Below are 127,949 nucleotides of genomic sequence, written 5' to 3' on the forward strand. Positions count from 1 at the left end.
AGCTTTTCCAGGAATGGCGTTACAGGCTGTAGGGAGGCCCTGTACATCAATGATGCAGGGGGAGTAATGTCATGCATCTTGTGGGACACCAATCAATCACTCGGTAATAGCCCAATAATTCAGTAAATACACACAAGGTTGTGGAAAGGGGGAAGGATGAAACCTTCTAATCCTTCTTACTCATGAAGACATGGGCTTTTAAATGAAATGCAGATTTTATCCCAAGAAATTGTGACCCTGGAAACACAAAGTTGATTTCCACTTTTGCTCACCACTGTGTCTTTAAGTAAAGTCCTTAACCTCGGTTACTCCAGCGGGATTGTTTGCAATTAGCGTACTATAAAATGGACTTAAGCTTGGATGAAAAGGTCTGCTAGATGGCAATGGACCTTTTTTCTGTCAGTGAAGTATTTTCTCATTATCTTTTGCAATTAGTCACATTTTTGAAGCATGACCAAATAATTACGGCCACATTCAGTATGTCAGATATGCAAAAGCATCACTTTTATTAGTATTGCTCATACTTGTATTTGGGATTATGTAGAATTTACAGACCCCAAACATTTGTAGAAGCTATTGTTTTCAAAGCGATCATGCTTATGATTTTTTTCTGGTGAAAAATGGGCAAGAAAATTCCATAGACCCTCATTGAAAAAAGGGACCACTCACATAGGGACCATGATATCATAAGCTATTCATCCAATGTTGCATATTTAACTTATGCACAAAACTGGAATATTATAGAAAACATTTGTGAATAAAGCAACGTTTCCATCCCATGTGTTCAAGCGAACAAAATCATCACTTCCTAGAAATTGGTGCAAAATATCTATAATAAAAATGGATATTGCTGCAATCGGGGAAGCCAAACTTTGATGACAGACTTTGTCTCAGGCATTTCAGACGCTGTACAATAAAATTGCTCCACTGGTTATCCAATCACATCCACTGTTGAGGCAAAGTCACATGAGTTTTTTGTTGCGCATCGAGGTATTTATTCGGTAAATGTGTTTCCATCATAGTTTATGCATATGTCTTCTTGTCAGATAAAAAAATGTATCCGCCTCAATTGAGCACAAAAGGTTTTTATGCACATTTTCAGAATGTATGCATATCTGGACGTTTCCATGCGGCATTTTTTTAGGTGGATGGAAAGACTTGAAGCAGTAAGCAACAACCCAGAACACCATAGTAACCTCATAGCAATGGTATAACAAACCACCTACCTATCAACTGCTCAGTAATGTGTCAACAACCTTTTAGAACATTTAAACAACTGCATAGAAACGCCCTGGAAACCATGCAGAAAACCCTATTAGCAACCACATAACAACACCCTGGAAACCATCCAGAATCATCAAGCATCACTCACATCGTCATCACTTCATAATTCAGAAAATGGTTGCGTACATTCGTGTTCATCAATCACTGGGAAGCAACACTCACTCAACAAATCCTTTATTGGCTGAAGAAAAAGTCTTGATTCAGACAGACACTCATTGAAAGCAAATTATTATTGCACTGTTAATGACTCCCAGGCCGCTATAGAGAGCAGCTAGCATGATCAAACAGCTACATGGCTCCACCAACTCTCAACTCAATACTGATCAATGCTCTCTAATAAGCACCAATAAATCACAGTCCTGATGGCTTACTGGCTGAATCCAGTATCAATATCGTTCAATTGCTTCTAATGAATATCCATACACAGCAGCAAAGTGTTAAATGAAAAAAACAATGAGCGAATGCTGATTAAGCACTATACAGAAACAGTCCTCACAAAGACAGTACATCTTTCTTTGTTCAATTCATGTAGAATTTATGACATAGCTAAAGCTAAAATAAGCACACAAACAAATCACCATTTTGGATTGGTTGGTTCTGCACAATGTACTACTAATGTGTTGTTATTGGATGCTTTTGGGTGTTTCAAAAGAATGAGACATGAAGAACACCATCTTTTGTCTGCAACGCTGCACACACACATGGACAAAGGAATAAAAGTGCTGATGTTTAGCAATCTGCTCAGACTGTTAATCGCTTTGTCCTCCATCCAACTACATTACTGATGTAATAATATCAGACATAGATTTGTCCTGTCTTTCTTCCTACTGTTCTGAATATGAATATATCGCTCTGACCTTTCATGACCTTAGAAGGATGCAGCCTCTGAATTTGGACGCAGCTTATGTGCTTGGTCTAGGCACTGTAGAAAAATGCATATGTGCGCAGGCTCGTAGTTTCTTTACAAAGTGACATCGCCAACTACTGGCCTGGCATATAACATTTTTACTTGTTTTTGTGGATTAGTGTGAACGGGGATAATTTTGAAAATGTTGTCATCTGAAATTTTTCAAAAACGCAAACAAAAAACTGTTCTGATTTTAGTACATCATTGCCGTGTAAATGTGCCCTTAGAAAAAAACTGAGCATGAAAGTCGAGCCCGAACCCCATCCCTATGCTTAACCCTACTTCATATTCATATGAATTCGCAAACTACCATGATGAGAGAGTGTTGAAACTGAAAGTTTAGCAGTATTGTTTTCAAACGAAATGCTAATAGATTAATAAATGGCATTTTTCAGAAACAAATGGCGTTTCCTTAGAAGGCTATTTAATGTATTCCAAGGTGGGAGTGACCAGGACAGTGGAGAGATGCTGAGAAGATGTGCAGCCATATGTGTCATGTCCATGTCCCGACAGATGGGCCGGTCACTGCATCCCATCAGCCCCTTCTGCCAGCAGCATGATGGACCACTGTATGAGTCTCTGGGGAATCCCTGGGTGAGCCTTCATCCTGGATAAGAACTGTCAATGAACATGATTGATCCTCCCTTTCCACCCTCACACACACATCTGCAGACTTTAAACACAAATACTCCTTTTCCTGCACTCTTTCTCTCTCTATCACTCACACATGCACTGATCCATCCCTCTCTAGCTGATCAAAGCATTATTCATCCCGCACAGGAAGAGGGCTGGGGGTGAGGTGGGGAAGAGGACCTTCTGTCCACTTGTAAAACCATTTAAGTAGAACTAATTACACAACCTCACCTCCCACAACTGTAATGGGTCTTATACTCATACTTGTGTGTCAAATGACAGGTCATCTGCTCATAGTTTATGCTCTTATAGCTCTTCAGAAGACACAACAAGGGATGCACAACAATTTTACTACACTTTTTCAAAAGCGTAAGGAGGCCTAGTATAGAGCACTCAATTGTGATGACTTCAAGTATCTATCTATCTATCTATCTATCTATCTATCTATCTATCTATCTATCTAATATCATTAATCTATCATTAATATTGAGATGTTGAGTATGACAAATCTGAGTACATTTTAAGGTAACACTTTATTTTAAGGTGATGTAGTTATGTACGTACTATAGTAATAACAGTAAATTAAGCATAACTAAAACTAACCGTAAACCAAAATCTAACCTTAACCTTATAGTAAGTACATAGGCTAGTTAAATAATATTACTACTAATTTGTGTAATTAAACTGTAACAGCATCACCTTAAAATAAAGTGTAAACCATTAAAAATACTGATGAGATCTTGTCTGAAACGAAGAAACATGTGGAAAAATACGTTTTACTGAAAGAAGGAGAAAAATCTGAGAAGCTGAAGTCCAATTGCTTTCAGTTAATGCCATTGCAGTCTAGGAGGAACAATAGTGATTATATGTAGAGTAGTATGGTTTGTATTAAGCATACTGTTAGGCTGGGTGAATGAATGAATGAATGAATGAATAAATAAATGAATGAATGAGATCTTTCTGTGGAAAGAGAGTTCAGTTAAGTCAGTATAAGTCACAAAGCAGAAGAAACGCTACCAAAATACCCCCTGAAGTTTGTGTAAGGCCTGGGATGTTTGGCAGTCTAGTTGAATTTTTTTTGACAGCTGAGGCATTTAAGCACTACAGAATAACAGTACAACATTCAGCCGTTGGGTCTGGCACCAGGCAGAGGCCCCCTGAGGAGGAGAGAGAATCAGCTGTTTCAGCATGCATGCGTTACTTCGAGTGTCTGAGGGGAGGGCAATCAGGGCATGTGTTTTTACTGCCCTGCAATTCTGACATAAAAGCAGTAAAATAAAATGATACTCCATGGAGCAAGAACAGTCTGTTCTAAGATGTATGTGTGCATGTGTGACTATGCGTAAGTGTGTGGCTGCATGAAAAGAGGGCTGATATATATATGCCATATCATATTGTAAAGGGTAGTGGGGCCGGGGGTCCATTTGCTCTGGGATCTCTTTGGGAGGCACTTAGGCTGCGGTAAGCTGATGCCGAGAGGGTCTGGACAGCTGGACTTGCTCATCTGTCTATCGGCTTTCATCAAAGAACTGCTTCTTCTGCCTCAACCCCTAAGGTGTTCCTTACAAGCAGCCTAAACTCTTACTCTGTGTGGGGTCTGGCATGATCATGTGGCCAAAACTGATTAAACATTGATGTAACATTCCAGTTCTCAATTCTCAATCATTTTGGTTAAGATATATAGCGGCAATTTCGCTTATCTAGCACAATAGTTTTAACTAAAAATCAGTTGCCAGTGGTCAAGTCACCCTTATTTAACTTTATACAAATGTATTATTCAAAGCAGCTTCAGGGTAATAGTAAAATCATTTAATGGTATAAAGTTCCTTGGTTATGAAATGAGTTCAATTCAGCTAAACGCAGCTCTCTAAGAAAATAGTAATCAGTTCAATGTTGAATCAATTCAGTTTAGTTCAATGGTCACAAAATGACTTGATGGCAGATTGCTGCAATTGACCAATCAGAGTCAAGAGCAGTTTTTGACTGAAATCTTTTGAAAGTTGATTTCCTGGATGTGTTGTGTAAGATCCATCTGTGCTGCTAAACACTGATTTCTCAAGCACTGAAATGTGTGATGGGTCTGGAGTGGGTGGCTTGTGACTGTGTTTTTCTGTCTCTTGAACAATTCAAGATGATGCATGTCAAGTGTTTGCATTGTTGCATTATTCTTATGACATTTATCACAACTAGATACTGTTAATGTCTCAGGTGATATTGGAGGTGTTTAAAGTCACAGGTAACAGGCATGATGTTTGCAAACAGCTCCAACATGAGCCTAGACTAGAAGTAACCAGATAGCCTCAGTTGGTTACCATTGTATTAGAGATTTTCTAGTTTGTCAAGCTGAACACACGAGTATCACGTTATCACAATATTACTAATATTACCGACTAAAGTGCATGGCACACTTACTGCGGTGTATTCAGATGAGAAAAGAAAACTATGTGGTCCAATTACGCCACCTGTACGGTGTACATTTTAGGACATCCTCAGACCTCAGACATAGGAAGACAAGGCATCATGCCTCAGACTAAAAGGCTTCAGTCATTGGACAAAACGGCATCGTGCCTCAGACTGAAAAGCTTCAGGTCTCAGGAAAAACAATGTCAGGTGTCAGGTCTCGTACAATTAGGCATCAGACGAAACAGCCTCAGACAAAAAGGCATCAGACATAAAGGCATCGGACGAAACGGACTCGGACTAAAAGGCATCAGACATAAAGGCATCGGACGAAACGGACTCGGACTAAAAGGCATCAGACATAAAGGCATCAGACGAAACGGACTCAGACTAAAAGGCATCAGACGAAACGGACTCAGACTAAAAGGCATCAGACATAAAGGCATAAGACGAAACGGACTCAGACTAAAAGGCATCAGACGAAACGGACTCAGATGGAGTTTGGAGGTTCGCATTGCCCCGCCCCATGTGACATCTCAACTAGCTTGTATGTTGGCAAACTATCGTGAAGTAAAGCGTTCTTTTTTTTTGTTTCTTCTGCTCATCAAGCCTGAATTTATTTGATCAAAATGAAATATTGTGATATATTATTACAATTTAAAATATTTGGTTATACTTTAAATTATCATTTATTTCTGTGATGCAAAGCTGAATTTTCAGCATCATTACTCCAGTCTTCAGTATCACATGTGACATCCAGTCTATCACATGATCCTTTAGAAATCATTCTAATATTCTGATTTATTATGAGTGTTGGAAACAGTTCTGCTGCCTAATATATTTGATAAATAAAAGGTTAAAAAGAACTGCATTTATTCAAAATAAAAAAATATTTTCTAATAATATAAATCTTCTTTAAAGGGGCGGATCTAGGAAAATATTTATGGTGTGGCGAGAGGGGTGCAGGAATTTTTGAGGGGTGGCAACATATGACAGACGTATATATACTGAATTTAATCACAGTTAAATTGGCCATAACTTTTAATTCGTTGCTGCCAACTGGGGTGGCAGCAGGGGTGGCAAGGCTTTCTTTTAGGGTGGCATTTGCCACCATATGCCACCCCGGTAGATCCGCCCCTGCTTCTTTACTATCACTTCTTATCAATTTAACACATCCTTGCTGAATAAAAGTATTGATTTATTTCAAAAAAAGAAAGAAAAAAATTACTGACCCCAAATTACTGACCAGTGTATATTGTTGTTACAAAAGATTTATATTTTTAAAACATTTGCTTCTTTTTTTTATTTTTATTTTATGTTTTATTCATCAAAGTATCCTAAAAAAGTATCACAGGTTATGAAAAAATATTAAGCAGCAGAACTGTTTCCAACTTTGATAATGAATCATCATATTAGAATGATTTCTAAAGGATCATGTGATAGACTGGAGTAATGATCTTGAAAATTCAGCTTTGCATCACAGAAATAAATGATAATTTAAAGTATAATAAATTGAAAACCAATTATTTTAAATTGTAATAATATATCACAATATTAAACTTTTTTTCTGTATTTTTGATCAAATAAATGCAGGCTTGATGCGCAGAAGAAACTTCTTTCAAAAGCATTCTCTCTGTCCTAGCATGTATTCCATATTTGTATAGGGTTAAAAACTTTTTTTGTTAAAAAAAATAAATAAAATTGTATACGTTTCCAAAATTTTGGCCTGTACTGTATATATGCTATGTATATATTATATGCTTTAATTAAATGTTAAAACAGTGTAACATTTAATTAAAGCATATATATATATATATATATATATATATATATATATATATATATATATATGTGTGTGTGTGTGTGTGTGTGTGTGTGTGTGTGTGTGTGTGTGTGTGTGTGCTTTAATGGAATGTTACACTAATTAAGTACACTAATTTCGCAAGTTCTATTTGCACATTTAAAAACTTAGATGCCATATTTCAACTATAGCTAGCTTGTATGTTGGCAAACTATCGTGGAGTTAAAGCGTTCTTTCGAGTTATGAATCGCGTACATGTGATGTCACATGGGGCGGGGCAATGCGAACCTCCAAACTCCATCTGAGTCCGTTTCGTCCGATGCCTTTATGTCTGATGCCTTTTAGTCTGAGTCCGTTTCGTCCGATGCCTTTATGTCTGATGCCTTTTAGTCTGAGTCCGTTTCGTCCGATGCCTTTATGTCTGATGCCTTTTAGTCTGAGTCCGTTTCGTCCGATGCCTTTATGTCTGATGCCTTTTAGTCTGAGTCTGTTTCGTCTGATGCCTTTTAGTCCGAGTCCGTTTCGTCCGATGCCTTTATGTCTGATGCCTTTTTGTCTGAGGCTGTTTCGTCTGATGCCTAATTGTACGAGACCTGACACCTGACATTGTTTTTCCTGAGACCTGAAGCTTTTCAGTCTGAGGCACGATGCCGTTTTGTCCAATGACTGAAGCCTTTTAGTCTGAGGCATGATGCCTTGTCTTCCTATGTCTGAGGTCTGAGGATGTCCTAAAATGTACACCGTACTCCTGCTGGTGATATAGGTAAATAATAACTATGGTACGGATTTACCCAGCTAACAACGTTCTCAGAACTGGAACGCACGCGCAAGGTTATCAAAGTTATAAGCCAACATTCTTCCAGTAACGTTAATATAACGTTCGTTAAGAATTACCTTGGTCTTTAAAAATGTCCTCAAAATGTTAGCCCAAAAAAAAGGTTATTTAGTAGCTATAGCCTATTTGATTCATGGAACCTTTTTTTGTTTTAGATGTTTAGCATTCAAAAATAACTTGATAAAGCACAATGATAAAATCGAATGTTTCCTTAATGTTCGCATAACTAAATTATTTTTTTATTTTTTATTTTTTAAACTGCGTTCGAACATATTATTGTTAGCTGGGCATGTTTCAATCCTTGTTGTCACACAAAAGCTAAACATAGTAAGCTATGCATTGTTTAAGAGAACCGCACAGTTGGCTAACATACACTCTCAGAAATAAAGGTACAGTGAGGGTACAATTAAGTACTTTAAGGTACAAATTTCACAAATGTGCCAGCAAAGGAACAAACATGTATTCAGCTGAGTACCAAAAAGTACCTTTCCAAAGAAAAGGGGTACACAATGAAATATGCATGGTGAAAGGTACATATATGTACCCTTTGAAAAGGTACATTCATTGTCATATAAAGTAATAGTTAAGGTACAACATTCACAAATGTACCATTAAAGGTCCTATCGTGTTCCCATTGGGTACTTAGAAGTACCTTTTGGGTACACATCCTGCAGGGTACAAAAAAGTACCTTATTCAAGTCAAAGGGTACACTTCATGTGGGGTACTAAGAAGTACTTTTCAAGTTACAGGATACACAATCCTCTGGGGTAGCAGCTACTTATGTGTGCCTTTTCTAAGACTGATAGAGCCTTTGTCATAATTTGTAAATGTGGTATGCTGAATAATCCTCTGTGATAAGTGCATAATTATTATCACTATCAAGTTTCGTAAGTATTTTCATTCGTTTCTGCTAAGGGATTATTTACAGATTTATACTCGATTTTTATAATTATTATCATTATTGTTTTCATTTAAATAATTGTTGCATATATTGTGGGTTCTATAATAAGCACTATTGGTTCGAATTAATTCAATAATATATTATTATAGTTAAGATAGATGTGTGTGCTTGGTTGTGTGTGCGTGGGCGCGGCTTGCGTGCATAAGGAGTTCTTCTCGCGATACGTTTCATTCAAGATAAAGCAAAGCTGATGGTCGCATCATTAATTAATATCATCCTTTACAGGTAACGAATGTATAAAATGTACACCATCATTGTTTTAGATCTTCATAAGAAGCACTGTTAATTGTATTATTTCTTATGTATATGAGACTGTTGAGTCTGTAAACTATAGTGTTAACGATCTGTGCTGCGAACATTGTTAGCAAACCTGGTGTGATTAGCGCGCGCGCGCCGCGAGTTATGCAGAGATAAAAATGTGGAGATAAAGTACCGAGTATAGTGTTATTCTGCATGTTTTATGTTTTCCTTTATTCATTAATTCTGTGATAAGTTTATTTCATGCTGTTTCACTGATAGTGAGTATGTATGTGACGTCATGAGTATGTAGGGTGAACTTGGATGTCAATGGCATGAATGGAATTTGAGTGTTTACAAGAGCAGCATGTAAACAAACTAATCTTCAGCGGCGAAATAAAAGCCTTTTATTGACGAGACCGGTCTGCGAGACCTCCAGCTCACAGCGGGGTCTCTGAGCAGGACTGGCCGAGCGACGAGCTAGCGGCTGGGGCAGGCGCCTGCTGGCTGTCACCTCACATTGAGCTTCTCAACTCCGAAAACTTTTAAGCAAATTGTCAATTTGGCATCAATTTTCACAAGACTGCCTATATTCGAAATCTAAACAGTTCTTTTCTCGCCTAAAACGTTCTCATAAGTGAATTTAGTGATGAATAAGATGGCGAAAATTGTTAAAATTGTCCTGTTGTTGGTCTGTCTAATATTATGACTGGCTGTTTTTTTCGCGCCGTTATTCGCGTTCTACGTCAGCGGTCACTTGACGCCTCTTTCTTTCACTCACTGTCAGTCGCTGGAGCCTGCAGGACCCTTTGCAGCTCAACAATGGCCTTGCCAACTTTATCATCAGATGAGCTGATCCAAACATTAAAAGAAGATGGTTTAACTATGACAGAGATTGAAGTGCAGAAATTCAGAGGTGAGTACTGTCGTTAGCTAACGTAAAGTTACATTTAAGTGACACTTGCTGATTAAAGTTGGCTGCACGTTAGCTACAGTTAGATCGAACTAACATTTATATCGGGACTTATTTGTAAGTTACCACTAACGTTCGTTAGCTAGTTGTAAAGATTGTAAAGAAAAAAGCATAATATTAGCTGACCTAGCTAACGTTTGCCAGCTTAGAGTTGGCTCGTTAGCTCGAGTTCCTCATACAGAAAAGTTGAGTTAAAGTTAAGTTGATGTCCAAATAGTGCTGCAGCTATGTAGATAATCAATTATGTAAGTGTTTAGTGTACGGGTATTGTATATTTATATGTTGAAGATGTTGGATGATGTTCGATTCCATTTGTGCACGTGGAACTCAGTTTAACGTTAGAAGATGGCGGCTATGTTGTGCACGTTAGAATAGACTAGTTGCATGTGGCCGCCATTTTGGACATCGGATCAGCGAGTGTGCGGTTAGACACTTCCAGTTTCGCGTTACGCCCGGTGCAGGTAGCCGGATAAAGCCGAAATGTATCTTTTATAGTTGTTTATAGAATCAATTATCACTTAAAATACTTCTAAGATCCATATTACTATCACACGAGCGAGTGGCAATTAAATGCACCGGCGTAATGCGACACACTCGCTGATCCGAAATCCAAAATGGCGGCCACGCGCAACTAGCCTATTCCCGGGTCTTCTCTATAGCAGTGTTTCTTAAACGTTTTTCAACATTGTAACTTACCCCCTTTGAATTGCTTTTTTAAGCCAAGTATCCCCTAACCAGTGCAAAACATTTTTGGTAGAACTTTTTTTAAAGAGGAAGAATACAAACAGCCTTTTTAAACAAACAAAATTCACTTAATTCATTCATTCATTAATATAGTATAATTATTGTAGGAATTATGCATGATGTATTTTTAAATTAGTATTTTTGCAAAAAAATTCACGTACTCCAAAGTATCCCTAGGGGTACACGTACCAATATTTGAGAAACACTGCTCTACGGAACAAATGAAATCTGTGGGAATTTCTGAAATGTGGACAACCAGTTACTGTGTATATACCCATAATGCATGAGTAATGATCAAATTCCAATGTGCTATTTATTAATAGAAAATTTACTTTTTACTTAATAGAAAATGAAGTGGATGGAGAGACGGTACACCTGGGCTTAACTGACTCAATGCTGGACCATCTATTTAAAGGCTCGTTCAAAAAGCAGGCCAAGTTCCTTCAAATAGTACGAAAGATGCAAGAGCCTGGACACAGAGAGGCCTGTCCCACTCAAAGGAACACACAACCCAACATGGGTAGAGACTGTCCCGTAACGGCTACTCACAGCACAGGTAGCCCCCCCCCACACACACACACACACAGCACTTCAATGTTATTAATGGAAAGTAGGGCTGGGCGATAAAACGATAGCGATAATTATCGTGATATAATTTTTCTCGATAAAACGATATCAAGAGGTCGATAAATGTTCGATAACGTTTTTGCGTTCCAAAAGCGTAACGAAACTCATTTGAACCGCGCGCCACACGGACCATTTATCCGCTCGGCTCAATGTCCAAACGGCAGCGTGAGCTCAGTAGAGCCGATGCATTTACTCTGATCGGTCTCGGTCACGAAATCCAGTGAAAAGGAACACAATGTAAAGGCAGATGAAACAGCGCTGACAAACAGGAGAAACACTGCGCAACGATAGTCATTTTCCGTCTACAAATTCCCATCATTTACCATGGATTTACTGTAACATTAGCCTAGTAATATTAACTGCACCATGAAAAGTGGGATATACATATTGAATTGTATTATATTATTAATGTAGACAATGTATTAAAGGACTAATGGAATATAATTACAGTATTTAATGTATAAAGCTATTTAATGTATATAGGTATATAAGCTAATGTATTTACTGGCTACTGTTTTTCATACAAATACCATAGAAACCATAATGTTACATTTTGCCATGATAGTGAGGTGCTACAGGCTATGCCTGGTTTCATCTGTGGTAGTCATGATCTAAATGCATGATACTGGATGACCAATGGTTAAGTTTAATAAAACTCAGAATCAGAAAAGTCAGTATTACATAAAAAAAAAAATGATATGATATGTTCTGACAATAAAGAGTAGTTTAAAACCACAATTAACGCTCTGGTTTCTACAACTGTCACTTAGGAGCAAAAATCTGCCTTAAACTTGAAAGAAATAAAGATTTGACTTTTATCGTGATAATTATCGATATCGACTGATTTTTTATTTTTTTTGGCCATATATCGCCCAGCCCTAATGGAAAGGTGATTTATGAAGTAGTGTTGTCACAATACCAAAATTGTGACTTCGATATGATACCAGACTAAATACCTCAATATCGATACCATGGGGAAAAAAACTAAAACAGTAGTAGTAGTAGTAATTGAAAAATATGACAGAACTTACAATTCATTGTTTTTTTAAATTCATTTGAAAAAATTCTTCTTTTTGACCATTCCTTCCCCTTAAAATAAAATAATAATAATTGCATGCCATTGACATTATCAATCATGTTAACATTTGCTAACCTTTAACAATTCTGGTTAGGATGACCAAAATCTAATTTCATGAAACGAGTTATTTAATATTTTTTAAATGTAATTTTATAATTACAATATAGATATTTAATTTAATTGTATCTCTGCTATATGAAGGCAATATAATTATTTATTCTTACAGAGGACATGGACACAGAGGAGATCCACACTATTACATTTCAAGTGCTAGATGTTGATGCTGCTACGAGGTAAGTGTTGAGTTTCATTCAACTGCAACACCAACTCTCTTTTATTAAGCTCTTATACTTACCTGTTTTAAAGAAATCGAAACAAATCATTGTACTTTAAAGTGGCCGTGAGGGCCTCTCGGCTACCGTAGTACTTACTATAACGAACTAACAGACGTAAATTGTCTTTATTTTTTCTTGTAAAACTAGTTCTCAGTCCTTTGGGAGACTGCCTGATGTTTATGTCCTCCCATCATTCCCTAAAGAGCTTCAAGCAAAGCTGGATGCCAAAGAGGAGGTCCAGAGAGTTCCACAATACAGGCACAAAATAATACGAGTATTGCATGAGACTGTTGCCATGTATACTATGTAAGTACTACTGGCTGTATTCTTTGTCCCGTGTGTGTGTTGTGTGTCTTGTTTTTTGTCTCTTGCTGCTCATTCTGTCTTTTGTTGGCACTGTTTCTGCTGGACTTGTCCATTCACCAATCCAATCCAGATGCTATATCTATCACTAATCATTTACTTTTACTGGTTTCTGTTCTAGGTATCCCACTCACGCAGAGTATGTCAAGGTAGCCCAGGCATTAATCCGGAAATACCCATTCCTGAAGGATGTTACGGGAAATGGCTATGTAAGTAGCTTTGCTTAATTTACTCCATGATAAATATTAAACCATGTGAATGAACTCTGAAAGTCATTGTTGTCTAGCTAGCTTTGTTGTAGTCCTATCCTTCATCCTAATATGTGTGTATTAAGTCTCTGGAGTGACAATGGAAGCGTCCATATGCCAATCGACCGTTTCCCCGTTTATAGGAGCAATGTGACCACTCACCTGCAGCAGGTCTCTGAATAAAAGCACAAATGTTTACCTCAAAGCTTCCTCCAGACCTCCACCAATGAGGTGGGATAATTAATTAGTTAATATCCAGTCAGTTGTACAATTGATTAATCAGGTATGCCCTGGTCACTTATTCCAATAGTATAGGACAGGAAATGGTAGATGCAGTTTTACTTTCTGGAAGTAGTGGAGCTGGTGAATATAGGCTATAGGCTACTGTATATGGACACACATTTGAGCCTTGATTCCGCGACCTGCTGCAGGTGAGTGGTCATATTGCACATATAAACTTTGAAACGGTCTTTTGGCGTATGGACGCTTCCATTGTAACTCCATGGGACTAGCTTTGTTCATCCAAAGTGAGAGGTTTTGTTGAGTAATTTGGATTTATTTTTGTTGTTGAAATAAGCATACCTGGCACATGTTGCTGAAACGCAAATTCAAGACCGAACGTGCTCCGCTTGTCCAAAATGATGAAGTGAAACTGATCAAAGAGAAGTTTGCCCATGGAACGAAGTCCAAGCTACCTGATGCTGAGAGTGCAAACACCTCTCTGAGAACCAAGCCACGATCAGTGAGTTGGATTTAAATAATTTTTGTTGTTTGATTGTCAAACAAGGGAGGGAAAGGGGGTGGGGAGTTGATTAGTCACATGTGCACAAGCCGTGGTAAGGGTCGAACTGTAAGGTCGTATCCTTACCTAATTTCTTGTCTCAGCTAGGGCTGTCGTGGTGAAGGAATTTCCCTTGCGGTAATTTTGAGTGGCTCAATAGCGCGATGTGCCATTTATTTATTTATTTATTTATTTATTTATTTTATTTATATTTATTTGTTGCTATATAAATAAGTGTTATGATGTGGTCAGCATGCACAAAAACTAGTACATTTTCAGTAATGTAACCGAAACTAAACAGTGTCTATCTGCGCATTGAAAGGCTGTCACTCAGCACGCAGTTACAGTGGGAACAGTCTGTCTTTGATTCATATAACCGTTCGTTCAACGAACACGTTCAAAAACGCTGATTCATTTAAAGATAGTGATGAAACAAGGTGTTACTTTATTTTTAACTTTGAGCTCCACTTTTCAAGGCTCAGCTTACCGCGTCGCATGGGTAACGCTGAAGCTGATGCGATTTAATGTGTGGCTTTCTGATTTTTGTTTCCCGCGGCTTCCTCACGCTGTGGAATGCTGACCAGCGCTGTCACTGATGCCAGGGACATATTCAACATATTTCGCTTTCCTTGGACACAGCAACCTTTTCACAAATCTATATGACTTTACCTCATAGACAGACGCAGGTAATCGCACGCAATCCGTCGATCATTCGTCGGTCTATTTAGGCTTAAGTGCAAATCCACAAAGCCTCTGTACAAATCACCATGATAAAAAAAGTCTCGTTATCATTATTAACTTATTTAACATTCAATATATGTGAGCGAAGTTCAAAACAAGAAGGGTATTATTGCCTTATGAAAAAAGAAAATGCGAATATTGCGGTGTGCTGCGATTACTTGCATTCCTCTGCGGTTGGCTTGTCAGTAGCGCGTTACTGCAATATTGCGGTTATATCAACAGCCCTAGTCTCAGCTAAACATACCCCCTCCCCCTCCCTGTCTCTTTCTTTCACTCACCTCTCCCCCTCTCTTTTTTCCCCCTCTCTTAGAATACAGAAGTCAAATCTCTCAGTCTCTGTCCCACACTCCCCTGGCCTGATCCTTTTTTTAATTTTTCTGTTCTGTTACTATTTTGGTCAATAGGAACTTGATGTTCTTGGGGAAGATGCATCTTCAATCGCTGGTCATGTTAAGATTCTGCAAACACAATACAGCAAGGCGCAGCCAGACACTGTGATTGTACGCGACCTAATGCAGAGAACTTTAGCATGGAGGCAAAAGGAGATTGCAGAAGGAATGAGTGTTGAGGACACTGTGAAGAAATATCCCTTCTTAAAGACACCCTCAGGAGTAAGTGTTAAAAATTAGATGTACCCTAGAACAACAAGACCTTTATAAAAACATTTAAATAAGTCTTGACTTTGTAAACATGGTTTGTTTAAACAGAGCTAGTATAGTCTAGAATTATACTCCACTTCGCATTCTCTTAACCCCCCCATAGCATGTTAAAATACTCTGTAATCCCCTTTCCCTCATGGTCAGGTGCTTACTTGTCTTTGTCTTTCTGCAGCTGTTGGAGGAGGTGGGTCGTATCCACTCCACAGCGAGCATTAGCTTCACTGATGGCTTTAACCAGATTGTTCCCAAAGTACTTGCCCTGGCTCAAGGAAAATCTCCACTAGTCAAACAGTACTTGGAGGCCAGAGAAGAAGCGCTTACCGAGGATCTACCAGGTACTTACAAAACGCTTATTATGAGTGTACTCACACAAATCAGTAGACAAAGTGCATTTTGAGATGATAATCAGATTTTGTGTTTGTATAAGCTACTGGATGCCTAAAATTTCCTTCAGGATGAATAAAGTATCGATTTTTCATGATTCTCTTCTAGGAATGGACTTCAGAGCGGCACTAATCCTCCTGCCAATCATTTTTAAAGAGTGTGTGGATCATCACATTATGATGGGAGAGGTATGGATCTCTAGCACTCTAGTGTTTTGTATTTTTTTGGAATGATAGGATAGGATCGGATCGGATCGACTATCTCTTTTTCTTTTACCAAACATATGTTTGCATCCCTGTCTACTTTGCTGTATTCTTCAGGGTGAACACAACACACCATACCCAATTGTCCAGGTGACCCAAGAAGACTGGAAGTCCACATTTGAGGGACGAAGCTCCTGTTCCCTGAAGGTAGACAGGGTCGAGGTGTGTGAAGGCATGAAGGTAGAGGAAGCCATGATCTCCTCGTTTTATTCATATTTTGTTTTCAATCTTGAATACCAACCCAAAAACAAGAACACTCTGACCTTTCTCCAGCGATGTATTGCGAAAATTAATGTGAAGGGAGACCGGCCTCTGCCGACGACTGTAACCAGAGTTATAAACCACCTCTTCTAAATGCCTCGTTTACACCCTCGTTTACACCAGTGCCCTAAGTGCCAAAGAAAAACTTTCACTCTTATGAAGTTGGTCCAACATGTGGGACTAACTCATGCCCATGAGGCAGGCTTCTCGATCACATGTGGACTCAATGACTGCCAATCCACTTTTTCTAGTTACCCATCTTTCAGATGTCATGTTTATAGAAAACATAGAGCTTGTATTTTACCTGCTAGTGAGGAGCCTGCTAGTGAAAACCCTGCTTCTGAAGATGAACATGAGCATGTTATGTGTGATGATGCAGATGTCCAAACCCCCCCTTGTATGGATACACTTTTATATAACTTTAAAAATAATCTTTGTAGCTTCATCCTAAAATGCAGGGAAAAAAACAATTTACCAGAATCAGTTCAGCAGGAAATTCTTAGTGATGTAAACTTTTTATTTTGTTTTTTTAAGGAGAATTACGATGAATTTTTATCTTATCATCTTAAAGAAAATGGTTTTGATGTCAAAGGATGTCCTGAACTTCAGCAGGTTTTACAGTCCAATGATTTTTTTGAGGAAGCATCAAAAGAGTTCTCTTCTCAGTTCAAATTGAAAGAATACTGTAAGTCAATGTTAGACTTGACTGAACCAGTTCAATACACTTTAAGAGGGTCTACAGGACATAAAATAGGTAGCTTCTCCTATGTTCCCATTTCTGATGTTTTAAAAAAATATTGTTCTCATGAGGATGTATGGGATGACATAGTGTCTGTAAATATAGAAGATGAACAGGTCTTAACTGACTTTAGTGATGGATTGTACTATAAAGAGCATCCTTTCTTTAGAGAATATCCAAATGCATTACGACTGCATTTTTATGAGGATGAATTTGAGGTAGTAAATCCTTTGGGATCAAAGAAAACAAAACACAAACTGTGCGCCTTCTACTACACTGTAGGTAATGTACATGGAAGGTACAGGTCTCAAGTGAAGCATATTCATTTAGCATTACTGGTGCGCTATTCCTATTTAAAGGAGTGTGGCTTAGAAGTTATCCTAAAGCCACTGCTAGATGATCTTAAAGTGCTCTCAACAGATGGGTTCACCCTCACTGTTGGTGGGGTTGAGCAGAATGTCCATGCAGCCCTAGCTACCATTTCAGGTGATAACCTTTCAGCTCACATGATTGGAGGATACAGTATGTCATTTAACTCAGGAAGAGTTTGTAGACATTGTATGGGAACATATACAGATATAAAAGAGAAATTTCAGGAAGATAGTTATGTTTTAAGAACATCTGACGTTCACCGGTATCACCTGGAATGTATCCAGCAAAATCCTGACAGTAGAGTAACATATGGGGTACAGTGTAGTTGTCCGTTTAATGTGCTTCCTTATTTTGATGTTACGAAGTCCTTACCTCCAGACATAATGCATGACATGTTAGAGGGTGTCATACCTTTAGTTTTGAAACTTGTCCTGTGCCAAGCTCATAAAGAGAAACATATTAGCATACAAGAGGTGAACGAAGAGCTGCAGAGAATGACAATAGGTCAAAATGATAGAGCGAATAAGCCAGTACAGTTGTCTGAAAGATTAATACAAAAAGGAGGCATTGTGGGCTCGGCATCTCAGAAATGGTGCCTTTTTAGACTTATTCCTTTTTTGATCGCACATCGTATACCTCCTGAGTGTCAATATTGGCGTGTGTACCTGTTGTGCCGAGAAATTGTAGATATTGTTCTAGCTCCAACGGTGAGAAGAGAGAACCTTCCTCTTTTAGATGTACTTGTGCAAGAATTTTTGACAGAGTTGAAAGCTGTATTTGGAAATGTTATTACACCGAAGTGCCATTATTTAATTCATTATTCTAGATTAATTTCAATGTTTGGGCCTCTTCGTTCTCTCTGGTGCATGAGGTTTGAAGGCAAACACCAATATTTTAAGAATATTGCAAGTAATTGTCGTAATTTCATTAATATAGCTTCCACTCTGAGCAACCGTCACCAGTTAAAACAATGCTGGGAGTTTTCTTCAAATAATTTCTTAGATGATTTTGAGAAGGTACCAAGAAGCAGTACTAGCACTCCATTTTGTTCTTTACCACTTACTCTCCAGTGTGCTCTAGAGCAATATTTTACTGATGTTTCTTTTAGTGAAGATAAAGTTATTCAACGTGTTTCAGAAGTAACCGTTAACAATGTCAAGTATGCCACACAAGATGTTTTTGTTTTGGATGTGTTGCATGGTGAGAGAATTCCTCTTTTTTTCCAAATGAAATACATTTTTAATGTGGACACTACATGGGTTTTTTGTGGAAAACTGATATATCCAAAGTATTTTAGCCAGCACTTTTATGCTTATTCAGTCAAATTTGACCTGGAATGGACTGTGATACAGCCTGGGGCAGAGCTAGATTTTAATGCCCTTGATATATATACAGTTGATGGTGATATCTTTGTGGCAATGAAATACTGTGTGTAAGAATTATTGTACAAATATTTTAGCACTTTCATGAATTGACTAATCTTTTGATGTTGTCTTTCTCTTTAAAGGATTAGTTCACCCCAAAATGAAAATTTCCTAATACACTGCTCAAAAAATATAGGGAACACTTAACCACAATGTAACTCCAAGTCAATCACACTTCTGTGGAATCAAACTGTCCACTTAGGAAGCAACACTGATTGACAATCAATTTCACATGCTGTTGGGCAAATGGAATAGACAACAGGTGGAAATTATAGGCAATTAGCAAGACACCCAATAAAGGAGTGGTTCTGCAGGTGGTGACCACAGACCACTTCTCAGCTCCTGTGCTTCCTGGCTGATGTTTTGGTCACTCTTGAATGCTGGCGGTGCTTTCACTCTAGTGGTAGCATGAGACGGAGTCTACAACCCACGCGAGTGGCTCAGGTAGTGCAGCTCATCCACGACGGCACATCAATGCAAGCTGTGGCAAGAAGGTTTGCTGTGTCTGTCAGCGTAGTGTCCAGAGCATGGAGGCGCTACCAGGAGACAGGCCAGGACATCAGGAGACGTGGAGGAGGCCGTAGGAGGGCAACAACCCAGCAGCAGGACACGCTACCTCCGCCTTTGTGCAAGGAGGAGCACTGCCAGAGCCCTGCCAAATGACCTCCAGCAGGCCACATGTGCATGTGTCTGCTCAAACAGTCAGAAACCGACTCCATGAGGGTGGTACGAGGGCCCGACGTCCACATGTGGGGGTTGTGCTTACAGCCCAGCACCGCGCAGGACGTTTAGCATTTGCCAGAGAACACCCAAGATTGGCAAATTCGTCACTGGCGCCCTGTGCTCTTCACAGATGAAAGCAGGTTCACACTGAGCACATGTGACAGTCTGGAGACGCCGTGGAGAACGTTCTACTGCCTGCAACATCTGTGAAGAGCACAGGTGCTTTCACAGTGCTTTTCACAATTCGCCACTGGCGCCCTGTGCTCTTCACAGATGTTGCAGGCAGCAGAACGTTCTCCACGGCGTCTCCAGACTCTTTCACATGCTCAGTGTGAACCTTCTTCATCTGTGAAGATCACAGGGCGCATATGTGACCGACGTGACAGAGTCTGGAGACGCCGTGGAGAACGTTCTGCTGCCTGCAACATCTGTGAAGAGCACAGGGCGCCAGTGGCGAATTGTGAATAGCACTGTGAAAGCACCTGTGCTCTTCACAGATGTTGCAGGCAGCAGAACGTTCTCCACGGCGTTTCCAGACTGTCACATGTGCTCAGTGTGAACCTGCTTTCATCTGTGAAGATCACAGGGCGCATATGTGACCGACGTGACAGAGTCTGGAGACGCCGTGGAGAACGTTCTGCTGCCTGCAACATCTGTGAAGAGCACAGGTGCTTTCACAGTGCTTTTCACAATTCGCCACTGGCGCCCTGTGCTCTTCACAGATGTTGCAGGCAGCAGAACGTTCTCCACGGCGTCTCCAGACTCTGTCACATGTGCTCCGTGTGAACCTGCTTTCATCTGTGAAGAGCACAGGGCGCCAGTGACGAATTTGCCAATCTTGGGTGTTCTCTGGCAAATGCCAAGCGTCCTGCGCGGTGCTGGGCTGTAAGCACAACCCCCACATGTGGACGTCGGGCCCTCGTGCCACCCTCATGGAGTCGGTTTCTGACTGTTTGAGCAGACACATGCACATGTGGCCTGCTGGAGGTCATTTGGCAGGGCTCTGGCAGTGCTCCTCCTTGCACAAAGGCGGAGGTAGCGTGTCCTGCTGCTGGGTTGTTGCACTCCTACGGCCTCCTCCACGTCTCCTGATGTCCTGGCCTGTCTCCTTGTAGCGCCTCCATGCTCTGGACACTACGCTGACAGACACAGCAAACCTTCTTGCCACAGCTTGCATTGATGTGCCGTCGTGGATGAGCTGCACTACCTGAGCCACTCGCGTGGGTTGTAGACTCCGTCTCATGCTACCACTAGAGTGAAAGCACCGCCAGCATTCAAGAGTGACCAAAACATCAGCCAGGAAGCACAGGAGCTGAGAAGTGGTCTGTGGTCACCACCTGCAGAACCACTCCTTTATTGGGTGTCTTGCTAATTGCCTATAATTTCCACCTGTTGTCTATTCCATTTGCCCAACAGCATGTGAAATTGATTGTCAATCAGTGTTGCTTCCTAAGTGGACAGTTTGATTCCACAGAAGTGTGATTGACTTGGAGTTACATTTTGTTTAAGTGTTCCCTATATTTTTTGAGCAGTGTAATTTACTCACCCCAATGCCATCCAAGATATCCATGTCTTTCTTTCCTCAGTGGGAGAGAAATTTTGTTTTTTGAGGAAAACATTTCTGGATTTTTTTTCTACCAATTGACTTCATTGGTTACCATCGTTTTTAAGTCCAAATCAATGCAGTTTCAAGAGTCTTTGAAGTGTTTAAACGGGCTGTACGAGATCACAGCTGGATATCTTGGATGGCATTGGGGTGAGAAAATTATTAGGAAATTTTCATTTTGGGGAGAAATAATCCGTTAAGCATACAATGAACACTCACAGTAGCTCATAGTAGTTTAAAGCGTTATGTTATGTTATGTTATGTTATGTTATGTTATGTTATGTTATGTTCTTGCACTGCAGTAAGTAATGCGTTCATAAAGTGATTCTGCAGTAATTAATGCATTCATAAAGTGATTCTCAATTAAAGTTGCTTAAGTGAAAAACTTTGTTTATTAAAGTTTATTGCAAACGAAGATTGTTGTGTGCGGTCGTTATTCTCTTTCCAGTATTTAAATTTTTACAGTTTAACTTCTTTTAAATCATTGATTGTGGGAAAACAAAACATTGCTTTCTTTTGCTCTCATTCTTTTCTATTTATCAAGGACATTTTTGCCACTTTATAGGTACAATGGCATCGTCGCTGGGGTGGTACCCCTAACGAGAACAAATTGGTACCATCTAATTGGGTACCTTTTTGTACCAGTGGATTAAGGTACAAATGTATTGCTAAGGTACCAAATTGTCTCTCAAAAGGTACAGTATAAAAGGGTACAACTCTGTACCTATGGTAAGGGTACCATTGCTGTACCTCGGGGGTACCACCTCAGCGACGAGCCATTTGTACCCTAGAAGGTACATATTTGTACCTAAAAGGCACAAACTGTAGGGGTACTTCTTTGTACCCATTAATATGGTACAAGTTTGTTCCCCTTGGTGGTACTGCCCCAGCGACGAGCATTTGTACCTTTTTTTGTCTTTTCTGTACCTTTATTTCTGAGAGTGTATGACGAAACAACACAAAATCAACAGACATTTGTTGTTCGTGACTTAGCCTAGCCCTAGCCTATAAATATTAAGGAGAATGATCTTTAAAATATGATCTTGAGTAGCTATTTATAGGCTAAGTAATATTGAGGTTGGTTGAACCTCTACTATTAATACAAATTGTGAACTAATATAAATGGCGCGTTTACCACAAAGTTCTTCAAGAGATTCCAGCAACAACATCGTTAAACAAATGATCTAGACAAGGTGAATTCCTTTAAAGTTTGCAATCTTCTTGACCTCTGCTGTTTTGAAGTTCATTATTGTTTGAATTTAGGCTAAATCTAAAATTCCAAAAAGGACCTGAGTAATCAAACTATGAGTTGCAAACTGTAAATGATGTTTGTAGCCTACTGTACATTTCAGCACAGAGTGGATCGAGGAGTGATTAAGTGTCATGGTGCAATAAATATTCTATTTTATGTTCAGATTTTCTGCACAGATACACAAAAACAAGTGTAGATAATTATTAATAATAATAGTTTTAAAAGTAGCCTATGTTAGTAGGCTACAGTAGCGTATTAGGCTATTGTTATTAGTTAGCACTAGTACTTTATCATTCTTTCCATTTTAATGAATTGATAATATAGAAATAATTATATGGAATTCTGTTAAAAATCTAGTTTATTTTAAAGATGAATCAAAAAAATTGTCTTACAATCTTAGTGAAGCCTTGTTAAGTCAATTGCAGTAATTTCAGTATAGCCTAATAATCGATATCTGGAAAACTGCATTGCTAAACCCCATTTATAGCAGTATACTTTTATAAAATATGTCCTTGTTAACTTACCACAAATCTAGATGGAACAGAAAGTTATCTTTTCCATATTACAGTGAGCGTCGTACGACCACAAGATGGCAGACAAATCTCATTCAATGCGAATCATTCTCATTCTGCTCTGATTTGTCAGTGGGCTCATATATCAGTACAACTAGTTTCTAGTTCATGTTCTATATATATATATATATATATATATATAGTGCTGAGCCTGGGTAGGTAACTTGCAAATTGTAATCCATTACATTACACATTTTAGGTAATAATATCGGACTACTTTTTGATGACCTTTAGATTACTTTTGACCTTACTTTTAGCCTTAACTAGTTTATCACATAGATTTAATAGGATAATATTGTACAATAATGAAATAACAACACAAAGAGAGAAATAACTTTTTTTTATTTTTTTTTATTAAGTGCATTGAACGTCAATTTAAAAGACGGAAAATAAGAATTTGTGAGAATCAATAAATTATAAATATTTTACTTCCATTTTGTGAATATTAAGTGATCATGTAATCAGTAAAAATGTAACAGTAGTCTGATTATGTGTATTTTAAAATGTAATATAATCTAATTAGCATATCATTTTTGGAATCTGATTACGCAATCCAGACTCTCGACTCTTGACTTCATCGTGAATTCACCAGACATTATTTTGAAACAGATGTCTGACTTATATTATCCAATACCTTATAAAAATCACTTTGAGTAACATGCACTGATGAATCATTTACAATAAGTCAGAAACAGACACAGGTTATAGGTTATACTTCCACACAGTCTTTAACACATTATGTATTCTATAATGTTGATTATCGTTGACAGCATGGCACAAAAAGGGTGAAATAAAACGTACAGTAATGTGTAAACATTAAAATGGGCATTTGTGCTAAAAGGTGGAGGTGGCTTGAATAAAAGTGTGTTACATAGAAAGTTTGGGTAAGGCTGCCGAGAAATGAGAGGAATCCAGTTTGGGAGGATATTAGTTCACAATATAGTGACTCAGTATAAATATCACAGTTATGATGAAGCTGTATTGTGCTCTCTTGTTCCTCTCTCCCCAACAGTTTGTTAATGGTATACCCAAGGGCCCGGTGTGAAAATAACAACAAATTTGCATGCAAGTCAGTATCTGGTCCTGTCCCTGACCTCTTTAAACACTCACAGGGTCAGGATGGAAAATTCATGATGGACGCAAAGAGGTGTTATGAATGTCAATGGCATGTCTGAACACTGCAGAGTTAAAATAGACAGGAAGCTGTCAGTGGGACACTGAGTAATGCTCACACTGAGCGTCATGAATCCCAATAGGGGTGCAATGTAGCTGTTCCTAAAACAGCGAGAGAAACGTCCCTTATGACCCCACATGACATGTAACTGTGACATTCTGTTGTTTGTCAAGGAATAGGTCATCCTCATATTGAGCCGTGTTGGCATAGAATCAGCGGCATGAAGAGTAAGGTGGGTCACGATAGCTTTTGAATTGGTTGACCCAAGTTCGAATCCACCTTTTTCCGAACTCATTCCTCTCCCTTTCCCATCGCATATCAGGTTGAATAGGCATTTGTTTTAAATAAAATTAAGAAAATATTATAAATGCAGAAATAAAGTGCCTAACAGGTATTTAATAGGAAATATAATGTTTAGCAGGTAGGGGTAGGTGTACTGGAAGGCTTTTTATTTACACTAAATGCCATCCATCACTATTTATTTTGTTTATTTTGTTCTTGTGTTTGTTGAAAAAAAAATAAAAAAATACACACACACACACACACACACACACATATATAAATATGTCTATCTGTCTGTCTATCTATGTGTGTGTGTGTGTGTGTGCGCGTGTTTAGATATCACATTTCAAACCCAATGGTTTTCATAATGTTTGAGCGGTGTAAGAGCACACCAGTGGGTTAAAATCGTCAACGGCTTAAAAAGAAAGTTTTAAATAGTTGTATCCTAATAATGAGAAGAAGTAAATTGCTGAATACATTTTTTAATGTTAGTTGCACTGCATGCATCATAGGCATTTTAATTTAGTGTTAATATATATATAAAATGTCTCTAAAACATGATGCGTCCCTCACCAATGTGGCCAGAGCGCACGTCCATCTCAGAGGTCATGTTATTATGCAGAGTCAACAGAATCATCATGACCAAATATTTTGTATTTCTGTCCCACAGCCACATAGACAGTTTTATTGGACTTTGAGACTACCAGCAGAGATGATTTAATCGTATGTGTACGTGGACTGTCAAATGTGCAGTGGGTGTGTTAATTCTTTTGCAATTCACATCTGAGTGAGAGTTTCAAGTGGGCAAAATGTTGAATCTGAAAGGTAATGTTAGCCTATATGTGAGGAGACCAGGCAGGTGCATGGACTGTATATATATATTTATGTATGTATATATATATATATATATATATTTCAAATATAGAATTTGCATTATGGTACTATATGTCTGCAGATATAATGTTATGGATAGTGACACACTGCATTTGTTATTCAATTGTGTCTGTCAGTGAGTAATGCATAATTTTAATTTTAAATGTTTTTTTATTTAAAATATAATACATAAAAATTGCAAAAAAGGAAACCATTTCTCCTTTTTTTGTGTCTTCCTGTGTTGACCTGCAGAGGGTGTTTCTGACAGAACTTGCTTGAGTCTTGCTCTGAAATGTCTTTTATTTGTGTTTCAACTTCTCTGTCTGAATCACTGTAAACCCCTCTTTGTCTGTGAAAGTCCATAATAAGCATACATTATTTCCAGTCAAAATAAAGGCATGGAGGAAAACTACTTACTCAGATTCCCTTAATGCACCCACATCTAAGGCCAGATTTACTAAAAGCTTGCGCCATGCAGCGCAAACCCTCTTTTGGCATTAAAAAAACTACTGTCATGATTTACTAAATACACACAGTGATAAATTAGTGGTGAAAAGGCGTGGACACAGTTATTTTTGCGGCTGACCTTATGCAATTGCAGGAGTTTCCATTTCAGATGCAACATTTATGGGAGGAGACTATTTAAATGAATCACAACGCGATTTTACTAAGGTTTTTGCTAGTCAATTTACTGTTATTTGACCCTTTATTTAATGTCCAAAAATAGTTTTTCACAAATTCACATTTTTGTAGTTTACACGGAGACGATAACGGTATTGCTTTCAAAAACTTAACGGCCAAAACACATAAAAAATTAAATTTTTAATTGAAATGGTGTTGTCAAAATGCCCCCTAAGAATCTTACGGTTTAACTTAGGGGGCGTTTACAAGTTTCTGAAAATGATATTGTTATTGTCTCCGTGTAAACTACAAAAACACAAATTTGTGAAAATGGTGACATCATGCGCATGCATATCAGAGATGGTCTTATTATTGGGAGATATGACAGTCCATGGCTCTACCATTGGAAAAAGCATAATGGCTACTTGTATCACATGAGCCTTTATTACCAATCACATACAGCCTTGACGTCATATAATTTCATTCAGAGCTGTGCAACAGTCAATCACCGGTTGCATCCGAAAACCTATAGCTGACTTGTTGCCTCGCTGCCCTGTCAGACAATAACTGAGCATGCAGCGTTTATGCATGATGACGAAACTGATTTCAGAACAGACTTCTGAGGCAGCATAACGATTTAATAATCGATAACAAAACAGAGAGAGCTTTGGTGACAACCAATTGGATATTTAATCACTACAATACTAACTTCTTGCTAGAAAAGTCATCAAAAGTGGGAAAAGTTGGTCAAAATTTACATTTTACATATACAGTACAAACTGACCACCAACCTCAATTTTCAGACTCCATCTTTATTTTCTAGTTCAAAAGTCAGGGAATGGAATGCACAGGATTGTGGGATATCAAAGGCAGTGAAGGATACATCTATGCTGCCTTCAAAAATCAATCAGATGAAGGTATCTCAGGAGACATTCCTATACCTTCCTTTAAAAAACAGCCTGTCTCCTTCTCTGCTTCCCGCATGATGAGTTATGCTTTATTCAGATAAGGTTGCATGCTTGCCTTCAAGTGGCTTTTACGTGTTCAGTTGCGTATAGTTACATCGCCAACTACTGGCCTGGCATGCAATACTCCACCTGTATTGCATGCACAGATATACTAAGTTTTTAGACGTTTTCGCGGATCCGTGTGAACGGGCGGAGATAATTTTGACAAAATTGCTGTCTGTATGCAAAAAAAACGCTGAGGAAAAACTGTTCTGTTTTTAGTACATTGTTGCCTTGTAAACGTATTTGATTTAGTGTAAATAATGTGCAGAAAGGATGTTTTATTCAGTTATTTCATATTAAAATGACTCTTTAATGTCAAAATATGTGCTAATCAATTTAGAAAAAATATGATGTATATTCATTACACTTGTTTTGTCCCAGCATTGTATATCTTTATTATTATTATTATTCATTTAGCAGATGCTTTTATCCAGAAGGAATTTATAAATGAGGATTATCTCAATTTTTTACAAGTCAATACAAGTAGTCAAAAGTTTGGACACACCTAAAGTCAGCTAGGGCTATGTTTGTTTTAGGGCTGCACGATTTAGGGAAAATGTCATATTGCAATTATTGAGGTCAATATTGTGATTGCGATATAATAAACAAATAGTTTCATTAGTCAACTTGCTTGGTTCTCAAGGAAATTGTACACACAGATTAGTGATAATGCTGGAATGTGTATTTCTCAACTCAAACTATAGCAACAACTAAATGCACAGTGTTTTTAAATTAAAATAATATTTTTTACAAAATGAAATAATGACATATTTGCATTACTGCAAACTTGTTATTGTCTCAATAGTACAATAGTATAAAATAAATAGAACAATAAATAAGAGCAAGTATGCTCATGAAAATAAGATATTTTGAACATTCTGTCCAGACAAACAGGGACATTTAAGCAGGATGTGTATTGTAATTGTCAAAACATTTGGTAACTAAACAGAAATTTGTTAGGTTTAGTGACAACATGTTACAATGTTTACATGGTACAATGATTGGTAGGCTACTGTTTTTATAGCTTGACACAAATTTCACGATTTCAATTCAAATCTTGTGATTTGATTCCGATCTTGATTCAATATCGATTCATTTGGATATTGTGTAACTCACCTAATGCTGTAAACATACAGCGCCCTGTCAGCTGGTATTATTATTAAAGGTTAAAAATAACTAGGCTATATGTTATAAATATAATGTGTTTTTTACTAGGCTATAATAACACCTTTACAATATTTTAATGATATAAGTAAAAATATAATAAATATTTAATATAGTGCACATATTTAGCAAAATACTCCTCTCTTTATATATAATTTGTCTAGCCAACTAACGTGCTTGGCTTTCCCGAGGTAGGCTAAATGTACGTTATGTGACATATCTGTTGTGTTGAAGTGTTTTAGTTATTCAGCAAGAAGTTCAACTTCACACCAGAGCTCGGAACGATAACCTCTTTACTCTTTTTCTGTCACTCACTCTCACAACGCATGTGCACACAGAACCCCCGTAACCTTGGTTACCTTGGAAAAGAATACAACATTTCCCCCTCCCCATAAAGAACTACAAAAATTGTGTCTCAACTTAAACTATAGTTGAGGAGAAACGGCTAAACACCTATACGTGACAGTCTGTGATAAAGTCCTTCAGGTATGCAGGACGAGCCCTTGCTCGAACCAGTCGACTCTCCAATGCCGTCGACTGCGGCACATCTTGGCCACCCTGATAAATGTCAAGCAGTGGCTGAAGGTGTTGAGGCCCCAATGCTGGCAGAGATGGTTGCGGGGCCTCCCTGAGAGGGGAACCTTGAAACTTCGGGCCTGGCCGTGGCTGTACTGGCTCCAGTGGAGGGGCCGGAAGGGGCATGTGCTGTGGCGCTCTCCCACTAGGCTCCCTCGCCCGTAGGCACTTGGTTAAGTTGAAAGGGGCCGGCACTTTCCGCAGTCTGCTAGCATGCCAGCGAGAGCCATCGCTCAACAAGAATGTGGCAGACTGTAACTGACTGAATGCGCCATTGATAGGACACGTGCACGCAGGCTGCCCGGCACCACTGTACAGAGGCCCCTGGAGACACAGACATCACCCCAGCAGGACAGTTCATTTCGTACTTTAGCAAAAGGTTTTAACTCCTCAGGCATCCGTGCTGGCCACCCCAAGCGTATATATGTGCGGAGTGTTGTCAGTGTGGGGTTACACTTGGACTCCCTTTGCAGCTCCTCCAGGGAGACAGACACTTTCAGAGGTGCATGGAGCATCTGGATGAGTTCTGGCTCCATGTCATCACTGCCTGGCGAGGCTGTTGGTGTGGGCGCATCAATGGATCGAGATAGAAGATCAGCGACCACGTTGTCCTTCCCTGGTGTGAATTTGAGTTGGTAATCATACTGTCGTAGGCGCTCACCCCATCTGTGCAGACGTAAGGGTTTATGACCTGAGCCGGAGGCTGACAAGAGCGTGATCAGAGCCTGATGGTCGGTGCGGAGGATGAAACGACGACCATAGAGGAAAAGGTGCCATCTTTCAGTTGCCCAGATACACGCGAGGGCCTCGCGTTCACCGACAGAGTAGCGCTGTTCCGTGGGGGTCAGAGCTCTGGAGGCGAATGCTACTGGTCTTTCCACTCCATCCTGCTCTTGTGACAGCACCGCTCCCAAGGCCTGTGTAGATGCATCACAGGTGTCGATAGTCTGACTGTCAGGGTCAAAGTGGGCCAGGACAGGTGGTGTGGTAAGCTGGGACTTCAGTGTCTGGACGGCCTCGGAGCATGCTGCAGTCCATTCCCATGGCTCCTCTTTTTTGTAGTAACTGGCGAAGTGGTGCTGTGGTTTGGGAGTACTGAGGCAGGAAACGAAGGTAGTAGGCCGTCATGCCCAGAAACGAGGCTACCTGGGAGGCAGAGGTGGGCTCTGGGATTTTGTTAATCGCCTCGATATTTGACTGAAGAGGGGCGATGCCCCTAGATGTGAGACGAAACCCCACAAAATCTATGGCTGAGGCTGCAAACGTGCATTTCTCTCCATTCAACGTAAGGTTATGTGCCATGAGAGCACTGACCACCCTACTGAGACGGTTGTTATGGGTCTGGACATCCGATGCATGAACAACTATGTCATCCAGGAAAACTGCAACTCCAGGAATACCAGCAAAGATGGTGGCCATCACCTTTTGAAAGCAGCTGGGGGCGGAGCTTAGGCCGAATGGCATACGAGTATAACGAAATACCCCAGCGTGTGTAACAAAAGCTGTGAGGTCTCTGCTGGAAGGGTGGAGTGGCACCTGCAAGTAACCCTGGTGCAAATCCAGCTTCGTAAAGACCGTCGAACCATAGAAGTGAGTGGTCAGCTCCTCAGATGTAGGTAATGGGTACTTGTCGGGGATAACAGCCTTATTTACAGAGCGCAGGTCAACACAGACTCGTATTCCACCAGATTTTTTTTTGCAATGACCAGGTTAGAAATCCAGGGGGCCACCTTAACTGGCTCAATCACCCCCATGTCCAGCATCATTTGAAGCTCAGCAGTGACTTCCTCCCGCAGAGCTAGAGGAATCCTGTGCAGGGGCTGTATGACTGGCGATACCCCAGGGTCCACCAGAGGCTTGTGGGTGAAAGCTGTGAGGCAGCCCAGTCCGTCAAACAGCGCTGGCCATCTCTGTTGCCAGGTGGAGGTGACATGGTGGATATCAGCGCCCTTGTCGTCTCGCAGAGTGAACCCCAAGCTTGTAAAAAGATCAAGCCCCAGGAGGTTAGCTCCCCGTTCAGAAATGTAGAATGGGAACGATGGCAGGTGTTTGGAGCCATAGCGTACTGAGACGCAGAGAACGCCAAGCATAGTAATACTGGAACTGTTGTAGCCACAGAGAGATGTGCAGGGCTGCTGTAATGGCAGATGGGAGAAGAACTTGTGATACGTATTGGCATTGAGCAACGATGCAGCTGCACCCGTATCCAGGAGGAGTGGGAGACTCACCTCATCCAGCAGCACAGTACATGTCCTAAAAGCTGCCTGGCCAGCTGATACATGTCTAATTTCAGTGTAGTCATTACAGACAGGTGAGCGTGTCCTCTGTGATGCTTGCGTAGCAGGAGCCGACCGGCATACTTGTGATTTTTACTTGTGATACTTGTGAGCAAAGTGATTTTTTTTTAAGCAATTCCTACATGTCTGCCCACGTGCAGGGCAATTTTGGGCTCTTGAATTGTGCGAACTAGACCCGCAGTTGCCACAAAAACTTGAACTGCGCCGGTTTCTCTGCAGTTGTGCAAAATGCACTGGAAAACCTGCATCCTTACTCTCACTTTTTCCTATGGGTAAGGGAGTTGTTGCATAGGGATGTCCACGGGGGGGGCGCGCATCAGCGAGCTGTGTAGAGCATTCGACAGCTGCCTCCACTTGCAGCGCGATTACAACCGCTTGATTTAGTGTTAGTTCATCAAATTCTAACAACAGTTTTTCCCGTGTCTTTTCACACAGTATCCCTTCAATAAGCTGATCACGAACGATCTCATCTTGAAGTGTCCCATAATTGCACGAGCGCGCCAGGTCTCGCAGATTAGTTACGTAGTCCTGCACGGACTCACCCGATCGCTGAAGCCGTTTGCGTAGCTTGTATCGGCGTAGTATTACTCGTTGCTGGCCCGTGAAGTGGAGAGCGAGCTGAGCGACCGCTTCCTCGTAAGTCTCAGCTTCCCCAAGAGCGCGATATATTCTCTGTCCCTCGGCCCCGAGACAGTGACGAAGCAGGGCAATTTTCCTCCGATCCGAAATATCAGTATAGTCCATAGCCTCGAGATACACCGTGAAACCATCAATCCAACTCGCCCACGGAATAGGGAATGTGAAGGTACGTCACGCCGTGTTGCATTATGGGACGTGGGCGCCATGTTTAGAGGCACGATCTCTGTTTACGTTTTCGCCGGCCGTTGCTATGGCTTTTAATTGTGGGTGTGTTTGGTTAAAACGAGGTAAAACTGAAGGATAAAGGAAGAAATGGAGAAGAAAAAGAGAAGGGACCCTACCAAGAGAAACTAAATGCCACTGCCAAAAAACGTTACTTGGACAAACTGTCCGAGATAAACAACATAGATCCATATGATTTAGCAGCCCAAGACTGGATTACGGATCCAGACAGACTACCTCCACTCACATATCTGGACATAGTCAATTACCTTGATTTTGGATTGAGTGTGTACACTTTGCAGGAGTTTAGAGCTATAAATCCCTTCAAGCTCATGAACAGTTTTGCAGCGGCTGGGTACAAGACCTCCTCATTCACCGGCCGGCTAACTGCGAGAGCACAGTCGTACTGGCCATGGTACTGGCAAAGGTAAGAAGGCACTTCTTCTTCTTCTTTCGGAGTTTTATGGTGGTTGGCAAACCAGCTAAAAGTTTCATTTACCGCCACCAACTGGAAAGGACTGTGAAGCATTAACCGAGTGAAGCACATAATGAAATAATCAAATAATTCTGATAACAACAACAACAACAAAATTTTTTATATATATATATATAGCCTATATATATAGGCTACAGTATATATATATTAAACTATATTATATTAACCAATCCCTTAGATACCTTATCAAAGCACTATAAACCTTTGTCTCTTTCTGTCCGTTTTGAAATATGCTATTTACTGACAATGTATTAATGATCATTAAATCTTAATGATTCTGTAAAATGTATTCTTTCTCTGTTGTATCCTGTGCAATGAATCAACACATGTTCATAAGATGGCACTTGTGTTTTTGACCAAGTTATTAAAACAAACCCATAAGCAGTGGGTTTGAGCAGTTGCATTTTCAATAAAAAAAAAGATTTGTTATAATCTTCAACATAGTCTAAAAACCCAGTTTTATTTTGCTTGTGGTGGGCAGATTTATTTTTGTAACTCACGTGGTTATGTTGATTATAAATGAATGAATACATAATTTACAATCAATAATTTACATTACATTATTTTTACATTGAAATACATAATTTACATTTACAAGTTAGTTCGACAGTGTTAGCATAAAAATAAGATAATTTAGGTATTTCTGCTTAATCACATATTCATTTGTTACATGATCTGTCATTAATTAACATTTCTGTCTTTATGTACAGGTGATGCACTCCCAGCGCCTTAGTGAAATTCCTCTGAAGGCTTGGGTTATTATCAACACCAATGGTGAAGTTTCCTCAGCCCATTGTATGTGTATGGCTGGTGTTGCAGAGACTTGCACCCATGTTCGGGCCTTGCTTTTTAAAATGGAAGCAACTGTCCGGTGCAGAAAAATGAGGACTGTCACAGACATGTCTGCGTACTGGATCTTACCAAGTAATGTGAACAAAGTTCACGGTGAGGTAGGCCATAAGATTAATTACACTTCTGCTGTTACCATGTGAAAATCAATTAACTCTCTGTTGGATGGTGAGACTGACAACAAGCTTGGATTGAGGACTTGTACCAAGACGCTCCCTACACCATCACCTACACATTCAGAGCTAAGACAGTTTTACACTGATCTTCATAAAACAGGTGGCAAGTCTGCTATACTGAGTGTGCTGCCAGATTACTGCGAGGAGTTCAGAGATCCTGTGCAGCCTGTCACACAGTTGAAATCCCTTCACTCCCTACATGACCCCAGGCTTGTTGGATGTGACTTATCAGTATTGGAACAGCACTACCAGGCACTACAAAAACATGCTGATGTTTCAGAGGCACAGGCTGTAGAGACTGAAAAGAGGACAAGGAAACAGCTGAAATCTTCATTATGGTTTGCTGCTCGAGCAGGCAGGGTCACCGCCTCGAATATATGCATGCTGTTTATGCTACTGATATCAAAACACCAGCTCTGTCAACTGTAAAAAAGGATGTTATCCCAAGGACAGCAAATGTAGCACACCTGATGTCAATTGGGGCATTATACATGAAGAGCAGGCATTGAGAACATATGTCGAAAAAAACAAGAGAAAACACAATGGCCACGAAGTTGCAACATGTGGGTTTTTATAAACCCAGATTTCCCACAAGTGGGTGCATCACCAGATGGCACAGTGAGGTGCATTTGCTGTGGGAAAGGTTGTGTTGAAGCTAAGTGCCCTTCCAAGTACAGGAACAGCTCCATTCAAGAGGCATGTTTGGCCAAAGACAGCAACTTCTGCCTTGAGGTTGTTGACGGAGAGGTAAAATTTAAACACAGTCATCCATATTACACACAGGTCCAAACACAAATATTTGTGACAGGCAGTAATTACTGTGATTTTGTGGTTTGGACACTCAAAGACTGTGTTGTTCTGCGCATAGAACCAAACCCTGAATTTTGGATGGCACGCATAAAGAAGGCACAACAACTTTTCGTGACAGTATCCCTCCCAGAGCTCATTGGCAAACACTTCACTCAAGCCTCCCAAGCATCAGTGAGCAACAAAACTTTGCCTCTAACAATGATACAGAAAAACAACACAAGGAAGGGCAGTTACAGAGGTAGAGAGCACTGTTCAAAGAAACAGAAAAAACTTTGGTGTCTGTGCCACGGACCTGAGGAAAAAGGTGACATGGTGGCATGTGACAATGAAAACTGTAGGGTCCAGTGGTTTCATCTCGAATGTGTTGGACTTGAGGTTGGCCCTGCAGCAGACGATGTCTGGTTTTGTCCCTCTTGTTCCAAGTAAATGTACAATTAAAGGAACGCTCCACCGTTTTTTCATATTAAACTATGTTATTCCCTTAACTAAGACGAGTTGATACATACCTCTCTCGTCTCAGTGCGCGCACTCAATCGCTCTGGTGTGCGGCGACACTTTGATAGCACTTAGCTTAGCCCAGTTCATTCATTAGGACCAAACAGAGATGAAGCTAGAAGCGACCAAACACCTCCACGTTGGAGGTGTTTGGTCGCTTCTAACTTCATCTCTGTCTGGACCCTCGTAAGCAAGAAGTTCAACTTCACACCAGAGCTCGGAACGATAACCTCTTTACTCTTTTTGTGTCACTCACTCTCACAACGCATGCGCACACAGAACCCCCGTAACCTTGGTTACCTTGGAAAAGAATACAACAATATCATTCTCCAGCTGTTTTATTGACCTCTTTGAAAAACACTGATTGATCGATATTATGTATAAAGCATAAACATTTCGGTAAGTACTGTATCTTTCAACATACCTATTGTTCATTCGTGTTTACTTACTATTAACTAGTAGTAAATAGTAAGAGATGTTCGGTTCACGACCACGATCTGTCACGTCACATTTACCATCGCCAAAACGCTATTGTTTGAATTTTGGAATAAAATTGACAGAATCTGAGAGCTGAGAATCTGTTTCCTATCAAAGGTAACCTGCTCTGTCTTGTCTGTCGGTGTTAGTGTCCTCTTTACTTTTTTTTCTCTGCGTGAGAAAATGGATGTGTGGCTTGAGAGCGTGTGAAAAGTGTCAATTGCTTGAGTCTCATGCTGAATGAGTGATAGTTGGCAGCCCTGTTCTCTCTGCTCAGTGTCGGTTGCCAAAATAGTTTTTGATCTGTTTCCCTGTTTTGTTCATGTCTGAGTTTCACATGTTCCTTTTTTCAGTTCAGTGTTTTTTTTGTTCAGTTACCATCGTTATTAGTTCATTGGTTTCAGTTGTGTGTCATTTATTAGCTCATTTCAGTTTAAGCCTCACCCTTGTCTTCACTCTTGGTCCAGTCTCTGTTATGTTGAGATGTGTTTGCACGGCCTGTTTGCTTAATTGCTTTTTGAGTAAGAATGAAACTTATTAGTGTTTTCTGAGAACCTGAGTCTTCAGCTTCCTTGCATGCATCGTTACAGAAGACTGGACCCAAAACCGAAAGATGGATCTCAAGGTACTGCCAATTACAGTGGTCACAGTATCCCCAGATCCAACAACAGCACCAGTCAAAATGGACAAAGCGGGTGAGATCTTGTGCTCCATTTATCAAAATGGCTGTAAGATTGAATCATACCTAGAGGAGTTCCTAGAGTACAGCCATCTTTGCGTTAAAGGATCAGCAGCTGATGGACTTATTTTGGAGTGCGTTAGACCCACACTTCACCTCGTGAATGCCACCGGGAAATCCCAACATGACCCTTGAATGGTATCTGGACTCTGTGTTGATGGTGTTTAATGCATAAAGCATTCTGTCACCCCGGTTCACGGCAATCCATGATCCTCTTCCAGAGTCTCGTCCCGTCGAGGCCACCACCCTTCCAGAGTCTCGTCCCGTCGAGGCCGCCGCCACGCCTAAGCCCGTTCTCATGAGAGAAACCCCAGAGACTGTTTGTTTCCTTGAGTTAGCTCTGGTGAATGAAGCGCTGACTATTGTGGCCACAGGCATGTTGTGTGTGTGGGCTGTACACACATTGGCCTCAGCAAAGATGGCTGTCGCCATGCCTGAGAATTCGCCGCCGGTCCCTGAGCCCGCTTCAGCCCACGAGTTGGTTCCATAATCCAAAACTCTACCCCAGGAAAAAAAAATGTTGGGGGGCTATCCATCCACGGAGGCTGTCCCCGAGACGCTCAGCCCTGAGCTGTTGGTTCCGCCCTGGTCCCCTGAGCTGCTGGCACCGCCCTGGTGGCTGCCTATTCACCCGAAACCGCCCATTGTCAGCCTCCAGGGCGCCCACCCTCCCGCCCCTTGGGTTTACTTTTCCTCCCCTCCTGCCCTCCTCAGTTGGACTGTCTGTGTACGGCGTGAGGACGTGCCTTTTGAGGAGGGGGCATACTGTCAGGGATATGTTTTTGATCTGTTTCCCTGTTTTGTTCTTGTTGGAGTTTCACATGTTCCTTTGTTCAGTTTCCTGCCTTTGTTCTGTTTCCATGGTTACTTCATTAGTTCATTGGTTTCAGCTGTGTGTCATTTATTAGCTCATTTCAGTTTAAGCCACACCCTTGTCTTCACTCTTGGTTCAGTCTGTTATGTTGATGTTTTTGCACTGTTTGCTTTGAGTAAGAATTAAACTTATTAGTGTTTTGTGAGAACCTGAGTCTTGCTTCCCTGCATGCGTTACACCTGAGTCACTACTATTACAGCAGTATTTCCACATTAGAATGAGTAAAATCATCAAAACTATGAAGTGACACTTTTATTGTGCAGTATCAAAAAAGTTGAATCAAAACTACTTTATACTTTATATTCCTATGCATAGTAACCACCCTTTGCTTGGCTTACATCTTGGCATTGTCAAACAACTTCATGAGTCAAATTTAGTCTTGGAGTTAACATATCTGCCAAAAATACAATTTGTTATTGGAAAAAAACAGAAACAATTTGTAATTGTCTACAACATAAAAAAATGTATCAATAAGCACCCCAAAATCAAATAAAAATAAACCGTTTTATGGCAAAACTTCTTTGGGTCAATGGTTCTTACAAGCTATTTTACTTTTAAGATAGGCACAATTAATATTTGCACCAAACTTATTTTCAAGCAAGCCTTTAGATCAAGACAAACAGGTGTATCCAGATTGTTATTGTATATTGCATCCTGTTTAAAAAAAAAAAAAAAAAAGTAAACCATTTTAAACATAATTCTAACATCTAACCTTACATCTCTATACAGGCCTAACATTCTAACACTTGAACAAAATATACTCTGAAGATTGTTGATTTGTTGAAACCAGTGGAAACTTAGATGCTGCAGAAAATATAAAAAATATAATAGTCTATAATAGTCTCATGACATATAGAGTGATCAAATGAACTTCTAACCTCACATTTTTTTAATGATTTGAGATCTAAATTGCTCTGTCAGTAACAGGGTGAATTGGGTGCTTGTTTTACACAGATTAAACCAATCGTATTGAAGGAAGGTGACCACGAGTAATCAGTCACGTTTATCTTACTGTTGTATATGTTTCCATCCTTTAAAAACCTAATGTATTCTTTTTGGGAGAGATTCTAGACTATTATTGTATGCGGTCAGAATAGCTGCTCTTAGGCGTCAACCAACGCGGTCAGAAGTGAACTCACACGAGTATAATATTTTCAGGTGTAATGTGACACTTGGTTCAACCTAAGTCAGGTGCGTAGTGGGAAAATCTACCAAACTCACAAGGGTAAAGAAGGTGCCTGTGCTTTGAAAGCTATTGCCACACTGAGAACAATTGTCACATACTGTACACACACACAGACACAAATAAAACCCACCCCTTTGCTTGTGACTTTCCATAACACTTGTGGCTATGTATAGGGTAGGACAGAAGTAATGTCTGACAACACACTCATGTGAGATGATGATGGAAATTTACAAGTATCATTCATGACATGAAACATGAGAGTTTCATTAATGAATGACCCCTCCCAACATAAAACCAGTGGGATAATGGTCACAGCAAGGTCATTGCTCAACCGATTTCTCATGAAACTTTGTAACAATAAGCTACACATAACAGAAATACAGTAAATAAGAGGGACAGAGTCAAGGTCAGGGCTAATGTTGGGGCTTCTAATCACGTGACACTGAAGATAATGTTTCGCAACAAAGAAATTGATTGACAGGTTGACATTTGACATGTGCAAACAAGAGCAAAATGATCTCTGGACAGATTTTGAAATTGGTCATTTTGTCCTAGACAGGTAAATAACAAAACACAGACACACAAAATCATCTAAAACCTGTTTTATATTAAGATCTTATCTTGAAGGAAATATTAACAAATCAACTTCTTTTTTTTTTTTTGGAATAGTAACACATTACAATAAGATTTTGTTAACATTATAGTTCACATGACCTGACAATCAAAAATAATTCTAAAGCATTTATTAATCTTAGTTAATGTTAATTTCAATATTTAATATTGATATGGAAAGCTGTATCTTTTAATATTGTTTATAGAACCTGAGGTAACATGAACTAACAATGAACAGCTGTATCTTTATTAACTAACGTTAACAAAGATTGGCCTAATAAATACAGTAACAAATGTATTGCTTTTTAGTTTACAGTAATGCCAACCAATGGGACCTTATTGTACCAATCACTTTCACAACTGCATCTGAATGAAAGATTATACCAATTAAAGATTATACAATTAAATTAGAGTATTTTGAGGATTTTCGTGAACCTAAAATTGTTTTATTTAATACGAATCACCTTCTGGTTTATCTGAACCTAATTGGAGAAATACAGCACTGCATTGCTCTATGCTAACAAGATAAAAAATTCTTTCCAAACTCAACTGTCTGTGACACTCAAATGAACTCTTATCTAATCTTCTACTGACACATTGATTAGTGCGTGAACCTGATCTCTGTAGCTTATTTTGTGTATATTTTTAAGTTATGTTGGTGGACGCCCCCTTATATGTGTGAGTAAACAGTAAAGTTACATTCTCCACGTGGCATGTCATATACAGTACATCCTTGACTTACAAATAAAGGTTATTTATGTTCGATTCACTGTAACAAATTTCTGTAGTTTTCACAGCATTATTACTGTAAAATGAGCAAATGCTTACTGTAAAACCTGTATACAGCATGTTACTGTAGATCTGCAAAGCATCATGGTCAATTTTCAATGGCGGGTAAATTCTACAGTAAAAATATTTTTTCTGTGAATCACAATACAGCAATTTCTTTGCCATGCAGCTGAAAAGCTACGAGATTCCACACTTTTATTGGAATTTTAACTTCAGAAAGGTAACTTTGCTGATTTATTTCCAGTTTACTCTTGTAAAGTTACCTATTTGTTCAACTTTAAGAGTGCACCAAGTAAACGAGCGTCACACTTCCTAAACTCGTGTTTGTGTGCATTTATGTATATATATTTGCACATAATTTCGATAGATTTTCTAATCTGGCAACATTCGATAACGTCATAATGAATAAAAATTCAATTGGAATTGTGTATGTGTATGTGTATGTGATGTATATGTTGGCGCGCTAGACTGAAATTTGATCCCCATACGCTTGGATATTTCTCTTGCCTGCCCTGCTAACGTCAACTGAACTGTCACCGCCGCGCCGACGACACCGCGTCCGCGTGAAGCAGAATAGTGAAGCCAGCCGAGTCGCCGACTCGACAGAAAACGCATCTAGAGGTAAGATAACACATTTTTCATAGGATCATGATTTTTCTGAACTTCATCGCAGGTCAAACTGCAGAAACGAGATTGTTGATAGCCTAATTTGAAGTGCCATTCCTTCAAATGTCCTTCACATGTGGGAGCATAGGCGTATAGGCGACTGTAAAGATTTGTCTTATCTGGCAACATTACATTTGATTTATAACGTCTTCAATTTGATTAAAGAGTAACGTGTAGCCTTGTTGAATAAAATTAACTTGTTTGTGTATTTGATGTATGTGTTGGCGCGGTAGCCGTTTGAATAATCTCACTCGTTTTTTTTTTTTTCATGCTAATGCTAACGTTGCCGCCTGAAGAGACATTTAAGCGGGTCGATTCGAAAGTTTTATTCATGACTCGTGGAAGCATAATAATATACTCGCATTGTATTAAGATTTTTCGAGATCTTACTAGTTCATTTATTTACCATTTATTGTATTTGTGATTTTTAAAAGTTTTTTTTTCCTGTTTATTTTGTGTTACAGGAAACTTCCACCCAAGCAGATGTTACGTTGAGGCTCAGATTTCCCTGCCAAGCACTCCAGTCCAAGGCTCATCATGCTCGGTAAGATCCCGGCACTAAACATACACAATAGATCCCAATTTTAAGTGTATAAGTATATTAAGTGTTAAGTATATTTTTTTTTATCGATTCACTGTGTGTGAACAAAGTTTTACGTCATCTTGCACTTAGATTCCAAAGTGTCCAAAGTGTTAAAGTGGCGTAATATCCAGAATGGGTATAAGAGACATGAGACTGAACACACTGAAAAGCTTTTGCACTGCTCATATGCTAAGAGAGAGATTAGACAATAGAGCTGCACGATTCATCTTAAAAGACTGTGATCTCGGTCATCAAGACCTTTCCATTCGTCTGTCTATTAAACTTTGACAAAATCATATCACAACATTCAAATCTGTGTTGGCGCTACCGTTGACCCAGAGAGAGAAACGTTAGTCATGAAACAGCTTCACAAACAGTCTTTTAAATAAATATCATACATTAGAATTTATCCAGAGATAAGCACTTATTTGTTATTGATATATTTTTGGCTAGGAATAGGAACAAATATTTGAGTAGTCATTCTTTAACCACCTACCCGACTAGTAAAATAATTCTCAAAGTGTTTATTTGGGTTTATATGGACTGTTGTGTAATTGTTAAACATCAAACTTTTATTTTTTATTATTAACTTTTCTACCATTTGCATGGTGAGTTAAAATAAAAGTTTTATGTCTAACAATTATTTAAAAATATATTCAATTTTAAATATTTATTTAAAAGACTGTTTGTGAAGCTGTTTCATGACTAACGTTTCTCTCTCTGGGTCAACGGTAGCGCCAACACAGATTTGAATGTTGTTTTATGATTTAGTTTAATAGACAGACGAATTGAAAGGTCTTGATGACCGAGATCACATTCTTTGAAGATGAATCGTGCCGCTCTATTGTCTAATCTCTCTCTCAGCATATGAGCAGTGCAAAGGCTTTTCAGTGCGTTCAGTCTCATGTCTCTTATACCCATTCTGGATATTACGCCACTTTAACGACAAATTTCATCCTCTCTTGGAAAGAAAGTGGCTAACTTCTTTCAACCTCATCTACAAGCAAGGACAAAAATAAAGCAATTGAATTTGAATTGGTATCGATTCTGGAATAAAAAAAAAATAAAAAAAGATTTTAGAATCTACACGATAGCTAGGTTAATCGATTTTTCTCTCCAAGCCCTAATATATAAAATGTGTGTTTTAAGTAAGCATTTTGGTTTATAGAGAAGTGGACATTGTATTACATGTTGATTGGCTAAATCAAATGATCCAATCAAACTTTTATATATATTGTCATCAACCCATCTGTCTTGCTTATAAACTTTTCCATTAATAATTAATTTCTTCCACTGCAGGGTAGAAGACTCCAGCCCAGGACGTTGACTAGTTTAGGCCCCGTTTTGAAGGAAAATACAGTTCTGGGAGAAAAACAACATTCAGGGACTAAATTCTACTGTTTGAAATCCTGCTGTTTTAAAATAATTTAATTTGTCTTTTATTCATTCTAATTTTAACCAAACATTTTAATACATTTGAACAGGATTGATTTGCATGTTCCGAAAAGTGTTGTTGTATACAAAACTAAATTAAATGTTAACAGAAAAATGTTTACCTATTGAAAAAATTTTTTTTTTTTTTTGCTATTTATTTTATGAATTTTGAAATTTAAAGTGTGAAAAGTTGTCAATAAATGGCATTTTTGTGATAAAAACAGTGTCTTCATTTTACAGTACACAAAATTAATGCAGTAATCCCTATTACAGTAGTAAAATTTGTGAGGTGATGAAACACAGTACTGTGATTATTACTGTAAAAAAGTTTACAGTATTTTTAAAGTTACTGTAATTAAGTTTACAGTAAGCATACTGTGAAATGAACTACAGCAACTTACTTGCTAATTGCTGCCAGCAAGTTGCTGTAAATTTCACAGTATTCTTTTTACAGTGTTGGTACAATATAGAAATAAGTTTCTTTAAAATATTCTTCACACTAAGAAAAAAAAGTTATTTTAAGAACTGTTGACTGAAAGGTTCACACAACCTACAATGGTTCTTCTATGGCATCGCTGCAAAAAAACAATGGAAACTAAGCACAACCTTTGATGACTGAAGTTTTTTCCTTATGTCAAAAAAGTGTAGAAATATGTACCAAACTGTTGCCTCATAGTAGGCCTACATAATGATACAACAGTACTATGTTCCCCATGCATGTTTCAAAAGTCTTTTTTTTACAATTTGAGCATGTGGCCATGCGTCAGCATGTTGACGTCACGTTCCTGCCTCTAGCATAGGGTGAGAAATCATCCGAGGAGGAAGAAGGAGGGGTTTGTGGTAGTGAATGACTGTTTGAAAGGGGGAGGAGTATCGACTCAATTACTACTACACCCGGCTGGTACGAGGATCGGTAGAAACAGGTTGATCCCAAAAACGGTTTACGCGAACAGGATCCGTGATTTATGTTATTTTTTTAAAGCCGGTATATTTTCGATTTCTTCTTCTGTCAATATCATTCAGTAACAGTGTTCTCGCAGGAGATTTTAAACGTACATTTTCAAGAACGAGATGGCAAGAGGAGAGGGCGCGGAGCAGTTCTCCAATGCAAGTCTCCTGGAAAAACCCAGCCCAGATGAAATCAAACTGGCAGCAAAGGTAAGAAACTGAAAATAAATAATGCCTTCATTCATTTATAAGATTATTAGCAGCCCACATATTTCCCATGATTTCCCGGTTGAACAGCCACGTAGGCTCGTGCTGATATACAGTAACGTTAACTTACGTGTCATTTTGTCAGGATAAATTGAGTGCACGCCCCGCTCGCGAACCGTTGAAATTATAACGTTGGCATTAAGCAACGATTTTAGACCGATTCCATTATCTGGCTCTTTGTTGTTTATGCCGTCAGAGTTGTAATTTTATTACATTTCATTGCTCATTTACAATGTACGTAGACCGGTGTCAGAGTTTAAATGGCAGTCGCTGTTTGAATGTCTGTGAGAATAACGTTAGCTTAAAATGTGCTTCAGTTAGCTACTGAATTGAACGGAACTAACGTTATTTTAAATCAAATTATGGAAAACGTGTATATATATATATATATATATATATATATATATATATTGTTTAAAGTTGTTTGTGTGTTCATTTCCCCTAAACCCAATATATCAATCAAATAATTGTAAAATATAGTGAAATTAAACTAATTAATAGAGGGGGAAATATTACAAATTAAATTATTTTGATCGGTTGATTCTGATTGGCTTATTTTTCTGTGCACGGCTATGCAGCACCACTTCACTAAAATATTTAAATTATTTTAATGCAAAAGACTCCCAATAATATAAATACAAATTTGGAAAACTCTGTTTCCTGTCTAAAAAGTGCATAGAATCATCTTAAGCTTTCGATGCTTTTTGAATGATTGAAAATTAATGTACACTTCCACCTGGCTTCATGCCCACATTACTACTTTGGGGTTTGCATTGATTTTCAATAATTCAATGGTTTGTTGTCAATTATTCCTTACTTAAAAATTGAATATAGCGATTAGTCTACCAATCAACAAGATGTAAACATTTGGGTGTGTCACACAAAGCCTTAATGAATTGACCCCATATGGATCCAAGTCTAGATTACACATGCCACATCATCAGAATGAATAATCATAGTCATTTGATTTATTAGACTGATTGTATGTCATATGACTTTATTGCTTCAAAACTTCAAGACTTTATTTGCTTTTATTGCTGAATGCTTATGTAGATAAGCTAAATTAGTCATATAGTTGCTGCATTCCAAAAGCAGCTCTTAGATGATCTCTCTGTCCCATTTTGTGTAAATGGTTAAAACGCCATGATGTAAATTGAGAGTGTCTGGTGTCTTAATAGCTAATCCTGATCATTGCAAATATGAAAGAGAGGTTGGCATCAAAATTTCCTGGAAATTTCCTGTTCAACTGCAAAATTTCTGTTTAGTGTCATTACATTGAGTGTGTTTCTATACTTCCTTGACCATTTTTTAGCAAGTTTATTTACCCCAAAACTGTGTTTCGGCATCACAAACGAAGCAACATGCAGTCCAGAATTAATGAAAGCCCCAGTCACATAACAAGCCAACAAGTCCTCTATTAATAGTGCTTAGTGAAGTAACACGAATAGTGAAAACAAATCATTGTTCTCTGTTTTTACTATGTTAGCTCTGTTGCACTGTCAGTCAGTTGGGCCTTCCAACCACAAGACTGTAATACAGTGTCTTCATTTACGTTGGAGTGTTAAGATTGTCCTAGTGTACTTTAACATGAGTTAAAGGCTTTATGGGAACACCCTGTGGCTTGTGCAGTAAAGCCAAAGATAGTGACTTATGATCAGCACATTGCAACTTTAATGGTTTATTTTAGGAGGATACATGTGACAGACATGTATCTGACTGAAAATCACACCCTCACATTTCTTGATAAATGGGCTCACATTTAAACTAAATGACTGTCTCTGAGTCTCTTAAAATTGTTGGTCTGCCGTGAGTTGATGTGCTGATGTTAATCACAGAACGCCTCCTATCTCATCTGATTGTGTTCAGTGGTATTTCTTGCATGAAGGCTCATATCTTGACCCAAATATTAGAAGCTACATGGCTGTATGGCGAATGAGGTTATGTTTGGATTAGGACCAAACAGCAAGTCAAGCAGAAATGCGTAGTATTAGCATAATTGAAACCGGCGCTTGTCTCAGAGTGGAAACCCTAGCCATTCTACAACTTAAGCCAAATTACAAGCGTGTCTGGCCATAGTGAGCCTATTTACACCACAATTAGGTCAGTTTAAATCCCAATTGAGAGACAGCAAACTCAGTATGAACTTCATGAATTCATAATCCCTATATTTTGAATTATTTGGATGTTTTTCATCTTGTTTCTTCTTTTTAAAAAATAGCATGAATCAAAGGGCCAGTTGTCGGTGTGCAACAAGTTGTGTTATGCCATTGGAGGAGCACCATATCAGATAACAGGATGTGCAATCGGCTTCTTCCTTCAGATCTACCTGCTGGACGTTGCTTTGGTGAGTAGAGCTCTGTGTGATTGCACTTTGTGGTACACTTTTGTGTCCCATTATACTTTCTTTTTCTTAAAACCATTATTTACATTTGACAAACTATTATCTAAAATAAAAATGAATCTAGCTTTGAATATAACTAGTTTTCATCACATCAAATGTTACTTCAAATGATTTTGGCCCATCCCACCTCAGAGGACTTGATGATTCTCAATTTTATTCAACAATTAAAATCAATCAAAATCATATGATATAATTTTTGTTAATTTGTTTTAATAAAAATAATATATATACTTAATTAAAATATACAGGTATATTCAATTCTTTACTAGTTTTAAGCACACTATTTAGCTGGAAGACAAGTAAATGATAAAAATTAAATCAATAAATAAATGGAAAAATTGCGATTTTATCAAATTAAATCATTATATCAAAAAATCAAATATAAAACAAAACGGGTAATATAATGATTAGTTGACCTCCTTAAACTGACGATCAACATCTTCTGAAGATGAACGACACTGCTCTTTTATTTTTATTTTTTATTTTTTTATAACCATTTTTTTTTTCTACCTTGAATTTGTGGAAAGGGCCTCATAACAGAAGATCAGGTTGACCTGTAGAATGTAGAATCAGATTGTGATCCTCAGGGGGCAGTGGGTTTCATTCTCGCATAGTCCGAGACAAGTACAGTCACAAAGGAGGAATTGTACTGGAAAATTAATGGCATTTCAAAGGTCTTTCATGCCATTAACTTTTGGAGGCTACTGTAGTCTTGGCAGGCTGATTGGCCAGATTAAAGTGTCTGAATAGGATTGTTCTAATAGCCTTCAGTGTATATCATGTAACTACGGGTTACAGTAGACAGGTTCCCAGTGTGAGTTCTGTTAATGTGTTTAATCCCATAATTAACAGTTATTTCTACAATACACAATGTCAGCGTGAAGCAGTTAGTCTGTGCAACATTTCAGATTCCTCCAGCAGTTTTAGAAGTTGTTGTACTGGAAGTAAAGTTGTTGCAACTGAGTAACACTATTTGCTTGTCATGTGCCCAATGTGCTCCTCCTGAAGTCTGTAAGAAGTTATGGTTCACATAGCCTTCTCAAGAGCATGTTGATTTATTGTGAGAAGTCACATCTTCAACTGATAGTAGTGCATCTTTCCTTTATCACCAAAACAGATTTTGATTTTTCAAATAAATTATTAATATGTAATATTGGAGCTTTATATTTAAAAATCTTTAACAGAGCTTTTTAGTATTTAAAAAAAAATGTAAAGGTTTTAAGTGTTGAAGCATCTTCACATGTTCTTTTAGTTTATTTTTTTAATTTCTTTTAATCTTTCATGTTGATATTTCACCTGTTAGTTTGAGATATCATTTAGTCCTAAATAAGTTTGTGGGAAAATCTCAACCAGTGATGTGTGTTTTAGGTAAGGTGATGACATGTCTTTCTCTTTTCTCGATAGTTGGACCCATTTTATGCCTCCATCATCTTGTTTGTGGGTCGAGCATGGGATGCTATCACAGACCCTACTGTGGGTTTTCTGGTCAGCCGGAGTCCCTGGACCAGATTTGGACGAATGATGCCCTGGTATGTCTTTTTTCACCTCAGTTTAATTGGATTTCTCCAATGCTTTACTGTCCAGGTCTGTGTGAATTCATACCTTGATGTGACGCATTGAAAAAGACTCAGATTTGTCTTGTTAAAGGAGCATGTTGCCTGTAGTAACTTTCTGCCCCTTCTTAGAAAAAAATTGTTTCACAATTCAACCCTCCACAAACTCGGTGGCCTCCTTTGTCCCATTGGGGTCATTTCCGTAAAATACGTCCCAAATGAATCTCTCTGCTCTGTCACTTGCTTTGTCTTCTGACCCATTTCTCAGTCATTGTGAAATATCAGGATTTGTAGTCTTAAAGTGAGAGAGCCAAGTGTGTCTGGTGATGTTTCTAAGTGTGAGGACGCTTGTGGGCTAAGGAAAGCCCTCTGAGCTCTCATGGGGGGTTTAGGGGCGTGATGTATACATCACAGTAGCTTTGCCTTTGGCCATTTTGCATGTTCAGCCAGCCAATCTGATTTGATTGTACACCACATGCATGACTAAACCACTTTATCATTGTCCTGACTAGAAACACTTGCCATTCAACAACAAGAAATTATGTAAATGCTCTTCTTTCTTAATTAGTGTTACAGCATTTTATTATATATGGAGGCAAATGTGCTTAAGAAACCAACATTTGTTCTCAAACTACCTACTGTGTGATAGCATAATTTAGGCTAAAATTTAACTCAACCCTGTTACCCATTTTAGTGTAGTTTTAAAGTGTGTACATTTCTGTTCATTTTCTTAAAGTTTAATATTACTTCTAGCAAAAACAAAATTGACGTGTTCAGACATGACCTGAACGTCATAGAAAATGAATACCAAGTTTTACATCCTGAGATCGCTATCAACATTTTTCTGAAGATTTAGGACAGATTCTTGCTCTCTCACAACAACAAAAAAACCCCAAGGAAATGATGCTTTACCTTCCGACCACATTAGCATGACATGTAATGACATTGATGCTCATGGAGGTATCTGCTTTAGAGAAAGCTTGAGTGGTTCTCTACACATTGAAGGTTTTCGGGTTTTGTGAAAGTCTTGTTGGGTTTACACAGAGAGCAACCAATGAAGCAAAATATCAGTTTAAAGCTCTCAAACACCATTTTCCCTCTTCCCAAGGTGTTCCCAACCTCGAACAAATGGAAATAAGTTTAACATTAAAAACACTCCACGGCATTTCACTTTCTCAGTCTTTTTTCATATGATGGTCAGTTGAAGTGTCACGTTCGCCATATTCTCAGAAGTAGGAGGTCACTCACTATTTGAATAATTGAAAAACCACTTGGAGGAAGTGCTGGGAACGGGGGTTGGGCTGAGGAATGTGCGTCTCCATTCTAACTGGACACGGGGCATGTGAAGGAATCTGGTAGTAAGCTGGTGAGAAAGTTCTGCCCTAATGAGCTCAGTTCAGTGACATTGAATCTGAGCAAGATGGTTGTATCCTCTCAGGGTGGTATCATTAGAAGATCCCTAGTGACGCACAGATCTGTGCTGTGATGCCACTTGGGAGTGAATGAAACAGGTTTGTTTGGGATGTTTATCGGTACATAGGGGAAAAAAAGTCTCCTCTCTCTCATGAGGGGAAGCCTCAAGCCTGTATAATTGAATTTCCTCAATGCTTCATCACATGCATTATTATTAATAGTCACAAACATGTGAGTTAAGCTATCATAATCCTGAAAGGGAATTCATTACAAGGGTTAGTAACATTTTCAACGGTAAATGAAATGACATGAGCTGAAATACTGAGTAACTGTAAAGAAAATGTCAATATTTGAAGACATTAAAGTCTCTGATAAAATGCAAATGATTATCAGAGAACATGAACCTAAAAACATCTTATCTTCCTTAATCCATGGGACATTTTCTGTCTGTAAGCGATTCGATTCAATCCACAAGACATATCAAGTGTGATTCAGCAAATGGCATGATTAAAGGGACATTTGTTTTGTGTTGTGTGCTCAGACGGAAGACATTCCCTTTTCCAGCTGCATGCCTTGGGCGGCAACTCTTGATTGGTCCAACCCACAACACACCACCTCTGTCGTCCAATCAGAATGAGGGAAGGCAGACCAGTGCTTCCTCAAAGTCTAAAGGCGCCGAGCTGTGGGGTTATTTTAGTTCAAATGCCAGCCTTCCAGATTTGTTACTATTTTGAACTTTTAACTAGCTGCACCTTTTTGCTTCATGTTGTTTGCACTTGAACATTTGGTCTTTTCCTTGCGTTCTGATTAAATATTTTAATGAAAAATACAGATTTATACAAGATACTCTTGAGAAATAAAAAATATATGCAGTATATCAATATACATAACAAATGTTTTAACAGATTTAAATAATATTATTGTACTGTAGTATTATAGTAGGATAAAATATAGTTGATATAAGTGAAAATGGCTGTCAGTCATTTCTGATGGCAAAGGTTTTGAGTTTTGTTTTTAGTTCCCAAGATATGGTAAATGCCCTCTTGTAACCTTCCATCCAACAAACTCAGTCCTACCCTTTTGGCCTATTAGGCTTGTATAGACACATATTTAATGATGTTTTAACAACAAAGTTTGGGAGGAGCACATTCAGATAATTATTCAACGAGTTATATACATATACAGCACGCAAAATACGCATATTCTTTACTCTGTGTAATTTGATGTAAGTGTGTCCTAAAGTCTGTCTAATCTAAATGTTGGCAGGGTGAACTTTTTATAATGTTCACTGTTTATTATAATTAGTTTAATTAGTTTATCATTAAACAATATTTTGTTTTTAAGTGAGGCTAAAACTCCTGCACATGCATGATGGCAAAAGTATCATTGGACATATTTGAGGTACTAAATCATCATTCTGAACATATTTGTGAATTAAATGAAGTAACATGACTCAAGTATCAAAGAAACGTAACCCAAACAGGTTTGATGCAGAATCTGCAAACATTTTCTGGTGCTGAACGCAGGGTAAAAATCTGCAGAATGGCTTTAAGCATGGGTAGTCCTACACTTTTGAGTACTGCAGTCTATTAGTAACTGAAAGCATTATGGAATTAGCCTAAATATTTAATAAACAAACACCAAGGGGGTGGAGGGTGGAATGTACCTATTGAATACAAACATTCACATTCTGCGTAATCATATTCTGTGGGCTCCGAATATGGGAAGTTCTTCTCAATAAAAACCCCCAAGTGAGGTTCGGCTTTTTCCATAAACAATTTCGGGGGGGATAATGTCGGGCTTTACTACTCGGAATGTTGAATCACTCTACCAGGAAAGCAAAGTCTGGCACAAGGTGTCACACCTTCTATGATGCTTAAAGCTATTTCCTTGAATTGAAATGACAGATAAGAACCAACACTGTATTTCCACCAAAGTATCCTGTGCAATGAACAAAGACAGGACGTTATGCAATCAATTCTTTCATCTCTTAATGTGTTCGGCAGGTGGTGACAACATCATATCTTTTATACATAGAAAAGAGAGAACTGAAATTGAAAGTGATGTAACGCCTCACTTAGTGTCCTTCATCTATGTTTATTGTCTTGTGGAACCAGAATAACAACCCTATAGTTTTATTTCATTTTTTTTTTTTTTCTAAATAAGTTACCTTTTGTACCTTTTCTAATGTCATATATCTTTTCCATACAGGATCATTCTGTCTACCCCATTTGCTGTGCTGAGCTATTTCCTCATCTGGTACGTGCCGCCCGTTGACCAAGGCAAGATTGCCTGGTACCTGATCTTCTACTGCCTCTTCCAAACATTACAGACAGTGAGTAACATGTTATACTGACCATAAGTTGTAGCCTGTATGGTTTTGCCTAAATTTCCTTTGACCCTTTGGCATCTTCTGTTTCCCAAAAAAACAGTGCTTCCATGTACCATACTCTGCTCTTACCATGTTTATCAGCACTGAACAGAAAGAGAGGGATTCGGCCACAGCCTACCGTGAGTTTTAAAGCATCTACAGCTAGCTGTATCCTCCGGTTCCCATTTGCACGACTTTAACCGCTTATCCGTTATCTCAGGAATGACTGTTGAGGTTTTGGGCACGCTCATTGGCACTGCTGTTCAAGGTCAGATTGTGGGAATGGCTAACGCTCCCTGTATCAGCTCTGGAGAGGTCCTGAACTCCACAGATCTACAGGTGTCTCTCGATGTCAACATCACTGAGCCTCATGTTTCACTTGATAATCTGGTAAGGAATTTCTTTTTTCTTTTTTTTACTATTAAATTCTTGTTACATTGGTATTGAATGCCTGGTCTCTTATGGTTCCCACAGAGAAATGCTTACATGATCGCGTCTGGTGTCATCTGCATCATTTATGTTGTCTGCGCCGTGGTCTTGTTCCTTGGTGTGAAAGAACAAAAAGGTAAGTGCTGGTACTATTGCAAATATGCCACAGTTTCCCAAACAATTTTTTCAATTAAACTTACACAGTTAGTAAGATTTTTTACTCACACAGTAAGTAAGTCTCTTATGACAAGGCTGCATTTATTTGCAAAATACATTGTAATAACACAATATTACTGTTTTAATTTAAAAGAATGGTTTTCTATTGAATATATTTTAAAATTAATTTATTCCTGTAATGGCAAAGCTGAATTTTCATCATTATTTTTTTAATAATGCTGACCCCAAACTTTTGAATGATAGTGTAGATTCGTCTTTAAAGACCACGTGAAATCAAAATGTAAGGCTTACTTTTTAGTCCAGTCATTTTAAGCCAAAATGGGGGTCAACCTTGAACAAATTGCAACAGAAGCAAATTGATTTTGTATCCTCAATATGTCCTGAGTAAGGAAAAAAAGTCCCGAAGAATCCCATTAGGGAAAAGTTTAGAAAAAGACCCGAATATAGCCTATTCATTCTTTTTCTTACGTGAATAGGGTAAACATTTTAACCTTTAGATATTACCTTGAAAATTACTGAGTTGATTACTTGCATCAAGACAAGCAAAAAATGTATTACAAGTTTTTTTTTTTATTGTTGCATAATCTAATTACTTATGTGCTAATTTGCATAAATACCACAACGGATCTAAACATTGGGTATAGCCAGGTGAAAATGTCTTGTTGAATCTTGTTGACATATAACCAGCCTTTATTAATTTTTAAGAGATTGGGTTTAGGGCTGGGTCCGTGGGACTGTTTCTTTAAGTATTTTACTATTGTGTGTCAACAAGATTCAACAAGACATTTTCACCTGGCTATACCCAATGTTTAGATCTGTTGTGGTATTTATGCAAATTAGCACATACATAATTAGATTATGCACCATTTGTCCATGTTAACAAACAATTTAAAAAAACTTGTAATACAATTTTTGTTTGTCTTGATGTAAGTAATCAACTCAGTCATTTTCATGGTGATATCTAAAGGTTAAAATGTTTACCCTGTTCACGTAAGAAAAAAAAATGAATAGGCGTATGAATAGGCTATATTTGGGTCTTTTTCGAAACTTTCCCCTAATGGGATTCTTCGGGACTTTTTTTTCGTTACTCAGGACATATTGAGGATACAAAATCAGTTGAGTTTGCTTCTGTTGCAATTTGTTCAACCTTTTTTCATAAAATGACTGGACTATTTAAGCCTTTAGTCCATGCCTGTTAGCTATGAGGTCTTTTAATATGCTTGCAAAACAGTTGACAACCACATTTAAAATTTATGCAAAATTTAAATGCAGGAAATCGACCAAACATCAAATCAGCCGACATCATGGCTTTGATGTAACTGAAGCCTATTGTTGTTTTTTTCTTAAGGGGAACTATCACTTCAGTATCTTTGACCCAAACTGACCCAACATGTGTGTAAACTGCTCATCAAGCAGTCTCATGCGGTTAATTGCAGAAGTTCTTTTCTACACTGATCGGGTTACTTTGAGTCAGTAGTTGTCCCACAAGCAGAGCACAGCTGGTCCCAGGGAAATGCCAGTGAATAAGCTTAGCAGGGTGATTAGCTTTCACAGCACAGAGAGGTGTCTAAATGTGGCGCATGTTAAAAGAAGGTCATTATTGGTGTTCTCCCAAGTAGTTTATTTTGAACCAAAATATTGTGCCTCAACAAGCAGCCTTGCGTGAGATGGTGTGGGAAAAGACAAGCACAGTCCTGACTTGGGCGTCATGATCATGGAACATGGATCAAGCAATTAAACAACATTCTTTTCCTGGGTGGCTTATTTTGGCAGCTAACCGACAACCACATTTAAAGGGGTCATGAACTGGATTGTTTTATTATTTTATAATGTTGCCTGGGGTGCCCTTATAATGTTAGTATGATTTTTACATCAAAAATTGTCATAATTTATAAATAAAAGCCATTTTTCCAAGCCTGATTTCAGCCTCAGATTTGAACGCTCTGTTTTAAGGGGCGTGTCTGCTGTGAGACTGTAGTGCAAACGCCCACTGCTGTGATTGGCTGACATGCTTGCATATGAAATAGCTAGTATTACATGAACTCTCTCGAAAACTTTTACTACGTTTCGTGAAAAGTATCGTTTAAAGCATTATATTTAAATCTATTCCATCACATGAAAGGTTGCAGCATGATGAGCATTACTGACTGAGCAGATGACAGACAGTCTGTTGATCGCGTGAATAAAGATCTTATCATTGCAACGCAATTTTTGCACTCTCACAAATGCTTACACCAAATCACAATGCAAACACGATGTGAATACACAGTAAGAGCTTCGTTGTGTAGTGTAACAGTGTCATTATTTCATCACGAGTTTGGTAAGTGTCCAGATAAGCTCTCGCTGCTCGCGCTGTTTGATTGACAGCTTGGGCGATTGGAAAGGGATCGTTCTTTGATCGCTTTCTGTATATAATTTAATAACAGTTTAAAAAAGATTATTTTCATAATACTACGAGAAATTATGTGCAGTTGATCGTTTAGTCACTGATGCATAAACAGTATTGAACGATTTTAAGAGAAAGATATCTGAACTTGAATAATTACACATCAGAAGTCACTGATCGCAGATCAGGCATTAGAATAGGCCTACAAATGGTTACTTACATGTTGCTGGCAGATCCGTGTCGGGAAATTGTGATTGACTGATTTAATAAAGTTTAACCATGCTGGAATCCGAAGGAAGCTTATGCAGACTGTCTTCTTCCACAACCAGGCACTGCACAATATTTAGTAAACAGCATGTTTATTGCTTGGAAGTAGCTCGATCCGGTTTAGCAATCATCATGTCGTCCTATGTTATTTAGCAATGTTTGGGTGAATCGGTGGGCGGGGCTAAACAGGCCGTGTTGAAGTAGGAGTTGATCTTCTTTTGTGGAGGCGGTGTTTTATCCTCTTTGACATCATAGTTCCCCACTTTGAAAAACGAGTCGTTTGCTGAGCCTGATGTCTATAAAAGCTTTTATTGTACTAACAAGGTAGTTTTCAGTTCTGAAACTTACAGGATATTATTATAGTATGATGATCTCTTATATGTCAAAAGCTCAAGGAAAATGATTTCTCAGTTCATCACCCCTTTAATAGGTTAAAATCTGAAAATTGTTTGGGGAAAAGTTAGTTTACTATTGTTAACTCTAGTTTCCCCAGTGCTCTGGTGTTTATTGCATTTGTTGTTGCACCATTAATTGCCATTTGTTTGATTTGGTGCCACTTTCCATCATCTCACATTGCCTCTCTCTTCTTTTTAACAGAGACCTGCAGGGTTAGAACTGAGCCCATGTCATTTTTCCAGGGCATTCGTATGGTTATGGGTCACGGCCCATATGCCAAGCTGGTCATGGGCTTCCTCTTCACCTCTCTGGCCTTTATGGTGAGTCCTTGTGCAAATGATTCCGGTTGAGCCGTGGTCGTTTACACAGTGACAGCTATAGATGAGCACTGTTAGCTTTGGCAAACTCTTTATTTGTTAGGTTTTGCTAATGTGTCTATAAATATTTCTTGCAGTTTCTAGAGGGAAACTTTGCACTATTCTGTAGCTACACCCTGGGCTTTAGGAATGACTTCCAAAACATCCTGCTCGTCATTATGGTAAGCATTATAAAGGGCTCAGTCTTTTCAAATGTGTTTTGAATGTGCTTTTTGAATGCTTTTTGACTGACAAGTGTACAAAAGGAAATAACTTAAAATGGGTCCATTATATAATGCAGTTTGCTATTTGCATTATACAAAATCCATTTGGGCTGTTTTCTGGAATAGATTAGTATTTCCAGTATTGCCCCTTAACCAACTTACAGCTTGCTGTTTTACCCATGAAATTCCTTCATTTTTTTTTCACTGTCGAGAGTATTGGATAGAAACAAGATTATTGTTTGAGGAAGAAAAGGGTGTTCATCTAGTTATCTAGAACAAGAATGTCTTTGTCATGACTTTTGTCCTTGAAATTTTAAATTAATCTGGGTTTTAAACACTCATGTTCAATAAGAGAGAATTGTTGTAGTCTTGTCAAACTCAGTCTGCTGACTTTTTTTATTCCCTCCTGACTACAATAATCCTCTCTCGGGGACTCTGAACTGAACTATGACTGAGAATGCATGAATAGTACGTTTTCAGGCATTGTCCTTCACATAAAACTTTTCATTATTGTTGATGGGAACCTGTATGAACACAGATATCTACTTTTTCCAGTTATAAAATCTTAGCTAAAGCTTTGTTTACTGCGCATTATCCGTCTTGCAGTGCAGTGTGTTAACTGTACTTGTAAATAGATAAACTTATGTAAGTTAACATAAATTTTTTTGTTAATTAGTTCAGTGGCCTTCCTGTAGCTCAAACAGTCGAGCATGGCGCTAACAATGCCAAGGTCATGGGTTCGATTACCAGGGAATTCATTGAAATAATTTATAGTTTTAATGCAAAGTTGGTCACTGTGGATAAGTCTACCAAATTCATGAATGTAAATGTAAATTGGGAAGAATGAAATTCTGTTTAACAGTTTGACAATTTTTATTATTATTATTACTTAGAAAAAAAAAACTGAAGCAGATTTGTAAAAATATTATAAATAGTGGGTGAGCATAAGACCGATGGACTGATATTTAGCATTTACTTTTTCTTCTTCTTTTTTTTTTTTTACATTTTTATTCTAATTTAGTAAATAAACATAAGATGACAAATGTTTGTCCACCAAATCAACATGTGGTTTGACCAACATGCAGAAAAAAAACGGGAATAAAAACATAAAAGTGGAAGTGATATCTTAGATCGGGATTCGGATCCCTGCAGAATCTGATTTTTTTTTTTTTCAGTCAATAAGTCTCTTAAAATATCACATAATTTGACCTTTTATAACAAAATAGTTCAAGCTGTAAAGTGTTATGTTTAATGCATTTATGATTTATTATTATTATTATTATTTTTTCATGTTTTTTTCATATATACTTTTTACCTTGAAAAATATGTAACTTAAAAAAAATCAAGGTGTGTATACTTGCATGTATTGCTGTATTAAAAGTCTGTGGGAAATGGTATATGGTATAAAACAACTTGACACGTGTTTTAAACAGAATTTTCAAAAGATTTTCCCTTCTTTTTTTATCCAGCACACTCATTGAGCCAATTCTATTTTAATTTCCTCTATTTTAGCTCTCCGCCACACTTGCTATCCCATTTTGGCAATGGTTCCTCACGAAATTTGGCAAGAAGACTGCCGTGTATATTGGGACTACAGTAAGTATTGGCACGCAAACCTTAACTGACCTACATCGTCTTGTCATCAAACGAAAACTTTCTGATTCCCGTTACTGACTGTTTATATTCTCTTTACAGTCTGTGGTGCCTTTCCTGATCTCTGTAGTCTTGGTGCCAAGCAGTCTTTATGTGACATACGTTGTGTCTTTTGCGGCTGGAGTCAGTGTAGCAGCGGCTTTCCTTCTGCCCTGGTGAGTACCTGATGAATGTAAAATACACAAAAAATATATGTGTACGCTTCCAAATTTGACGCACAGTATTCATGCATGTTTTCCTATGTGCTCAGGTCAATGCTTCCCGACGTCGTGGATGATTTTAAAGTCCAAAATCCTGAGTCTCAGGGCCATGAAGCCATCTTCTACTCCTTCTATGTGTTCTTTACCAAGTTTGCATCTGGAGTCTCATTGGGGGTCTCAACTCTTAGTCTTGAGTAAGTTTCCACAAAGACGTACACGAAATCCCTTTTGAAGCTATCAAGGCTGTTAAATTTGGATTAGAGTCTTACTTTTACTGTATGAGAATAAGTCTGGCCTCCTGACCTTCAGATATAATGTGATTAGTGCCTCTCTCATGAGGTTGGATTTATCTGAATGAACATTAATAGCATGCTAATCTCTCGTTTCTTGCTCTTTGAAACAGTTTTGCCGGCTACGTGACGAGAGGTTGCACGCAACCCGCCGAGGTCGATTTAACCTTGAAGATCCTGGTGTCTGCCGCTCCGATAGTCTTGATCATTATCGGGCTGCTAATATTCATCTCCTATCCCATCAATGAGGAAAAGAGGCAAGGCAACCGCAAACTTCTTAATGAACAAAGGTAAAACCACCTATTGAATCTATCACATGTCTTGCTTAAACAAGCTAAGCCAGCTCAACATTCTTGAAATATTTAAATTTACATGGTACATTTAAAACTCTAAAGCTGATTAAATGGTGTTCTTGTAGCCTGACTACGTCAGACTTCCTACTTCCACTCAATTTAATTTCGCTTCTGTAGTCAGTCTGAGATAGCAGCGTATCTTTCAGTTTTCCAGCGGCCTTCGGACGGCCGGGCCAATCAACGAACAGAGGGCGGGCTGAGAGCCGTGACGTAGATGCTGATTGTACCGTGGATGTGTAGATTTACTTCACATAATCTGCAAAAATCGTTCACAGCCATGTTCACTCCGGTATTTCGCTCGATGGTTTTGTTTTCGCATCATACATGTGTTTACAGTGGAAGTTAGATGCGGCTGAGCATGCGCATAACACACGCCATAACCAAACGTCATGTGATTGGCTTATGGGTAACCAATGATTTTAAACTTCCGACAAGCGCCCCCCCGCGAGAAAGAAAACGCTTTTCAATTGTGCCTTGCCAGACTCTGTCTACGAAGCAAAGCGAAGTAGCAGAGTTTGGTATTACCAGGCTAGTGTTCTTGTGCTTATTTTTTACAATATTTTTTAGCTGTGACCCATTGATTTTGCCTAATTTTGTCCTGTGTGACTCTTTTTCAGAGAAAATGAGATCGACTCAGAAGCAGACTCCACTGAGCTCAATGTAGTTTAATAGCACCAGAACCATTGGCATTGTGCCATTTGCGTCAAGACCAACAGAGCCAAAACAAACAGAGTGGATGCTTTGAACCAACCAGACTGCCTTATGGTTGAGAACTTCCACCCATATCACCCCCTACACAACAGCGGATCAACTTGAAACGTAGCCTTTGCCAGCTCAAGTTCAAAGTGCCTTGCCATTTCCAGTCGCAAGTGCTAATGGACGCTAGAAATGTTTCTCTGACTTGCATTAATCCGAAGGGCGGGCTTCTGTGTGTATTTGTGCTGCTCTCTGGCATGGGATCTCAAAGCAAACAGCCAGCTTTTGACAAGCACACATCTATACTGCACAAAAAAAGAAAGATCTGAGGTGGGACACGTCTACCGTAAGAAGAAACTTGAAACATTTAAAAAGGTTTTTAAGGTGCTAAAACCAAAAATGCATTTCAATCATAATTGAAAGGTACATTTTTGGAAGGAATATCTGTGAAACTGTACACTACGCGAGTAATATTTGTATGTAATTTAATATTTATAAATACTTTTGTGCATCTAACTGAATATACAAACTTGAACCATGAGAACTATGTGGGGTTTGATTACATCAAACTTTAGAATTGCGCACAAAGGGTTATTGTTTATTTCTGTATTACTTTTCTTTGCATACACCTTCTAGTATGTTCCTTTTTATCTGTTTCTGCTCTTGTGGGGCATACAGAGCTCTTTTAGAGGGATGCGCTGAGGGATAAACGTACAAATTATGTCCCTCAACGCTTCAGATCAGAAGATCTTATTCGATTAAGTTCTGGATGGATCACCTGAAGTGTGAATGAAAAGTACAGCTGACAACTGACAACTGAGGCAATTAACTAGCAGGATGCCATCAGAGTGAGTGGGGTTAAAATGCTTCGTCTGAGGTGAACAAGATTATTTAAGTATTTATTACTTTTGTTTTAAGTCATATGTTGATTTGATTGCGTATGTTTCTCCCTTCTTCCTTAATTTATCCTATTTAAGGGTCTCAGTCAGTAAAATAAGGGCAATTAGAATAGCTGTCACTGCTGAATTATGTCTAATATGCCATTAATTATGCCATATTCCTATGATAAAGCCAATCAATGTGTTTTATAGGTGACACTGCTGTTTGGTTAGTTGTTGAATCTGATTTCTGCCTGGTCTGTTCGTTTAGTCGGTGTCCTTTCTATATAGTAGTTATCAAAATTGCTTTTATTATTGTATAGTAATAATAAATGTCAGTTCTCTGCCTGTAGCCAAGTGTTTCCCTACCATGTGATGTGTGTGTGTGTGTGTGTGTGTGTATATATGTATATAGACAGCTGAAAATGTGTATTTTTCATTTTCTAATTGGGGAAAATGGAATTGCTTGTAAATAACATTTGTGTCAAGTGCCGTATGTTATACATATGTACATGATGATGCACATTGAAATATAATCAGTGCATTTTGGGATGTTAATACCGCTGTCTTACACCTGTCAGAGTATTGAATCGATGCATTTGTGAGATTTCTTTATGGTTTTCATTAACACCAGTTTGTGGTGATATGTTGATATTTCCATATTCTGGTATCAAAAATGACAGTTATTGTATATAATAAATGTGCTGATGTTTGTACATAGATTTCTTTTTTTTCTTCTTTTTTTTGGGATGGAATTGTTATAAATGTACATGTGTGTAGTTATTTAAAAGAAATGTTACAAAAATGTCTGTTAATAAATACTACCACAATTAATATTAAAAGATCATCATTTCCTTTTTTCTTCAGGGTTACTCTTACGAAAATTAACCTTGGTTTTTACTACAAATAAGACCAACAAACCATGGTTATTGTAGTTTAACCACGGTAACCACAAATTAACTATTTGCTACACTAACCATAATTTAACCCATATTTGTAGTAAAACTGGATCTACAAATGTTAATCCGCCAAAAACACGGTTACTACACTTTTACTGTAATAACACCATGGTTAGTTTACACCTAATCTCTTTTCATAATAAAGTATGAAAACATAGAGAGAAAGAGGTTGCACATTATGTGGCATGTTTCTGTATTTTTTTCTGTGTGACAATGACAATTTAATTCATTTATTTAATTGACAAATCGTACGAAACCGTGAAATCGTCAACCTCTAAATCGCAAAATTAGATTTGTAAACTCTAATACAGATACACCTCAGTGTCATTATTCCGTCATAAATTGTCAATTTTGGTTCTGAAAGAGATCAATCACTGCGGTATCTGATACTATTTAAAGTAGCCTAATCCTAAAAATATTTTAATTAAAACTGCTCAGGGTAGGAACGCCCCCTGATGGAGACAGACAGCTATTGCAATGGATCCGCAGCTCGTTGCTCTTCAGTCGATTACTCTTCCTGTTGATGAATAGCTTGGCAATTGATTGTTCAGAGCTGATGCAACACTACCACGTTACAAAGAAGTATTTCGGAAAAAGAAAAAAAGCTAAATAATACATATTAAGTTAGACATATACAATATATTCCAATGATATAATATCCAAATATTGTATTTAAATGACTGATGATGCTAACCTTTATTCACTGACATGTCTGATGGGGCTTTTATTATGAAATACGGGATGAACTCTTGTTGCAACCGGAAAAGCCTGTCACCGGCACACACGTTTCTCAGCAACCACCGGTGAGCTTTTTTATTTTATATGTGATCTTTTGTAATCTATTATTTACTGACATTACAAGATAAATATTACATTTTATGACGATTTATTGCCTGCTTTGTAGTGCGTCTATCACTCCTTGAAATGGATATTAGACAGCTCATCCTCAGCTATTCATTCACAGCGCACGTCACTTTTCTTTTTGTTAAAGCCAGGTCTAAATAACTGATCCTTTAAAATAACTTCCTTTAAGTAGAATTTATCTTCGTTATTGACCTGTCTGTTACTTAATCTGCACAGAAGCAGCAGACATCATGGGAGAGCAGCTGAGCCCTGATGAGAAGTTCCAGCTCATCACCAGGAACCTTCAGGTGAAAAACAGTATCTGGAATCTTCGGTTTGCTTTGAGATTCTTAAATCCTCAAAACATATTTAACACTTGAAGTATCATGTCAAAGGAGCTGTTTTTGTTTTGTTATTTCTGTTATTCTTTTGAAGAGTTTCATTTGAAAGGTTTCTGATTTCATTTTTACATGTACCATCAGTTGTATGGAGTCCCAAACTGGCAAACAAAAAGTGAAACCAATAAATACATATATATGTAAAAAAAAAAAAAAAAAAAAAAAACAATAGTAGGAAAATAAATAAAGGAATAAATGTTTTATTTAATTCAGTTTAATCCTGAATTTTTTTTTGCTTTCAGTTATTATTTTCTGCATGTACTTTTAAATTTATTTTTATTCTCTTTAACTGATATTTATTACATAATTTTTTTTTCCATTTAGTTTTATATTTATTTATTTATGTGTTTATTTATTGTTGTTATATTTATTTATTCTCACATTTTAGGGATGGCAATTGAATGTACAGTGTAAATAAATGAAAATGGAAATAAATACACAAGGGAATAAAGAAATATAAAAATAAATGAAAGAACAAACAAATAAGTAAATAATTAAATGCATAAAATAAAAAGCAATTCAAAAAAATAAATTCCGGATAACATATCATCCATCCCATACTTACTGTTTCTGCCACTGTGGTTTTCAAAGGAGGTTCTTGGTGAGGAGAAGTTGAAGGAGATCCTGAAGGAGAGGGAATTGAAGGTTTACTGGGGAACAGCGACCACGGGCAAACCCCATGTGGCTTACTTTGTCCCCATGTCAAAGATCGCTGACTTCCTGAAGGCGGGCTGCGAGGTTTGACTTTGGCGTTCTGAATTACTGTTGTCAGCATATAAGCACTTATCTCTGGTGTGTATACCTATTTGTGTTGTTGTTCTATAGGTGACCATCCTCTTTGCTGATCTCCATGCCTACCTAGACAACATGAAGGCTCCCTGGGAGCTGCTGGAGCTCAGGGTGAAGTACTATGAGCAGGTCATTAAGGCTATGTTGGAGAGCATTGGAGTTCCCCTTGACAAACTCAAATTTGTCAAAGGCACAGACTTTCAGCTCAGCAGGTAAACACTCCTCTTCATTTAAATACTGTATTTCAAAGAACTACATTGGATGATAATCAACCAAGAACATGGTTTTTATAGATATTTCAAGCATTGTACTGGGAAATTGTTTTTACTAAGGGTGTAACGGTACACAGAAGTACCTCGATTTTGGGGTCACGGTTCGATTTGAGTTCGGTACAACAGGAAAGAGCAACAAATCCCCAATACTAGGTTTCTTTCATTTATTTTAAACAGAAAGTAGTGGAAATTACAGTTTGTTCCACCTAGCGGCATTTAGTTCCCCCTGAGGTAGATGGTAAAGTACAGCCTCCTTTAGTGTATTACATTTACATTTACATTTATGCATTTGGCAGATGCTTTTATCCAAAGTGACTTACATTGCATTTCAAGGTACACATTCACATTCTTATCAATTCTTTTTGTATATTATAAATGTAAATATTAGCACTAAGCAGTAAACAGAATGCACTCTTGCATAGGTCTTTTTTTTTAGGGCTGATAAAAAACAAAAGGAATTTGGTCACATTGAGCTACAAAGCTGAAAAACATCTCTTGTGTTAAAAAATTTAATTATGAAAAATAAATCTTGTGCAGAGATTAGTTTTCTTTGCGCGTGAGAGTTCATTAACATGCGGTGGCACCTGAGGCTTCCCATTTCCAGGGCACTGGATTTTTGTCTCATTATAACAGCGGAAACAACTTAAAATAGTGGTCATACAGAGATAAGATAAGAGTAAGACGTCATTCGAAACTGTAAAAAAAAAAAATTAGTGTACACTCTCACAAAAAAAAAAAAAACATTGTGCTTTTGTAAAATAAAGAAAACTAACAGGACGCTGCTTTTTTGCCGTCCCGGTTTCCTTCCCGTGAAGTTAGTGGAGCACATCACAAAAATGAATTGAAACTCAACGTGTAAGTGTTGAAACAGTGTTGCATTACCGCATGCGCCCCCTTCTGGATTGTAGTGTGACTGACTGTATGCGGTTCGGGACGAATACATGTACTGTTACACCCATATTCATACATTATGAATGAATATAAAGAAAGTAAATGCAAATTACAATGTCTTGATCTATAATAGAGAGTACACTCTGGATGTTTACCGACTGTCATCCGTGGTCACTGAACATGATGCAAAGAAAGCAGGGGCTGAGGTGGTCAAACAGGTTGAGCATCCTCTTCTGAGTGGTCTGCTGTACCCTGGACTACAGGTATGCAGATTGTCTTTTGCTAACCTTTTTTCAAATGAAATAATTTTTTCAATTTAAAATCGTAATAATCCTTCACAATATTTTTACTGCATTTTTGATCACATGAATGTATTCAGTACTTTTGGGTACTTTGTCCTCCTATTAAACCTTCATTTTGGAAATAGTGGATGACCTTTTGGTGTTCTGTTCATTATTCTGATTTGCGGCATATTCCAGACACTTGATATTGTTTTTTATTTCCATCAGGCACTGGATGAGGAGTTTTTAAAAGTAGATGCTCAGTTCGGGGGGGTGGATCAGAGGAAGATCTTCACATTAGCAGAGAAGGTACATTTGATTTTTTTTTTTTACTTAATTTGCATTACTTCCTATACACTATTTTACTTTAGTGTGCCAGTAGGAAATAGAAAATCTCACTGTATTAGTACAATATTTAGAATTTGATATTTTCACTGGCGCAAAACATAAATAACGGTCTTAAAACAAATGTTTTTCTGAAGTATCTAATATGCCTAGACTTTTGCATAGTATATATGTGAGTTGGAAGGGACAGGCAAGGGGTGGACAGAATAACAGGCTGAATCAGGCTCTCTACCATGCTATTGCACTGTTTTGATGACTCTGTACTGATCCCCATAAATGTGTGTTTGGGCATATGGCGTAATTGATGGGTATATTTTCTTTGTTTGTTTTTTTCTTCTTCTTTTGCAGTACCTGCCCTCACTTGGGTACACCAAGCGTATCCACATGATGAACCCAATGGTTCCTGGACTGACCGGGGGCAAGATGAGCTCTTCTGAGGAGGTACGCTTCCATCTACAACTTTGAAGATTCATATAATCAAAGAATCCTATTGGTTCGACGGGACGGGATAGTGGCTTGTGCTGTTGTATGTCGTATTGATTCAACATTCTCAAACTTTCATTGTGTGATATCAGGAATCCAAGATTGACCTGTTGGATAAGAGCCAAGAGGTGAAGAAGAAGCTAAAGAAGGCATTCTGTGAGCCTGGAAATGTTGAGAATAATGGGATTCTGTCCTTCGTCAAGCATGTGCTTTTCCCGCTGCATTCAGGTGAGCTCAGGCACTCAAAAAAAATCTTTAGAAAATGTAAACATCTGGTTAAGTGTTTAATGACGTGTTCTTTTTTTCAGAGTTTGTGATTAAAAGAGATCCAAAGTGGGGAGGCGACAAAGTCTACACTGACTATGAGGAAGTGGAGAAGGACTTTGCTGCAGAGGTATCTGAACAGTCCTTATCTTTACTATTTAATGTACAAATAACACATTTACATAAATTCATCATATGTTGACCCCTGCACTGCTTGTACCTGCAGCAAATCCATCCTGGTGACCTGAAGGCTTCAGTAGAGTTGGCTCTTAACAAGCTGTTGGACCCCATCAGGAAGAAGTTTGAAACCCCAGAGTTGAAGAAACTGACAACATCAGCTTACCCAGTGCCCTCTAAAAACAGTGAGTGAAAATACAGTCTAAAAACATTTAGGACACAATCATCGACCATTATGATCCCATTTAAAGGCAGGGTAGGTAGGATTTTTCAAAAAAAAAAAAACATTCCAAATTTGTTTAAACTGTCTTTATATACCAATACATAATTAAAATGTAAGTACTCTGAAAAAGAGAGTATAAAAATCGAGTGTCTGTAGACCTCTCACGACTGTTGTAAACACAGCTAATTCACTCCACCCCCTCCCTTCTGGGCTCCTTCCAAAGCCACGCCCCCAAAACACATGAACGCGCGACGCCAAACGCGCAGGCTCAGCTGGAAGACACATTTACCTGAGACGAGTGGAGAGGAAGGAGCGCAGATGCAGTGATGTCATGTCAGAATCACATGTATTAAAATACCTAATTTTATCACTATAAATATAAACAAATAAGATGGCTTTTAGTACTCACTATCAAGCTAGCATATCGATACTGGTAAAGTTTAAAATATATTTTGTTTGATTCGGTAACGAGCTATAGGCTATAGGTAACGAGCTATATTTATAAGGCAAAGCTAAAAACAGGTTGCATTGATACACGTTTTTCCATTACCATCAGTTAAACTGTGCTGAAGGTGAATTTCGTGTAAGATTCATAACATATATGGTGTTTTGCATGTAAGAGTTTCCATGATGAAAACATTGTTGACTCTGATGAGGACTAACGTTACACTCCGGAGACAAGTACCGCATCGTCGGTTCGAGGACAGGTCCGGGGTCGAGGGCGAAGCAGAGGAGGTCGTTCAAGAGTGCGGGCAACCAGGGTCCGAGGAAGTAGTTTTTGCCTTGTTTGCCTTCGCTGACTGCATATGCAGGTGCTTTGAATTTTGAATGCTCTTTCTCTGCCATAATTTTACTCTTCGTAGGTTCCACGCCTCTCTTGCACTCCTCAAATCAAACGGGTGCGCGCGCATATGGGCAGATCTTGTAGCAACAGTGGTGGTAGCCATGGTTGCGAGAGTGAGTGACAGTCGCCCAAACCAATCAATTGTTTCGTCCCGAATGGAAATAATGAGCTGTGTTTATTGCAGATTAAAAGGTCTACAGTCACTCGATTTTTATACTCTCTTTTTCAGAGCACTTACATTTTAATTATGTATTGGTATATAAAGACAGTTTAAACAAATTTGAAAAAAAGTTTTTTATAAAAATCCTACCTACCCTACCTTTAACAATAAAAAACAAATTGGAGCTTCTTCAAGCTTTCGAATGGGTTTTAGGAAAAGGTAAAAATGTCTACATTTACACACTGTTTGATTGTCATTGCTTCACAGAAGGAGGAGCGAAGGGCAACCCTAAACAAACCGCAGATGAGGAGGAGGTCATCCCATCCAGATTGGACATCAGAGTAGGCAAAGTCATCAGTGTAGAAAAGGTAGAGACAGCCAGCAATAATTTTACGATTTATTTTTCCAATAAGAGGATGTTTGAATAACCCTTTTTTCTCTACCTGTTAGCATCCAGATGCGGAGTCGCTATATTTAGAGAAGATCGATGTGGGGGAGGAACAGCCACGGACTGTAGTGAGTGGACTGGTGGACTACATCTCCCAGGAGCAGCTTCAGGACCGTCTTGTAGTGTTGCTATGCAACCTAAAGCCTCAGAAAATGAGAGGGATTGAATCCCAAGCCATGCTGCTCTGTGCTTCAATGTTAGTAGGGCTGATACACCCTAATTGAACTATTTTATTCAATCAATGAAGATTTTCTTATAGTAAAACTCATCTTGTCTTGATCTTTCTGAATGTGATGGCCTTCAGTGAGGGAGAGACCAGGAAAGTGGAGCCTTTGGATCCACCAGAAGGATCAGCACCAGGAGAACGTGTTTTTGTAGAAGGTTATGAATCAGGCAAACCAGATGATGAATTGAAACCAAAGAAAAAGGTGTTTGAGAAGTTACAGGTATGTGAGTTTTATATTTTTGTACTTAAACACTCATTATGTTATCTCTGTGTCTTATTCTTGGTTGTATATTTATTTGTCTGATCTCTTCAGGTGGATCTGAAGATCTCAGGCGAGAATGTTGCGCAATGGAAAGAGCAAAATCTGATGACCAAACTAGGACAGATCACCTGTAAAACACTGAAAGGTGGAAATATTAGCTAGACAGTCTTCACCATTTTTCTCAAAATCTTCAAAGCTTGAGTTTCGATGACAACCCAATATTCCCATGACAGTTACACAGTGTCAGGTATTACTCATCATACCCATCAAAAACTGCTATCTGACTCTGATGGAAAAACAAATGGCTTACAATGCCATTATTTAATTTTTCCTGTTTCATTTAGCCATGTCAACCTGTAAATGATATAATAGAACACAATCACTGGAGCAGAATACATATGGGTATCGTCTGTGCTTTACATTGCATGTATTGCCGTCCAAGATGTTTTACGCATTAAGTACTGCAGTAAATAATCTCACGCTCATTTGTTATAATGACAAATTAAGAATCTTCCAGAAGTTCATCTGTTGTCCTCAAACTCAGGTCTTCCTGTGGTGCCAGTCTCCAGTCTGACAATTTTAACTATTTTACCATTAATGGAAACGGTTCAGACATGAACAATCTATATACATAATAAACTGTAATGGGTAAATATTTTAGGTTAAGATTAGCTTGGTTTACAGGGAAACACCGCAAATTTCATGCAATGTAATATTCAGAAGTCATCTAATCTTAACCAAACGCATTGAAATAAACAAAGATGATTCATAACCACTTTTCTTTATGGAAATAATGATGGAAATGTCTTCAAATGTACCTTTGCAGTTTTTGTCATGATTTATTGAAAAGAGATATCTAAATATATTAACCTGAAAATGAAAGTTTGGGAGTCTATTTAAAAAAAAATTTTTTTTAATTTTTTGAAATGACTTTTTTATATTGCTGTACTGAAAAAAGAACATGAAAAGGCTTTCTCTTCTGATGAATGAATATTTACATGGCATACATTAATCAGACAAACAAAATATATGGTGGTATGGGGGGTATATACTGTGTGTAATGTTATATTTGTATGTCCAAGGAATTTAAAAACAGTCAAAACAGGGTAAATCTATAAATATCTTTTAATGCATATTTATTTTTAAAACAGAAACAGTGTTGCAATTCCATTCACTCCATTGGAAGTAAATAGTTACTAAATTATATGTATATACTGTATATTTTTACATCAATTTTAGAGGGACCGTCAGTCAATACTTTTACTAATTTGCTGGTTCCAACAGAAATGCAGCATTTAGCTTACAAAGTGCTTTAATCTAATGAAAAGTAAATATATATTTTGTATGTTATATGTTTCAGCCATGGTCAGCATACTTCAGAATACATAAAGGTAACAGATGGTTCTGTACATGTATTATTACATATTTGCTGAAAGCAAATTCTGAAAGCTGATTGCAGTAGAACTAAACCTTTCAAAAAATTGTTAGTAGAATCGACTTCTTTCATGAAAGCTAGCAATCAATCTCTGTGCTTGGACATAGTTAGATATGTCAAAGTTTTAACAGAATTTGACTTTTTTTTTTTTTTTTTTTGCACCAAGCAGTGATTACTACCACTAGTGACCACTAGATGTCAGTTTAATCTTGCAGTCATTAGCTTTAATAAGTCCACAATAAACTTAAAGTGACTTTTCCCAGAGCACAGACACTCATTTAGAAAAATACTTGAAAGTTTGTAATAAAGCTATTAAAAAAAAACAGATTGGGGAAAAAGCTTTTTGCATACATTTGAAGGCCATTATCAGGCTAAGGCTTTTAAGACAGTTGCGGTATCCATGGATCCTTGATCACAATCTCACTTGGGCTTTTATCACTTGCTTTGTCCTCTTGTCTTTGCCAGTCTGTGACTAAACAGTCCAATCAAAACTCAACTCATCCACCATGACTCTTCAACATGCAGTCTCTGTACTTCCTGAAAAGAAATGTAATTATAATGATCATTTACATGGTTCCATCTGTATTTCATGCACAAATTGAAATAACCTGTGAATGCTTCCTTACTTGGTTGCTCTTGGCTCCCTAATGATTGTGCTCGCTGGCCAGCAGGATGCACTGGATCACTTTGCCCATTAACTTCAACTCTCATTATTTGTTTATTTGTCAAGATCTCTGTCTTATCCGTCGTTACATTCTCCGTCTTGTTGGGAGGATTTGTTCCATGCACTGGTTTCTTAGCAACAGGTGGCGGCACTTTAATTGCCTTTTTTGTTCCATTAGTAATCATCATCTTGGCTTGGTCAGAAACATGCATTATCTCAGCTGCAAGACTCTGTTTGAGGCTTGCTTGGACCTCAGGCGAGGAAGGTGTTTCAATTATAACTTTTTTTGTGCTTTTGGAGAATATAAAACTGGCTGTCGATGCAGGGGACTTATGCAAGTCACAGCCGTCTGGTGTTTTAGGGGATGGCACAGGTGAACTAGCAGTGCTAGTTGAGGATAAGCGTAGATTGAGCATTGCAGGTACTCCACTGGAGGACATAGCAGCTGTCTTCATACGTATAGCCTCTTGGAGACACATGGATGGGACTATGGCTGGAGCAGGAGAAGACTTAGCAGGTGAGTTGGACTTCAAAGCCAAGGATTTGCGAATAGGCTTTTGTGGTGTTGCTTGACTAGTAATACTGTGATCCTCATTTGTTGTGGTCTCAGTAATTGGTTTGCTATCATTGTTTGTTTGATCTTCCCCAACATTTACAGATCGTAGTCGCACCGTTTGAAGCAAGGAAGGTGTGACAAGTGGAATGTTGGCATCTTCCTTTGGAATAGGTGTGCTTTTGTGTCGACACAACAGTTCTTTGCTCCGGTTGTCTTTGTTTACAAGGCTCAGATGCCTTTGTAAGTTAACAATAGATTGGTTTTCCACTGGAAGCGGAGGTGCAAGTGGCACATTGGAATCTGCATGGCTGTCAGGTGATGCATGCTCTGATGAATCTTCCCCTTGTACAAGTTCATCCGGTAATAAAAAGGACAATTTAGGAGAGGCTACAGTTGTGTTTTCCATGCCAACTTGATCCAACGAGAAGTCTGATACATTATTACAAGGCTTATCTTGTTGTCTATTCTCCATACCATTTTGTACTGTTCTTTCTGGGAGAATGGTATGTATTTCTGAGTCTTGGTCTGGACTGCTGTCCATATCCGAGGCATTAGATGACACCAGTTCTGTATTGGATTGCTGTTCACATGATTCTTCATGGCAATTGACCGATATCTCTGAGAGGGGTTCATGCATGAACAAAGGAGGTGGTGGGGGGAAGTCAAGTTCATCTTGTTCCTCAAACATCAAGTCAGTAGACTCTTCCATTGGTGGTGGTGGTGGAGGCCAAGAAGACTCCAGGAAAGTCACCTGTTCCTCTTTTTCTTGCTTCTGTTCCTCTTCTTCTTTAGATGGTGGTATAGACACTGAGGAGGCTGACATCTTTTTAGTAGGTGGTGGAGGAGGGTGGTGTTCTGGAGGTGGAGAAGGAGGTGGAGAAATGCCATTGACATCAGGTACTTCTATACCAAGGGTTTGCATTGGTTTATGATTCAAAAATCCCTTTACATGGCAGTTTCTTTGGATCTCCTCATTGGTTTTGTCATTCCTTGGGGGAGATGTGCTCACAATTTCACCATTTGTTTTGACTTCACAGTTTGTTTGTGAGAGCATACTTTGATCAACTTTGATAGTTGGTACCTTGGTTGTTAGAAGTGTTTGACTTCCTCTTTCCTGTTGGTCCTCTACAGTTCTCCCCCCTTGTAAACGAATAGTTTGGTTGACCTCTGCAAGAGTTTCTGGACTTTCTAGTTCATTATGTAATGTTGAGCTTCCATTATGCCTCACATCAGGAGGTTCTGTCGTTGTTTGTCCGTGCACTTGTGGTGATATGGACTCATTTTGTTCTTTTACAGCTTCTTTGTTATCCATTTTTTCTTCAATCTTCCTTTCTTCTGTTGTCTGTGTCTTTGGGATCATTTGTTCAAGGATTTGCATTGAATTTGCGTTTTGATTTTTACCTATTGATGACTCTTTTTGTTGGTTTTGAAGCTGATGTAACTTATGTGGGTTTGGACCTGGGCCACATAATAGTTCAAGTGTCCGTTTATTGTGAATCCAGGTTTCAGGGGGTGGGGGAGATGGGGCTTTTACCTTAGGTGGAGGGGGAATGTTGAACAGTTCCCTAAGAGCATTATTTGGGTGTGTAGGTGTTACCTTGTTTTTCACTGTTGTAAGCAGAGGGGAGCACTTCAGTGGCTCTGATGGAGTGGTGTTGGTTTGAATGTCCTGATGCGCCGTATCTGATGTGACTGAAGACAGAGATGTCATTGACGAAGAGACTGAAACCACCGGTGAGCTCTGTACACCTGTTCTCTCTGGTTTTGAAGGCTTAACTCTTCTCTTTCCAGGTGAGGAGGGACTAACCTCTTTAGGGGAATGCGTAGGCGTCCCACTTTGACTTGAGTATCCACTTGAAGGAGATAAAGTCCTATCAAATTTGTTTTCACTAGATTCTCCAGTTTTCTTTGGAGATGAATTACTTAATCTCACATGACTTCCAGTAAAAGCTTGATCAGGACTAAGTGGGCTAGATTCCACAGATGTCTGGAAATCTCTTAATGAGCTGAGCACAGAAGAATGGACAGAACTCTTCTCGTTTTTGGTGGACTGATGGTCTTCTTTTGCATTGCTGAGATCTCTACCGATTTGCTCATCATTTGGTTCTATATCTTTGAGATCTTTTATGTCTACACGTTCCCTAGATCTCCGCTTAAGTTTTTCATGATGCAGGGAATAGGTTCTCTGAGGCGGTGCTGGTGGTAGTTTTGTCTTCATTACAGAGAGACTACGAGAGAACGAAAGGCTGTTTCTAACATTGTCCCCAGCATCATCTATCTCCCTGTGGTCCAGTCTGTGATTTGTATATTTACTGTCAGAACTTCTTGAGCTTGTAACACTCATGTCCTTTGGGATTAAATCTGAAACTTCTTTGGTGCTGTCGGCAACAAAGGTTGGTAAACACCTTCCTTTTGAAGAGATTGTAGATGAATTGGAGACGACAGTCTCAGATGATGATTGCGAATGGCTCTTGTTGGAGCTAGCGGTAAGAGGACCTTGATTTGTCCCACCTCCAGACCGTGAAGAAGCTGGGCTAGCTGATGCTAAACTACTCTTGCTGACTGTACTGGCACTGCGCCGGCTGTGATCATGATTAATTTCAATGATATCTATTGCAGCAGGCAGAACTGCATTTGGAATAATCTTGGATAAATACGTTGCCTGTGGTGAAATAGACATAACGAGACCTTGAGGCTCATTCAGGAAATAGGAAGTGGTCATTCTTGGCACAGCAAGAGACTTAGGCCTCTGTGTAGGGTGTGCTCCTAGACCAAGTTTTCGGTTTAACTCATCTTGATAGACAGAATGGATGTGGTTTATAAGGAACTCTTCATCTCTTGAAGTCTGAAGAACCTCAATATTCTGCAGGTGTACACGAGCCCCTTCGTGATTTACTAAAGGGAGCTCTCCATCAATTGTCGGGATGACAACTGAATCATCTTCATCACGTTCTCTGTTTGGAAGCTGCTGCAGTATAGTTCCTCTTGCCATATCTTAAGTAGAAAAAAAAGCAAAGTAATGTAATTCTTCTATTTTTGGCAGAATAGCTGTGTAATCTCATATACTTGTCAAAGTTGCTGTTTTAAGGAATGTCATTCTCAAAAACCTGATTTAAAAATAATAATAATCTGACAATAACATAGTTTTACATGCCCAATTCTCTTTGAACTTGCTGTGGAATGCCCATGATAGTTGTTCTTCTACTTCTCCTCTTGGTCTTGTCCAGTCTTTTAACTGGGTTCAAGGGCTTAAATGTGGAGCCTAAAGTGAGTGAAAGATCAAACAGAGATTTAATAAAAAAAAAAAAAAAATGTCATGCCATTCTCTTGTTCTCTTGCCATTCAGTTGTTTTGAGATTTAATATGAAGTCCTATTCAAAGTAATGGCAGTAAAAAAAAAAAAAAAAATTAAAAAAAAAAAATTCCACATGTTTTCTCTGAACCCGTCTATAAATCATAACTTAATTTTGACAAATCTATGGTTTTGTCTTTGTATTGCTATACCACACATTAGAGGAAAAAAGAGGTAGTATGTGTCACTAAGCATGGTTAATTTTAAGACCTTCTTAAAGTCAGCATTGTATACCTTGACGTGTAAGCACTGAATGCGAGGAGACTGCTGAGACAGTCGACACTGAATTGACAGAGTGCCCAGCAGTGCTATCAGTCTCAAGTGATTCATCTCTTTCTTTTGAGCTTGTGTCTTCCTCTGGCTGTCAAGAAATGGTCATTGTTATAAACCAATCCAATAAAATTTATTAAAAATATTTATACATTTATTATACAGTTTATACATATTTATTTGTATATTAAAGAATGAATGACGTCATGTGCCTCTTCCATAAACAGGGTACAAAAACTTCTTTGCAAAAAAGAAAACTCTTGGTGTTAATTCCCTCATTTACAACTAAGGCTTCTTATCGTAAGAGGTTTGTTGGATTTGGGCCCCTAAAACTTGATTTTTTTTATATAAATTTTTTATGATTGTGTCTTATGGTTTTCATTGTTATATACAGTTGAGAAGGTCAAGATCTAAGAGATGGGATATACCAGAATTACCACTGTTGAGAGTTTAAAAACATTTTATTTGTTTAAATTTAGCTACTATTGTCTAACATCTAATAGATTTGACAACAGGATCTTTATTTTTTTTTACTTCAGAGGCTTACCTCAGTCTGATCATCCTGAAAGTTCACCCCATTTTTGTGCTCTGCATGAGTGAGGTGCATCAGAAAACACAGTTGTGCGTTAAAAGGCAAGAATGTGAGCAGTGGATCAAGGTTGTCATAGACCAGAATGTGTTGTGTTATTGATTTGAGCATGAGGCTTACCCTCCTGTTGTAGTATCTTCAGTCCCTCCTGGGCTTCTGTATGCAGGTCTTCCAGGTACTGTGGCCTGCTCCCTTCTATGAACACATTCTCCTGGTAGTGCCGGGAGGTTGTGTAATGTACAGTCAGCTTTCTTTGCTCATCCTGTTTTTGGCCTGCTAAAAATAGAGGAAAGGGAAAGGTATTGTTATTCACATAAAAATGGTTGCAGTCTTTCCCAAAAGATTCTCCAAAAAATCTCCAAAAATCCTTGAGCAAGGAACCTAACCCCCAATTGCTCCCTGGGTTACCATACTTGGCCTTCACATATAACAAAAAAAAAAAAAATGCAGTATTAGATCATCAAATCATAGCCGGTCTATGAAAGTTTAAGGAGAGTTTAAAGGTGCATTGTGTAATATTTAGGAGGATCTGTTGACAGAAATACAATATAATATACATAACTATGTTTTCAGTGGTGTATAAAGACCTAGCCATTTCTTTCTACATACACTGCGGGTCCCCTTACATTGAAATGGCCATTTTGCGCCGCCATGTTTCTACAGTAGCCCTAAACGGACAAACTGCTCTACAGAGCGTGTTTTGTCACTATGTTGTTCTTCATGCAAAGAAGCTAGCTAAAGTCAGTGAATAAAACAGTGACACAATGATGAACAAGTGACAATAATATTAGCAATAACATCGTTTTACTGAATAATTAAGGAAATATAATTTCTTAATTTATCTTTGTTAAAAAAACTCATTGCTTAACTGGCTACTCTCTGCTGTCTCAGATGATAAATCTTTTCCTGTCGGCCACTGTAACTTCTGTTGGTTGCAATTCGCAACCTCACCGCTAGATGCCGCTAAAATTTACACACTAAACCTTTAAGGAAAGTTTAACTATTTCTTCCAGATCAAATCAAGATTGGTGAAGCATAAGCAGGACAGTTTTGCTAGAGGCTCAAGTCAACATCCACAAATATCCCCATCAATTATTATTTAAAGGTCCCGTTTTTCCTGTGTTTTTGAAGCTTTGATTGTGTTAACAGTGTGCAATATAACATGTGTCCATGTTTCGCGTGTAAAAAAAACAGTATTTTTCACACAATTTACTTGTATACCGCTGTTTTCACTGTCATAAAAACGGGCTGATGACTTCCTTGTTCTATGAAGTCCCTCCTTCAGAAATACGTAAGGAGTTCTGATTGTGCCAGCGGTTCCTGTGTTGTGATTCGACAGCAGCTTAGCGCACGCCTCTTACCATAACGTTGAGATGCGCTCAGTGTTATTGTAAACATGTCTTTAATATTACCTTATCAATTTGAGCCGGAATCAGACCCGGAGAGAATTAGAAATTAGGAATTACAGGAACAGGAATTACCTGTTCAAGCACGACTTTTGCAGGATGTTTCACAATGGTAAGCTGTTTATTTAGTAGTTGTCATACTTTTACGTTTGGCTGTTGCCTTGAATTGGTTAAATTGTAATGTTAAATGTTATAAACTGTTATAAAAGCTTGTGGTATATGATTTTGTCCGTCTCTCGAATTAACGATGATGTTGTTGAATTTTTTTTTAAAAGTGCATTGTTTATTCCTACCTTAGTTACACGTGAGCACGAGTTTTGATTAGTAATATATGTTTTATATTTTCGGGAACCGAGTTAAACATAAATTGTAACCATTGATCTCTAAGTACAGTGTCCCTGGGAAGGCCAAACAAAGGTAATTTTTCACTCCGGGATGAAAATAACAGTGTCTCGACGACATGGCGACAAACACACTCTACAAACGCAACTCTTCCTCTTCTCCGTGGGAGCGCAACAAGACCACGCCCCCTTTTTTTGTGTATTCCTGTGGGCGGAGGTTAGTCAAAAAACTGTTCTAGTGACGTCATTAAAGAAGGAAGTAGAGGGATGTAGTCCAAACCGGCCGTTCGATGCTTTGAAAGGGGACTTATGTTAAATAAAATATCTCGCTTGGCATTGAACTTTGAGCTTTATCATTTTACAGGTATTATTTATGCTCTAACAGCAACATTACACACTAACTAAAGTTTGAAAAATGGGATCACGAAGAACAGGACCTTTAATTCCGTATGAAATTTGAAACATGACTGAATAAAGATTTCCACACCCCCATTTTGTTAATGAGGTTCAATGAAAGCCTGGAAATCTGGTTGTCAGATGATCTAACTCTGCCCATTCTTTTTCTATCCAGTAGCAACACCTGCTAATGCTGGCAGCTAATTCTATTCAGATTGTTGACAGGCGTTAGCGGCACACGTTGATAGATTTCCAACATGGCAATGGACTTCACACTCATGCTGTGACCAGGTAATCCCTTCTGATCTTTAATTCCTTCAAATACCAGATTACCCTTTGCTTCGCTGCCTCTGTTTAACATATGGCAGCACAAGGGCCTCTGCGTTCTAAGAAAGAAGTTGACTTTTTTTCTTTCTTTAAATCATCTAGCAATTTAATTCTGAAATATTCCAGTCAAGTACTTGTTTATTACCCAACAAGACCAAGCTTGGCTGTAATCTGAGGAATAATAATCTGTGATGAATCCTCCAAATAAGGGCAATACACCTAAATTATTCCACAGCAGTTGTTTTGGGTAGCAGATACTATATAATCTGGTTTGACCCAATGAGAACATTCAGACTAGAAAATGCAGTAGGGTGACCTAATGCTACCTCTTATTGGTATATTTATTCCTAAAACATGCATTACTTTAGTTAATGAGTGACTTGCTCCGAGACTCACTGTTGACATTACAATAGGGAGAAACGGGACACTTGTGGGTGGCCTATCGTTGGACTGGGGTACTCTCAAAGGAGCAGTGAGAAGCCTCATACTTCATTACGTACCTCCTGAGTGCTTTAAACCACTGGCCATGAGATAACCTTTTTGATGTTTCAAAAGGCATTGCAAAATGAAGTTAATGGGAGTGTTTTAGGACAGGGACTTTCCCTTAAAAGAGATCTTCTCAGCCTCTTAGCCATTTATGCAGATTTCTAACTGTTCACTTGGTATCAACTTTTAAGCTTTTTGTATAGTACACCCCATGGGGGTTTCAGGTGTACTGGCACTGACTACAGACATTGTGATACAACAGAGTCGCAACACACACTGGCAAGTGCGCTGTATGAGTCCATTTCACAAATGACTCCTTTTTAAAGTTAAAGGAATGTTACCATGTTCAATACAACTCGTTTTGTACTCAGTTTACATTTCAAGTGGATTTCAGTTAAAACATTTTTGGGGGTATGTTTTACAAATGAGAAATTTTTAGGAAGCTTCACTTGTATTGACATTTTTAAAATTTTGTTAATTTTAAGATTAATAGATGAACATGAACAAATGTCCCCTAGTATAAAGGTATGGGTAAAAGCAAAAAGTGTGCTTGTTAAAGAATGAACCGTAAGCGGCTCCCGAACGTTACCTCAAGTATGAACGGCAAAAGTGATGGCAAGATAATAAACATAACCTTATTCTCTTTTTACTCTGTAATAATGATCTCTATCTGTATGGGAATATTAGTATTATTGAGTCTGTAAATTTATGAGCATTTCATTGCACATTTTCCCTCAGCGTTCATGAGCCACCTGTTACATATATACAGAGAACCTTGCCTGCAACAACCACACTGTCAGGACAGGTATGAATCCACAACCGTGATATATTTTTGTTTTGATGCCTATTGTGCCATTTTAAACTTCTGTATGTCTGAACTTAATTTTGTAACAAGTACATGCATACAAAGAACAGCCTTTACCTTTTTAACATCTGTTAATTCTAGAAGTCTAAATACATACTAAAATAATATACTTAAATACTACAATAATCTAGATTCGCATGGAAGAGCAAACAGTATCTTGAGAACCAGGATAAATATTAACGTTTGAAGGTGAATAATCATCTATAAATTCTTGGATCTGTCTACTCACCCTTCTTCTTGAAGATTGACAACAGAGACCGAACGTTTTTACTTATAAACGCCACCATGTCTGTCTTAAGATTAAGTTCCAGGTAGAGATCATTGCAGTTTGAAAGTGTCTCTTACTTAAATGATTAGAGATACACTCTTTCACCAAGCAGTATCATGACTAACTGTCCACTTCTGCAGACACGGACCAAGTGATGTCAACTAGCTGTCTCCCGTGAAGGATAATCAGGTCTGACACAATGAGATCTACTGTTTGCCACCAATCCTCCAGCTGCCCTGATCTTTCCCACCCCTCTTCATCTGTCCTCCCCCTCGCCCCGGCTTTTGTCAACATCTTACTGTGTGGTGTCCCCCAACGTGTTGGCTGTTTTCCTCCATTGTACCGTACACCAATTGAACTTGGGATTTGCCTTGAAGGGGGAGCCTGGCTAATCTGCCACCCCTAATATCTGCTTGGAAACATGCCACACTAAGATCAGGGCATCTGCTTCACAATTTGACCCACAGTATAGTAAAAAGGCATTTAGATTTGATTTATTCTTTTATTTTTTTCAAGTACACAGTGACTGTGTCTAGAATCAAACACTCCATCTAAAGTGTTTTGGTGGGTATTATGATGGTTATTAAACTTTTTAAAGGAATAGTTTAACCAAAACCAAAAAATTCTAACATTGTTCTAAACCTTTAAAGCACAAAAGGAGATGTTTTGAAGAAAGTTCATGCTATTCTTTCCCATACAATGTCATATTTTGACTTACTGCTGTCAAGCTCTAATTTATAAAAATATCATAAAGTGCGTGTCTCAAACATTATTTTCCAGGATTCCTGAAACCATACGATAGCCATCTGGTATTATTTGAATTTTATATTATATTATTCGCTTTACCATTAAACAATTTTTCGGGCATCCCATGTCTTCACTCGTTGCTCTAGCTTTGGCACTAGAATAGAGACTCAAGTGGAGTTGGCTGAGAATTATGGGCGTCATTTCAAACTGAAAAAGAAAGGTCACTATTTCGGCTGGAAAACTTTCACCACTTTTCCCTTCAATTCACTGAACCTTTTTTATGCTTGCTAAGGTAAACATTAATATTGGTCATAATTACAATTGAACAAACCCCTTGAATGCATGAATTGGCATCTAAACTTAGATGTTTGAGAGTTGTGCTATTATGTTTCTAAGCAATTACATAAAAAATGCATAGCAAAAATGCTTTGCTAATCTTTTTCTTTTTTCAGTCTGTCATTTAGATTGCACCCAGTCTACCAACTGCCTGTTGTCCACCACACAAAATCCCATTAATATTTATCAGGGAAGCCAAAAGACACCATCTGGCACATGGTGTGAAATGAGGGTTGAAGAGCATGCCTTTAAACCACCACCAGACCCTTGAGTTTCTTCACACTAAAGCTTTTGAGTCCCTAGAAAACAAATGACACTTAATGTATCCCTGAACTGAACACTCAGCTGACTTGGCTATTAGCAATCGTGTTTGTATGAATGCAATTAATTTGTAGTGATAGACCGTGTTTAGTATTATTTATATATTATTAGTATGTATTAATGTTTTGAAATAGCTTTTATTTTTATTCTAATTCATTCATTTTAGTACTTCATCTTAAACTTATTTTCGGTTTGTTGCCAGGACAAAACTGTCAATCTTTTTGAAGTTAAAGTCATTTAATATTCATATTTTGTATTGTTAAATTTTTCCAATATATTTTTATTAGTCTTTATTTTAATAATGTAACATTATTGTTTGCAATGATTCTGCTTAAGGAACATCCCTCCTTATGTTTCCTAAACATGCCCAGATAATGCACAAAAGTAAAACTGAAGTATAGCCAAAACTATATATATGTCACAACACGGCTGTTTGTTGCAACTCATAATACACATTTAAGTTGTTTTCCCGACTGCAGACGGATAGAGGAATATTTTTAGTTGAGAAATTGTTGTTCTGAGTTGCCCATAAAGCAAGTCACCTCATTCTCACAATCCTAAACTTTTCTCAACACTCTTGGATCACTGTCCTCATTTAAACCAAATATATTTGTGTAAAGTATATAGGTACACAAGCATATATATATATATATATATATATATACACACTACTCACAATAAGTTAGGGATATTGTTATTTACATGAGTGCTATTCCTATTTGGTCTGAATTTTAATGAAATAAGTAAAAGTATCCTTTGATATTACTAATAATGAATGAGAAGAAACACCATTTTCATTAGTGTAATATTTATTACCCCAAAAATGTAGACAATAACAAGGGTAGCCCCAAATCAGTTTTGCGCTGACTGGTGATGCCTGCCCAGACTGTTACACCTCCTCCACCAAATCTAACCCTGGGGACCATGTTGACCTCGGCGTATCGCTCACCTCGCCTTCTCCAGCAACACTGACGAGTGTCGGGTCACCTTGCACAGAAATGATGGTCGTCAGCGTTGCTGGAGAAGGCGAGGTGAGCGATACGCCGAGGTCAACATGGTCCCCAGGGTTAGCTTTGGTGGAGGAGATGTAACAGTCTGGGCAGGCATCACCAGTCAGCGCAAAACTTATTTGGTTATTGTAGATGGCTCAGTCACTGCACGTTCTTACCTCAGAGACATCATAGAACCCATCATCATCCCCCAATTCCGCCAGCACACCCCCAACTTTCTGTTCATGGATGATAATGCTCCACCACATCGTGCCAGAATTGTCACAGCTCGACTTCAGGAAGTCGGAGTGCCTCATATGGTATGGCCAGCAATGTCCCCTGACCTGAACCCCATAGAGCACGTTTGGGACCAGCTGAATCAGAGACTGGATGATCGTACCCCACCCCCACGTGACCTGGCAGCACTTGTGGAAGAGTGGAACGCATTGCCTCAGGACAACATCATGAGGCTAGTGAGGAGCATGAGACGTCGCTGTCAAGTTGTCATTGCGGCAAATGGTAGAAACACCCGCTACTGACATTGTCAATTTTTGTTATTTGGGGCTACCCTTGTTATTGTCTACATTTTTGGGGTAATAAATATTACACTAATGAAAATGGTGTTTCTTCTCATTCATTATTAGTAATATCAAAGGATACTTTTACTTATTTCATTAAAATTCAGACCAAATAGGAATAGCACTCATGTAAATAACAATATCCCTAACTTATTGTGAGTAGTGTATATCTATATATAAATATATATATATATATATATATATATATATATATATCTGGAAGGTGCAAGTATGGGGAAACCACAATATGCTACAATTAGCTTTAAATATTTATTTCCACCACCCAGTGAGACTTATAAACGTGGGATTGTGTTGCTTGGCCTGGGGCTTTCAAAGGAGGGCGTACTCTTTAACATTTGACTTAATCTGGGATGAAAACACCAATAGAAGGTTAATGTACCTTGCAGTAGTTTTAGTTTCTATTTTCTAGATTTTTCCTTTGACAACTTGTGCTTTGTGTTTGTAAGTAGGCTTCAAACAAACATTCAACCAAATGCATGCTAGCTATGTGTAATCTTCCATAAAATGTGTACAAATGCCTAGAAATTAGCATTCTTTATCACTATTATACACCCACAGAATTAGCTTGATTTGTATCTGCTTGACTTTTGCCAACAAGTGCCTTATTTGTTGATTTATATTTATTGAATTCTATGCAACCCCTGCTGTAGTTGGTTGTTTAAGCATGACTAACAGAATCCTGCCCCAGATATCAGACCCAAATGTCCCGTTCTGACAATGGGTTGCTTTCATACAACTGCCTCTGTGTTGTTTTCAAGAAATCTGACCAAACGACTAGGAGATGATACTGGTGTGTTAGGGCGTCTTCTCAAAGGCTCAGAAGATGATGAGGGATTTTTCCTCAGCTCTGCTCCCCTCCCCTCCTGATCATCTGGTTAATTTTAGAGCGCCCTGCAGTGCACAACCTCAAGTCATTAATGCCAGGAAGCTAAAGACATGTTTATTTTCTTGGCTTTGATGGAGTTCTGTATCTATCAGTGTTTACAAGTCCCTTGAAGCATCTATAAATCTTCTGTACATAAAAAACACTGTGCGAAGTAATACTCTCCCCCCTGCTTGAAAGCTTCATCAATACTAATAACAATAGCGTGAGGGGTTGAGAAGCACGCAGGGTTTATTCTGCAGGTGTCATGATGTTTTAAGATAGCTCTCATTCTTTCAGACACAGCCTTCCATATAGATGGAAGAAAATGAGATTCTCAAGGTGTATTTTCTTTTACTAACTTTACAATGGCCACAAACATTTTATTGGACACTTAAGGCACACTTAAACAAATCAATATGTCACTGCATTATATACACAATAGCAAATCAAGCAGCTTTTGTTTTCAAGAAATACAGCACAAGTACAGTTTTCAAGCAAGACTTATGACTTTTACAAAGAAGTTAAAAAGTACTTGGACACTTTGTGTTTGTACTTTTGGGCCATTGTATATTCCAAAATATATAATATATAAAATATATTCCATGATTTTCAAAATACTTGCACACAATCTCCACCCAAGCCTACACACTAAGGCATGTCTTATTTGTGCGTATTATTGTGTCAAATGATTGTTTATATTTCTAATAAGATATGCTATATTTGATTTCAGGAAATCTATATCGCTCTTATCCTGTTATCTTATCCTAAACTTCGTCAATCAAATTTTCAGGATGTAGATGTGTGCAAAAGATAGAGCCTCCAGTGACTAATGTTGTGTGTTGAATGTCAAATGTTGCTATAAAACATGTTACAGTAAAGCATTTACTGATTCAATATGTTGCATCCCATCTACTAAGTTTCTACTATAATTTTGGTCACACAAGGTCACATGGTGCTAACAAGTACAAATCCTGTGAAACACAAAGTCATGATAAAAGAGTTTGCAGAAGAAAGCTAAAATTGCATGGTTTGCTAACGCTATCGGTTAGGTTTAGAGTCGGGTGGAACGTAATTTTCGAACGCGATAGTATGTTAACCTTTTAGTGCCACTCTTTCATTTTATTTCCGGACTGCCATTATACGTAAAACAGCCAACATAATAAAACGTTGCCAGATTCCTGATCTGTTTTGGATAAATCTGAACTTTTAGTGCCACTCACTGGACATTTAACTTTGAAACCTGCAAGAGACAACATAATATTTTGAAGAAATGTTGCCACAGGCACGTTTATGGATTCAGTTATTTTACTTGTTAACAGAGCCATATGAAACAGTGTACTTTCTCTCTCTATGTGTGTGTGTGTGTGTGTGTGTGTGTGTGTGTGATATAAGACCCTGTGGTGCTTAAATGTTGAGGTGACATTAGATCATGCAAATAATAGCATCTATTGTTTCTTCTTAATCAATAGCAGTGTTTATGTGCTCATGCCTCTGTTATTTATATCCATTCTGGATCTCAATATGGCTACTGTTCACAGTGCCTTTAAGAGGATGTGATATAAAATTAATTAAATAATAATATATACAGTATAAATTATATAATGTGTTGTGTGTTTATAGATAAAAACAGTTACTGTTACAGTTTTGTGGCCTTTAGTCCATGTCTGTTAGCTTTGATTCTATCTCTATGCTAATGGGATATATTTGTAGTCTATCTTCATTGTTCATCTGCAATCTACCCATAAACACAGCCCATAAACACAGTCCTTTCTCTCGTCACCTCACCTTCTTTGACTTTTACCCAGTTTTTTAAGTCTAGTTTTTCCAGAGTTGTACTTGGAAGACTATTTGTCTGTTCTCAGAATCTGTTAGCAGAGCGTGACCCAGAGCAGAGTCTTTCTCTCTCTTTATCACATCTGATCGTTCATTAGTGACAACATCTCCGGGCAACAATTTGTTTTGACCAAAACAATGTCAATTACAATGTCACGACAAATACAGCACAAGATTATACTGCACAGATCATTGTGCGGCTGAATCTGGATCATTCACATAATGTATTTTTATAAAATCAAAAGTTCAGAACACATCCTCATAACATGATTTTTATGAAGCAATTTCAAAGTCTAGGAGTTGGGAATGCTGTGCAATTTAATCTAAGGTTTTGTGGTCAAAACTTCCAAGAAAGGCAAAGAAAGAGACATATAAAGTAACCCAAAAACATGTAAATATTATAGCGAGTATCCTTCCACTGTGGTTAAATCAAACACATGCCGGATACAGCCATTCTGAAAGGGATTTGAGTTCAGTGGTATTTTTACTCTTTAACACCACAGAAGGCTGTTGTGGACAGCAATGAGTCCCATCCAAGCCTCAAAGCTTAAGCTCTTGAGTTACTCGTATTCACATAAACTTTCTAACATAGACTGAGTTCCCTCTGATTTTCAATGCATTTAAATGTTTTGATGCTGCTTTAATTATGTCCTGTCCCAACTTACGCATTGCTATTTTTGACCACAACTCACAATTAAAGCCAGTCATGTGAAAACAGTTGCTGTGCTCAATGGTAAAATATTTGCAATTGTATGCTCATGCTATCCATGCTCATGTTATTTGAAAGCCATGGATGCACGACCTGTGCATGATACTATGGATGAAACATGCTTTGTTCTTTCCATTATGTAATAATTACATTGATCAAACCGAGTTCAAAACGAAGTAAACCTGGAGAATGTCTCTATTTATGAGTGTTTCAAAGCAGTGTTTCTTCCAAATCAGTGTAAATGTCTGGTTCTTTTAGTAGGTTCTTTAACTCCTAAGACACAATTATGTAGTTTACTGTTACTAAGCCTGTAGGGCTTTTATGATACATTCATTACTTCCTTTCTGTGAACAGTTGTGCTATACTGCAGCTGCACAGGTTCTTACCCCAGGTTTCACAACCATCATTTAACCTTTGACCCCACTGACAAAATGCAGACTTGTCATATCTTGCCGAAAGTATATTTCAAACTGAAGAATGTGTGAATGGAGCTTGTTTAAGTAAACCAAGTCAAGAATACCCTGGTGAAAAAGAAAACACTTTAGCTTACTTTTAAAAAGAGTACATATGGAAATATTTATATGTATTTAGTCAGTGATGATTGCCACATCACTCACTAAATACACTGTGACAATTTTATCAGCATTCCATTTGTCAGATATCATAATTTTTCCTAAAACAAGACAAACCCTGTTGAATATGGCCACACAAAGACACTATCCCTGGTTTTAAGATGTTGAAATGACTGCAAACAATAGCAGTGGAGGTTTTGTAATCAGCTGTCACAGTCAATCCATATTTTCCCTTCTCATTTCCGGGTTAGTTCACCCAAAAATGAAAATATTGTTATCACTTACTCATCCTCATGTTGTTCCAAACCTGTATGAGTTTCTTCTGTTGAACACAAAATAAGATTTTAAAGAATGCTGAACCAGACAGTTGACGGTAGCCATTGACTTCCATTTTTTTACGACTATTGAAGTCAATGGCTACCGTCAAATTTGATTACCAACATTCTTCAAAATATATTATTTTGTGTTCAACAGAAGAAACTCTTACAGGTTTGGAACAACTTGAGGGAGAGTACAATAACATTTTCAGTTTTGGGTGAACTATCCCTTTAAGCTGCTAACCAACTTGATTTTTTCACATGAATCAGAAGCTGTAATGTAAATGTAAATGTGAGTTGTGTATTGAGCCGTCTAATTTGTTTGACAGGATGGCAGGCAATGACGCCACCTTGATTACCGCTGATGTGAGCGACTGACTGAGACAACAGAAGAAGAACATCAGCATTTTAGTTGACTGAAGGTACTGCGAAGATCATCACAATTCAGTACGAAAACTGAATTATATCAGAAGGGCCTAGGTAATGATTCTGACTTTATTAGTGAAATTAGAAAATAAGTAGAGTATCTGGAATCTGTCGTATTAAGTATGTGCCCTGAAATCTGGTTAAGATTTCTGGGTACTGAGAATTGTCAGTCTGGTGACTCAACATGAACTCAACATGAACCCCACAGAGATGGTAATATCCAAAATCCTTGTCCTTGTGGGGCTACTACATCATACTAAGTAACGCAGAAAGTTTTCTGTGATGGGTAGGGTTAGTGTTGGGGAATAGAATATATAGTTTGTACAGTATAAAGGTCATTATGTCTATGGAAAGTCCTCATAAAACATGAAAACCCAATGTGTGTACGTGTGTGTGTGTGTTACTTTAACAAGATCATAATGAAAAAGAGCAGTTCTGTCTATGCTAATGGACATGGTGTGATTCTGATAGAGAGCAGACACAGATGTTTTCTGAAAACAGACCCTACATGGTGTTATATAGGGACAAACGGTCAAATTAGTTTTTGCTCCCAAAAATAAATCATTTTCATCATTATAATTTTCTTACTGGTTGTTTACCAAGCCTGTATGACTTCCTTTGTTCATTAAAACACAAAAGAAAATGATTAGAAAAGTTATAAGCTGTTTTATATAAATCTGGCTTGTCACAATTGGTCACATAATTTCACTGAATGGAAATTAGCAGCATAATCATTCTTCGAAATATCAACTTTTGTGTTAAAAAAAAAAAAATCATACAGGTTTGGAACGACATGAGGATGAGTTAATGATGACAGAACCTTCATTTTCATCAAACTAACCATCAGACAAACATCAGCTAAATTCAACTCTAACCTTGTTAATTAACATGAGTGCAGGAAATGGTTATTCATATGCAATGCAAACTGCAGTAAACGCTGTTGGAACTAATAATGCTGCTTGGACAAGCGAGGCTTCTGATGTTATATGATGCAGCAATCTCCCATACTGCTTTAGTGATTTACTCAACTTACCTTCTGCATTAGGATAAATGCATCATGAGTACTTTACTGTAATCTCACTGTAACACACAAGCTCTCCTCTGACACATGCAGTCACTGTGCCGCTATCACTGAAATATAATCCAGTCAATACAATCTGCTATCTGTGGCTTTGAGAATTGCAGACATTTACATCAGACAACTTTCAAGCCTGGTCATACGCCTCCTATTTGCTAAAGAATATTTAAAACCATCCAATTAAAATCACCAAGGCAGAAATAGCAAAATAGCACAGAGTTTAAGTTTTTGAGTGTTTATTTGAGTCTATTAAGATGAAGCAGGGTATTATAGCAAACGCGAGTGTGTTTTTTTTACAGTGACAAACTCTTTACACTGACGTTCACAGGTAAGCAAACTAAGTGCTGGCTAGGCTAGAGAAAACTGCAGACTTCAGCACAATGACCTACTTCATTAACAGAACTAGCATGAAAGCACTAGCAAGACTGATGACATAGTGTCTTAGCATCAAGTGAAAAGCTGTGGTCCGTTCCATTTTGAGGACTCACAATAGTGTTAATTGATGAAGATGTTGGGTCAATATACATTACAATGTTCATTTTACTGTGCATTTCACATTTGTAATGCTAAAGTCATATAGGTTTGGAACAACATGATGGTGAGTAAATGATGACAGAATCTTTATTTTTGAACGGACTATCCTTTTAAAGGCAGGTTTTCAGTGTAAAATATACTTTTATCCCAGCTCCCATATTTTTTTGTTATTTGTTGGGTGAAAAGCGAAAAAGTGTCTGTCAAGAAGGGTTTGGTGTTGTCTCCTTGCTGCTAATACACTGTAAAAAATTTCTAACCCTCCCAAATCAAAAAATTCAAGTGACCGATAACATCTAAATTTTTCAATTGGCCCAAGTGAAATTCTTGTTGCAATAGTCTGTTAACATTGGCTCAATGAGAAATAATACGTCAGACTAATTGAAAAATTTAGATGTTATCGGTCACTTGAAATTTTTGACTTGGGGATGTATTTTTTTTTTACAGTGTATGCTTAATCATGGAGGAAATGGCTGCAACAGACCACATTACACAAGACACAATGGCTTTGTATTGGGGCCTTTTCTATTCTGCCTGCTATCTGCTAGATGTGAGCTAAAAACACAAACCCCGTCAAAACCCATTTCAAAATGTCTTGAATAGACATTTCAAAATGTCTTGAATAGACATTTTCTCATTTTAGTTCAGAAAACAGGTCGACATTGGCAGGGATTCTTGAAAAAGCGTTTGGCGGGTTCTTTCATTTGCAGCTCCAAATAATAAAGGGAATTCTCTGCTCTATGTGGTCTGTGGAACACTGGCCAGTCTGAGAACAAATCTAATTATGAGGTCACTGGTGTATGGGGATTAATTGGAGTATGCTCAAGAGTCTTATTAAAATAAACATTCAAAATGTTACCCATTTTTATTCTCTGTATGAGAGAATTTCTGTCCACTGACACAGATTATCCTGCTGTTCTGTAACTCTCTTTGGCACTGGGCTTGATTGAAGCACTTTTAACAGAAACTTCAAAGGCGGAAGGATGTGCACGCTCCCTACGCTAGTCACAGAATTCAAAGGGATTAGTCGGAGTGCTGCTCGTGGGATAATGAAAAATGGAATATCTTGGGCACCACAGCCTGTCGCAATGGAATTATTAATTACTGCACCCAACCTCTGAAACGAGTTCTAGAGTGCAGCTTCTCACCATGTTTTGTCTTAAACTGGTGGGAAGTTTGAACACAAATAGTATAAACCTGCTGGGATTTTTTCAAGATTTTTTGATTACAAAATTGCGTCTGGAGAAAGAGTATTTGAAGGCAGCATTATGCACAGATAGAGGAAACCAGCTTTGGTGGTCTGTCAAAATATTCAGAAGTGGAGATTTCATCCTTGTCAAAAATATAAGAACTAAGATGGTTAATAATGATTTTAGTCTATGATTATTTAAAGTGACTTATTAGGGGAAGAAGTAATTTAAGATAACTGAATGAATGGACGGCTTTGTTACTGTGTAGTTAAGTTTGAATACTTTAGAATATCTTCATTAGTTTGTTATATTTAGTGTCTTATCTAGTTCAAATGGAACTGAAAGATTCTGCATATATGTGGAAAATCAAGGTCAAGCGACACTTGATGTGATTCGTATTATTTTTTGTATTAAAAAGGCCTGTGAGAATTGAGGAAAAGCAGTCTTATTGTGAGCTGATATATCTACATGGGAACCATCAACTGCGGATCTTAATAACTCACTCAGAGTGATAATCAATTTTATGCCCCATTACCCACCATGCTTTGATGCCATCCTACAGTGCATTTGGCACTTTGGGATCACTGCTGATGACAGGGTGTATTTCTACAGTATGTTTATATGTGTTTATACGTACACTTATAATCTCTGACTCCCATGCAGGCATTCACATTCACATAGAAATGAAAGCTGTTATATACTGTATCTAGCATTGTTGACTTTACCTTTGATATAAGTTTACAGTGTTTATGCATTTTTAGCTTCGATTTAAGCTGTTAGTGTCCATTTGCTCTATAAATTCAAGGCAGCATGCTTGGAAATTAGTTTGCAGCAAAAAAAAAAAAAAAGTCACACACACGCATAGTCACACATCTTATGACTCGTCCTGCATATTGTGTAAGCATCGCAAGTTATTAAAGGAGTATGACGTATAACTCTTTTCGAATCTGTTTTGACTGCTAAAATGAGATTAAAAATGAGGTTGTGTGTGGAAAATCCCACACTGGGTCCTGATGAATGTTTAGTTTGGACCACACACACAGAGTTTCTACTAAACAACAGGCTGACATCACTGCCAGAGAGGATTTCACTCAAAACAAAAGCACATCCATTCTCCTTTCTTCTTCAACTGTAATTCTGTTAGGGACTGAGATGCTTTCTTCCCTCTTTAGAGGTTACTGAAGGCCAGCATGTGGTTCTTCTTGTTCAGTTTTCTGATGTGATAGGGACAGCGAGACATTTGATCAGTGAACAAGGACACAAAATCTCAAAAACAAAGTTTCTCACCCTCTTCTCCCTTTTTCCTTCAGTGTCAGGATATGCATGAATAGTTTATAGAAGTGATACAAATTAAAGGGGATGTGTGTCATTTCAGTTTATATTTCAATCTACGAGTGGCTTACGGTGTTCATTCTCAGTGATTACATTTTTGAGTCATTGTATTGTTCATATTGGTTTTTTCCCCAGCTAACAATTTTGTGTTGTAAAAAGTTATGAAAATGTTGCTTATAAAAAGTTCTGGGAACATAAATGTCCATCTAAAATAATAGTAATAATAATACTAATGATTTAAGGATTTTTTGCCCATGGTTGTTTGAATGTTAGATTAGAAAATGTTAAAAGAACAGTTAAGTATGTTAATTTCCTCATTATGCAAATTAAGCACTAAACTGTGTAGGGTTTTCTCAATTTTCACTCAGAAATTGCAAGTAAATTTCACTAATAATTACAAACAACAGCAAGTAACACTGAATTAAACATGACATTTTTAGGGGGGAAAAAAGCTGAAATAGTATTTTTTTGTAGATCATCATAATCTTTGTTTGGTAACACTTTAGGCCCTATCTTGCACCCAGCGCAATTGACTTTGTACACCGACGCATGTATCATTCCTATTTTGCACCCGACGCAATTTTGCACTTTTCCCTCGGCAGACGCACGTCTGTAAATTAGGGAATGAACTTGCGCTCCCGGGGGGGCGGTTCCAGCTAAAAGAGGATGCGTGTTCTGGCGCAAATGTTCCCTGGTGCTATTTTGCAGTTCCAGAAAACAATTCCACCACAGACCAGGAAAAACCTAGTCAAAAGTCAGTGGTGCGTTTTCAGTGGCACGTTCAGATGCTATTTTAAGCATGCTTGGCCATAATGTAGCGTGTGCACAACGCGCATACACTTTGCTTCTCTCATCTACACACAAATGCAGCAGTTGCCATTTTTGCAAACCATTCATAATTACAAGGAATAATATGCCACATGAGGGAAATCATTATGGTGTCCATGAAGATGTGAAAAAATAGGCGTAAATCTAGCTTACACATTTACCAAAATTATTATATGCCTGTTTAACCGAAGCTAATTTGAGTGGGTTTCTCCAATCCCCAATGTCACTTCTCTGTCTTTTATGGCCTTGACGAGAACGTTGGTCTCCTCGTCTGTGAACCGCTCCTGGCGTGCGCCTGGCAAATCCGCCATTATAATAGCAGTCCGCCATGGAACAAACACGCCTGCTCTTAAAGGGAATGTGAGATGATGCTCTGATTGGTTTATTTCACGTTACGCCCAAACCACACCTATGAGTAATGTAGCTACTTCAGACCAACCCATTTTAGAATTGAGTCGGGCGCAAGAGTCATTTATCCCGCCGGTATAATAGCAACAGCTCCCGAGATCCGCCCACAAAGTTATTTGCGTTTCTCGTTTGATACTTGCATTTCAGATCGTTAAAATAGGGCCCATAATTTCAATAGTCCACTTTAGACATTCTAGACGTTCTGTCATGAAACTCTAGATGGCGCAGGCTGATAGGTCCTTAACTCAATCCACTTGTAATCACATCATTCTCTATAGGGCACAGTTGATTGGTTCCTGTTGTATCAGTAGCCAATGAGCTCGCTGCTCAACCTTCAAATACTTGGTCATCATGTACTGTAGCAGTTGAAGCAAGCTTTCAGAAACCCTCCACCTTCCCCAGCTCCACCTGCATAGATCTGCTACGTATAATTCGCGTATGCTATATTGTACAGCAGCAGCAGCATGTTTTACTTGCTCACAGCAGCATTTTGTGTATGTATTGGCAGTAGCAAGTCCTGTATTTGCTCTACAACAGCAGCAGCAATAACCAACAGCAGCAGCAGAATAGTAGATCTATTCCACCAAGACCAAACATATCAACATTGTCATATCCATTACCATATCAAACACTCCGAGAGTTGACTGCATGTCAACTACCATTCATCAGAGTATTAGTAGACTGTCTGCTTAATAATATTTTGTTTGTATCTTTGAGAGAACCTTTAAAGATAAATCAATAGATGCCATATGAGTATCAACTAAACAAACAGAATAGATACAAAGTATTTGTCCAAATACAAATATTTGCACATTTGAACAAATGATTTCTTCTCTTATTTTTCATGCTGCACAGCAGCACTGACAGGTGTATTATCACAAGAAACGTCTATAGCTCAACCCTTCTTTTCAATTCCTGCTTCCTTTTTTGGACCCTCCCCCCATTCCCACTTGAACTGCAGCCTGGTTCACTGGGTTAACCGATCTGTCAGAGTTATGTCCAGTGTTAATCATCATTCACGTGACCATGGAGAGAGATCTAACATATTGGATTTCTCACCATGAGACCTGCTTCCCCAGCGCATGACTTGATTCCTGCAGCTCAGGCACTGATGGGATGAGGAGGACTCATTCTCCATAATCCAACATCCATCTATCAATCTCTACCATCACTAATGGCTCAAGTACCTTGTGAGTCTTCTTGTACTCAACGGTTGAACAGTTTGTTGCGCACAAGGTGGAGCTCATCTACAAGAACACTATTTTTCTCTAAATATTTAAACTGATACAGATCGTTGAACACACGTACGGAACACCGCCAACCCCTCTGTTGTGCATTCTGCCCAGTCATGCATGAGGAGAGAGACTGGTATGCTGGAATGCATTCAGATTCAGCTCTTCTGAATAAACGGCTCGATGAATGAGTAAAGCTATGCATGAAGACAATCCAAAGAAGAGTGTCTATGTACCATGCTCAATACGGCATGGCATTCAAACATTAATTTTCACATGTGTTTTAAATGAAGTCATATATAACATTTTGTAATCACATTCATTAATGTTCATCAGTTTTACTCATTATAAGTAACATTAGGGGAAGTTGTGGCCTAATGGTTAGAGAGTCAGACTGGTTACCCGAAGGTTGCGGGTTCGATGCTCAATACTGACAGGAAACAACTGAATTGCCCTTGAGCAAGACACCTAACCCTGAATCGCTCCCCAGGCGCCACAGTGAATGGCTGCCCGCTTCTCTGGGTGTGTGTGTTCATTACTCACTGCTCCTAATGTGTGTGCACTAATTTGGATGGGTTAAACGCATAAGACAAATTCCGAGTATGGGTTGCCATACTTGGCCTTCATGTCACTTCACTTCATTATATTGAGTACTAATACAATGTTGTGAATTCTTTATGCTTTACCTATTGTTCATGTTTAAGGCATTGTTACAACGGGACTTACACATTCTGACTAGCAACTTATACGTGAATATTATTTGTGCATTTTTGTCATTTTGTGCAGTTTCAGTTGTAATACGTTTATGTTGTGTATATATCCTATTAATCTCATAATTTAGGCTTACATGGTGCATTTGGGTGAGTTAATTAACCTGCTAGCAAACACTTCGGTTTACTGGTGTTCATTCAGTCTTCATACAGGACAATCCTCGACAATATTAATCATATTCTTTCTAGATTTTTGTCTACAGTATATGTTTTCATTAAAATAATTTAATTTATCACCATGATGGGCATCATCTTCTTTGTTTTCTTTGTTGTCTTTTAGATAAAAAAAGCCTTTGTTAACTAACATTATCATTTTCAGAGTTTTTTATTGGCAAAAATGGTTATGGCAAACAAAAGTTTTGAAGTATGGACCCTTCTGAAGCAGAAGTTGGGTAAACTTATATAGTGGTAAATGCGAAACAACAGCAAATACTTTTTTTCTATTCCCATTTCCCTCCAATAGCCAAAGAAAAAGAAAAATCCATGATAGTGTTTCCACAACTTTCCAAAAGAGCGAAAATATAGATGTATAGAGATAGGCTATAGAGATTGATTACAGCAGTCACATGAGAGAGATGCCAAATTTTCCATCAGATTTCCATAGATCTGTGATGTTTTAACTGTGGAAACGGTATGTCACAGTACGTGAAAAGGGTCCATTGAAGTATTTTTTCATAACACGCTGAGAAAAGGGACATCTTAGTATTTGGACTTAGTATGCAGGAAGCACACACAAATGACATTATTGCTAATAGGCTAATTTCCTCATTCCATTTTCTCTACTAGATATTTTGATGTAGGAGTCTTTGCGTCACATGAAAAGTGAAGTGCCTTACAAAGCAAGCAAGGTTGGTGAAATGTTCCACTTGAGGACAGGAATCTCGTTTTTTTATTAAGGCACGACCGAGACAAGGATGAAAGGGATGTTTTTGACAGGAGATTTGTTCATATCTGTAAACAGCAGCTCTTTTCAATGTGCACTTTTGATTTCATTTTCTGTTCTGTGTCTCAGCGCTGTGGCATTCCCCTGTAATTTTAAATGACAGAACTAACTGTCTGCCGTAAACACTCAAAGTCACAGAACCGAGCTGATGACAGGTTGCACACAACAGAAAGTCTGAACGCTTAATAACAGAGCCATGATTACAAGGAATTTAAGGAAAACAAGCTATGGTGGAAGTATGACAAGTTTACAGCATTTTCCATTTCAGTAACACTCCCAAACCTTCCCAGCCATTGAACCAACAAACTGGAACACAGGAAGAGACACCTGGATCTCTTTCCCACCCATTCTGACAAAAGCACAACATTTCCCACACTAACAGAGGTAACTTTTTATTTTTCGCATGTTACATGATGTACTTACTATAGTAATAACAGCAAATAATGCATAATTACAAGTAACTAACCCTAATCCAAACCCAAACACTAACCCTAACGTACATGTAGTTAATTAATATTTTTCAGTACTTATTTGTGTAATTACACTTTAACAACGTCACCTTAAAATAGAGTGTAGCCGTAACAGAAAGCTACCAAACAGTAGAGTGGCATTACCATGGTTTGTTGGAAATGTGTAGACACTAGAAATTAATAACTGAATTTTAATTTATTTAGTTTTTTTATATATATATAATGCTATATAATATATTATTATTCATTTTAAGAGATTGATAGATGCCCAATATGCAGGTAGGCCTACTACTATTTTTTTGTATTTTTTTTTTACATGGTATGATGATACTTCTATGGTTTGCTAAACATGCACCAAGATGAAGGGAATATTTTGAAGTATACTTTTAAGTACCATGTATATAGCAATCATTCCGTACTATATCAAAGTACAGTGCAATTACCATCTGATACCTTTATGGTGCCATCACAGTAGTATCTCACATTATTAATCGATCAGTGTCAATTTTTCAGGAACAGATTATTACATTTTTACTTTGATCCCCCAATCTTACATTTGTAGTTTAGCATATGCAGTATATATACATACACATATACTGAAATAAATGTACAGACAAATTTGGTATACATACCGCATTAAATAAGCTTACTCATCAAATACAATCTTAATAAATAAAGCACTACCAGACAACTTAGTCTGAGTATCTCAGAGTATACAGCTTTTCCTACCTGTTTTGTATTTATCCACATGTCTAAAGTGCCAGATTGACTTGACTCTGCTAGTGTGGTGACTGCTGGTAAGGTTGGCCTGGGTTTTCTTCTTGCTGTTGGAGTTCCCCATGGCATTGATCTCAGACCCCACCAGCTCTACAGTCCCCAAACCCCCCGGAGTTCCACATATGCTTCCTTGCTCTCTCCCTCCTTCTCCCAATGCCTGTATATTCCTCTTCCCGCTTAGCGCTCCAGCTGCCGCATCAGGGACAGATATGTCCCACTCTCTGCTGTGCTTGTGATCCCGTGTGTGTGTGCAGAGCGTGTGTGTACGAGACCCTCCCTCCTCGCCTCTGTTTTTCAGACCACACCGCTTTCAGCGATGATCAGTCACAGCTCACTCCAGCCACTTGGAATGTGAGAAAGGAGGGATATGTGCTTGCTTCAGCCACTCATGCTTGCATACACACCCAAACACACATTAAAGGACTCACACATTTGTAACGGATAGACTAAACTCGTAATATGCATGTGTACGCCATCAGCGTTCTCACAGGTTTCGCGTTTAAAGTCTACGTAGAGTTTCCTGTTAAAACGGTGTCGTGTTAGCGGCCCCTAAGTTAATAACTGATGATCGTTGCGACCAAAGTGAATCAATCAAATTAACTTTAGCTGGAAAATAACTTTATTCAAGAACTGCTATAAAGCCAAAACAATCTCTGTTACTTCAAACCTTGTATCTCTGTAAAGCCGCTTTGGAACAATCTACATTGTTAAAAGCGCTATATAAATTAAGATGACTTGACGGATGCAGTTTAACTATCAGGATTCACATATTTTAGTATATCCTCTATTGTCTCTCGCTTTTTCCTCTGTCTGTTTTATAGATCTCACCTTAGGCAGTTCATACCTCTTTTTGCACAGATGGCTGCTTTTATTTCCTTTGCCTTCATCCAATAAAACCCACTGACTCCATCCAAGAAATGTTTTCCTAATCCGTTAGTGGTTGAATCTTATGAAAGCTGTTAAGAATTGTCCGCAGAAACATTGTAAAAAGAAAATGTTTTGCAGAAAGGAAATTACGCTTATTTTTACGATAATTTAGATTGTTGGTATTGTGCCATTAAATTAATAATAGCCAAAATAAAATATTTTAAATGGGATACTTTTTGTATTTAGCATATTTGTTTTGTATTTATTTGTCTTCTGCATAGAGATTTAGCTGTTTAAATAGTATTTCACTTTACCTTTAGGCCTATTCTCTCTTTGGTAGTATTTATTATACTGCCTTTAACTTATTATAATAATATTATTATTATAATTTGATTTAATTTAATATAATTACTGTTATTTATTTATTTATTGCACTGCGAGAATGGCAATTTGTGTAGAATGTGCTGCTGAACTGTCAAAAAAAAAGACTTTTTTTTTTAATAAAAACATTTTGTGTACATTTTTAATCAATTAAATTTTTTTGAGTAAAACTTGTCCTGGATTCATCCACCCACCACGCCCACGGTTCTATATTGAAAAATCATGACTTAGAGATCTTATATTCCACATATGGAAACATACAGATGATATCTTTACCGCTGTACGCACGTAATTCAAGTTTACACCAAACAAAAACAACTTCTGATTCAACTGCTGCACTGTGCGAGCCTCAAACCTCATCCCATTTCAACCATGGATATGCCAAGAACCCTGCATATTTGATCTATTATTCTGTCTTCCACCAGCATCCCTTTCTCTGTCCTATTTCTGGTGCAGTCCTCGTGTCACACTCGTCTTGTGTTTCCAACTTTCTCTCCCCCCAGCTTACTGTGTTTCACTCTGTCTTTTTTGTTTCTCTCCTACCAGGTAACATAATATTTAATTCGACTCTAATCTATACCAAAAAGTGCATTAACGGTGGACAAGATAAGGCCCGTTTCTACTGCTCTAATTCTAACTGTACATGTTTCTTGGTTTTGTTATATGGACTTTTATTTAAAGTGTTTTTTTTTTTTTTTGTTATTCTTGTTTCAGTGCTTGTCTTTTCCTGTTTAGTTCCTGTTTGCATTTGTTTCCTTAGTTTCTCTTGTTAGTCACCATAGCCTTTAATCTGTATATTACCTCTTTTCTAGTCACTTGTTATCCTGATATTTATACTCCTGTGTTTCAGTCCTTGTTTCAGTTGATTTTTCTATACATGGGGCAACAACATAACTTGCGTTACTTATTTGAAAATGTAACTTTTAATATTTATAACTATAAAAATATAACTTTTGATATTTTATTTTATTTTTTTATTTTATAAAAGTAATGCGTAACTTTACTCGTTACTTGAAAAAAGTAATCAGCTGAGACTTTCATTTATTTGTTATCCCCAACACTGGTATCAATGATACTAAAATAACACTGCTTAAAGATGAAGAACATACATAAAGTATACAAATATGGTTATGGTGACTATGGTTAAGGAAATTTAGTTTTCCCTGTTAAAGGTGCAATGTGTGATATTTCTGAGGATCTATTGACAGAAATGCAATATAAGATCCATAACTATGTTTTCAGTGGTGTATAAAGACCTTACTTAATGAACCGTTATGTTTGTATTACCTTAGAATGAGTCATTTATATCTACATAACCGAGGGCACCCCCTTCTATGAAGGTCGACATATCGAGACGTCATGTTTCTACTGTAACCGACAGCGAACAAACAGCGCTACAGCGTTTCGTCACTTACTTGAATGAGAAGCAGCAGAAAAATACGCAGCAGAATACTCAGGTTGTCCCTGACTCTGCAAACGTGGAGAAAAACATGCTGTCTGAACGACGCCTCGGACATCGTAACATTAGCTATTTCCCCTTACCTAGCTGCTTTGATGCTCTTATCCATAGCTCTTATCTTATACTAACTAGCATGGAAACAGGCTATGGTAAAGTCAGTGAATAAAAGACTAACACAATGATGAACAAGTAAAAATAATCGCAATAACATGTGGTTTTACTGAATAATTAAGTAAATATAATTTAATATAAAATATAATATAAAGAAACCTCATTGCTTGACTTGCTACTCTCTGCTGACTCAGACGACGACATCTTCTGATCCTACGTCGGCCACCGTAGTTTCTCATTCGAGTTTGCAATTTGAAGGATTGGCCTTGAGTGACTGACTGTTTGCAGTTTGCAAATCTCACCACTAGATGCCGCTAAAAATCACACACTGCACCTTTAATTCTTTGGTAATTAAGATGATTCATTTATTTATTTAATTATTTTTTGTTATATTATTGTTGTTGTTTTATATATATAACTATATATATATATATATATATATATATTTATTTTTTTTATTTTTTATGATGTAGCCCTATGTTTAAATGAAAAATATTTTGCATTTGTTTGTGACAAAGCTGTAACTTAAGCTAAGCTTATACAGGGCTTTCTTTTCGGCACTATGTAATGATCTGGAAGAAAAGGAATGCCCAATGGAGATTTTAGGAGGGGAACACAGTGCCTCTAGAATGTTCTTGACCTTTTCCAGGTACCAGTTGGGCCTCCCCTTCCCTTGTTTCCTCCCCTCTATCCTCTCACTGTAATCAAGGGTCCTGGCTTTACAAATACCAAAAGCTTTACAAATCATTGTTAATCAAAAACAGAAAGAAAACACAGGAGGCCCCAGCAAAAGCAGATGCATTGCAAACATAATGGAATCCTGGGAATTACGTTATCCTCTTGTAACTTGGCCGGGAAACACTTGAATCATGCAGAAGAAAAGGGTTGTAACAAAAACTATGACGACTATTTCAATCTGAGTTCCATCGCCTACCTCATACCAGATTCATGGTTTATGCATTGCATTTCAAACTGATCTTTGCATACATTTCTCTCCACTTTGAAACATTATCCATATTACATCATCTGCTATTCACACAAACAATGAAGCAAAGATGCCACTAAAACTGGTTCTGCCGAACAATTATCATTCCACTTTAAAGATCCCCATATATCAACACAAAGTTATTCAACATCAATCTTATGATGTCTGGCCATAGACCAGCTCCAAGATTAAAAAAATATTCTGTACCAGATATGACTAAGACAAGTAGGCCTACATTATACATCAGTTTACAGACACTTAGACGTAGTAATCTGAATACCGCAAGAAGCTTTCAGAGGGCATCATCACAGACTAATGGATAGTAATGCCTTATAAATCAATGCCGCCCTTATTCGGCTCCGCATTAGGCTCTTTGTACAGACTCACCGCATCGTCCTTCCCATGCGATCCAGCTCATCTGAATTTTGTTGATTCTTCCCTCTCTACCTGTGAATGTGCTCTGGGACATGCTATGATATTTCTGAGGCTTGTGATCTGAGAGGAATTTCAACTGACAGTCAGAAATATAATGCCCTGAAGGTGTAGAGATACTAGCTTCCCACCTGCCGCCTGCTTCGTTCATCATTGCTCGAAGTGACTAAAGTGTGTCAGTTATTTTCATGCCATACTTCGGTTCTTCTTAAGAGAAACTTTCTCTCAGCTAGAAACTTGCTTTTCTCTGTTTCCTGTTTTTCACACTGTGATTGTTAATATACAAGATTACTGAATGAACTGCTTTATTTAGACATTTGCCATAGTACAAAAATGAGGCTGTATTAAAATACATATTAGAACTTGATATTTTGGTAATACTTTATACAATTAGGTTCAATTTCCATTAGGTTTAACATTACATTAGTTAACATGAACTAACAATGAAAAACACTTCTAAAGTATTTATTAATCTTAGGTATTCAACATTAACTAATAAATTATTAAAACTAAAAGTTGAATCTGTTATGATTTTTTAATGGACCTGAGCTAATATGAATAAACATTGAACAGCTGTTTGTTTATTAACTAACCTTAACAAAGATTAATACATATTTTAACTGCTCATTGATGTTGGTTAATGCATTAACCAATGTTAACTAATGTGACCTTATTGTAATTCATGAATAAAGTCTGATTTATACTGAGTGAGAAAATATTAAGTGTGATGTTTCTAATTGGCTTTAACATTGTCAGTTTAAGCCTATAAACAAAATATTAAAATGTGATCTGGAAAATGTTTACTTACTACATTTTCTGCCAACTTTTAGAGTAATGTTAGCCTAGACATTTCTAATTTCAGTGCATCTCGAATTATATATAATTCTAATGGAGTTTTATAACTTTTATTCATAGCTTAATATTTGACAGTCCTAAAAATACATTTTGTTTTGTTTTACGCCCCCTTGTGGCCCTGTGAAACAAAATACTGGTCCACCAGCTACTGTGTGTATCACTGCACACAGTGCACAGCATCCACAGAATAACAATTATGTATTGTTTACATGTCGGGAACTATGTCTTTTAGCAGAACAATGACATTTTTTTCAGATCTTGCCAACAGGTATTTTTCATTAATATCTGAATGCTGTGATTGACCAGTCAGCATCAAGTATCCCACACAGCCCTTTAGCCTTGAGTGTATGTATTCACATTTTAGCATGGCTTCTAATACCTTAAATTCACCACCAGCCGTAAAGACTACTTCAAATTAGTTAGCAGTGTTCATGGCTGAACTTTCTTTTTCGTGAACCTCTAGAAATGTAACCCCCATCTGTGCATGACTAAGCATGGGTATATGTGTGAGATCCCTTTCATATGCTTGTGTCAATTGCTTCCAGGCAGAAGCTGAGAGGATTTTAAATATGCACTTTGTATGAAATACTCCTAAGCCTGATGTTACAGATTAAAGTAGAGCATTACACAAATATGGTGACCAGACATCCCGGTTCAAGGCCCGTTCATACAAAGAACGATAACTATACAGATAACTATAACGATAACATATGTTTATTATAAGAGAGAGCCACAGTTATACCATTTTCCACTTTAAATGCTTGAGCTTGTTAATGTTGTGTGGATTCTGATTGGCTGTCAATGTTTTAATCGTTCATTAGCTAAAAAAAAAAATGGTTCAGAAAGTGATTCTAGATAATTCCACCATGGCGTTATTGTTATAGTTGTGGTGTTGACTTGCCTATTCTCATGGAATTAGAACGTTTAATAAAATGTTATAGTTATTGTTATTGTTACCACCCTTGGTCTGAATGGGCCTTTAGCTGGGACGGTCCCATTTTCACAAGGTGTGTCATGGTGTCTTGCTGTCAATTTCCCATTTTGGACAGGTAAATCGGACAATGCAAATCACATAGACACAATGTAAAATGTGAACTTCTATACTATTTGTTAAGTTGAGCTATTATGCATATTTTATGCTAAAATTATTTGATGAAATATGTCCTGAATTGAAAGTCTCATTATTATACAAACATATTAACTGTGAAAACTAGTACTGCCAATTGCAATTGCCAATTTAACTGCGAAAAAGCAAAAAGTGATGAAATGTATAACCATATCATATATACTCACAAATCTTAAGGGGTAGATAACATTTAAAGATGTGACTCAAAGATATGACTATAATGATTCAAATGTACCCAAATGATCTTAAAAAGTGTAATGGGCATTTTGTTAAGCATTGCTGGTTCATGCATCAAACCTGCTGTCCTTGCTATTCTTTATGGCGGCAAAAAGCAAAACATGGTGAGAACATTTTGCTAAAGTTAACAGTTTTCTCTTGCACAAATCTGCAATTGTTCTGGATTTGCTGGAATATTGCCATCCTGGAATGAGGGGTGAAATCCAAGCGGCACCAAGCTGAATTCCATCCACCTGAATTCCAACAGATCCAACACTTGGCAGACACACGAACAGTTTATTTGGTTCCAGCCTACAAATGTAATTCACCTGCTCTCAGAAGGAACTGCTTGTCCTTTTCAGACTATTGTTTTAACATTGTTTCACCATTTTTAATTGTTCAAGGACATTGGTCTTTATAAAGGAAGGAAAATCAAATCTTAGAAGTTGCACAGCCTGGATACTCATAGTGTGTATGTGTGTGTGTTCTTTGTTCCCTGCCTTCATTCCTAGCATGCCTGCTCACAGTGCCAGAGTTATGAAGAGGCTAGAGGAGGTAGAAGAGACTCAAGGTCAAGGTGAGATGATGAGTCATGAGCCATTATAAGAACTGAAAAGAGATTAATCTCTGCGTCAACCAAGTGAAAGGAGACCAAGTAAAACACAAGGTATGGGAGAGCTGTCAATGGAGAGCTAATCGTGGGGGAGAGCAAAGTATTGTGCTTAAAAAAAAAGCACAGCTTTTTGACATGTCGAAAAGTATACTTCCTTAATGCTTCTGAAATCCAGCATGGTTAGCAGTTATTTTAACTTCCGTATGAACAAATTCCATAATTTTTTTTAGGAGATCTTTGGCTATAGAATCAAGCAAGTCTTAGAATCAAAAAATAATATGCAATCAAAATGTATCCTATTTACTTTTTTAATACACTTTCTCTGCGTTATTTAACATGAATCTTTAGTGCACATTATTCCAAATGACAAAAAAAAGATTCTTGGTAATATTTCATGAAGTATAACAAATTGTTCTACCTCTGAAATAACTTTCCTTTATTGTTATGCAATTGTACAGCAATGCAGATCAAAGGCCTGTTCACACCAACACAAATGTTCCATATTAAAATTAAATTTGTCTGTTCAGACCAATATGGAAAAAAATGGAAATTCACTCTCTGACAGTAGGTGGAGTTTATAGCAAAGCAGAAATACAGTTGTTACACTGGTTACTTCGGTACACAAAGTGTTTCTGTTTCTAACTCGGTAGTCATGGAGAGTCAAACAGTATTTACATGTTTTCAGTCGTTCAGATTTTTTAATTTGCTATGGTGTTTATCAAATAACACAAAATACAAGAGTACAGGGACAAGAGAGCCAGTTCTAGATTCTTCCTCTGCTATTCACAGTCGCTTAGCAAAATAGTCTGTTCGGGAGCCCCACCAAGTCTTTGACAAGAACAGTCCTCCGTAGGCTAGACCGTCCCATTTAACAACACAGTCCGACCTTTGATGTCTACGTCCTTCGAAAGATGCAGCCTTTGAATTGAGATACAGCCTTAGTGTTAACTGGACTTAATGCCACGATTTCTCTCCTGTCATACAGCGGCGCACTAGGTGGCGGAAATGCACCTTTATGTTGGTTTGCCAATTGCCATTAAAACATCAGCAGAAGTACATTTCTGATTTCTGGCTGTATTTTGAGCTTAATGTAATAGTTGTTGATACTTTTAGGTGCTTTATTAAGCCCTAAATTCACAATGTATTGTTAGTTGGGGGCCTTAAGCACATTTTCGCGCAAATTCATCTAAAAGCGCCAAATTTGGCACAGATGTAGCTCAGGTCATACCGAAATGATTTAGCTAGGGCGCCGGAGCCAGCGACCCTCGGGGCCAAGATGGCGGCCAAATCCAATATGGCCGCTGCCCGAAAAGGGTTCCGGCTTTAACTTTTGAACCACATGAGTTACAAATACAAACTTGATATGTTTTTCAGCTTAATTGATCATGAGAAACGCATAGGAATGTTTATATTTATGACCCAGTATATCTGGACCCCTTGATCCTCCAATTCCAATATGGCCGCTGTCCAAAAAAGCAGTTTGGGCTGTAGTATGGGGCCTTACACCCCATTGTTCACGCAAATTCATCTACAAGCACCAAATTTGGCACAGATGTAGCTGAGGGGATACTGAAATGATTTAGCAAGGGCGCCCGAGCCAATGGTCCCTGAGACCAAGATGGCGGCCAAATCCAATATGGCCGCCGCCTGAAAGGGATTCGGCTATAGCTTTTGAGCCAGATGAGATACAAATACAATCTTGATGTCTATTTTACCTTCTTTGACCATGGGAAACCCATAGGAATACTTACATTTATGATTGGGTATATCAGGACCCCCCAAATTCCCTAACTCACCAACGCAGAGGAACCGGATCAAGAACTAAAGTAGATGGGAGAACTCCAATTCCAAAACGTAACTGGAACAGTAACTTCCTGAAAAACAACAAGGATGAACTATTTGGATATATCAGTGAAGAGATAACCAAGCATGGCATGTCAGGTAAACTCCTCCTTTCCACCAAGAAAGATTCTGTACCCTCCAACAGACCAGGGTATGACATGTCTGCCCTTCAGCCTTGTAATCATCCAGATGCAGATACAAGAATAATCCTGCATCTTGCACATGCTGGGGCCAATGGCCATAAAGTGCCAAATTTGGCGCTTTTAGATGAATTTGTGCGAAATTACCTATTTATGTGCTTAAGGCCCCCAACTATGTCACTGTTTTGAATTCACCCAACCGGATATTAGTTATCTCCTCTTATGTTGACATCATTTTAATTTTGGGTGAACTATCCCTTTAGAGCCAAAGGTAATAAAGGTTGGAGCTCAATTACATTGATGAATATGAAGACCCAAAAAATTAAATCAAGTGTCGCCCACATTATGGAAGTAAAATGACTTGCAGGTGCTGTATCTTATCGACTTCAACTAGTATGTACTGCTGTGCAGCGAATATATTTATTGACATAGCAATTGGATTATTCCATCTCCAATGGTATTCACAGAACTAAACAAAGAGATATGGAGGTCAAAAGGTCATGGGCAGTCTGCCATGACAACAGGAAATGTCCCCATACTGTTATCTGGCTTCACAGCAGCAACGTGTGGGTGTGTCAGCACCCCTTGTTGAGGTTGTGTGTGTTTCTCGGACAGTTGGGTGTAACCATCACAACCCAGACTAAGGTCAGAGAACTTGTTAATGACCTTGGCAGCTTCTTTTAGACTCACCTCATTCCTGTACTCTCTCTCTAGAGCCATAAACTCCCATTTCATCTATTAATGCTGTCTGAGTGTCCTTGTTTCACCACACCAACATTACGGCCACAACTGAAATAAAACAGTCCAGCTAAGAGGTTCAGCTCTCAGATATTCTTTTGAAGCTATGTAAAATCTTATTGCAAAGGGAAAAGCGACTTTTTATCTCACGATTTACCCTGCTTATCTTGACTTTAAAAGAGGTGTGTGAGAAGTGTAGTCTCCCTGACAGGTTTGTGGTAATAAGAATAAGACTTAATGCTTTCTTATGTAAATGGAAACACAGTGAGTGGCTGTTCATAAGCTATCAGTGAGCTGTCTGGTTGTTTTCATACAAAGGCTGACAGAGGGTTAGAGAGCTTTTGTTGGAGTAAACGGTGAAACAAATATGTCAACAGGTGTATCGATTACTGTGAGTTACATAATGAAAACCACAAACATTGAGACACATGAGATGACTTGGCTGATTGGGACTCGTAGACAAAAGAGGCACAGAAAATGTATAAGAAATATGGAAAGTTAACGAAAATGCACTACATTTTAAAATGATGTATCTGTATCACGGTTTCCACAAAAATATTAAGCAGCACAACTGTTTTCAAAATTGATTAATAAGAAATGTTTCTTGAGCAGCAAATCAGCATATTAGAATGATTTCTGAAGGATCATGTGACACTGAAGACTGGAGTGATGATGCTGAAAATTCAGCTTTGCCATCACAGGAATAAATTACTTTTTAAAATGTATTCAAATAGAAAAGTTATTTTAAATGGTAATACTATTTAAAAATATAACTTTTTACTGTATTTTGGTCAAATGAATGCAGCCTTGGAGAAAGAGACTTCATTCAAAAACATAAAAAAAAAACTTACAGACCCCAAACTTTTGAACAGTAATCAACATACAGTAAATGTATCTGTACATCTTATGTTTGCTAAAAAAAAAAGCACAGCTAAAAATAATGACAAGTTTATTATTCAGGCTACAATTTTCTGTTCCTCTTCAGTCGGTCAGTCGACGCCACGTCGAGACTGACGAATAGGAATCTCGCTAAAGAGGCCAATCTACTTCGAGTGAAACTAAATGAGCCAATGCACATTGGCGTGCAATCATTTGCATCAGCTGTTCAGCCATGCAGTGTAGGTATAAAATGAGCAGCAGGTGCGATTGCACTTCAGCTTTTTGCTTCAGAGCCAAGTACTTTGATGCTGTCATCTAGTCTACAGACTGTGCTACGAACCTTTCGGGGCCCCTCCACATTGGTGTTGGTGACAGAGTGCGGCAGTGCGAGCGATCTCTCTCTCTCTTTTTCTCTTTTCTGTTTTTGTTTTCATTGAGCAAACAAAAGCTGTTCTCACAGCTGGTAAGGTGCGCAGTGAGAGCGCTCAAAAGCCGTTTCTACGGCTGATAAGACCGACCGGCGAGAGAGCGACAGCGCACGACAGGTGCACATTCCTGTCTGTGTTCGCTGTGACCGTTCTCCTGCATGCTTCAGCACCAAGGAGAGCAGTCCCTAAAAGAGCTTACACAGATAGAACGTGTCTTTCTAAAAAATGACATTCTATCTGTGTGTTTCTGGATGCCTGAGATTGCGGGATGGTCACAAACGTTGTCTCGTGTGTCTGGGCCTCGAGCACGCTGAGGCAGCGTTCGTGGATGAGTCATACCCATTGTGGGAAAATGACCATTGCGGAGCTGCGGTCGAGACTCTCGTTCCTGCAAAGGGCCATGCCTCGATCTAACCCTTCCCAGAGGGTTGCTTCGGACAGTGATACGGGAGACCTGAGGATTATGGTGACCACACTTCCTTCGGGGAACCAACCCCATAGGAACCCTCATCCTTCTCACGCTCCGCAGCCAGGAGAGCCGCCAATGGAACATGCTGGACCATCCTCGAGGCGTGTACCAACCGTTTCCTTCAGTGCTCCCCGCAATGAACAGATGTCAATCGCTGCATCAGAGGGTGGGTCAGACCTCACCGCGGATGACGACTTGGCACCGCTGCCCCCTTCAGGTGTGCCAGCGGTGCCCGAGTCAGACCCGGAGATAATGGCCATGCATTTCTGAGGCCGCCAACGGGATCGTGCTCGTGTGGAACCCTCCACCGTGTCCCGAGCCCTCGAGGCTGGATGATTGGTATCTCGGGGTGTCGTGCGCTGGTTCTCAGCAACCCACCCCAGTGCCTTTCTTCCCGGAGATGCATGAGGAGCTCACGGGGACGTGGACGGCACCTTTTACTGCCAGCAAACTGTCCCGGTGGCTCCTCCTCCCTCACCACCCTTGATGGCGGGCTGGCTAAGTGGTACACGAGTATCCCGCCAGTGGAGCAGGCCGTTGCTGTGCAGCTGTGCCCTAACTCCACTTGGCACGAAGAACCGTGTCTCCCTTCCCGGGCCTGTAAGTACTCGTTGGACTTAACCAGCAAGGCATGTGGGGAAGCCGCCTCTGCCATACACGCCATGGCATTGTTGCAGGTCCATCAGGCCAAGGCACTGAAAGACCTGCACGAGGGTGGTCACGATCCACAAGTTCTCCAAAACTTTGTGCCGCAACGAACTTCGTGCTTCGTGCGACGAAGGTCACCGCGCGGTCAGTGGGTCGTGCGATGTCCACTTTGGTGGTCCAGGAACGCCATCTCTGGCTGTGTCTGGCTGACATGAGGGAGACCGACAAGATCAGGTTCCTTAACTCCCCCATGTCCTAGACCGGCCTCTTCAGTGACGCGGTCGAGAACTTCACCCAGTGGTTCTCGGCTGTACAAAAGTTTGCTCGTCTCACACTGCGTCTGTACGTGGACAGAACTCAAAGTCTCAGGACCTCAGACCAGCTCTTTGTCTGTTACGGAGGCCAGCAGAAGGGAAAGGCTGTCTCCAAGCAGAGGATGGCCCACTGGATATTGGATGCCATCATCTCTTCCCTGCCCCCTCAGGTTGCATGCTCACTCCACGAGAGGCGTTGCATCCTCCTGGGCGCTGGCATGTGTCTCCTCGCTAACAGATATCTGTAGAGCTGTGGGCTGGGCGACACCTAACACGTTCGCTAGATATTATAGCCTACATGTAGAGCAGGTCTCCTCCCTTGTTCACACCCTAAACGGGTAGAAGCACTGAGAGGCCCGGCTCTGTCGGCTTGCTGCACCCTACTGTGCATCTTATTGCTCCAGAGTGAAAAACCTGTTGAGTCCTCCAACACACTCGGCCTGGACATGGCGGAGCGTCCGGTGCCAGGTCTTTATCCGTTGAATCCTTGAGAACCGGATTTAGGCTGGGTCTCATATGTGTGACCCTACGGGGCTCCCATATGTGTATTCTTCCACGGCTGCTCCTAATCGAAGCCTGTGTCTTTCCCTTGGGCTAAGTCACCCAGTATTCATATGCAGTACAACCTTTGGGCTAGTCCAGAGGTATTCCCCACATAACTCCTTCTGAGAAGAATGTGGCTTCCGCAGTGTCCCCCTTTCCCATAGAAAGGGCACGCTTTCCCAGTGTTATCCAAAAATGTCACTGTGTGGGTTATCATGGAACAACAGTGACAGGCATACTCTGTGTAAGCCTTCTCCTATCATCCTTCCAGGCAAGAAGGGGTAGAGGATGGGGTGCAGCAGCTGTGGCCCTTTGGTATTGATTCCTATTCGTCGGTCTCAACGTGGCGTCGACTGACCGACTGAAGAGGAACGTCTCTGTTACATATGGTAACCCTCGTTCCCTGAAGGAGGGAATGGAGACGCCACGTCCCGTCGACACATCTGCTGCTGCCTGCCGGGGCGGCCAGCTTATCAGGCTCGGCTCCTCAGCAAAAAATCTGAAGTGCAATCGCACCTTCTGCTCATTATATACCTGTGCTGCATGGCTGAACAGCTGATACAAATGACTGCACGCCAATGTGCATTGGCTCGTTTAGTTTCATTCGAAGCAGATTGACCTCTCTAGCGAGATTCCTATTCGTCGGTCTCGACATGGCGTCTCCATTCCCTCCTTCAGGGAACGAGGGTTACCAAATGTAACCAAGACGTTCTCCCTCATCATCAGACCCTTATTGAATCTGCAATTTTTTTTCTGTGGTATTTGGATTTGGATTTACATGTGTTAAAATGTGTTGAACGGAGCTGATGATACTAGATTCTTATTGGTAGTTGAAAGCACTATCAAATTATTTCCAAACTAATTCATTATTAAAAATGAATGCACACCTGAGTTAGTAATGCGGCCATGACACAAAGCAGAGTAGCTGTTACACTTCAGGGTGCATTAATATTCAATAAATTCAGCAGTCAAGAGTCAATTATCCTGCTACAGTTAGCACATGTGTGTCTATGTCACAATATTTTTTTGCACTAAAATGATTTTGTGAGTCAAACTACTTACATACTGATGATCTATCTTACAAACAGTGCAAGATGCTGTTACTAGTTTTATGTGATTTCAAAGGGATTTACAACTGTAATGCAGTCAATAATACTATACTTTATAGCCACTTCAAAACATCTGGAATGCATGTCAACCAGTCAGAATCAGGAATTTATTTAGTGGTCATTACATAAAAATATTTGACTGCAAAATGCTGAGATTAACCAATCAGAATCAAGTCATCCAGAGAGCTAATATATAAACGTGTAGAACTTGTGAATTACAAGTGTTCCAATTCTGTGCAAATCTGGAGAGTTTTCAGCGGAAATCTGTGGTAAAGAAATCTGTCTGTAAAGGCCTACTTATCACAATCTTCTCAGAAAAACTAAATATACTTCTTGTGAAAATTTCATCATATTCCTTTATCCTGCAAGACTGTTTTATACAGTTTTAACCCTATGTCTATCACAGTTTCCTATTCTTCCGTTCTCTGAGTTCTCTGGACAGGGAAGCACTTGGAACATTCAGTTACTGTCCTTTGTCACTTTGTTCTTTCGTGTTTCTGTGACGTGTGCTGGGATGTATATCAGTGTCTCCAAACGCCATTAAACATTCACATGTTCTTTATTTCACAGCTATTACGGTAGGCTCATGTTTCATTCAACCCTCCTCTGACCACAAGTCATCATTCTACGTTGGCATTCGAGATCATCGTTAACAGATGTCTGGCCTTCACAATCTGAATGAACAGTTGAGTAAAATCAGCCCTGTTTTCTCCATTATGCTTGTGATAAGAGTATGAAAGTCAGATTAGGTTTTTAAGTCACATTAAGTATTTACCATACCTTTATACTTATTTTAGTTTCTTTTAAAATATAGATTTTATTCCTTTATGCTTGTCGCATACCCAGGCTTTCAGTCTTAAAATATTGAAATCATAAAAAAATACTGAAAAAATGAAATAATATATTATATTTTAAAAACTATAATAATACTGTATAAATGGAAAATAGCATTAGCAAGACAAATTAGTTGACCATTTTATTTCCAAAATGTTTTAAATGCCACCGTCATTAAAGACAATCCATATTTTGATATTTGATAGAAATAATGGTCACACTTTAGATTAGGGTCCAATACTCACTATAAACTAACTACTAATTAACTACAACTTTTGCCTCAATAAACTTGTAATTACTGCTATTAATTGTTAGTAAGGGCAGAATAAGGCATTAATGTGCTTTTTAAGTACTAATAAACAGCCAATATAATATGCATGCTAATAAGCAACTAGTAAATAGTGAAAATTGGACCCTAAACTAAAGTTATCTAAAGTTACCAAAATAATGAAAAAAATATATTATTTTCTAAGGTGTGTGCTCTTTTAGAAACAAGTGCACTCATTTGTATAAAAATCTTTAAAGTATTTTGTATACTTGTATAATGTATAATGTTAAAGAAATAAAAGGCCACTTAAAGGGATAGTTCACCCAAAAAGGAAAATTCTGTCATCATTTACTCATCCGCAACTTGTTTCAAACCTGTATAAATTTCTTTCTTTTGCTGAACACAAAAGATGTTATTTTGAAGAATATGATTAACCAAACAATTAATGGACCCCATTGACTTCCATAGTATGAAAAAATACTATGGAAGTCAATGGCTACCGTCAACTGTTTGGTTACCGACATTCTTCAAATATCTTCTTTTGTGTTCAGCAGAAGAAAGAAATTCATACAGGTTTGGAACAACTTGAGGGTGAGTAAATGATGAAAGCATTTTCATTTTTGGGTGAACTATCCCTTTAAGTTTAATTAAAGACAGTAGATTTTCATGACTGTTTCTTCACCCTTAAGTACACTTTAAAAAAGTGAAATTTGTAATAATGTCAACTTACAAGACTTACATGTACATGTCAAATATTCTTTTTTTAACTCTAGTAGTCGTGATTTAAAGTGCATTTGTTGACTAACATATAAGCACATGTAGAGTACTTGATTATAATTTTAACTGTAGTGTTATTTGAAATTACATTTAAAGTTAATATATTTAAAATGTACTAATTTGCAACTTCATTATTGCAAATGTGCACAAATCCTATACTTAGGTGAGTCAAAAAGCACTCTTCAGTTCAACTAATTGCATTTAATATAAATTTAAACATGCATTTACATATCCACGGGTGCAGTTGAAGAGGCACCCAAAGCTTTCTCTGACTTTAGTAGAAGTGAGACACAGAGATTCCCCTCTCTCACTCGTGTGATGAGGGATCAGTGTTTAATGTATCAATGTTTTAAGTTAGATGGTATCCCATGGACAGTGATCTCACCCCTTAAAAAGCTTCCGGAACTGATAGAGCGCACTGAGGGAGGGAGGGATGGTGGTGGACAGATAGAGGCTGAGCTCAGTCAAACAGGGATGACGCAAGGAGTTAGTGCTGCACTGTTGAGCCCGTAAGCCTAGAAATGTCCTGAATCAGGACAGCCCAACTTGTTTAGGGAAGGGCCCACAAGAAGCAGGCTGTCCCAAATCACAAAGACTTACATTAAAAGAGGAACCTGAACATCTTGTGGTTGCGGGTGAGTTTTTATTTTTTTATTTTTTTTATGACCACTATGTAATCACCTAGCATCGCCCTAGCAATGTCCTAACAACCAACCACAACACCCAAGAAACTGGCTAGCCATGTGCTAAATGTGCTAGCAACCAGACACAAACACCCCCTGATATTTCTCTACAGTAAATGTAACATACTTGTGAAAACTGAATGTAATGTTTTCGGAAACTGCAATTAAATGAGTTTAAATTAGCTGAAATGCAATTGGTATATATTTTTGACCCACTTAAATAAGACTACACTTTTTATGTAATTTCAGTTTCATTGTCTTTGTATAAAATATTATTTAATGTAATTTCTATTGAAACTTCTGTGTCTTGTATATTTAAATATATTTCAATTGCACATTGATGTAGTTGCAATTTAGCACATTTAAAATATATTAACTTTAAGTGTAATATTGAATAACACACTAAAATTAAAAATTAAAATTATAATCAAAAACGTTACATGTGCTTTAGTATGTCAGTCAACACAAGTACGTTTAAGTAAAACTTTCAATTTTACATTATTACAAAGTGCACTTTTAATAGTCTTCGTAAGTGTTAAGAAACAGTCATGAAAGTATACTCTGTTATTTCATTATATTAGCATTAAATTATTTTAAATATATATATACTTTTAAGATTTTAAGTACTCTACAAGTGCACATTCAGTACAGTTAAGTGCACTTTTTTCCACAAGGGGTTGGAGACTGTGAAAACAGAGATTAAAAAGAGATTGTGCGGCAAAGTAAAGGGTTGTAATTTAAAAAACGCATTTCAGAAAAATACCCCCTCAGTCATCTTTCAATAACACAGCATGTGTCTCATCTCTCAGACCTTTCCACACTTTGGCTTTGTCTCCCTCCCATGAAGACCAAAAAAAAGCTATAAATCGTAAAGACTAGAAGACTCTGAATGTCCAGCTAAAGTCCCAAGTGTCTGTTAACTCAGACTCTGGCAACTCACAGTCTACATGCTTTTTCGGTGTAACAGAGGGAGTGTGAGACTTGTGGGGGCAGGAAGAGAAAAATCTAGAATCCGAGTCTATTTAAACAGTCCTCTGTCCTTCTGGTTGGACCGCTACATAAACGTGGTCCAGCAGGTTTTTAAAGAGTTAGTGTCCAAGAGGACCTCAGGGACTGGCTTTGCGAACTTTCCCAAGACCACTTAGCTTAAAGGTTGGGAATATAATGCTGAATGTAGTGTCCATTATTGTTCATGCAATCTTAGATTTCACACAGGGTTTTATAAGCAGATGTCACATGGCAGATATCCTCAATTCTCCTCCTTGAGGTCTTCATGCAGAGCAGAGTTAAGTTCCAGCACATTCTCTGTAACTTTTAGTTTATTTTTAAGGCAGCTGATATGCTATTCTTGTGATTGCTAGGGATTTTCAACAGGGTTTCTATGGGTGGTTGCTAAGCTGTTGCAAGGTTTGTGCTAGGGTGTTGTTGATGGATTATAAGGTGTTGCTAGATTGTTGGTAATGGATTATAGGGTGTTGCTAGGGGTCTCCCATGAAGTTCTGGTGGTTGCTATGGTGTTTCTAAGTGGTTTCATGGATTTTACTTAGGTGTAGAGTGTTGCTAGCTTGTTGTGGATGGTTGCTTGGGATATATTAGGTTGCTAGGACATTGCTAGGATTGTTATGTTGCAATGTGATTGCAAGGGTATTCTCAGGAAGTTCTGAGTAGTTGCTAGAGTCTTTCTAGGTAGGTTATTGCTAGATTTTTGTGGATGGTTGCTAGGGTGATGCTTAAGTAATGATTTTGCTAGTTTGTTGTGGTTGTTTGCTTGGGTGATGATAGCGTGTTTACCCGTGACAACACCACATAATGCCTCTGATGTGCTCGGAGACAAATCATGACACATCAACGCTGTCTTTGCAGTGGAAAAGTTGTGCCCAAAAACAAATGTGAAAAAAGGAAGGAAAAAAGCAAAAAGAAACAACAATAAACAGATCAGCCATTCCAGAGAAGACTTGTCCTTGTTATTGTAGCCTAATCCGGCTTGAATAAGGAATGTCCCAGAGATAACCAGTTAAATAGTAAAAAAAAAAGAAAAAAAATTCCATGTTCAAGGTTTGGACAGGCTGGCACCAGAGCGCTTGGCTAAAATCAATCTGTATGGTATTGTGAATCCTTTTAATCTATGGTATCAAAATCGCACATCTTTGATTGTCATCAACTAATCCAAATCTTCAAAAACAAATCCGGTCATTTCCATTCCAACAGGCTATGAATGCCTGCATCTATATGTACTGAAGCAGGAAAAGTTTTTGCTTACCTTTAGAGGCTTCACTACTGGCTTGAATCTGTTTGGCTGCAGCGCTCTCTCCAGACCGCACGCATGGACCTCCTGACCTAGTTTGCCCATTGCTGAGACTCCTCTTGCGTCTGCTGCCCTTGAACCAGCTAAAAGCCCGGCCCAAGGATGAACCCCGTTTCTTCTTACTGGCCTGTAGGGCCAGGATCTCAGTAATGTCCTTGGGCACCAGATCCCCTGTAGAGTTGCTCCTGGACATCCTGAGACCAATGACCACTGATCTCTGACCCAACTGCTCTTGTATTCCTCTCAAAACACCTGCCTCAACATCAAAAGTGATAGAAACATTTCAACATTTAAATTGATTAAAAGAAGAAGAAAAGCATGAGAAAATGTTATGTGGCTCAATGACACACTGATGACACATAATATATTTTTTTAATCTAATTTAAAACATGTTTAGAAATATGGTTTTGAAAAAAACCTTATGTACTATTTTCTCACAAAAATATAATGTGATACAGTATATATTTTCTATTAAATTAGTGTCATTACTACTTCATAAGCATCTGTAAGTTTTTGGGCAGTTGCACCACATGACATTTTACAACCTGAACTAACCTTACCATGCCATGAAATCGACAAATTATCTTTTATTTTAAGAGACTTATTGATCTTGACACAGTCATGAGAGTCCTTATGATTCAAATTTTCTGTTTTTATGTTTTTTTTTGTATGTTGGTTGCACCAGATGACTTTGATTTTTTTGGACGAAAGTTTTTAAAATGACCAATAAGCAACAAAGCTTTTTTTGTTAAAATGTTTTTTTCTAACAAATGACACAACTTATTCCTAACCCTAACTATTAACTACCCATAAAATCAGACAGGTTTAAAATAATGTTTAATCTCCAATCTCAGTCCTAACCCAAAAATCACAGACACTGTCTTTTTAGTACCAAAATTGCAGTATAGTTGTAACAGGTTCAAACCCTCCCAAGCAAACCTGGGTCAAGGGCACAATGCGGTGATTGAACCCACAATGTTTTATTTACCAGGCCAGATCTTTAACCCTTACGCCACACTTCTGTGTAGTAAAAGAAATGGCCTGAAGTCAGCAGCCAGTTCAGCTACTGTGTCTATATCAGGTGTACCCATAGAAACAGGGAAATCTGAGAAAAGTTACAATTACTCCCTCTCCAAAGATGCCTGACATGTGTTTCGTATCAGGCACTTGCAAGTCCCGTTTCAGCATTTACTTGCAAATGTAGCATCTACTGTACACCCTCATTCCCTGAAAACCTTTATTCTCGCTAAGCCTTCTAATCTTAGTCATGGTGTGAAAACTGGAGGTATGAGAGACAAAACAAAAGTAGAAGGGCGTGTGAAGAGTTCCTCTCTCTCTCTCTCTCTCTCTCTCTCTCTCTCTCTGAGGAAATATGCAGAAGTAAACTCCACTATTTGCAACTCACCCACAACAGCTTCAGCTTGATAGAACTGACCATGTATTCTGTGTTTCTCTCTCAATTATTCCCTTTTTCTTTCTCTTTGTATTGCAGAGCTGAAAGATACATCTTTAAGACACCTCGTTGCTGTAATTTGACCAGAAACAAAATCTCTGGATGCAGTAACACATACACACATGCAAGAAGATACTCACAAACCCAAACTCAACCTCACAACTTATCAACTTACAAAACTACAGCTTGCAACTAAAAACAGTTGTCACATTCACAAACACATTTTTACGTAGCTACAAGTGCACAAAAACGCCAGAGGGTACCTTGCTTTCCTTTCTTGTGTCCTTTTGTCCGTGTTTCTCAGTGTGTGTCTTGTCTTTGCTGCAGAGCTGTATTGTACTGTTTATTCAGCTCTTTTTGGGTGAGTGGAGCTCCATGCTGGCCAGTCCTCCCCCTCCTGTCTGTTTGAGTCGCTGGTCACCATTCAGCGCAGTGCGGAGAGGAACTGCAGTTCACACGTGTATTCCACCCAACTATTTCACAGTGACAAACTGGCTCCTTCCCTCCCTGACTCTCTCCTCCTCTTATCTCTCTCTCTCTCTCTCTCTCTCTCTCTCTCTCTTTCTCACGCTCTCACCACAACGTACACACCGTTTCCCTCCTCTCCACCTTCACTTATCACACTTAGACATCGTCTATCCACTCCTCCTGTTTCTCTTTCATATGCAATGTTGGTTTTGTTAACGATCTCAACCTAGTCAGAGGTGATGGAGAGACACTCCTGTCCCCTGTCTTTGGTTTAGAAGCACTGGCATGGAGCCAAAGGGCTGATCATTGTGTCCGACATATGAAAAACAGACAAGCGCTGCACATGCCACATGTTCATTATGAGCTACAGGTGATTTATTGGCTCTGAAACCTGAGATGTAGCATGTCTTCAGACATGACTGACATGCTTAGAGGCATGTAGACCCTGCAGAGCGAGTCTAAAAGAATGAAGAAACTAAAATAAGGGAAAATGTCTAATTTTTGAATGCGTTGTATACCTATATTGGATCATTAAAAGTATTTAGAGATTTCAGACACACTTATGAAAGTATGGATTTCATTACATCAGATAACAAAAACATAATAGTATATCATTGATACTAATATAATACTGGGTTACTCGGTTAGGCGATCTGTGTTAACTTGAGGGGAACTCACTTCATACATGACACTAAAAATCACTATCACCTTTAGACCAGCTGGTTAAAGTAAGGTCAGTTGTGAGAAAATGTCTAGGAATATTTGTTTACAGATGCCATATTTTTATACATTGTATTCACTGAAATAGTGACATCCATATATTTTAAAGTGGTCCTAAGTGTCCAAATACTTTTTGGGGGCACTGTCTTCCTTAATGAGGTCTTGTAACCGATGTCACGGTTAGATGAGGGGTATGTGCCGGGACTTTTCTACTTGAATAGCTCTTTAACCTCTTTTAAAAACTTTCCCTTGAACTTTGAGGGCTTGGTTGTCGTGAATTCGCTATTTTCGTTCTTTCGAAGCCATAGAAAGAAGGCTAAGAATAACGGAGCTAATAGTGATGTCATGTCCCCTGGGAATCGGTGGCAAGGGATCTGTTACCGGGCTCATCTGGTTTCATTTTGCATCCTGGCTGACGGTGAGTGAACTCAAGAGATGTGAGCACTGCCACTCAGACAACATACTCTGAGAAGATGTTTCCTGTCTTTTGCTAATGGTTTCATGTTTATTGTACAGGCTAAATATGGACTAGCAGGATATTTATTAACTTATTATCCTAATGTTTGAGATTAAATTGATCAAAAGTGACAGTGAAGACATTTATAGTGTTACAAAAAATGATATTTCAAATAAATTCCATTCTTTTGAACATCAAAAAATCCTGAAAAAAAAAAAATCGTCACGGTTTCCGCAAAAATATTAAGCAGCACAACTGTTTTCAATATTGATAATAATAAGAAATGTTTCTTAAAGCATCAGCATGTTAGAATGATTTCTAAAGGATAGTGTGACACCGAAGACTGGAGTAATGATGCTGAAAATCCATTTTAGGAATGAATTACATTTTTAAAAACATTAAAAAAAGTTTTTGGTTTTAAATAATAGTATTTCACAGTGTTATTGTTTACACTCAAAATTATTTGTATTAGTACTTGTATCTAACACTGTATTGTGCATTTATAACTATTATTAATTTTATTATTTACCTGAATGAGGTAATCTACCATTGGATATTTGATTTTTAGTATTAGCATTAATCTCAGTCTTGAATGAATTTGGTCTACCTGATTCATTCATATAGTATGCTACTGTGAAACTGTGAGGCTCCTGATTTGTCCTGTGGGATTCTTCAGAGATGTGTCAAAAGTGTTCTGTCAATATTTACTTGAGAGTCTCACAAACGATCCAATTTTAAGTTCCTTTTATCTAAAATCTAAAGAGAGACAACAACTATCAGTGTCTTGGAAATTACAGTATATTATTACAACCTCTGCAAAGAAATAAAGCATTATTGTCTGGTACAACCCTTCATGAATTTTTTTTAATGTGTTGTCAATGTATTTTCCACCCAGCCATGCCATGGCCATTTGCAGGAAAATTTAGTGACTTTGAATGTAAACAGAGATAAGGGAGACGTGTGGCTGGATACCAGGACGACTTAATATGATCTGTAAACACGAGGCTGCTTATTCTCAGAGCTTGTTTGACTTTCTTTCTGCTTTGAAAGCACAGATGGAGAACCTCGGCCCCTGGCCTCTTTCCTTGCTCTGGGTTGAGCCAGATATGGTCCAGTAAATCAGCGCTATCTAGGGATCACAATCTGGATCCCTTTTTCAATGGTCATGGAGTAAAGTTACATGCACACTTTTATTTTCTCAGACAACCGCAGATTTCTATCATACATGATCATTAACCATTGCAGGACCACAGAGTTCATGTGTCACTTAAAACAAGGCTAAAAGATGGCATGGATGTTCTTTCCTCTGAATTGTATGAGAGAGAGAGAGAGAGAGAGAGAGAGAGAGAGAGAGACTTGTGGGGGATTGGGTGGGGTTACTGTGACTCAGACTTAAATTCAGTCCCTCCGAACACATTGAAATGTTTAAATGTTGCTATAGCAACTATGGAGATTCTCATTCTTTTGCCTTCACAAAAGCCTCAGTGTTTTGTTGTAAAAGTATGGAGCTCAAGCAGCGGGCATATTTCGAGTAGTACTATACACAATCATTTACCACTAGAAGACACTCAACCTTGCCAGATTCTTTGATCATTGGACTGCATTGGAAAAATGGAATATTTCCTCATTCCCAACAAGATAAATCAAGCCTTACTCGTGGTTACCAGAGTAGCTTTGTGAAAAACATTTATATATAGTTTTAACCAAAGCAACATCCAAATGAGGAAAGTACAAGCAATTTATCATACAGAAGCCAACAATATTATTAACTTGATTATAATGGGGTGAGTTAGTTTTGTTGCTTCATGCCATGTAGTTAGTCTCCAATGAAGACATATGCCTCCACTTACATCCATAAGTTTCAAAACATGGATCGGAATAAGTATATTAACTGTAACTGATAGTGATAGCAATACCAATTTTATGGGTTCGATTTCCAGGCTATAGGTTCCCATGCATGGACTGATAATATGTATACTTGCAATGCAATCTAAATCACTTCGGATAAAAGTGTTTGCCAAATGCATAAATGTAAATGTTAACAAATGAACAAGTGTATTGAGTACATTCATCAGAGACCATGAACATTACAGGAGTTCAGAGTTAATAATGTGGCTATAAGCACAGCTGCAGTTCAGATCCACCACAGGAGAACAAGTGAGAATGAATGTCAAGGTATGGGTTGTTAAGGTTTAACTACCCTTAGGTTCCTGCTCTAACTACCCAGCTGTGATGAATATCCTAACAGTTGGTCTATGCTTTCTACCAACCAACAAGCATTCATGGTTGTCAAGGATTTTTAAAGGCCTTGAGTTGTTTTCCTCCTTCCATGTCTTCTCGAGCTGTGAAGTTCTGAAAACTGTAAAACATTTTAAAGCTGTAAAACTTTTTTGCTAAAGAATTCATGTGCTTTGAAAAAATATGAGCTTTACATATTAAAGTAATTCATCAAATATAAAACTGTCAACAGTTGTAGCTTGTCACAAAAACCAGAATCAAAATGCATTCCTAAATCTATAAAACTTCTATTTGGCACCCAGTTTCTATTGTAATATTTATTGTGAATCCCTATTGCATGTAAGCAGTAACAACTCCAAAACAAGCCTCCTTTACACAGGTGATTTTCGTAAATCTCCCACCACTCTCATGGATGGGAGCTGAGGCAACAGCCAGGAAATCCCGCCTGTCGACTGGGTTAAGCCCTCTTCTCCCAGCATTGCATTATCCCTCTCTCCCTCTCTTTGTCCTCTGCAGACTGGATTTCCTTCTGTATCATCGAGCTGCACAGTCAGTGACACTATCGCAAATACACACAATCAAACAAACCAACCACATGAGTGGACACAAAAACACGCACAAATTAAGCTGTACAATAAAAATGAGAGAATTATATATTTACTCAACTTTATATTTTTCCAAACTAAAATGGACACAAAGATGAGATGCTTTGAAGAATGTTCATGCTGCTCTTTTCCATACAGCAAAATAATACAGTGACCAAAGGCTGAAGCGGCATAAATATTTTATTGATGGAAGTTACAACAATATTCTAATTCCAAATATTATTATAAAATATTTCACAATTCTATGTTGTTCAACTGAAAAAAGGAAGCTGTGATGACAGAATTTAAATTTTGGGGTGAACTATCCCTTTAAGACATAAACTACAGTAAGACGCTAACACACAAAAGACTAAGACATTGTGATTTTTTGTTGCACTTATGCAGTAAAGCCAAACCCCAGCAGGTACCAGACGAGTGCTCTAGTTCCAGAACTTTAGCCCTAATGAGACTCACATAGTTTCAGTGTACACTCATTACTCTGTTATAAGAATCATGGAGAAAGTACATCTTGGCAAGCATCCCCTTTTTTTTTTATCTCCTTCATTAAGCCAGAGTTCCAGAATGAAACGCATGGAGAGTTTCAATTAGAGATTCTGGCCTGTGATGAGACACTTTGATTTAGAGGCTTCTGTGCCTTCATGCCTCTGTCTTTAATAAGGCAATGATGTGCCAAGCTCCCAGAGCATCACAGATTTAACACTTTAATACAAGTGCTCAATTAATTCACCAGTCTTCCAGTGGCTGGTCGGATCAGGTGCGCAGACTGTTTCCTAAACAGTCCAGCATGCATGATCCATCCTTCTTTAGACTCTGAAATACAGGGCTGCCAACTTTTGAGTTTAGCTTGGAGTGAGAATTATGGGGATTGGGGGGATGTAAAAAAAAAAAAAGAAGAAAAAAAACTTGCATCACAAACAATAAGTGTAGGCTATTGTGATTGTCAAAACATTTGGTAGCCTAACTAAACATAATTTTATTTCCGATATTGATTCAATTTGGATACATATTAGGTATAGATACATATAGCTGACTAGCTTTGCATACTGCTAGCCGATTAGCTTGCTAGCTTTTCATACAAGTAGCTGATTAGCCTTATATGTTTAGCACGGACTGCTAGCCAATAAGCCTGCTAGCTTACATTTACATTTATGCATATAGCAGACACTTTTATCCAAAGCGACTTACAATAGACAAACAAATTACCACTGCTAATAGATAAAGGTATTTTGATTGTTTAGAAGATAGCATAATAATTCATGTTTTTGAACATACAAAAAGTTTCTGGGGGGGAACAGAATCTTCCATGACACCTCTATAGTGGCTTTAAACATCTCCTTTTACAACTTGGAAATGAACCTTGTTTTACCTTTGTAAGCAAAAGGGTTCGAACTGTTCCATTTTTTTGTGTAATACTTCCAAAAATTCCCTATAACTGATACTCACAATCTAATTTTAACACAAGCTACAGCAGAATATATTAAATGGGGGGGTTGATTATGATTTCACTTTTCTAACTTTAGTTAGTGTGCAATGTTGCTGTTTGAGCATAAACAACATCTGCAAAGTTACAACGCTTTTCAAAAGCAAAGGAAGATATTTGCTTTTAAAGAAATCGTTTTTTATGGACTACAACAAACGACTGGTAGGGACTACACAACATTCCTCCCAGGTTAGTGACATCACCAACCCTAAAATGTACATAAACCCCGCCCCCGGGAACAGGCAGTCCATGCTGAGAAGAGGAAGAGTTATTGTAGTACAGCACATTTGTGAGTCTGCTCAAGCTGTCGCATCCGAGTTTTCACATGCAACACAGTACGTAACACAAATGCAATAGCATGTCACTCTGTAGGCATCTTACAACAGTTTCCACACGAGCGATTTATAGATTATCATGACAGAATATGCTAATCAATGACTTGAAGATAGTTAACTCCACATCAGCAACATAAATTCAATAACTAACCATTCAGAGACGTCCTGTTGCATTCTACATGTTGTCACTTCTTCATGTGTGTCTCTCCATCATAGTCCGACTCCAGTTAAAACATAAAAGGCATAACAGTTTCTGTGTGAGGTAGAGCTCTTGAAGCTCCGCCCTCTGTGCCGGGAGCAGCAGCTCATTTGCATTTAAAGGGACACACACACGTGTGTGACAAAACGTTTTTACTAACCCTCAAAAAGGGACAAGTTTAACATGCTGTAAAAAATGATCTGTGGGGTATTTTGAAACTTCACATACACACTCTGGGACAACAGAGACTTATTTTACATATTGTAAAAAGGGGCATTATACCACCCCTTTAATATAACCAAATCTGTAATAGAATAATGATCTGCAAACAATATAGGGAACAAATTCCATGTTCACAAACATGTGTAAGCAAGATTTTGAGCCATCTGACCACTTCCAGGTTGGAGGAACACATCTGGCTGGATGCTCTGAGTCTGAGGCAGTATATGCCTACAGAGCCAAACCAATGACTCACAGAAATGTGGCTCTGACAAGAAACCACTGCTTGAAGGCAGGACACAAAAGAGCTCCATAACCCCACCCTATTCATAACATCTGCCAAAGACAGACAATCAGAGAGATACGTCTGAAATCACTGTTTACTAAGACAAAAAACTGCACAGATGCCTTTAGATGTGATACTATTACAGAGATTATTGTCAATAAATATATGTATTGTTTGTCTGTCTTTTTATTTCTTGCTTGTGGCTCTTTGAGTTTATGGTTTTTCAGAGGGGTCAGACAGACAGACAAGCTAATTCATTACCCTTTCGTTCTGTTTGCTCTGTTCAGAAACTGGCACAGGTCCAGGCATGATGTTTGGTCTCCTCCTTTTTTCCTACTCTACTTAGGAGACACGCTGAGAGGCCAAATGTCCTGAAATTCCTGGACTTTGCTCCATTTGCACAACAAAAAGAGAACATGAAAAGATAGAAATCATTGTTTTTATGTCATTTTTCCTTCCCAGGCCTAAAAATAAGAGCCTGGAAAAGTGTACAGAGATGTTGGAGGATTTAATTACGGGCTGAACTAAAGAATCTTGAACATACAATAGGTTCTTTTCGACACTGGAGGTCTACAAAAACTCAGCTTGGAGTTGTCAGTATACAGATGAGTAAAACCTGGGGAGAAAGTGGACAGAATATTCCCAGGCTTTGGCTTTACAGCGCTCCGCTGGGCATTATGTGGTTGAGCATCCCAGTAAACACATGGATGCTTTTGTGTGTCACTCTTTCCATTCTGTTATTCATTTATGCTTTACTGGATCCATATTTAAATGCTGGTTGACTGAAATATTCCCAAAGTCCCATGATTTGGTGATTCTGCATATTAACTCCCCTTAAAATTTTTTAAAAAATACAATGACACAAAACATTTTTTATCTTGTAGATTCGTTAAAATCTGAAAAACTTTTAAAAAACAAAACAAAACAAAAAACCTTGGCCTAACATGAAGATCACTGCAACAAAATTATTTTATATATGGACTTTTCTATGGACTAACTATTATTAATTACATTATTGGTCCGTAACGCATTTTTACACAACAACAACAGACAGATTTGGTTTTGAGAACAACACTGTAGTAGTTTTCCAATCTTTGGGTGTTACACGTCATGTCCATCCTAAGGTCAGGAGTCTGAAAGAACAGTTTGCTTTTCAGTAGTTTGCAATCTACTGCTGCATCTGCTAATCCTGTGTTTATGCTATTACCTTAACAGCAGGTTACAACACAAAATGAAAGGCCACTTTTGTAGTCTAAACCTCTTGTTAGCAAGAGGACATCCTTCAGTGTATATATACTTGTCAGAGAACGAGGCAAACAGTCTCACATTAATGTTTGACCCTTTGAAGGAGCAATACGTTTTTATTTATTTTGTTATTTTAACATCAGCTGTATTTGTAGCCACGCATTGAACTGAAAACTATGCATGTATTAGGAGATGTCTGTTATAGCCCTGACTCTATTGTTTTGGTGCATGGAAGACCCGTTTCATAAACCAAAATTGCATTTAACACACTCTCCATTTAGGCTGTGAAGGCTGTCAAGACCCTTTATAGCTTATCAGGGTTATCAGAAGCCATTGGGGAAAACTGTCAACCAATAGGGGTATAACCAGCTAGGCTTTTATTTGTTCATTCGATTATTTGATTCCTGTCAGAGGTATGGTTTGTTTGACCATGCTATTTATGTGTATTTGCTAGTTAATGGACTGCTACGATATTTCAAATTCTTTAAACTTATGCTTCTCACATTCTCTACACACTGATAAGAAGCATTTACACATTCTTGAAACAGTGTAAATGTGTTATATAGTCCTGTTCAAGTAATTTAAAGTAAAAAACAAACCATTATCAACATTACATCTTTCATATAAAATGTGGAATGTTAAGTGTCAGCTATTTTGAAAAATCCCATCAACTCTAATCTTTCTTTTCATTTTAGTTTAAATCTTAAATCTCATTTTATACTCCTCTTTCTGATTCAGGTGTCAGGGGGTTGATCCGACTGACCCATCCTCTAGAATTCCCTCTTACACAATAACCATCAAATATCAGCTGTCATGAGTCATTTTATTACTGCAGTGTATATGGCCGCACTAAAATCCCAGCAGATAGTTTTTGATTATGCTAGCTGACCGTCTGGAGTGTTGACCTCATCCATGTCCTCTGAAATAAATTGAGGAGAGATGGAGAACATAATTCTCTCCAGATCGCATTGATCTGCTCATCTCCAACATTCTTTGAAGTCCAAGAACTCTATGTCCATTTATGGTAAAACTTACCAACCAAACTGAGCTTTTTAATTTGATCCATGTCCCATTATTACCGGAACCCAAAGTATTCCAGCTTAAATTTTATGTACGCAGTTAATGTATAGTTTGTCTCTTCAGAAATCAACTTCATACAACCCAGTGTCATTGCAGGTATCCCACATGGAAATAACCTATATAAACATATATGTTTTAATATAGGTTTTGATATAGGTTTTTAATATATGTGACATATATAAAATTGGCCGTTTTCCTATATTATATGTACATATATATATGTACATATATGTGTACATATATATTTGTGCATACATGTACCTATATAGGTACATATATGCACGTATATATGTGTGCATATATGCATGTATATATGCACCTATATGTTCACCTATATATGCACCTATATGTTTACCTATATATTAGTAAAATTATTAAAATCCATAGGCAACATAAATAAAAGCCCAAAATGTAGAAATTTACATTATTTATTTACTTAAGAACAATCAAATAGTACAAGAACAAAAATAAGACAAAAAACTGAACAGAAAAAAATATATGTATATATATATATATATATATGTATCTATATATACATATATCATATATCTATAATATATGTTATCTTTTTGATCTTCTCAGCTCCGTGAGCTTCAAATTGATAGATGTGCCTATCTGAGCTAGGCATCATGTATGACAGTTGCCAAAGTGAGATATGAGCTACAAAATGACCAGATCCTGCCATGAGCTATATCAAATCAAATCAAGTATCAAATCAAGTATATTTGTATAGCGCTTTTCACAATACAGATTGTATCAAAGCAGCTTCACAGTATTAAATTAAAATAAAATAATACAACAAGGTTTGTTTCTAGTGGAATTTATTGATTGATAGAATAAAATTAAATATCCCCAAAATATCCCCAACTGAGCAAGCCATATATATAGCTATATAGGAGACATATCTTGTATGTACATATAGGGCTTATATGTGGATATAAAGAAGCAATACAGGAGACCTATATGGCCTGTATATGCACATATATGCACCTCAATTTTGCCTATATGTGGCATATATACGCATATATGCAGCATATATATTATCATATATGTGCATATATGCTGTATATAGGTTTCATATATGCGCATATATCCTCATATAGGTTCTTTCCATGTGGGATATGTTGTTGAGAAATATGTGAGGGGTTTTTTAAATAAAAAAATAAGTGAAGCTTAAAAGAAACACGTCATACTGGCAGGTTGATTTGCTTCATTTGTAACCCACACAAACAAAATCATGGGAGAGTTATCTGATGTTTGAGAATGTTGTCATGGCAGTTCAGGCTGTTATTTTCAGACAGGGAAGGTTGTTTATCAGCCATCTTTCCTTTTCATGAGATACTTATGCCTCAACATTGAGCTGCAGAGTGAGACGTGTGCTTGTGAAAAGCATGCTTTACCACACAGAGTCAGACCATCTTAAAATGTTTGAGATAAGCAAAGATTTTCTTTGAGATAAAAGACAGCCAGCAAACAAAAAATCACAATGCTTGTCTGGCACCACAGGCAGACTTTCTCAAAAGTGTCATATAACTGACAAAGTTATGGATAATCATTTCAGTTAATGGACAAGTTGTGTTTTTTTAAAATGTGTATTGTGCCTTCTATTGGACTGGACTAATGAGGCCTACGGTGAAGCTAACTGTTAACATTTTGTCGCAATGGTAGTTGCTCGATGAAGATGATGTAATGGAAACACAGACTTTTTGAACACCAGTAGTCCCAAGCCCTACACTAGCAAATATTTGTGTGAATATTTTGTGCTATACAAATAAACGTGACAGATCAAGATCATAATAATGATGATGAAGATCATCATGAAGAAAGGCCTTTAAAGTTGAATCTGTTTTTTAATGGTCCCTCTGCTGCACCATCAGTGAAACTGAGATCTTCCAAGTGTTTTTTTTTTTTTTTTCAGGAGGTCTGAAACAACACTGCAACATCTGATCTGAAGTATAGGTGCATGTGCACTGGAGTCCAAAGGTCTTAGACCACAGCTTTAAGTTTAAGATTACAATGATATTTATAATCTGTTTGGCCTATTGAACCTCACTGTATGTACTTCGTTACACATATTGACGCAGCAAAGCCCTGTAGAACAGTAGTGACCTTTTAGTCAAACACTGGACGTGGAGCGGCATACCAAAATATTTAACTTTCCGCACCCCTAGACCAGAGGCTTACAACCATCCTTTCCTGTTATACAGAAATAGAGGGAAGGAAATTATTGATGGAAAACAGGTTAGGAGTCACAGTCGTCTATACAGTACATCTAAAACATACATATAGTTTAGGGAAATAATGGGTTAAGTCTTTCTCATTACTATCTGTGTAAGTGTTTAACTATAAGAATGGCAGAATCCATTCAATGTCTCTTCTACTATCTACAGTGTCAATGGTTACAGTGTTTAATGTATCCATTTATTTACTGAGCAAACCTGTAATTGAAGAGCACATGGGGAAAATCTTGGGATTATTATAACACTATGTGGAATTATTAGTAGTGTTTGCAAAGGTTTATTCACTATTTTAGGCTTAGAGTA

General features: G+C 38.1%; 4 protein-coding genes and 1 long non-coding RNA gene across 9 annotated transcripts; 4 read left to right on the top strand and 1 right to left on the bottom strand.

Moving 5' to 3' along the window:
- Positions 1-9,205: 9,205 nt before the first annotated feature.
- On the top strand, positions 9,206-16,225 carry LOC311093040 (sterile alpha motif domain-containing protein 3-like; the record flags this gene model as incomplete). Its single annotated transcript, XM_084130116.1, has 9 exons — positions 9,206-9,975; positions 11,123-11,332; positions 12,708-12,774; positions 12,964-13,122; positions 13,301-13,388; positions 14,005-14,169; positions 15,354-15,560; positions 15,781-15,943; positions 16,101-16,225. The coding sequence occupies exons 1-9, from the start codon at positions 9,765-9,767 to the stop codon at positions 16,223-16,225; spliced, it is 1,395 nt and encodes a 464-aa protein (XP_083986242.1). The 5' UTR covers positions 9,206-9,764.
- A 23,316-nt stretch (positions 16,226-39,541) lies between these two features.
- On the top strand, positions 39,542-42,464 carry LOC311093149. Its single transcript, XR_014608370.1, has 3 exons — positions 39,542-40,186; positions 40,696-40,775; positions 42,114-42,464. It is a non-coding gene; the product is annotated as an uncharacterized lncRNA (long non-coding RNA).
- Positions 42,465-43,080: 616 nt separating this feature from the next.
- Positions 43,081-60,222, top strand: mfsd2ab (MFSD2 lysolipid transporter A, lysophospholipid b). The gene is made up of 14 exons (XM_084130914.1): positions 43,081-43,406; positions 45,682-45,807; positions 47,269-47,393; positions 51,042-51,165; positions 51,263-51,341; positions 51,422-51,591; positions 51,676-51,766; positions 55,058-55,176; positions 55,311-55,394; positions 56,949-57,032; positions 57,132-57,244; positions 57,340-57,483; positions 57,693-57,869; positions 58,550-60,222. The coding sequence occupies exons 1-14, from the start codon at positions 43,320-43,322 to the stop codon at positions 58,599-58,601; spliced, it is 1,575 nt and encodes a 524-aa protein (XP_083987040.1). The 5' UTR covers positions 43,081-43,319; the 3' UTR covers positions 58,602-60,222.
- A 973-nt stretch (positions 60,223-61,195) lies between these two features.
- yars1 (tyrosyl-tRNA synthetase 1) lies at positions 61,196-68,143 on the top strand. Its single transcript, XM_084130913.1, has 14 exons — positions 61,196-61,268; positions 61,546-61,616; positions 62,298-62,444; positions 62,532-62,707; positions 63,792-63,921; positions 64,168-64,248; positions 64,633-64,725; positions 64,860-64,995; positions 65,076-65,161; positions 65,258-65,393; positions 66,703-66,803; positions 66,886-67,079; positions 67,188-67,329; positions 67,423-68,143. The coding sequence occupies exons 2-14, from the start codon at positions 61,560-61,562 to the stop codon at positions 67,531-67,533; spliced, it is 1,590 nt and encodes a 529-aa protein (XP_083987039.1). The 5' UTR covers positions 61,196-61,268; positions 61,546-61,559; the 3' UTR covers positions 67,534-68,143.
- Positions 68,144-68,479: 336 nt separating this feature from the next.
- On the bottom strand, positions 68,480-116,564 carry nhsl3 (NHS like 3). 5 transcript variants are annotated; one of them, XM_084130905.1, is made up of 9 exons: positions 116,338-116,559; positions 116,027-116,146; positions 114,577-114,877; positions 74,358-74,513; positions 74,196-74,236; positions 73,613-73,739; positions 73,181-73,288; positions 69,433-73,020; positions 68,480-69,343 (listed from the first exon to the last, which is right to left on the bottom strand). In XM_084130905.1, exons 2-9 carry the CDS (start codon positions 116,057-116,059, stop codon positions 69,321-69,323), a joined length of 4,377 nt encoding a protein of 1,458 aa, XP_083987031.1. In that variant the 5' UTR covers positions 116,060-116,146; positions 116,338-116,559; the 3' UTR covers positions 68,480-69,320. The 5 variants fall into 5 exon arrangements, with proteins under 5 accessions (XP_083987031.1, XP_083987032.1, XP_083987033.1 ...); XM_084130906.1 differs by lacking the exon at positions 116,027-116,146 and having other exon boundaries at positions 114,577-114,873; positions 116,338-116,564; XM_084130907.1 differs by lacking the exon at positions 116,027-116,146.
- Positions 116,565-127,949: the final 11,385 nt, after the last annotated feature.

Source organism: Abramis brama (genome assembly GCF_963993115.1).
Source record: "Abramis brama genome assembly, chromosome: 12".
Lineage (NCBI taxonomy): Eukaryota > Metazoa > Chordata > Actinopteri > Cypriniformes > Leuciscidae > Abramis > Abramis brama.

Excerpts from the sequence above, each read along its gene's own strand:
- mfsd2ab (XM_084130914.1), top strand. The coding sequence starts at position 43,320 with ATGGCAAGAGGAGAGGGCGCGGAGCAGTTCTCCAATGCAAGTCTCCTG. Across the intron at positions 43,407-45,681 it reads AAATCAAACTGGCAGCAAAG|CATGAATCAAAGGGCCAGTT; the intron begins GTAAGAAACTGA and ends TTTAAAAAATAG. Across the intron at positions 57,484-57,692 it reads GTCTCAACTCTTAGTCTTGA|TTTTGCCGGCTACGTGACGA; the intron begins GTAAGTTTCCAC and ends TCTTTGAAACAG.
- yars1 (XM_084130913.1), top strand. The coding sequence starts at position 61,560 with ATGGGAGAGCAGCTGAGCCCTGATGAGAAGTTCCAGCTCATCACCAGG. Across the intron at positions 63,922-64,167 it reads TGCTGTACCCTGGACTACAG|GCACTGGATGAGGAGTTTTT; the intron begins GTATGCAGATTG and ends TATTTCCATCAG. Across the intron at positions 67,330-67,422 it reads AGGTGTTTGAGAAGTTACAG|GTGGATCTGAAGATCTCAGG; the intron begins GTATGTGAGTTT and ends TGATCTCTTCAG.
- nhsl3 (XM_084130905.1), bottom strand. The coding sequence starts at position 116,059 with ATGGTCAGTTCTATCAAGCTGAAGCTGTTGTGG. Across the intron at positions 74,237-74,357 it reads GAAGATACTACAACAGGAGG|AGCACAAAAATGGGGTGAAC; the intron begins GTAAGCCTCATG and ends TCACTCATGCAG. Across the intron at positions 73,289-73,612 it reads TTCAGTGCTTACACGTCAAG|GCTCCACATTTAAGCCCTTG; the intron begins GTATACAATGCT and ends CACTCACTTTAG.